Here is a 114908-nt window from a genome sequence, read left to right as displayed (position 1 = left end):
GGCATGTGATGGAAATTGTGCAGAGGTGTTTTGGAAGCATGTACCAAAGCCTACTTGGCGTATAACTCGGGGAGGGTTGTCTGGCTGGCTGTTGTGTGTATCCTTAACCTGTCTCTGGTAATGTTTCTTCAGTCCTCCCCGCGTGTTTTTCGCCGTTAAAATCAACCCGAGCAGGGTCCATGAGTGCTGTATTCAAACGTGATCAAAGCTGAGCTGCAGTATGCGTCGTGGACTTGGGATTAAGGGAGTAAAGCCGCGAGTGTTTTCCGTGAGTAGTAGTGACGCAGACGCGCCAGACAAGGCCTCGGTTACGACCACTGCAGTGGAGGGGAAGGGGAAGGTGAATGGGGCAACAGCGACCTCCGTGGGCAATGAGACCGGATGCTTCCGCTGCGCAATAGTGGCTCAGACAAAAGGAGGGGAAGGGCTTTATGGCGATATTTAGATCCGCCAGACAGGCTGTTATCTGCAGAGGCAAAAGAAGTGAATAGCCCCCGCGGTAAACTGGGTGAAAAAAACACCCTGATTTAGGTTTACAGCCTGAGAGCCTTTGGCAAAGTGGCGTCTTTTCCTGCTCTGAAGGTGTTTGTCTATTCGAACTTTTAGTGCACAAATAGGCGCACAGCCGCTGCTTTCCCCCCTCGGCTTGTTTGATGTCTGTTGGCCAAATAACGTGCGAGTACCAGAGAGGTGATAGCTCGAGACTACAATGCACATCATGGACAGCTTGTGCCTTTTTTTAAAAAAAAATCTTTATTTTTAGTCTGTCTTTCTCCTTCCTCCTGTGCTCCTCTTCTTAACGCAATAGTAGCAGCAGAGTGCAGAGAATTCCTGCGCGTTGAATTGCCTGTGGCCTTGTGGGGTGTTGGCCAAGCTCTGCGTTTATTTGCTGGTGATAAATAAAACACGCCGCGTTATAATGTGCGAGAATTCAAGGTTGCTGCTTTGTGGACGTGATCTGCGGCGCGGGGCTGGATTTAGGTTTATTATGGACGCTGATACGCGCACTAAGTTATTTATTTATATCCGTAACATAAATTATTCTGTTACATTAAAGTATTTTCAGGTTTTTTTAAATCTTCATGCAAAACACATTTAACATTTAGCTCTTTATTAATTACTTTTAATCCTAAAATCTTAAACTCACAATTTCCTGACTGTTTATTGCGTATTTATTTTTATCTGTCACACGTTTCTAGCTTTGGATCTCCACTATATATTCTCAACGTGCTGCTGCGTCCTAGTTTGAGCCACTTCTCGCACTATTTGATTTTTAAAATGAGGAAACCACACGCACCACATTACGCAGCGTAACTTTAGACCGAGGCAGCGGCCGTAAGCAGGCATTAGAGCTAATTTGTTAATCGTGGTGATGATGACAACATATAGAGGCCTGCACAAGTGATAACGGCGGTGCAGATAATAAACGCTTGGAGCGGGTTAAGCGAGGAGAAACCGCGGCTCCGCCATCAGTGTGCGATTTTCAAAGTATTCAATAAATATCCGGCCATCGTGCCTCAATTTAATCCATCAGAAACATAATTATACCACATTCGGTCAGTTTTAATCTCTTTATTTTTATCGTCATTATTATTTATTGTAATTAATTTCCCTTTTTTAAATTGTTTCTAACACACATTTTGCTTTATATTTTACAACATGCAGTCACAGACTGTCCAGTGGATGTTATTGTTGTTTAATGTGTTAAATTGATCAAGTGGTTCATATCGTAATTAGAACCGAACAATTACGAGTCTGTAACTGAAATTTACAAAACAAATATGGGGATAAAATAATCCTCCGTTTTGTTAATTTGACAGAAATTTCAAAATAAAATAATTCCCCAATTCAAGACATTTTCCTCATGTTTATTTATTTATTTGTATATATTATAAATGTTCATATCATCACATGGTCTCCGTTAAAACTATTCCTATATTGTGACTTGATTATTAGATGTTACGAGATGCTTGCTCCGGAATATACGTCAGTGAACAAAGCTTGTGAATGAAGTGTGTTTGTCCAAATCACCAAATATGCATTTAAAGAATTCTGCTTAACTGCTCGGTGTTTTTTAAATCAGCATAGAGACACAGACAGTCTACTCCAGATAAACGTGAGTCTGAAAATAGCTATTTCAGCTTTGTGATTGTCAGATTTGTCTGTTAAATGTGTTCAATGCTTGATGCCGAAAATAGTAGAAGATGTGGAAGAAGTCTGTTTCAGCCGAAAAGGAGCAAAATATAAGATAGTGAAATCTGTAGAGTCGTGATTTAATGTCCACACGTTGTTTCAGCTCTGAGCCGAAAGTTTCTTAAATATAGCGGTGGTTAAAATGTGTTTTGGTTAGCAGCAATGGTGGGGTGCTTACGTGTCCTATAAAGTACCTCGTAAAATAAGCTTTCCAAAAAACATACTGTATCGTTTTGGAAAACCAAGACGGGGCTGTAACAGCAGCAGCAGCGGCAGCAGCAGCAGAGAGGTTACATTCAGTAAAACATGACTTTTTGTCACTCACTCATATTTTCCGTCTCACAGATAACAGATCTAAGTCATATCTTGATAATTCTCAGCGTTAAAACTGGAGGTTGTTATAGGAGAGCGGGTGAGTATTTAATGACCAAAGGGATTGATTTATCCTTTATTGTTCAGCCTTTATGATCACGTGTGTCTGCTGCCCAATGGCACGCCAGCTTGGCTCCCCATTACTAGCCCACTGTAGTTCTGTGTGGGGCCAAGTTGCTACTTGATTTCTCCACATTGTTATTTTGTGAGGCTGGGTTTACTGCATGTGTATGTGTGTGTGGTGTGTGTGCGCGCGCGTTTTTACTTTTGCATGTATCTGCTGTATGACTGCGTACATGTGAACGTTTAATTTCTCTGCCATGTCGACATCCGGAACACTGGCTAGTTACTTTGTCGATTCCCTCATTTTGCCCGAGAGCGAGGAGCTCTCTGTGCCGAGATACCCCTCCGGTGCTGGGCTCCAGCACGTCAGGCAGTCCGCCTCCATCAGCAGCGACCACAGCGAGCTCGGGACCTGCACCTTCCCGTCCAAACCTCCGGTGTTCGGGCCGTCATGGAGCCACGTCCCTGCTCAGTTCCCAGGCACCGTCTCTTCTGTGTATCATCACCACTATGGGCATCCCCCGGGCCCGGTCGGTGCAGAGACAGACGGCCGCTATCAGTCGTGGCTGCTGGAGCCAATGTCCGGTTCCCTGCCCATGGCTGGATTACCGACGAGCCATCACTACGGAATCAAACCGGAGGTTCTGGGGACGCGAGCTGACGGCGCGCTGCCCGGCTCCCACACGGCGCTGCTGCTCTCCGATTACGCCAACGGGACGGTGGCGACGGCATCCCCGCTGGAAAAGGACGCACTGTCCGGCCAGGCAGCAGACGTGAGCGGGGAGGCTGAGGAGAAACCGGGCCTCGATCCAAGTAAGTGGCTGCAAAGCCCTTTATGTTTATAGCCTACTATTTATACCGCATAAAGCTGCGAGGACTGGGGTGCGTGATGGGGGTGCGCGTCTGAACAGATGCCATTCTGAGCGTGCCATTTCCTTATGGGGACTGTTAATGGCTCAGCTCCCATTGCTATATTAGATAACCTGTTTTAAAGTGAACGTGAGCACGGACACAAGCAGAGGAGGTTGTGTTTGGATGCGTTTACACACGTGCTCCCATCAGATTGCGGGGATTTTGTGGATTCAGCCAAATTATTCTGATTGTTTTCACATTTGGTCTCTCGGTACCGGGCCCTCACACCAGTGTCGCTACCCCCTCCTTTACTCTTTCCAGATAACCCAGTGTCCAACTGGCTCCACGCGAGTGCCACGAGAAAAAAGCGCTGTCCGTACACGAAGCACCAGATCCTGGAGCTGGAGAAAGAGTTCCTTTTTAACACCTACCTGACCAGGGACCGTAGGTACGAGGTGGCGAGGCAGCTAAACCTCACCGAGAGACAGGTTAAAATCTGGTTCCAGAACCGCAGGATGAAGATGAAGAAGTTCAATAAAGACGGCGCACCGAAAGACGAGTGACGGAAGCCGTGTAGACAAACATTGTGTGAGGCTGTTAGCGAGCTCTGTGTGTGGAAGCTCTTAACTCTGCTGGACCTTGTTTTTAAAAACTTCATTGTCTTATTGTTCTATAACAGGAGATGTTATTCAGCTTATTCGTCTTGTATAAAGAAAAAAGAAAAAAAAGCATGTTGGGCTTTGATGCGACTACCTTTATATTGCACAATTTGAACAGTGCCCACTCGTTCTTTTTTTAATTATTTTGTTGTTTTTCTTAAACTGAGTTGAATAATATCTCGTTCTGTGTATTAGTTGGCCTCGTCCCTGTGCTCGTTTGTGTGTGGATGTGTTTAGCTGTCTGTGTCCTGGTTTGTAGCTATATTTGTTGTCACTTGAGCGTATATTATATAGTTTGTTTTTTTAAAAAAGTATTAATTTTCATTGTTGTTTCTCCCTCATACTGCTAGAACTGTGACTGATGACCATGAGTTTGAATCTAACATTGGATCCGTAGAAACAAACAGACTGATCGCATTTTGTAGGAGGCGTGTAAACCTCAGAAACCTCTTGAAAATGCTGTAAAACTACATTTAAGATGTTATAGAAGCTATATTACACGACACGATGGACTACCTATGTCTTTCAACTACCTACAATAACCTTTTTTTGTTTTTCTTTTCCTCTGATGGCGGATTAAAGTAGATTTGCTTGCATTAGATGCTGAACTATGAATTTCAGGGAGTAACATTTCGAAAGTACACGATGTTTGTTAGCGAGAGAAAATAAAATAAAAACACTGTAGGCTACTTATTGAATACCTCACGGTCTGCTGACCGTCTGACTCTTTGGTTCACAAATGTAATTTGTACTTTATTTATTAAATAAAACAAATTATATCTGCGAATACACGCACGCGACCTGCTTATTTCTTATATTTTTGTTTTTGATATGTCTTAGCAGCGCGTTCTGGACGCACAGAAAGGCTGAGATGGAGACAACTAGTCACACACACACACACACACACACACACACACACACACACACACACGGAAATACATTAAGAAAATATGCAAATATCTTTGAATACATGGAAAGATTCAAATTAACACCTTCTTTCACCTTTGTGTAAATAATTTCACACACATATTGAACACACACACACACCCACACCTATAGGTGTGGGTGTGTGTGTATTGTGTGTATGTGTGTGTGTGTGTGTGTGTGTTTCTGGATTGGGGACAGAGCAGCTTCTTGGCAGAGGATGTTGTTAGCTGTATACAGCCATAAAAGACAATTACCGCTATAACCTTTTATGGGGTGCAAAGCGCTGCGAGGCGAGAGGACACAAAACAAAAAAAGACATCGAGGGCTTCGACAGCTGAAGCCCAAAATAATGCAGCCGGTGTGTTTCTGCTCGGATCAGATATGACGAGGCCGCTCAGCCTGAAAGCTCCCTGATTAACGCCAATCTGCGCAAAACCAACTCACAACGACAGCAACGACAGTTTTCATTCCCAAATGAAAACTGTGAAATGTGACAAATTTTGGGAGATTTTTGTCAGGGAGGGTTCTTTTTTGTTGTTTTAGAGGAGAAGTCTGGTTTTAAAATATGGCCTCTGTCGTTTGTAAGGCGGGTTCAAGTCTCTGCATGTTGGAGAAAATATTTGGCACCAAAGACAGAATAGAAAATAGGAGAAGCAGAAAATCCAATGTGAGAGAGCTGCAGAGCTGCTAAATCAGATGGTGGATCAGGGCCACACACACACACACACACACACACACACACACACACACACACACACACCAGCAGCAGCTCACTACTCCTTAAAGGTCGCACAGAAACGGATATAGATAATTGTAGTTAGAAGGTAAGTCGGACTTTAGTCTGAGAGCTGTTGTGACGCGTTAGGGGACGCAGATGGACCCAAACTTCAAAGGCTCTGCCAGAGACAGTGCAATAAAACGCCTGGTCTGCTATACTGTCTGGCATTCCACTTTTAATGGCTTTATGGCCGTCCAGACACAATTAGGCCGTTTCCAAAATGGCACCCATTTGTTTTTTTCTTCTTTCTGTGAGACTGCGCTCTGGACAAAAGGCCGAGCGGAAATGATCAGCTTTATTGGATTCTCTCTCCGACGGGGACGCGCAGGACTCACGGTCGTTTGGAGCGATCCTTTGTTTTCTACCTGGGAACCTTCCGCCCTCTGCTCCTCTGCTGGGCCCGTCCTAAAGGAGAAGGAGCAATAAAGCCAGCAGCTAGTTTCAAACACAGTGGAGGGCCTGCAGAGGATGCTTTTCTTCAGAATCCATCTGGATCAGTCAGTTAGAAGAAGACACCAGCGCCTCGCTTTAGAACACAACAGGAGGAGAAACGTCACGTTACCTTTGAGCGTCACCTCTCTTTATTTATCTTGCATTTTTATCCCGAAATGCAGCCTGAGGAGAAGAGCGCCTGCGCACTGCTGCCGCCCCTCCCTGCAGTCCCTGCCAGTCACCAGCGGGTGGCGACACTGTTCCACAACAAGCCCCCACCACATCTAACACTCCTCCCTTAATGAACCTGCGACGGGAACAAACCGTAGTAACATTTTTAAGAGTCCAGCGAAATAATTTCACACCTTTTTTACAGTCTTGGTGCGAGAAGCAGCTCCTCTGGCCTGCAGCTCTGCGGGGAGGAACCAAAGAACCAGCACCAGTGGTTCTGTTCGCTCACACGGTCGCTGTGTGTCCCGTGTTTGTCCCTTATCCGCTGTTTTGATGCGGCCTCGCAGAGGCAAACCATGAGTAAGATTAAATAAAGGGGGTTAATAGCGGGGTTATTTATTTAGATACACGGAATATGAACAATTTCTGTCAGTTATAGATGTAGATTCTGTCGATTTTCACGTCCTGACTAAGCTTTTTATTTCCACGGCGGTTTTTCTACTTAGCTACAACACACACATCACAATACTCTTTTGTAACAACTTTTCTTTACAAATTTAGGGTGTTATTATTATTATTATTATTATTATTATTATTATTATTATTATTATTATTATTATTATCATTATTATTATTATTAGCAGCAACAGTAGCAGCGGCAGTAAAAGTAGTAAAAACAAAATAGCTATTTGTCGGAGTAATTAACAACATTTATCATATCTCATCATTGTGTTTCATATGTATATATATATATATATATATATATATATATATATATATATATATATATATATATATATATATATATATATATACACACACACACATATATATACAATATATATATATATATATATATATATATATATATATATATATATATATATATATATATATATATATATATGTAAAATGTAGTATTGTTCTTTCTTCATTGGCATTTATTATTATTTCTATTAAAATTGTAGTGCCGGTAAAAACATGTTTAGATTATTTATTTTTTATTATGATTATGATCATTATTATTAACAATGATATCGTAATTGTAGTTATTATTATTATTATTATTATTATTATTATTATTATTATTATTATAACACATTTCAATTTAATTTCGGGTGAATTCTCACCTCGTCAAAACGTGTGATTGAACATGATTTAAAAAAAACTAAACTTTTCAGACCTTTAAAAACCTAAACAGGATGTTTCTGATAATAATCTGCGCTGTTACACTTACATACATTAAATACGTATCATTGCATTCTTTATATGATTTCATGACGCTGGCGTGGTTCTCGTTTTAGTTTTATTCGCAGTAGATCAACAGAATCCTCCTCTGTTAAATAAGTTATGTGTTTGTTGGGATAATGGATGTTTACAGCCTGTGTTCTGCTGCAGCCTCTGACTGACTGAGTGTAGATCATCATTATAACCTTTAAGTAGGTTCAATGTTTTCACCGAGATGGACACGATTAAAAAAAAATAAAGCTTTTATGTGATTATTTTGTGAAACATTATAAAAGCAAGTGACGTGAAACTGTGAGCTTTAATCACGTAATTGGCTTCTTGGTCACCGGAACTGTGTGATTTTCCTCTCGTGTGTGTTTCTACGTGTTTATGCGTGTGAAGCGTTAATCCCACTCTGCAGTCCTGCGCCATAATGAAATCTACGTCCGCCCGCTGATTGGACGAGAGCGGCCAGGCCCGAGTCACGTGGGTGAGTTCTTTGGTCCAGAGTAAAAATGGGGTTTGGTGTAAATCTAGGGTGTATTGCTGTCATATATCACACTACCTCGTAAAAACGACACTGAGGATTCTGGGCCAACAAATCAGAGGGAAAAAATATGAGTTCTTATTATGTGGACGGTCTTCTTAGCAAATATACGGCGGCTGGTTCTCTCTTCCCAAACGTGGAGCGGGCGTCTTGCAGTATTGGACCCAGTGGAGAGGACTATGGCTCGGCTCGGACCGCCGCCGCCATCGCTTTCGCACCGTCCTTGTCTGGAGTTTACAGCGTCAATAATGCAGTGTACCAGAGCCGCCCCATGTTTACCTCGGGCTATGGCCAGGGCCAGGAGGCGCACACACTGCACTGCAGCCTGTTTGACCAGAGCCGCCTGTTCACCGACAGCTGCTGCCACCCGGAGCCGGGACCCCTCACTTCGCCGCCGGACAAACAGTACCGGATGTACCCCTGGATGAAAGCATCAGGTATGTGCTGATACCGTTCCTTCTGTGCTGTTCCAAAGCCCCTCAGGTCAATGCTTTTACAAAACACTGGGATAGTTACACTGGCCGTTAGTGGTTCAATTAATTTCGTGAAGCCATTGGTGTTGCATGGAAAGAATCGTAAAACTTTTATTGCGCAACTAATGAGTTCTGCAGCCATAAATTCATTTGGCCGGCGCTCCTGTGTGTTCAGTGCGCAGAGACCTTGCCGCTGGGGGTTTTCTCTGCACTCCTATTACTCTTATAGCCTCTTCTCCCCTTTGTGGTTGTAAAAAGAGACCGGCATGTTGTGTAAATCAGTCCTCTTGCACTCTACAGCTCCTTTTCTAATTGGGTCTGCACTGCAGAGCCTCTGTTATTTTCTCCAACTCGTTCGTACACATTGCCGGATCAATACGCGCCAGTATTGTCGGTTGCATAAAGAAGTCGAGTGGATTTAGAATGCACGCATTTTGGAAAATTTGTAACAGTTTCGGAGGAGAAGGTGTTGGGACTGTAATCTAATTACTTATGACCCCTTTGGCGCGCAGAACATCGCTGGCTTTTAATTGGAAAGGCGTGCAGAGTATCAAAGGAGGCATGGACCAAACATCCCAGCAGGACACTTTAAACTGAGCCAGAGAATTTAGGAAAGAAAAAAATCAACTGATTTGAGTGTGAAGACAATATGAGCTACAATTAATTGCGCAATCACAAATAAATTGATGACTCCCAGAATTATTCCAAGCCCATGACTTTTATTGCCTACAACACTTTAATTAACGCTTCATGCAGGATCATATTTCGCATGCAGGGAAGATAAAAAAAAAAAAAAAACATTTTATGCAAATCATACAGAGCTGGCGCATCTTCTCCTCCACAGATCCAACCAGAAAGCGGGGCCGTCAGACCTACTCCCGGTACCAGACCCTGGAGCTGGAGAAGGAGTTCCACTTCAACCGGTACCTGACCCGCAGGAGGAGGATCGAGATATCGCATGCCCTCTGCCTCTCAGAGAGACAGATCAAAATCTGGTTTCAGAACCGCAGGATGAAGTGGAAGAAGGACCACAAGGAGGAACCGGTGTCGACCCTAACAGGAGAAAAGGACGGTGATATCCAGGCGGAGTCAGAGGGAGCAGAGCCCGAAACTGGAGGCGCCCAGAACGCTGAACTGGAGTCAGAAACGGCTGCAAAGTAACGGGAAAGACGGACAGAGCATTAAATGAGAGAAACACACAGATTCAGTGTGTGTGTGTGTGTGTGTGTGTGTGTGTGTGTGTGTGTGTGTTGCATACCATTCATGCACTGAGAGCTTTGCAGGCTAATGGAATGACAGCTGAAGGCAATTATATAATAAGCATTAAACAGAAAGAGTTTAAACTGTATTTATACACAAAATGCACAAGAAAGGTCCGCATGAATCAGCGACATTAACTACCTACTCGACTCTATTTTTATACGAGCAATAAGACATTTAAGTCATGTAACCTGAGTGTGTACTACTGAACCAACATTCCTTACTTACGAAAAACTACCTAATAAATTACCTGCTAATATTACAACACTGACCCAAGGAATTTAATTCATATATTCTACTCATTGGAATCGTTTCTATCCAAAGGGAGTAAAAAACATTTCCTCTGCGCAAATGTGCCTTACTGTGGAAAAACAGAGGCGAATTAGAAGTTAATGTTCTGTTAGTTAAATGCCTCCAACTGTGATTTAGGTGCTTCTAGTTAATTTGCCACTGTATCCTTTTATTTTCTAAATGATCTCTGCTTAATCACTCAGACTGTTAATTGCTTGTTTCCGCCTCTCACCTGCTCACTACACGTCCCCGGATTTGTTTAGCTTCGGATGAACTTCTGTAATCTACCTCAGATTTCCGCAGAAAGAACCCAGACGTAAATGTTTTGAGGCCTCAGCCATGTACTGTGAAATGTTCCTATTTCATTTAAGATTTTTTAAATTTTTTTTAAAAGGCTCAAAATTTCATACGTGTTTGTGGAAATACAAGTTAATGCATGCACTTTTTTTTTATTTAGACCGTATTATGATTCAGTTTATTTTAGTGTAAAATGAGTAAATATGTGATATATTTAGGTTCAGTCACTGTGAATTCTAACAAATATGTGAACAAATAAATATAAACGAGTCTTAACCCCTCGGGGATGTCTTTCACCTGTAAATGACAGTATGATAATTGAATAAAATAGATTCCATCTGTCTATTTGTTTGCATTCAGTATTTGCGCACATAACCACAGCAGTCATGACAGTAACGCGAAGCAATTACGCACCGATGCAGTAACAAGATGTTGTCTCACAGCGCGGCTCGCTGTGGTCAACATCAGGCTGCCTGTAATGAAACATGCCCATTATGAAGGTTAGGTAAACACTGCAGCTTGGGAATGTGAGCTATGAGGATGCGAGATGGGGCAGGCTGCAGATGAAGGGAAATTACTGTTGAACTCTGCGTTCCCTCTTCCTTCTGTAAGATGGCGCCTGACGGTGACCTGCTCCCCCCTTCCCTCCCCCCTTCGCGCCTTCCCTCCACCCTCCACCCCCTATTTCTCCTCATCCACCCCACCTCCAGCGCTGGGTCATAAATCCGTTGTTGTTTATGAAAATTTACAACATGGCAATACAACTTTACGACCCGGCTCGCCCTCCCATTGGCCGCGGCTCGTCACGTGGCGCAGGCAGAGCCGTGAACATGAACTTTTTATATATAATTTCCAATAGCGGAATGGAGCAGCCTTTCATTGAACGCTCTCCGGCTGCTTCCACGCGTCTCTTTTCACCTGCGACCTTCTATGTTTTCATCCCGCACACACACGCCGCCTTCTTCTTTTTTTTTTAAGTGGACTTTGGAGTTTTCTCTCCGCCAGACAGAGAGCGCCGACGCTCGACGCGCAGGAGCTTACATTACGACATGACTGGATCATTTGGGTACAACGCTGTCGGTGTCCTGGCGCGTTTTGGCAGGATGGGTGGAAGGAGCCCCGGTGCGTCACTGACCCCTTTGGGAGCCCCGGTTTCCGTCCGGGGACGCATCCGGATACTTCCCCACCGTCTGCACCTGCCAGCCCCCTCCTCCTCCTCCTCCTCCTCCTCCTCATCTCCCCTGTTTACAAGCAGAAACCGCCACAAGGTAAGAAAACTGAAACAAGCATGTTTTCCTCTTCTTCTCTTTTCTTCTTTTTCTTCCTTTTTTTTTTTTTTTTTTTTTTTTTTACAACTTCAGCTAATTACAACAACTTTTGTTTGGGATATCACGCCTCGTGTGTGTTCTGTTGAACAATCCTGTGGAAGAAAGAAAGATGCTATCATGTTACAGTGACATTTTATTATGATTTGGATGCCTGGAGGCAAATCTGATCAACCTGGAGTTGGTAAGCTGTCATGCTGCTGTTGCTTTCCTTTTGAACTGCTTGTTGGCTTTGACATGCCGCCAAGACCTTATTTGTTTGTTGTGGGATTTGAATGGGAATGTTCTGTTGGCTGCAGCATTCATTGGGTGGACTGTGGCCCACACATGCGCTCTTTGGCGCCCTCCCGTGGAGAAGCCGGGGGTGTCGCGGCTGCAGCTGTGCTTGTTTGTGCTGCAAATGGACATCAGAAATGATGACCTCTATTTCTACATGTGTGTCCATGCGTAATGCTTCACAGTTGTGTGTTTCATGTGTGCACGCAGGCTCGGTGTCACTCTACATTGACTTGGTTGGTATTAATATTTCCATGATAATTTTCCCGTTTGAATGACCTTTAAGGGACATACATGGATGTCCCCTTCGATGGATTTTGAAAATGTCGAATATGTGTCTTCTGGAACACTAGCATCGCAAATTAGTTTGCATATCGACGTTTTCGCGCTGTTTTCTGATGTTAACACGCACTCAGCGAGCCTGATACTGTAACGTGACACTGCAGTGATTTGTTCCGTGCCATAAATTAAGAGTCAGCCCGGCAGCCAAGTTTTGAAGATTTTAAATTGAAAACATGGCATTTTGAATCGTGCAAAATTGGATCTATATTTAAGATCATCTGATGTAATGATCATTTTCTTTTTTGCATGTTCCCAGTCGAAAACATTTGTTCAGCTGCTCTTTTTCCTCTGCAAAAAAATGCTTATTTTGTGGATAAAATTGTTGTTGTCTTCAAATGTTTCAACTGCTGTAGCAGAGTTCTTCGTGTTTTAGAGACTGTGTGCTGCTGTTAAGAATTGCTCCCCTCGTCGTGATCCACAAAATGTCCTCACCGTCCTGAACGTGAGCGTTTTCCAGCCGTGCGTAATGACATTTAATCAGAAACCAAATGAAGTTATTGTGGCATTTCGTTGGTAAACTGTCAGAGTGTGGAGTGCTGGTGTGTGAGGCCGCCTGCAGAGTGCACTACCCTCCTGTTTTTCCTGCAGCAGTGGCCCCCTCACCCTCCTGCCCGACATGTTTGACACCAGCGCGCACTCACTCACTTCTTCCCTCGCCTTTCTTTAGTTTCCTGGGTGTGTCTCTGGCTCGACTCGGGGAAATAATTTTCGTGGGAACTTTGTTGCAATTGGCCAGCCATAAATCAGCTGTTGGGGCATGTCTGTTTAGCCAACACACACTCTGGCACCACACACACACACACACACACACACACACACACACACACACACACACACACACACACACACACTCCGTTGGTCTTCTATACTGTGGGCCCACTGGATGTCGAAGCCCCGGTGCTCACCCTGCCTCAAATCTGCCTTCTGGGGTTCTGTTGCCGCAAAGGGCGCACATACCTGGGACAGAATAAATAATCTATATCTCTGTGTTTTTGTCAGAAACGCATGATTGGGCTTGTGCTGCGGGGTGAAGGGGCTGCAAGGGAAAATGACATGTTGAGGGGGGAAGCAGAGGACAAGTCGCTCCTTCGAGAGACGAAGGTGCCATAAAAATTCCACACAGAGAAAACCAAACGGAGAGAGCGAAGCGTCAAGCCTCTATTTAGGCTTCGTGTGTGTGTGTCGGACTCTGTGCGGGTCATCCGGTTTTTGTAGTCCTGCTCAGAATAAACACGAAGAGCAGCAGATTTACACTTTTTAATAAGTGCATTGATCAGGTGACAATGAAATCTGAAGAGAGTTCGACAGGATTTTTTAGATTTTTATAGAATAATTTCCCAAAATCTAACTTTATTGTATTTTTTTAAACAATGATAATAATAAACAATCATCGTTCTGTCCCTGCTGCGTTGTAACTAATCGGTCGGACGATATTTGTAAACATTTCTTCTTTAATATCAGAAAAAAATCGCTGAGAATTTTTTATTTTAAAACTGGAAGAGAAGGAACAAAAAAATCATAGCACGCTTCTTCACTGCAGCCTCGTGATTAACACGAAGAATCTTTGGCACAACGCAGAAACTAAAAATACGAATTATGATCTGAATATTGTGGCTATTTTACATAAAACATTATGGCGTCATTTTATCGATTAATCGCGTCCAATATTTCCTTTTCCAATCATTTCTTTATTTCTCTCGCTGCCTGTTCTCCTTCTTTAAATTGCAGAGTGACTGTTCTGCGCATCTTCCTCTGGAAATGACATTTTCATGTTGTTCTCGATCTTTTGTTGATATGTCACCAGCATGAAAATAACCAAAAACAGCATTTTGATAAGACACTGACTGCTTAAAAGTCTGAATGAACGATGATTCGGAGCGCGTAATAAAGTCGCGTCACATAAAGAAGGCTTATAACATCACCCGAGGGCTTATTGTTCGGAATCGTTCAATTTTAAGCAGCCCAGAACAGACAGTAACGTGTATTTACGTGCCTTCATATACAGCCTATATTTAAAGTTATTAATTCTCGATGTGGCACAACGAGCAGGCCCTGAATGTCACTCTTAGTCATGTTATTCGACAAATGTGGTGTTTGGTGTTTTATCTTGATCTCCAAAACATTTATTCTTCAGTCTTTCCCCCACATGAGCGCTCCTCCATTTGTTCTATGATTATAAAGAGAAAGAAAAGTGTGGCGAAGAAAAAAAAAAAACCCGCGTCGCTTTGCTTTGAATGGGCTTTTATTCTATTAACTGCGGCGGACTGTTTGCGCTCATCGCCTATCATAACATGCACAACAGATCCTGATCGAATTATTTCTGTACACTGTGTTCGCAGAGATTGCACTCTCAGCGTGTCACTTGTTGTATTGTTTAGGAGCCCGTTGGTTTTTGCCGCAATGCTCGTTAACCTCCGAGTGACCCCGTGTGGAGCCCACGCCTCGGAAAGCGCCGCAGACGGGCAGTGCGCCTCCTGCGCCAGAGGATGGCGCACCACGACAATCCAAGACAGCCGATCCCCGGCTCTGAGCACGCCCGAGCCACGAGCGCATGGAGGCGCGCCCCCGTTACATCCCACCCAGTATTTCCTCAGTGCACGAGTTTACCTCTGGAGGTCACCAAGCAGGATTTACGACTGGTCAACAAAAGCACGTGATTCTCCGCCGTACCCCATATTTGGGTGCCTACGTAAGAGAGAATCAAGTCCATGTCCCACTCATTTCCATAATTCATCATAAATTGTGCAAGGGTGCTATAGGACGCGCTAAAGCTTAAGAGCCACAAATCACGCACACAGGTTTGTGCTATTTTACCTCCCTAAACAATAAAAACAACAACAATACCTGCAACGAGCAAACGGTGGAATTGTCAACAAATGAGCTCCTATTTTGTGAACTCATTCTGCGGTCGCTATCCCAATGGCGCGGACTTCCAGTTACATAATTATGGAGACCATAGTTCGGGAAACGAGCAATACAGAGACTCAACAACCATGCATTCCAGCAGGTATGGCTATGGCTACAACGGGATGGACCTAACAGTCGGACGGGAAGGTACCGGACACTTTGTGGGCAACGAGCGGACGCGGGGCTACTCCCCGAGTCACTCAGCGGCGACAACACCCTCCGTGGAGCCGGTCAGGTACACCCAGTCCGCCAACAACACCGGGACAGCGTCTCTATCTCCAGCACCACCTGACCCACTACCGTGCTCCTCGGTCGCCAGCTCGTCCCCGGTCACCGAGACTCAGTCCCAACACCGAGCCGTGAAAAACTCTCTAACGACCCAGTGCTCAACCCCGTGCTCGAGCTCGAACGGAGGCACGCTGCTACTCAGCCGGGACTGTGTGTCCAAAGCTTCCCCCCTCGAGGAGGAGAAGCCTGCGGGAAGCGCACCGACAACTCCACAAAATGTCAGCGACTCGACACAGCCTCAGATATACCCGTGGATGAGGAAACTACACATAAATCATGGTAAAGTTGGTTTATTTCAATGGTCTTGTATCGATCTTAGAGACCTGAGCTGTGTTGATGTTTGGTGAAGGTGTGATCCTGTTTATATGTTATTTAGAGACTTTATGACGTTAAGAAAAACGGCTCCAAATTGGATTGTATGACTATTTGAAAAGCACAAAATATATTTACTTCCCAGAGGAGCATGGGGCGCCATATGCGCCTCTCACCTGTTTGGTGTATTGTTGCTTTTCTCTCGTGTCAACACAGAGCAGGTACGGGCTGATTTAATAACATGACACACGAAGTTTAGGTCAGATGTAATGTATTGAACGTATAAACAGAATATGTGCGTTTTTTGTTTGTTATTCTGTATTTTGTGGTCAAAAATCCACAATTCTGCGTCCTTTTACTGCATTAATTCCTCTCCGCAAGGTGCAGTTGAAAAGGTGTGTGCATGACTCTGTTACATGTTGTTTTTTAAGATTGTGTGTTGCAATTAAAGGTCATTTATTCTTTACAACTAACTTGTAAAAAGCTAAACTATGTTTACTTCTGCGCCAGTAGTTTTCCTGCAGTGACTGTGTAGAAAACATACAAAAATCGCACGAAATGTGTTTAAAAAAAGAAAGAGTGTTTACGCATTTTTAACATCTACATCGTCTGTTTATGTACAAGATTTGGCAGGACCTGAGGGGAAGAGGGCCAGGACTGCGTACACCCGGTACCAGACCCTGGAGCTGGAGAAGGAGTTCCACTTCAACCGGTACCTGACCCGCAGGCGGCGGATCGAGATCGCCCATGCCCTCTGCCTCTCAGAGAGACAGATCAAAATCTGGTTTCAGAACCGCAGGATGAAGTGGAAGAAGGACAACAAGCTGAAGAGCATGAACATGGCGGCAGCAGGCGGGGGAGGCTACAGGCCTTGATATCCACCATGAAATATAAAACAAAGATTGTCATATCAACTTCTCCTCCTACTGTTTCCAAAAAGAGCGCAGAGACTTTGTAAACGGTGCTGTGTGCGGGGACGAGGGGACCACCCCACCTGAGCCCACTGTATGTCCAACTCCCGTCCCCATTATACTCCCTAATATTATTTTCCTTTTTTTAAATTTCCACCGTGGTAATGCTAATGTGAGTTAAAAAAAAAATAAAAAATAACAGGAAAAAAGAAGAAGAAGACGCATAATGTACAGTTCTGTCTAGATTTAGAGGAAAAAGGAAACAAAATAAATGTTTGTTTAAATTATTTCTTGTTCAGACGAAAAAAAAAAAACAACAACCAACAAAATAAAAGCGTCGAAGCCTGAAACGCTCCCTACCGCAGATAAACCCAGTAAAAGTTGTGTGATGCACTCCGAACACCAACAGCCTGTTAAATAAAGGGTGGAGGTCGCGCTGCTCTTTGTGTTCAAGCCCTCGTTTTTCTCTGTATGTACTGTATATGTATGTATTTATTTGTTTGGTGTCATTGTACCAACTTGTCAGATAACTTGCTTCCAAAAAGTAGAGCCAGCAGTAAAACAAAAAAAAGAAAAAGAAGCCTTGTGTGGTTTTTGTGTGCGTTGTGAACACATGTATGGACAGAGGTGCGGACTCGGTCTTGTATGTACAGTAGCCTATATTTGTTTTTATTTTTTTTTATGTTGCAGGAGCTTCTGTTGGGGCGCAATCATCTTAGTAAAAAAAAAAAAAAAATACAAAACGTGCTTTTTGTCTTTGTTTCCTCTCGCTGTTTTCATGTGGAGGCTCCCACAGTGAAGCCCGTCGCCTCTGTGTAAAACTCCATCGTGATTAGCTTTTTGTAAATGTTTTTCAAAGACTGGAAGTCAAGAATATACTATAATAATGATAATATTAATGATGATGATGATGATGATGATGATGATGGCCATTATAATAAACTTTCTACTGGAACGGCAACTTTTCAGCTGAGTGTACTTTCTTTGTGAAATATTCCATCGCACGAGTCACAGTGAGCCTGTTTTTTTAAAAAAATCCCTCCTGTCAGAGTTTCCTCGTGTTAAATCTTCAGTTCAACAGGTCCCCCCTGAATGAAAGCTGTGTGTTTTACTCACCTTGCTGTGGAGCTGGGGGGCTTTTTTAGGGGGGGTCCCAACCGGCTCCAGGGGCCGAGCGTCCCCTTTGCGCACAGGCTCCTGGGCCATTCCCGGAGAATCAGCTCGACTTTTCAAGCTGTAAACTTTATTAGGGTCGATTCTGGCTTTCTGACATTTGGGTGCTAAATGAATGGGGGGTTTTGTCTATGAATTAGATCGTAAAAATCATCCGGAGCGCGGCCAGATAGGCTCACTGGCCATAAACGGTCACGTGGTAGCCATTAAAGTAAGTTTTATGGTTTTGGGGAGTTGACAGTATATTGCACATAACATATAATCGCACTGACGGCGAGGCTTCGTCTGACTCTCCCTGTGCAGGCTGTAAGTGTTACTTGACCGGTACAGAGCGTCTCTTTTGCTCACTGTGCGTCGGTATGGACCGGACGCTCTCCAGGATGAGGACCGCGTCTCTGGGTAAGTTTCTGCAGACTATCCGGTAGCCCGAGAACAGCCAGCCTGTGTTAAACAGTCTTATTATTGTGTTCGCTCCCTCTATCCGTCCCTATTAGACCATTACACTAATTTGTCAGTGGTGCAGCGCTGAATACTGGTCTCGGCAGATGTTGCGCAGGGTTGGGTCCGGCTCATGGCGATTTAATTGCTTCCTTCCCCGTGTAACTTGTTTCCCTCCATCTGTGGTGTAACTCATAATCCATTTTTACATGTTGGATAATTATCTCTGTGTCCATTTCCACCCCCTCAAACTTCGAGTTGTTGTCGCTTTATTGCATTGGAGAATTCACAGACCGTGAGCCAGAAAGTTTCCAAAGGGGTGTGTGTGTGTGTGTGTGTGTGTGTGTGTGTGTGTGTGTGTCTGTTTGTGTGTGTGTCTGTGTGTGTGTGTGTGAAGTGTGGAGTGTGTAGATTTCCTTGATAAAGTTAAGCGCTTTGACGCAGGCCTGCAGATTCACAGCGAGGCACGTTTGAAGGATTATTTACGTGATGGAGACTTTTTGTAGAAGTTGTTGGAAGGAAAAGTTTCCTTTTATTATTTTGTTTTCTGAGAGATCAACATGTTGGCCGCCAACACGTATTCAGCGCATTCAGCACAGGCTGTAAACGGTGTCAAGTAAACACAACATGGGAACAAACAGCAGCAGGGAGGCTTTTGAAAAGGAATTCCGTTTTGTGTCTGCCACGTCGTTTTGTGTTTGGGGTTGAAAAGTTCAGATGACCTCTCGAAAAGTCACTCTCGCTTCGTGGTGACCTCTCGTCCGATCCGGCCACCGGGCAGTGGACCCCGAAGCCACGAAACTTGGGGGGGGAAATGGGAAAAAATTAAATAGTTTCGTTTATTTTTGGGACGCGTGGCCTCCAGTTTCTCTCGTCCTTTTTTTCAATTAAGGTGTGTTTGACTTGGTGCGCTTGGTTCTAATTTAATTTTTCAAGGCCGAATATGCGCGAGAACATCGCAGGGCGGCGAAAATCTGATATTATTATTCGAGTCTTGAGTGAGTTTTTGGCAGAAAAACAACAGGAAGCTTCATGAAAGCTCGTGCATGGGCGGGTTTGCAGAAGTTGCGTTAATTGTCCGCCAGCCTCGACGCATTTAGAGCCAAGTTTGTATTTTTAGGAGCAGAGGCCTCCGCCACAGTGCCAAGAACTATTACGGGCTATTTCTGAAGCGTTCCCTAAAACAAATAAGCGCTTTAATCGGTGTGAAACTTTAAATAACTCATTAAATCATTTTCCAGCAGCTCTGAGCGGAAACCTGGAATTACTCCCCTCTTTTTTTATTACACAGAAATTCTAAATTTTCCGGATTATTCACCGGAATATTCAAAACCATCCCGCCTACATCCCTCCTTTTATTGCGCAACAAATCTCAGCTCATTGTTTGGCAAAGAAGCAGAGCTGCGCTTTTTCCACTTTGATTTTGGGCGCACAGAAAAATCAAACAGGGCGCACTGAGAGTGCGGCTATCTGGAAATTAAAACCCCTGCCAATAATTCAATAGGAGAAATGTCGACAGGGCCCCATGTGCGGCGTGCTGCCAGGCAGAGAGGGAGAGAGGGAGAGATGGAGAGAGGGAGAGAGGGAGAGGAGCGCTGTAGGTTCATCTGGAGGTCAGCCACAGCACCAAGATAAATCTGCATCCTCTCAGAGCCACCAGCAGAGCTCGCTTTAGGCCAAGTTCACTGTCACCCTGCTGCATAGAGAGAGGGAGACCGCTCGCACATCTACACACACACACACACACACACACACACGAACGCATTCACGTTAATGACACGTTTGCTTGGCGTTGCCTATAAGCATAATGCGTATAAATGAATTTACCGAGGGGACACGGAGCCGGTGGTAACATCCTGCACCGGAGGAAAAGCCCAGTGCAGGGAGGGAGAGAAAGGGAGAGAGAGGGGGGGGAGTCTGACTTCAAGTGTTGCCTCCAACAAAGACTTTTGGCTGCTTTGCTTGCTCTATAACGCTAATGAATGATTTGCATATTTTACAGCCCTATTAGTCTTGAGTGGAAGCCGATCGGATTTATCTTTTCACTCCCTAGTTGGAAACATCATAAAGCCACAATCGCATTTCAGGTCTTGCGCTGGCATCTTCTCTAATTATGAAATTTGGGAAAATGATCATCGCGATGGCAAGAGAGATACACATTGTTCAAATCAATTTTTTTTTTCTTTTTTTCGTTTGGAGAGGGCCAGATATCTCACCGGGCAGGGACAGATGAGAAGGAGATAGCTGCAGAAGAGGAGGAAAAATTGGGGTCAAAAGTTTACGCGCTGAGCAAGTCTCCGTCATCTGTTCACTCGGAGCGCGATGCCAGCCTTATAATAGCGATCTTGACTCTCCACACAAAAGACAGAATAGCTTTGAATTACATATGTTGCACGGTGCACTCCAGGTGAACCCTGAAAGCGCGGTGACCCCGCGTTTGGGACCGGGGGAGGGGACCCCCCACCCGTCCCCAGCAACAAGATTGAGTGGCTGGCGTTTTATTAGGGCGGTTGATTGGTGAATTTCCTTTGAATAAATTGCATTTGATATGTTTAGAGACGAGGGCAGAAATTTGCATTTTGAGGATTGATACTCTCGACCCGGTCACAGGGTAATGGGAAGGCCCACAGCCCCCCAAATTGAGCCCCCGGACCCCTTAAAAAACATTTAGCCCCTCTCTTCCTGATCAGCTGAATAGAAGCCTTTTAAGAAAAGCAGAAACGGGACAGATGTTTTTTGACCCTCGGAGAGAAAGTTTAAAAAAAATCTTTCTTTTTAGTGGCGATACGTGTATTTTATTTTGGGCCTTTTTCGACAGTGAACGCAGCATTTTAAAAAAGTAATTGAAAAAATGTTTTTAAAGCGGGTAAAAATGTTGAGCTTTTGGTTTCAGGCGTAAAGGCCGGATGGAAAATAAAAGAAATAAATGAGGAGAAAACCCCCAAAAATCTATATTAATATTACTTAAAGAGTTTTAATCTGGCTCTCGTCTGAATCACGTAACTTCTTTTATGTAATCGAAACTGCAAAACACAAAATAATAACAAATATCTGATTTTAAAAAACAACAATTTGAATTCTCATTTAAATAAGGAATAAGAAAAACTCATCATGTGGATCCCTGTGGTAAAAATGAGCAGTGGAATCAGGCACGTTTAGATTTTATCAGCCTTTTATTTTCATTTTGATGTGAAATTAATGAAAAAAAAAACATTTAATTTGACACATTTTCAAAAGCAGCACACTTTTATTTTGTAGAAACTGAACACATCTGCAGACACACAACACGCGCGGTGCTGTTTGTGGTCAACACACGTCACCACCGCTCTCAGTAATGTTCAGTAAAATACAGAAAACACGACAAACCAAATTTGTTTTTTCACACTTTTGAATTTATTGAATTTCAGAATAAAAGTTCCACAATGGCGGCTGCTGCTGAGTGTTATTATTTCACGCACAGTTTCCATTTATTTATTTTTTACATCAGGCATCAGTTCATTTGTTTCATTCAAACATGATCTCACTTTAATGTGGACATCCCAACTTCTTTTACCTCCTGACATCTGAATGTGAGCGACATCAGCCTTATTTTTGTATCTTTGTCTAAAATATTCTGCCTCAGGACTCTGATCACAGCCTCTTCACTTGAGGGAGGCTGTTTTACGCACTTTCCAAAGGATGTATCTGCTTTTATTCGCCTCTTTTCACCCTCGCTGAAAGCTTGACTGTCATCCTGTTATTGGTCTATAATCAAAGTTTGCAGCTGTAGATAAAAACCTGTCCGTTCTGTCGCCTTTATCTCCTCTGTGGAGACCAACTGATGACACGCTGAGAAAGAAAAGGCACAAAAAATATTATGAGTGTTTACGTTTATGATAATATTTCCATAAAGGTATGAAAGGTGTTTTCTAGCCCGGGTCCTTGGCACATCTTGAATGCAGGGAGGATTTTTTATTCCGGCCGTCAGGGCTCCGGTATAGACAGGAGACCTTGTGAGAGCCATCTGCAATCTGTCACCATCGTCACAGCACTTCTCTGATAATCTAAATTTACAGTAAACTGTCAGCATGATGTATAATGGTTAAATAGACCTTCACTTCACAGTATATGCTCTGAAAGGGAACACCGTGATCTGGCTCTCCTTAGTTTTTCTTTCTTATTTTACGCGGAGCTGTAGCGGCTCGTGTTCACACATCAGGAGGAGAATAGTGCTTCAAATATGACGGGAAATTGCCGAGATAGTGTAAACTGAGGCAAGAACGTGCCTAAAAAATACAATGGTCAATTGGATGATCATCATCCTATTACATTCTGTGTGATTTCCAGATGCTTTATTGCATTCAAACACACACACACACACACACACACACACAGTCAGCACCGCGCAGGGCCCGGGCAGATATCGGAGGTATTACCCGGGCTGTTATCTAAAACGCCTCTTTTGCTGCACTGAATCGGATTCTTGAAGCCTTCCTGATAATCAGACGCTTCAATAAAAGTTGTTCACGGCCAGAATAAAAGGAGAGAAAGAAAAGAAAAGGAAAGGTGGTCCATATCAACAAGTAGAGTGACCTGTAAAAACAGATAGCCGTTATTCACGCAAGGGTAACTTGGAGTAAGTGGATAATAGCCGAGCTGATGTGGCCCATATTTATACAGGACATATATATATAATAGACTGGCAGCAGACTGTAAATTTAGATATCAGGTGAAGTCGTCTTACCGCTGACATTATGTTGACATATTGCCTCTCAGGTGGTCTCCTGGCCGCGCGGATACAGTGGATATATGGAGGAAAGTAACATCAGCTGCCATTTACAATGAGTTAGGTGCGATGAAGCCTGTTGGACACACAAGAGAGGAGCAGCTCTGCCTCACTGCAACAGTGTGCTATCATGGGGGAGAATCTTTTCAGGTAGCCTGGAAAAAAAAAAACCCAGAAGAAGAATTCACCTGCATCCAAAAACTGGAGGTTTAATAATGGAGAGAAAAAAAAAAAGAAAATCTTGCGCTCTGTGAAGTTCTGGGTCTCCTTCTTCCACAAATCTAACTCTAAAGATAGTTGGATGCTCTTTTGCACATTTTTATAAATCCTCTGGGACCTTCCTGGGTGCTGACCCACGCTAAGTGCTCCCCCCCCACCCCCTCCCCAGCTCCCCATAGCTGAAACGGACCTCTGCAAAACTGAAGTCCAAGTCCGGGGTGAACCCCAGGTCACTGCGTCTAACAGATATGAAAATGTCGCCTCTTTGGAAAGAAGGGGCACGCCTTGTTGTTTAACAAAGACTGTCAATGGGCAAGATTAATCAGAAACAAAATGGAAACGGTGTCACTCGGGGGTCAGGCAGAAGTTATCTCTGTTTAGAGGAGCGAATAGAAAAGAAAAGAAAAGAAAAGAAAAGGGGGGCGACCGGGGAGAAAGGAGAGAGGAGGAAAAAAAAGGAGAGAAAAGAAAGCTTTCAATATTTCCGAAGTTTTGGCCTCTTGTTTCTCCACGCAGAGGCCTTGTTGACGTGGACAGTGTGGATGAGCTTTGTGAAGAGCTGCTGCATCTCCCAGGGACGCGGGTACAGTGTGGCACCTCGGACATGGAGAGGGAACACGAGCTGGACGTGACGGCTGGTGGCGAGGAGCACGGTCAGACTCTCATATTTCTTCTACCTCCTAAACATGAAGTCTCAACATTTTTATCAGTTTTTAAAAATCATATTTTAATATATATGAGACTGAACAGATGGCCCTGAATTTATTTCCCTGAAATAACTGAATTAAAAGCTATGATTCTTATTACATTCATGATTATTATTGTTACTATTATTGCTGTTGTTCTATCTTGGAATATTTCCCTCTGTAAACTTCTCATACTGTTGCAGCACATGACAGTATTATATTCTGAGTGTTGCTTGTTCACGGTGAAGTGTTACTGCAGGAGGCGCGTGAGAGATTCCTTTAACATTTTGCAGATTTGTACAAAAATGTTGGCAAATTGTTTCATGGAGAAGGTTTTTTTTTTATTTATTATATATTTAAAAAAATATGGGCATTTCAAAATGTCCTCAGGATGTGAAAGTTGCTCTGGATGTGAGGTTGTCTGAGCTGTGCAGAGAAATTCTGACATCCTGCAAATAGTCACGTTTTGTTTTGCCTATAAAACAAGATTCGTGTTTCTGCGTGTGTGTGTGTTCAGTGTTGTTCAGGATGGTTTACATATGATGCTGTGTGATGGCCGTGCGGTCTGAGCCAGATGAGTTTCGTGTTGTGTTGAGGGGCAAACAGAGAGGAAAAAAATGCCTGAAATTGTTGATATGATCTGGGAATATTGGAGGAAAAATTACGCAGGGTCTTGTGTTGTGCAGCGTGAGAGGTGAGCGTTCCTTTCTGCTGCTTGTGTGTCACAAACGTGCATGAAGCTGATGTTTTATTTGTGATGCACATGTCTGTGAGGCTTGTGTGTCCGCGGACGGAGCAGCGGCTCGTCAGGACGCCTGAGCACCAGCGCTGTTTTCATTTGAATCGCCTCACACCAAACATGAAGATTTGCATTCTCGTTGCTGGCTCGTGTGTTTTCTGCCTGTGTTCACCTCTTTATTAAGATTCAACACATTATCAACTCCAACAACAACAACACACAAACACACACACACAAGCACATACACACACTGTCCTCCCTATCAGAAACAGCCTTTTGTCTCTGATAACCTTTATTTTCTCAGGGCTTGAATTTCCACTTTCTGTTCCAGAGGAGATGGATTTTTTTCCCCCTCTTCCCACATGCAGGAAAAGCCTCACCCACATAACTTTGGCCCCGCGCAGTAAACAAGTTAGTTGATTGGTTTTGCTTTATATACTGTGATTTAATAAGGAAAACACCAACGTAAGCCAGCGCGAGCAGTGTTGGTGGTACCAGTGCCATGCTTTCCATTGGTTCCTGTTTACATGATGCCCACAGGACACGCGGTGATTGGTGGCGCTTCACACGTGACCAGGCAACTTTGTACATTTGACAGGGAGTAGGAGGGTTTTGTGGAGATCAGAAAAACGACAGCGCGATAAAAATTAGTATTGTTGCACTTCACAAATTAATGACCATGAGTTCCTACTTGATAAACTCCAACTATATCGAGCCGTCCTTTCCTCCATGCGACGAATATCAGCAGAGCGGATACATCCCCAACCCCGGTGATTACTACGAGCGGCCAAAAGATACGGGCTTCCCCCATCACAACGAGCCATCCTATCCGAGGTCAAACTACACAGAATCGGGCTACGATTACGGTAACGTCCCCGCCACCGGACTCGATGATTTCGGCGACGGGCACCACGCACAGCCGCAGCCGGTTCCACAGAGCCACGGTCCTCGCCTCTCCGCGGCCCCAGACGGTGGCGCAGGGGCAACTGCCAGCAAAGACTGCAGCCTCGCCGGTGAGGTTTATCCCGGCGTAGCGAAGGGCAAGGAGCCGGTGGTCTATCCTTGGATGAAAAAGGTCCACGTTAGCAACGGTGAGTTATCGTAACGGTTAAACAGCAGAACCAGTGAGGAAACAGCCACTGGAACACACGCGAGCCCATTGAGGCAGCACTAGTAGCAGCCCTTACAACAGCAATTTACGACTATCGAGCAGCAGGGTCGGTAATTAAGGACCCTCGTAAATTTTATTGCCTGTGTTCGTCTGTCGGGGCCATGTGCCTTTGTTGCTTTTTAACCCAAACTACCTCCACCACTGGAGCCGAGCCAAACTGTAATATCCAACCCCGCTGTTTTTGTTAATCATTTCTAAGCTTGATCTGTCCCTGGATGCGAATGCTTGTACACTCGGCATCTCCACATTAAGGTCATGTCCGTAAACTGAAACGGGGCAGATAGTTAAAACAAACAGGGCGGCTGTGATTTCCCACCAAACCCAGACATGTTTTATAGATTTTTTTTCCCGCATGGAATGTGTCCATGGACGGACTAAAAAGCTTTGGATTAAAACCGCTTTCACCCTGCCTGTAACACCTGCTTGCTTTGCCTGTGTATGGCTCTTCTCTCCCCCCTCCAGTCAGCCCCGGTTACAATGGAGGAGTGCCCAAGAGGTCCCGCACTGCCTACACCCGCCAGCAGGCTCTTGAGCTGGAGAAGGAGTTTCACTTCAACCGGTACCTGACCCGGCGCAGGCGGGTGGAGATTGCGCACACCATGTGTCTGTCCGAGCGCCAGGTCAAGATCTGGTTTCAGAACCGGAGGATGAAGTGGAAGAAGGAGCACAAGCTTCCCAACACCAAGATCCGCTCGTCCAGCTCGGCCTCGTCCTCAGCCTCGGGGGCCCAGCAGCAGCAGCAGCAGCAGATCAAAACAGGCCAGCAGCTTGTCCCCACGCCGTGCACCGCAGGTCTATAGTGCTTGAACCCCACAAAAACCCCAATCCAGACTGAGATGGCAAATAACACAAGTGGAATTTGATGGACCGATTCTCAGTATTTTACACACATGGTGTTCCCTCTGCCATTGGGCCCCTGTCACGTCCTTTGTACCCTCTCCCTCTCCGCTCGCCCTCCTCATATAAGCTTGAAATTCACCTTTAATTGCCACGGTGGCAACTGAAGTGTTTATATATTTGTTTATTATTATGAAAGAAGGATAACGCACATTCAAACGTAGGACTTGGATCAAAAAATGTATCATTACAGTTTAAAAATTGAGTGAGGTTAAAAGTAAGTTTGGACTCATTTTTCTATGTTCTCTTTGAGTATTTGTTTTTTTTTTTCTATTATTGCTCATGGAAAGCTCTAATATACTTGAAAGATATTTAGCGAGACTCTAGATGCCTGTTAGACGGCTGTTATAGAGGTAAGGCATCAGTCAGAGTAACAGTGTAGTTTGTGTGTTTGAGTGGGTCGGTTTACTGTTGAATGTAGTCCAGGTGACTTTCACATTTAAATGTACATAGGCAAAATCATAATGAAGGCACAAATAAGCAAAATGATTTTTTCGTCAAGTAGAATTCTGTTCGTCGGTGTCGTATGAGGTCTAGTTTTATTTGTGCTAGTCCGTCCCATGTTGTGCTGTGTTCTAAACTGTGAATATTTGTATGTGTTGTCTCAGTAGTGACCGTTGTGATGTAGGCTAGCCTAGGTTCAATTTGTCCTTGTGAAATAAATATGTACTTCACTTATAAGGCTGACTCGGCTTTGGATGTTTTGTCATCGCAAGTATTGATTTGGTTTGTGCGCAAAATGTATTTTTTGAAGCCGTGCGTACCGACGTGCCAAATGCATTTATGTGCCTCTATTTATTTTTAAATAGATTCCTAATTTTGGGATTTTATGGTAAAGATCAAAATATTTATTTTTATGCAATCTGATTTCATTCATTTTTTTCGTTTCTTTAATCTAAATAATTTAAATCTGTTACCCAGTGTTTGGAGATGCGTGCGTAAAATTGTGATCGTGCGTCCGAGCATTGGATAATTTTCTCCACCGCAATTTGATCAAATCTTACATGTCTTTTTAATTTTATCAGATCAGAATAAAACTAAATGCATTATTTGTAATGTTATTTGCAGAGAGGGTTGATCAGTGCGCATAGTTTCATTTAAAGTCGGATTTACGGAGATTGAAACGGTTCCAACATTTCCAGGTGTTTCATATGTGTAACCAATTCAAAGTGAAGTATGTTCCGTATCAGACAAATATGTCTGATTGCATCAAGTCGTTTAATGCTCAACTGGCTGAAATTCTAATCCGTAAAATCTGCATGAACGTCATGCGTATTTTCGCGGATAAAGACGAGCTGTGGCTCATATTAGGGAGGCAGATATCAGCTGCACAAGTGTTGCAGGCTTTGCTCCTGACACGGGAATCAAACCAAACCCGAATTGTTAAATGTATCCGGCCACACATATTGTTCTCACTCGCCATTATGAGGAGATCTGCAGCCAACCTCAGTGCACCAGAGTGTGAGTGTTGGTCACTACCTGCTACATCCAAACAATAGAGAGTTCAACCAGGGGACACGGTCGGCTCTGGCCAATCACCGCCTCAGAGCACTTCTTCTGACCCCTGACCTTTCGACACACACAGTGTTCGGATCATACATCAGCGCTGAGACCTCCGCGAGCTTTTTCTTCCCAGTTTTAAGATTTACCCAGCGACAGCGCGGAAACAAAAACGCTGTTTAGGTGTGAATCTGAGCCATGAATTTTCCCAAAATTATTCCTAGAGACAGATATTCTGCAATTCATCACAGTAACACCGCTGTCAGGCCGGGTAGAGAGGGCAGATATGAGCTGAAACATGCTGGCATTTTGCATATAATTTAACATGATTTTCAATATGTTTTGGCACTGATGGTTTCTGCTCAATGGATGTGCCAATATTAATCACAATGAATGGGTTTGCAATGCATTTAATCGTCAAATAAATAAAACTGACATCCAGCAAGATTTCCACAGGAGACAGAATTTGCGCACATTTTACGCATCGAGTTTAAAATCCTCGTTCGTACGTTTTGTTGCATATTTCAGTCTCATGTTTTTGCAAAATCGTTTGCATGAGTTAAAAAAAACCAATCCTGCAGAAATGTTGAACCCGTCGTCTCTGCAGGCGCTGTTCAGCCCTCTGTGCTGCACTCGCTGCAGACGCGGAAGCCGTGCAGAAGATGGCGTTGAGGCTGATTGGCACCGGTTTTGCGCAGACTCCAAGAAGTCCAACTAGTTAAATTACAGATGTCAAGTCATTTGATTCGCGAATAGAGGTCACTTCCAATGTACTGAAATTTTAATTCGCCCGTTCACGTGACTTGTTGAATAATGAATGCCCCGGGGTCAGAAATAGATCTGAAAATCTGCCTTATTTTCATTTTGAAGTGATCCTCTGCAGGGTGCGAGTCAGATCTCTTCTCCCTTGACAGAACTCTGTCCGCTGGACACAGACCGCCATGACCTGTGAGTAGATTCGGATGTTTCTTGTTTCTTGTTTAAATTTTTGGGAGATCTTAAAAAAATAAAAAATCTGTGTAAAATATCCCGGATGTGGAGTTTGCGTTGAGATCGTGTTGCGCAAATTCATGAAAAAATGTGTTATAATATATCTTATCCAGCTCGACCAGGCTGTAGAGCGTCTGAGCTTTATTTTATATCGCACTTGGCTTACTGTAAAAAACATAGAAATCCATTTTCTAAAATTACTTTATAATAATACAGTTATCACATAATTTAATATGTAACAGGGGCTTAAACATTATATATAAAACACATTTGAATCTTATTTGGACTTTTAGTTATTGTGATTAAAGACAGCTGGTGTAGTTTTTCATAACTTCTTAAATCTTCCAAAGGAAATTAGGATGGTAAAATTCCCCCTCCGCTGTGCTAGAATATGTTTTATTAAACTGAATAATTCTGCAAATGTGTATAAAATGATTAGATATTAAAAATGTGGATGCAGAAGTGGAAATGGAGTGCAGGAAACTTTTTTTGGGGGGGATGAAGAAACTCAGACACTGAAAGCTGATGTGGAGAAAAGGAAGAGACAAGAATCTGCCTCCATGTTTGGAAACCTTCAAAATACTTTATGATGTCAAAGACAGAATGAAACTCAGCTGCTGTTTGTGTCCATCTGACTTTTTTGTCTATTTTTCCAACTTGATCAGTGGATTAATTTCACTGCTGAATATATCCAGCGTTGCGTCAGCAGAGAGGCTGAAAATCGAACCTAAAAAGGCGTAAAGTTTTAAATTATCTGTGGTTTTGCAGAAAAGGAGGCTGCCAACATTTAATCTGTCGATATACAAATGAGAGAAAGTGATTTTACGCAGCAGGAACTCTGCAGACAGCTTATCTGTTGCTCCAAAGAGCCTCTCAATGAGAGAGGGGGGCACAATGGTCTATTTAGACCCAAGTTAAACATTAACAAAGTCATTACGCAACAATGTGTATGTTATTATTATTATTATTATTATTATTATTATTATTATTATTATTATTATTATTATAGCGGTAGCAGTAGAAGTAGTGTTATGAGGCTGTTTTGCTCTTACCTCCTTAATAAGTAACTGAACTGTTGCACACAAGCAATGTAATATAAGATAATACAACATATATGATCTGGTGACACTCGTAATAAAGAGCCAGCAAGTTCAACATGAACATTCAAATAGCTTTATTACAACCACCTTTAACGCACAGAAACCACGCCGTCCTCGTCCGTCTGCCTCCAGGAGAGATGACTCCGAGTCAGCTGAAGTGTTGATTCTCGCATTAGCCTTGATGTTGGCCGGTGTAAACCTCACAGAAAGAGTTATCTTCGGCTGAGTGTATCGGTAACCCAAGCCTGGCTGTTAAGAGCTCCGAGTGTCAACATTGTGGGAAGATATGGACCGCCGTCTGGCCAACATCCAGAGCTCTAACTCCTCCTCGCTGACAGCGATAAGAAGCTCTGATTTGTGTACATAACTGTGAAACATTTGTTTTATGCAATTACTGCTGAGATTTAAAAATATAATCAATCAGCTGCAACTTTTTAGCGAGTTTGTAAAAATGAAAAAGTGCAACAAGAAGCGTGAAAGTGTGCTACCAGCTGAGGGCCTCTGCTCTCCAGAATAACTCCTCACTCGTCTCCCTCTGCGCCTCTGCCCGGGTCACGGAAGAGTTCAGGTGCGGTGGCGAAAGGCGACGAGGGAGAAGCTTCTAGTGCACGGTCACGTCGAGCCATGAAATCCCAGTGACAGCTCCACATCTGTAACTGAAGAGGAATAAAAAAGAGAGCAAAACATTTAAATACATCTGTTTTGTTTTTTGTTATTTAACCAAAGAGAAATCGTCTTCTTTTCACGGAAACCTGCGCGTAAAACGTCGCTTTCAGCGCTGCTCATTAATATTCCTCCTCTTGTCTTCAGTAGTTTAACAAGTGCTGAAGGTGAATTAATAAGAGCTGCTCTGCTTCTGCCCCCGTCTTCAAAAAGTTTACCGCTCAACTTGTAGCTGGAGAGGACAAAGGCTGGTGGTGTGGGAGTGGGATGCTGTCTATGTCCGCCCCGAATGATTAATAGTTGTGGTGGGGATTTTTCCACGCCCGCTGCTCGGTGTTGACGGAAAACAAGCGCCAAACGGTGCCGAGATGAGAGAAGCTCTTCCGGGCTGTGGGACTTTGGCAATAAAGCTACCTGGAGTGGCTGATGTCCTCCATTTGGATGTGAATTAATTAATTTTAATATAGATTTAGGCAAGCCATAGCGGGATAATGGGTTAGTTGGCGCCTTTACCCTCCTCCTCACCCCCCCTCTCAAACACTCTCCCTGTGCACAAACCTGTAATTTTACTCAGCTGGTCATAGGAAACGCGTAAGCGCTTGTAGGTCGAATGGGGGTCCATGTAGTGATCAGCGGGGTCGAGCAGCCACTCTTTGGTTCCCTCACCTCCACTTTCCGCTCACTGACTGACAAGCACCCCTCACGGCCACCAGGACGCACAGCCTCCTTATGTAGAACAGGTAAATGTGTGACTTTTTTCCTCTCAGTTTGGCGAACAGCATGCAGGCTTTTGCTGATGGAGAACCAGAGTCTGACTAAGTGGTGCTACAACCCGACGGTGGGACCTGAGGACGGGGGAGGGGGGGCTCTCTGCAGCCCTGGCTGTGTTGTAAAAGAGAACAGAGAGTGATGTGGAATCATTATGCCAGCCTTAAATGGTGTTTCGTAGGGAAAGCCCTCTCCATCTCACATAGTGCGAATTATCACGCCGCAGTGCAAAACACTCAGCTTTTCGCTCGGGCTCGGAGCTGCACTTGAAAGTCAGCATAATACGGGCAGGATTAGCTCTTTCAGCCGCTAACAGGCTCCAAATATATGGCACTTTAGAACTGACAGAGCAGCCTTTCGCTCTGAATGGGCGACACGTGGAAAAGCTGCTTCTCTGCGAGAGACTTGCTCCTCTGCCAGATACATTGCAGTGTCACATAGCCCTCTTTTTTCTCCCTCCAAACTGATCCGTTTCTCCTCAGGGGCAATGACTGCCTCCATTAATGATTCACGGGCTCAAATAAAAGGGATTTAAGTTGACGTTGCGTCACGTGAGCAGGGCGCATAATACTAGCGCGATGTTATGGCACGGGGAAGAAAACCGGAGCCCCGGTCTGGCCATATGATGCTGATTATATGCGGGTTACCCCCACTTTCCGTGAGGGGAGTCCGGGCTTTGTAGTTTGTGTTTATCGAGGAGCAAAAGCAAAGTAGAGGCAGGCTGACAGAGAGACGATCCCGGGTTTGTGGATGTATTATACTGCTGTCACGGACGGATATGTTTTTCCACGCGGACAGAGTCAGAGCGCGAGCTTTGGGAGGATGGATTTTATTTTGAGGTATTTCCGCCGATTGTTCATTACTGTCGTGAGTTATTGCCGCGCGAGCCAGAGGTCAGTAAAAAGGGGGTCCTGGTTTTTTTTGCAGAGCGAGGAAACAGACAGGTAGCAGAAAAGCTATCGATATTCACTTAAAGCACAATATCTCATATTTATTACGGCTAATCAAGCGATACATAAACAGGCCAACAGAATTCACACACAACACGTGTAGGTTTGCGTTTAAGGATCAATCTGGGTCATTAGGACTCGCGCGTTGTGCTATTTTATGCTTCCCAGGCTAAACATCATATCAAAGCTGGTATCAGTCTCAGTGTGAGCTCAGAACAGAGCAGCTGAGAGCCAAATATTTCTGCTGCAATCACATTTTAATAACACGAGCAGACATTTGGATACACAGGCCCGCGCAACCGTTTGTAAATAAAGCGGCCATTTAAATATCGCCCACCAAGAAAAGAAAACAAGCCGAGCAGCGCGCGCGGCCGCTCCGAGGTGCAACACAAAAAACACCTCGTGTCTTTACGTTTCTCTTATTTTTGTGCGTAAATGATACATCAACGATGGGCTCCATGTAAAGCAGGAGGGGAAAGCGGCGGGGTTGTGTCGCTCCGCCGGGGAAACGAGGATATAATGGAAGACGGAGTGCCATCCAGGACCCGTGCGGCCGCGGTGAGGTCACGGCGCTCCAGCTTGATTTATGGGCGCGGGGACTTGGGGAAGATGGTGCACGAGAGCTAATGACTGTTCGATCCGTGTGTGGAGAAAATGCAGCAGGGAGAGAACAAACAGGATATTTACATGGGCCTGATTTTATTTTGTTAGTGATTTTAGGCTGATGGAGAGGAATATTTGGATATCGTGTTTTTGTTGTTGTTTATGAGAAGAATCTTCACACTTTGGCGTTTATTTCCACTGTTGTTTATTATTTTCTGATGGCCTTGTGATTAAAATATTATCATTCCTATTTTTGTTTGACATTTTGCTGCAAAACGTTGAAAGGAATCTACACTATGTGTCTCCTTGAAGCTGTAAAGATATTAATACTCTATCACAAAGACTTGAAGCCTGCTGTTAAATCTAAAAATTCCACCCAAACAAACATCTCGAAAATGTTTAAATCGAACTGTTTTAGATCTGACTGAACCTATTTGCCAGGTTTTTCTATTTAGCGCCATCTTATAAAAAGGCCTGTGCAATTACGCACAAGAACAATAAACTGATTTTTCTGGCCACGCAGGGAGATCCTGCAAAATAAAATCCACCAACCAACAAACTCATATATTTTACAGGGCACATTAAAAGGTTGTTTGTTCCTCTGAGAAATTAAAAACGTGTATTCCTCGTTGCAGAAATCCAGCCGAGTGAATTCAGGCCATCGCGCGGTCTCCGAGACACCTTGAACTGCCTCCGGTAAGTCCATATATCTTTATTGATTTGTGTTATGAACGCTTGATGGTGATATCCTTATTCAATTTCTAATAAGTACCACACACGCCCACCAAAGCACTCGTAGGGAAGAAGCAGCAGCTTATGGCTTGTACATTTCCTCGTAGCAGCAATACGACCAGCCCGAGAGCAATAATTCCTTCTCCTCCACTTGTCTTTGTGGTGTAATTTGTCACTATAAAAGTGACGAGGGGAATCGCAGCTCTTGGAGCGGTGCCTCGCTCCTTTCAAAAACTACTTTCTGTGAAAGCCATCTGCTTGTAGCTGCTTCACTTTGCTGCACTGAAGTTGTGAAAATGTTTTTTCTTTCAGCAACATTTCAGATATGTTTTCTCCTCGCTATGTTTTAAGGTTGTTTTTTTGTTTTTTTAACGCACCACCTTCGCTGACATTTAACCCTCCGCTCAGGGCCGAATTCAAGAGAGAGACGATTCAGCGTTTTAACACAAAGAAGTAAATAATTATACGAGGAGACTTCTCTGGTTTGGAAAAGAAAAAGCAGCGTTAGCTAAAAAAAAAAACCCTCACGCGTGAATTTTTGTCCCACTCACCCTCCCACGCCGGCCGTGTGCTCTGCCTTTTTTAAAAAAAAAAAAATTGTGTCATTGAATTTTGTTCCAGAAGCTGCAGCTGTGGACGTGTTTACAGCCCGAGAGGACATAAATCTATTTTTCCCATTCTCGCTTTTGGCTGCAGAAGCCAGAGGGATTCCCCACAGCTGCCGGCTCTGCTCTGCTCCTCGCTGCACGTCCTCCGCTTCGCCTTTTGGTGATGAAACTTCTCCCCATTTTTCACACCCTGCTCCCGGTGGGGTTTTTCCCTTGATATACACCGAACGACGGCTTTGATGTGAAGTCATTGTGCTCTCTAGTATTTAAAAAAACAAACAAATATTGTGTTGTATTTTCTCAAAGAGGAACCCGTGCAAGCACGTGAAATACCTTGCTGCAGGGATGCAAACGAACAGCGCGTCCTTGTGCCAAAAGATTGAGGCTCATATGCAAAAAAAATGCGGGTTAATGATTAAGCCCGTGCATAGAAGCCCTTTATGTCCCGTGGAAATGGAAATGCAGCATGCTCAGCGGCTGATTGTCCCTTTGTATTCTCCCTCTCACTCCAACATCTCATCCACCGGGCTCATAATTCCCGCCGCAGGACGTGGAGTAAATAATAACAAAAAACAGGTTTTAAAACTCTTAAAGGATGGCCTCGCATTCTATTTCCAACGCTGCGTTATTTTTTCTAGACGCGCTGCCTCATTTGGTTGGGGGAGGAGGAGGAGAAGCAGCCACTTGATTTGAACTGGCTTTCCAAGGCGCTACTTAATTTGCATAATTTTTTTTGTCTATGGTGACGCTCTGGTTCGGGGCAGTTCACTGGTGTCTGCATGGTACTGGTGAAGGATCACATAGTCCAGCATTGCCTTTGCTGACTTTAATATTGCTATGAAGCGCTGGCATTTGCTCTATAGCATGACTATAAATTCAATCCTGAGGCCAGATAACTCTTATCTCGCTGACCCGACTGCTCACGCCTGCTTTCGTAATCTCGGTGTGCCCATCCACGTCGAGTAGGGGGAAAAAAAGAAAAGGAAGAAAGGAAAGGGGTTTCTCTACGGCTCTTCCCTTTTTTTTTTTTTTGTTGTGGCTGCTAATGCCTGCTGTATGGCAGGGCGCAGTCTGCCGCTGCTCCTGCTGCTGCTTCACACAGTCAGCCCAGCCTTTAAACTTTTTTCCTCTGGATTACTGCTTTGATCGATTTCGTCGCTGAATGAGAAAATATCGCTCGGTGCTCTGCATTCGTCGTCAGAGGATAAGGTAAGCAGGCCAGAAATAGGCTCCCCTCGGTTGTAAATGGCGGAGTTTGTGTGTCGCGCGGTGATTTATCACCGTATGACTTAGATCTCGGTTCAGGAAGAGTTCACACAACAGAGTCAGGCAGCCAGATTTCTCTAACGTGGAGCAGGCTGCGCCGCGTTAGAGGAGCTCCAGTCTGTCATTTGTCTCCCTTTCTCTGCCATTTATGACTATCGCAGGGGCTCGCCTGGAGATACAGACCACAAAGCTTTGTGATATCTTCTCCAGGTCATCGTGAGTGCAGATATCGTGAAGACACCTTCTTTCATTCTGCGGTTGAGCTGCGTTGAGGGCAAGCTCAGGGCTCATTTTCGACTGATTTGCTTCTTGTTATGCACGGCTGCACAAAGCCAGAGCTGTTGGACATTTTCATTTTCATTTCTTTGTGCTCATTTAATGGAAATGTGTTGTAGTTATGTGTCTGCTCCGGGACTATGATTTACCTTTGGATTGTGTAATAAATAGGTGATCATTTCAGTGCAGCCTCCAGTGATAGAATGGTTCTTACCGGGGTCACTTTAGACTCTGACACCAGGGCCTCTTAGATTAAACAGTAAGAGCAGAGAAGTTAGGATTAAAATCAAATTATGTGCATTTTTTTTAAAGTTCTCCCTGTTTTTATTTAATCTCTCAATTATCCGCTCCCTTCATTGGTCCGACTGTAGTGATTAAATGTGGTGCAGACAAAAGAAGCGCGTGATTATAGCAGCAAATGAACGCGAGGACGTTCCATAGATTATTTTTCATTTTTATCTAAATCTTTTTCTTACCATAATTATAATTATAATTATTATTTTTTTATTATTATTATTGTTATTATTATTGTTATTATTATTATTATTACTACGCTCTGCTGTCTCTGCTGGCAGCGCTTTCACCACAAGGAGCCCTCATTTAATATCCCACTATTTCATTACCACATTATAAAAGATGACCCGTGTGTCTATTATACTTTATAGCTTCCCCAATAATCTCTTCGAGGCTGACCCCCATGGTTACCTGCGTGAATTATGGCACACACTCTCGCTGTGCCATCCCAGGATTCTGTCCGCCTGGGTAGAACCGGGCTTTTGCTGCTCACCGTGCCGCTCATTCCGAGCAGGCCGTCCCGGCCCGCTGACCTCCCATATATCAACGCGCCGGGCCGCCGCGCAGACAGCACCGACAGCAGTCATTATTATGGGCCTGCAAGGGAAAAGTTCACCCCGTGGTCATAGAGATACACGGACGCCCGCCCGGTTTTTCAGGTTTCCTCGTGGCCCTCCCCACTCATTTTTCAGAATGCAAAAGAAAAAGAAGAGAATGCGGTTGTTTATGCTTTACGCAGGTGGCCGGGGAGGCGCAGCGAGCTGAGCTCTATCCTGTTAGTGAGGGGAGATTATTTCTGAAAAAACAAAAATGGGTTAAGAGTTTTGCGGGATACACGACATATTCCCACCAGCTACAGAGGAAATTAGATACAGCGTTGACAGGCCTGTTGGTAAAATAACAATGTAACAGAAACATTATTTTCCTGTGTGGTAACCCGCTAACAAGCCTCTCCTACAGCACGCTTCTCCAGGAAACCTAACAGCATTTTCTTTTCTTATATTTAGTTTCATTGTTTAAAGACTCAGAGGTCTAAAGCGTCACGCGTCTGCTTGTTAGCTCCTAAAATCTATTTGGAAATGTGAAAAGCTTTTGAAAAGGTTTGTTTTTTTAATGCGGTTTGGCACAGATGGTAATACAAGGTTAGTGCGTGCCTTTGTGCCCTGTGTAAGCCATAAGGTAAACGGTAATAGTCTACAGAACTGTTGGCCCTATCTCACTTCCATAGTCTCCCGTGTCAGGCCTGTATTGAAAAGTAAGATGGATCGCCACCATTTCTTCTCCTCACAGTGCTTCTTGTAACCCTAGGTTCACCCGAGGAGGCCATTGGCGGAGAGGCGTCACGTGACCACGGGGTGCCAATGTTATTCTACAAGGGTGTCAAGACCCTGTCAGTTTCTGAAATAAATATTGGGAAACGGCGAGATGCAAAAGGCAACCTACTACGACAGCTCCGCAATTTACAGTGGCTACCCATATCAAAGCGCAAATGGCTTCAGTTATGATGCCAATCAGGTCCAATATCCCCGGGCCTCTCATGTGGAAAGTGAGTACCATCGACCTGCCTGCTCCCTGCAGTCTCCTGACGGCTCCGTGGCTCTGCAGAAGCCGGGGGAGATGGCGGAGAGCTGCGACAGGACCACAGCCATTCAGGCGGCGCAGTCCAAGGTTCATCCCGAAAGCAATCAACCGCAGGTGCCGGTGTCAGGCCCACCCCCTCCCTCGCAATCCCCCGGTGCTATCAGCCAAAACACAAACAACGGGTCCAGCCAGCCCAGTGCCAAGAACGGCTCCCCGACCTCTACTGCTCGCGGCAAACACATCTTCCCCTGGATGAAGGAATCCCGTCAGAACACCAAGCAGAAACCCGCCAGTAGCTCCAGTTCAGGTACTAAACACTGCTGCTGCTGCTGCTGCTGCTGACGACACACACACACACACACACACACACACACACACACACACACACACACACACACACACACACACACAGTGATAGCCTCTGACCAGAAACTTACATAAGTTTTGTTGAGGGAGGACACAAAACACGAGAGGTGGTAAGGTGGGAGGTTATTAGAGAGGGAGGGGGCGAACCTGAACCGGACAAATAACACTGTGAAGGTTATAAAGTTCAGTTCATTTTCCTTGTTAGGGTCAATACCCTTTAGTTTTAAGCCAGTGGTTCCTGATATTATATTACATTATTTGTGTTTATTGTTTCCTCTGGGGGACTCTGAAGTTATTCAGGTACTGCAGCCAAATATATATATAAATATATATGAAATAACACCTCCATGACACAGATGCAGAGTATATGTTCAAGTGTAACTTTTACACATCCAAATCAAGTCACATCTTCATGACATTTCTCAGAAATGTCGCCCGAAACAATGGAAAAATGAAAATCTACTCTGAGCTTGTCGAATGTAGGAGAATTGTGTGGCTCAACATTGGAAGCAGATCCCACCATTTGCTGTCCCTGTGCCCCGCAGCTGACCTGTCCCTACTGTAAACATGCATCTCCACTGATCACACAATGTTCCCGGAGAGACAACAAACAAACACGCACACAACAGTTGTTTCAGTTTGTCCTGCTGTTCTGATTAGAGGGAAACTTGGTGGGTCAGAGTGGGGGGTTTGTGTTTGGAGGGGGTAGGTGTTTATTTACAGAGGGCCAAACTAAAAATTCTGAGATCTTCCCATGACTGTATTATTTCGAAATATTTCAGGGTGATATTTCAATGAAAGTATAGTAGTATTCGACAGTGAGCAATGAAAATGCAGAAGGTGTGTGGCTTCAGTTTGATTTATGTTTGTTAAGGTGTTTTGACAAAAGAGATAACATTTTAGGCTCGTTTTACGCACAGCCAGATCCTGCAGTTTGGATGAGAGGAACACGTGTTAGGACAGGGTTTTGTTGGGTTTTTATTTACATAGACGCAAGTTAATATATCGAAATATACTCCTCTTCAAATTAAAAAAACAAGTGGATGATTTTCTATTAAAAAAGTTTTTTTGGGGGGTTAATGTCTTTATTTGTTTGTAATTTAACGCTGATGTGCTAAAATGCATGGAAACCGTTTTACGCACGTTCTACGCACGTACGCAAGCCAGATCCTTCTATTTAATGTGAAGAAACCCAGTAGGTCAGGGTGGGGAATTTGTGCTTTGGGTGTTTCTTTGCATACAGTTAACTTGGAAATGATGCATTTGTAGATTAAAGAGTATTTTTTTCTAATTAGGTTATGGGTATAGTCGTCTACAGTCTGAGCTGAAATCCAAAGCAGTATGGTGCCTGCCGCCCTTTTACGCACGCTTTACGCACAGAGGCAAGCCAGATCTTTCTTTTCTGATTAAAGGAAAACTTTGTGGGTCAGGGTGGGGTTCTGTGTTTGGCTCTGTGTAAATAAACACTCTAATCTAAAAATTCAGAGATGCTTGCCTTCCTAAGGCACTCTCCTTTTTTAATCTTTGGGTAATTTACTAATTAAGTTATGTGTAGTCTTCTGCAGTAAGAGATTTAAATGCAAAGCGGTGTGTCTGGCTTTATTGTGATTTATGTTTGGGAAGGTGTTTTCATTAGTTCCAACAACGCGTTGAGGTTTTATGAAAAGCCTTTTACGCCCGTCTTATACACAATAATCCTGCACTTAAAACAAGTGTTTCTCCTTTATACATCAAACTAACTAGTCTTCCAAACATGGATTAATAATCACACAATAATAATCGTTATCACAAGGCTCTGCCCTACATACGCGGGCCTTCCTCCTGCTCCTTGTGTTAACTCCTCTTTCATCTCTCTAATAACCTAATGGGTCAGGTTATGTCATGCTGCATTCCTTTTGCTCCAGCGTTAGGTCGACAGGTAGTGAAATTTATTAAGTGTTGGCCGCCTGCCACAGCGGTAAGTAGACCAACACCTTGCTATTCTGCAGCCAAGCTCCAACCTCTTAGAAAGGGGGGAAGGCTTATCACTGAGGGCAAAGCGAGCTGCTTTATGCACCCTGAGGAATACATAATGCTTGTGTTTGCATTACGCGTGTGCTACTCTCCGACTACGGGGGGAGATGAGGGTCAAAATGTTTTAGTAGGAAATCTGAGGTTACCAGGTTCCATATCAGGTATTGACCTATTATTCTCCTCTTGTATTTTTCCCACTTTGCAGTCAGTGTAGCGTGCGCACAGGCGCACTGTCCATACATTGATTGTTAATTGTCTCATGGAGCCCTGGTGATAACCCCTGTGCTTTGCAGACGGGAGCTGATTTATCAAAATGTTGTGATGTTTGCAACAGAACGCGCGCACGTGCACGCGCGTATATCAATAGGGGAGAGAGAAGGAGTCGATGATAAAATCCCTATTTAAGTAGTGAAGCAGGACATATTTATCTAGTAAACTGTTTGCTCGCCTCCCCCACCCCCTCCTGATGGTTTAAAGTTCTGTTATCAGCGGTTGTCACAGGGTTTCACTCTCACTCCCCTGCCTCTGCCTCTGTACCTCTCTCTCTCTCTCTCTCTCTGTGTCTGTAATGGATTACTGATTGACACCCTCCTCTCCTCCTCCCTGACAGTGGAGAGTTGCCCCGGAGACAAGAGTCCTCCGGGGTCAGCAGCATCGAAGAGGGCCCGGACAGCTTACACCAGCGCACAGCTAGTGGAGCTGGAGAAGGAGTTCCACTTTAACCGGTACCTCTGCAGACCCCGGAGGGTGGAGATGGCCAACCTGCTCAACCTCACAGAGAGACAGATCAAAATCTGGTTCCAGAACCGCAGGATGAAATACAAGAAGGATCAAAAGGGCGTCGGGATGATGCCCTCCCCTGGCGGACAGTCCCCTCGGAGTCCCGTGGGCCCGGCCTCCGGTGGTGGAGGCGGAGGATACCTCAACTCTATGCATTCTCTTGTAAACAGTGTACCTTATGACTCCCAGTCGCCGACGTCTTACAATAAACCTCATCAAAACGCATACGGTATGGCCACGTCATATCCCCCTCCGTTGAACAGCTCCCTCAACAACTGCCCGCCCTCCCAGAAGAGGTACCCCGGGACCGACTCGGCCACGCCCGAGTATGACGCGCATCCTCTCCAAGGCAATGGCAACTACGGGACGCACATGCAGGGCAGCCCTGTTTATGTCGGCGGAGGTTACATCGACTCAATGCCCAATTCTGGGACCTCCGTTTTCGGTCTGACCCACCTCCCGCACCCGCCGTCCACAAACATGGACTACAATGGAGCAATCACAATGGGCAACAGTCAGCATCACGGAGTGTGTGATCCGACACCAACGTACACAGACCTAACGCCGCACTACTCTCAGGGAAGAATCCAGGAAGCGCCCAAACTGACGCATCTGTAGCGGTGGCGCAGCCCGGATCACTCCGCCCATTGTCTTATCCACCTCCAGACACATTACTGCTTTGTTTCCGCGCCTCCTCACGGCTTCCACCTTCTCTCTGCCTTTGTTTATGTTCTCTATAGTTTGATGTGTGAAGTAGCGTAGGATAAATAATCACGACTTGCTTGAATTTTTTCTCTATTTGCTCGTGTCATTGTCTCACGAAGACCTTTATCTTGGCTGTAGAGCGGGGGGGGGGGGGGGGAGGGGGGCACAGTATATGCATAGGCCTATTTAATCTTTTTTTTTTTTTTTTTTAATCTTGTGTTAATTGAAACTCAAACAGGGTATTATGAACATATGTTATTCATTTGAATGTGAACTTGTCCGTCTTTTATTTATCCGCAGTTGAAGAATTGTCGTCGATTTGTTTTTATTGCATTTTGTTGCACTTGTGAAAGGATCCTTCAAGAAGAGCCACGAGCTGGGATTTATGAGGGGAATACATTTTCAGAAACAAGGGTCATGAGCTCACACGGCAGCCTCCCTTGCTTTGTGTTGTTCTATTGGACTTCCTGATGTTATTTATTTTGTTCGGTGTAAAGATAAAAGAGTCCTTTAGTATTATTTGACACCTCTGCGATCTTTGTGTGGGGAGAGTGTTTGCTGGAAAGTAAGCGTCTCGGCCATTTTCTTGTCCACACATGCAGCTCCTCAGCAGCAGCAGCAGCAGCAGCAGCAGCACGTTGCTCTCACAAGCTATGTTTCCATTTTTACTTCTTCGAGGAGGGTTTTTTTCTTTTTTTTCTCAGCGAATGTAAAATCAATCAGTCATGCAATAAGGGTGGAAAGAAGGACACACGTTAGCAATTTCTTTATTGAAGAAATAATAAAAAAAAACAGACATCATCATTTTTAATTTTTATTTCCTTTCTTGATGTCACACATTCCATGCTGCTCCAGTTCGAAGAGATAAATAAAAAAGAATTGAAAATATAAACGCAGCAAAAACCTCGTAGTTTTAATTTGGACACATCGGAAATTAAACCCGGAACAATTTCTTGAATAAAAAAATGTCAAAATATATTTCCAGTTTTTTCATTTTTTGCGTTTTATTATTGTTATCATATATTCCATGACGGTGCAGAATTGAAAAGGTGATTATACAAAATATACAAACACATTTTTTTAATCCATTGACAATTAGAAATACGAGAGAAGGCTGAAAAGTAAAATGTCAAGCAGTCAAACAAAATAAAGCATTCGTGGAATTTGTAAATCCTACACAAATTAAATCGAAACAAGAGGCCATATTTAATATACACATAAGAAAAATAAAATGGCCGTAAATTCAAATATTGAATAAACATTACTTATTTTATTGTTTCCTTCTGGTTCGATGTGAAGTAAAGCTCTCGGGTGGCCTTCCTCTCCTCCTCTCATCTGCGTGGGTACATCCATAATAATAATAAAAAATGTCACCCGGGTCCTTCATGGAGATTCTGCAAGAAGACAACAAGCTAAAATGAGAAATTGTTTGAAAATGAACTCCTCGATATTGTTCAGTCAGTCACAGTGCGGTCAGGGAGGGTTACAGGCTGATCTGGGATCGTAACGGTGCTTATTTGCGTCATTATTCTGCACATTTGCAGACCCCAGCTCGGTTCTGTGGACGGTTGTGCAAAGCTGAAAAGAGAGGCGATGTGTTTCTGTGTGTGCAGATGAAGGGCCTGCATGGAAGTGATTATCCATGTTGGTTAAATTCTAAATTATTTTAATTGTTTGCATTCATTTGTTACCAATGCTTAATTTTATAAAAACAACCACACATGGAGCGAACGAGCTGATATTATTTCGTGAATCAAATTTATTTCAGGAAGTAAATGCATGACATTTTTTTTTTCAGCATTCTCAAACCCTCTTCTATGTTTCTCCTCAAAATATCTGAACCTTTTTTTGTTTCATGTTTACTCTCCATGCTTTGTTACGCCTTTGTGCATCTGTGCTATTATTTCTTCTCACTGACTTTACACCAAGAAATCATTTTCAGGCTGATCTGATTGATATGAGAGGGCATGAACATTAGTACCCCTGACATATGGTTAGCAGGGAAGCCTAGAACAATTGAACCATGGTGTGTCACAGTAGCAAAAAAAAAAAAAAAAGAAAAAGCACTGAGTATTTCTGCACCCAACACTGAGAGATACACGCGCACACACGCACACGCACGCACAGCAAGGCACTGATTTGACCCACATACGCCCAACACACAGGTAGCGCACAAATAACGTTTTAACTGAAACATAAGATTTTTGCTTCTCTCGTTGCATATTCCATCCGTGGGAAAGTGCTCCTAAATCAATCCTGCTGTAAAGACAAGTGTGTAGGACAGGCTGGGCTCCACTAAATGCCGCCACCCACTCCTTTCCTCGCACACAAAGCCTGTGCGTAATTCCAAAAAAAAAAAGCCATCCATCTCTTCCCCTAGCAACTCTGTCCTTCACCAGCAGGTCTGCTCCCCTCACAAAACCTGCATGTCCACCTAAAAACGACCCAATACGTTGCCGCTGTGTGTACATTGCATTCACAATTCAAACATAAAAGCCAGGTGGAGAGGCTGCTGCGCCCCATACTCACCGATGGGCATGCCCTCCTCCTCCTCCTCCTCACAAAAGGAAATGGTCGCATCTTGTGAAGCTGGCTTCTTATTTATCTTCTAAAACATCCCTCCAGCGACAGCCCGGCTATAACTGCGAGCAGAAACTGGTTCTAATCTGAGTGGCCAGTGTTTCTCGCCGCTTCCTGGCTGCATTTGATCCGGGGGAGAGTTAGAAGCCTTAAATGTGTTGTGAGGGCACCGAGCTGTCAGACCTTTTGGCGAGTAAGATTGATCGCGCGCAGGCTTCCAGGACTCTTTGTTTGGTATATAAGCAACAAACTGAGAGAGGCCTTACCACTTCTCCTCTTTTCCTCCTCTCTCTCTTTCTCTCTCTTCACTTACAAAGCCATAATTTTCCTTTTTTGTTTTTTTGTCAAATGAAAATACAACATGTACTGCCTGACGAAAAACATCCCGAATGTGGCTTTCACAGATGATTCTGGAAGGGCTGTAAAAAAAAAAAAAAAAAAAAAAAAAAAAAAGAACCCCGCTGCAACACTGCGGAGAGGAGAGCCATTCAATAACACCTCCATCTACATAATAACGCTACAAATGGATTCGTTGTAAATGGTCGATTGTGGACGTGTTGGCGTTTGCTTCATTGCAATCTCAGGTAGAACTGATGCAGGATGTTCAGTGAGGCGCATTTGTAGCTAAAACCTCGTTCCAAATCCTTCCTAACATGTGGATGAGACCTTTCTAAATATTAGGATGGTATTTAAAATAATGGCAGAAAAATGTGACGGCTTGGAATGACAAAAGAGCGTCTGTAAGGGTTTGTGGGTATGTTTGCGCATATGGGCGAGCATGACCTCCTCATAAAATCGACCTTTAGTGGAATAAAAGAAACACCTTTGATATCAGCTTTAATTTCATCTAGAAATGTCACATAAATAGACAATAAATTAAACAGTGTTTGTGAGCGCGCACGCCTTTGTTTACAAGTTTCTGCACGCCATAAATCTGCACATGTCACACAGCTGTTGTGGAATGAAATGGTCCCAACGTGTCATATCCGTCAGTATTAACTTAATGGATGGTCGTTTTATTGCAACACATGTCAATGGATGCACTGCATATGTCATTATTATGTATCTGTGAAGAATCACAGCTATTCTGGAGTCAACACTCGCTGAGCAGAGCTGGATTGTTGGGCTCGATTCTGTCGAAAAGTCTCAATATCAGATTCTGAGGTATGTTTTTTTTTTTTTTTTTTTGCCTATATGAAAAGCAACTGGGGTGAAAAATGTGTGTGTGTGTGTGTGTGTGTGTGTGTGTGTGTGTGTGTGTGTGTGTGTGTCTGTGTGGTGGGGGGCGTTCTCGACTGACATCCTCAAACAATACGAGAAAGAGGAGTGCACGAATCCGCGCGCCCTATGGCTGGGCTCCTTCCCTGTAATAGTGAGCGTCAGCCATTCTTAAAAACACACACTTTGTAGCTTAGTGGACTGGAGGGGCCAACAGGAGGATAAACTGAGCGGACAAAGATGTAAATAAAAACAGTCGTGCCCCGGCTGAGCGAGGCGTTCTTCGTCTGAGTTTTTGGATCAATCAGGCAGACAGTGGCTCCTTTTGATTAAACCCCAAATTGTCATTGGGCAGAGGTAATCATGTGACAGGCAATTCGGTCCAATTTCAACCTTGTCTCCATGAATTCAATAGTTTAATAGTAGCTCGGTCCCCACACGGCCGTAATCAGTGAAATAGAAAAAACACCACCGGGAGATTTTTTTTTATGATTTTTTTCTTCCTCGTCCTCGCTGAGCCGCAACATTTATAAAATCACGCGTGCAAACTTTTCCTCGGCTCTCAGGGAGCGGAGATGAATTACGAATTCGAGCGAGAGAGCGGTTTTATCAATAGTCAGCCGTCGCTTGCTGAGTGCCTGACATCTTTCCCCCCTGTCGCTGATTCATTTCAAAGTTCATCAATCAAGAGCTCGACGCTTTCACGCCCGACACTGATTCCTCCTCCCTTTGAGCAGACCATTCCCAGCCTGAATCCGGGCAGCCATCCGCGCCACGGCCGGCCCAGACACAGCCCCGACGGATGCAGCCCGCTGCCCACAGCCTCCTTACCCCCGGAGTACCCCTGGATGCGGGAGAAGAAAGCCTCCAAGAGGAACCACCTGCCGACCTCCACCGCCACCACCGCCATCTCCAATGGACCCGTGTGCTTCTCTCCGAAAGGTGGGTGATTTAAAACACTTAATGCTGAAGTGTTTACTATCTGTTGCTAAAATTCGACCTCAGAGCTCTGGGGCCTTTTCTTTAAGGAAAAAGAGAAGCTGGAGAGGATTTACTCTGATAGATTTATGGTTATTGCTCTGCTGTGCTTGTGTATGAAACCAGAAGCAAAGAAAAAAAAAAAGTTTGGGTAAAGTTTGGTGATGTAAGATGATTTATTCCCCGAGCCGGAGCAGAGTTTTGATGTGTGACAGTAATGAAGAGTGATGGAGTGCCGTTGCCGAGGAGGGCAGCTGGAGCATTCATTAGTATCCCACACCAGGCTGGACCTCGCTGCTTTTATAGCGCACTGTGTTTGCTTCACGCTGGACGTTATTTAAAGTGTAAAACAATCTGATGAGTATCTTTCTGCTGTCATGATTCTCGTGATAAAAGGTTTAGTGCAGGCTATAAGCGCTGGGTCAGTAGCTCCAGCGGCCATTTTGCTGCAGCTTCTCTCCAGTGGCCATACATTCACGGGCAGCGGGGTTATGTAACTGTTGTGTGCTGCGTTTTAATCCCACGCTACCGTGCTGCTTATTTTCCAGGCTCGCCTGAGATTGTGGAGAGCGCCGGCGGAGGAGGGGGCTCCCGTCGGCTGAGGACAGCGTACACCAACACACAGCTGCTGGAGTTGGAGAAGGAGTTCCACTTCAACAAGTATCTGTGCCGGCCGAGGAGGGTGGAAATAGCGGCCCTGCTGGATCTGACCGAGAGGCAGGTCAAAGTCTGGTTCCAGAACCGGCGCATGAAGCACAAGCGGCAGACCCAGAGCAAGGAGAACCACAACGGGGAGGGGAAAGGGCCGGGAGCCGAGGACGGCATCCAGAGCGACGAGGAGGACGAGGCCCCCCTGTACGAGCGGAGCGGGGCCCTGCTGGAGAGAGATACCTGCTCCTTTCAGAACAACTCGCTCGGCTCCACTCAGCAGCTCCACAATGGCGAGGCCATGGGCTTTGCTGCTGCGCCGCTGAACAGCAATGACAAAAATCTGAAACATTTTCCCAACCCGTCACCCACTGTTCCGGGCTGCATGTCAACAATGGGCCCTGGCTCGGCATCTGGCCCGGACAATGGCGACAGTCCCCCGGCCCTGGATGTTTCTATACACGATTTCCAACCTTTCTCCTCGGATTCCTGCCTGCAGCTCTCCGACGCAGCCTCGCCGAGCCTGTCAGAGTCTCTGGACAGCCCCGTGGACATTTCTACGGACAGTTTCTATTTTTTCTCGGAGTCTCTAACTACAATCGATCTGCAGCATCTGAACTATTAACTGAAATCAATCACAGTAACTGTTCTCTCGCTCTTTCTCTCTCACACACTCTCTCTCTCTTTGGGACATTAAATATCGGGCTACGATGGTATTAACTCTGATGTTATTTGTATATTCGGCACATTTATTCTGTTGATATTTGACTTGACGATTAACGCAAGGTAAGGATGAAATGAAATCACTGACGTAGCTCTGCTCCAGCTTGTAATTACCATAACAAAATTCATCTCATGGAATGGAAATTATGAGTGTGTGTGTGAATAATTATACAATACTAGACCTATGGAACCTGGTCATTTTTATTTTTGTATAGCTTCCAATGTCTTGGATATTTTTGTTAGAATACAATTAACTTGCTACAATCCTGTTTCCCTGGTGTTTGGAGTCGTTTTTTGAAAATCCTTTTATATATATATATTTTTCATTTCCCTTCTTGAATTATTCATGTTGAAATTATGCAAAATAAAAAGAAGTAGGGCGCAGAAAGATAGAGACGTTATGCAAATTTAAAAACAGGTTGGTAATGAATATAAATAGTCCGGTCCGCGTGGAGCTGTGAAGCCACACACATGTTTGAATTTTAAATTCATATTGTAGAATTTAATTTAAATTTTTTGATGTTTATTTATTGAAGTAGCTCAATGAAACGGAAGCAGTCCGTCCTTTTACTAAGTTAATTTACTACCTTATTTAAAACTTTTTTAATTAATTCAAAATGACTTTTAAATTCCTGCAAATTAACAGATAATTAACAAATTACAAGTGATAAATATCTGGATTTGGTTTTTTTTGCTGAGATTACTTTGTTTTCTCAGAGTTGCACCCACAGTGATCAGCACCTCGCGCTGCCTGCACAAACCCTGACGCGGATTATTTTTATTCTCACCTTCAGACTTCATACTTTCGCCGAGCAAAAGCAAATAACGTCCGCGCGGATCCTTCCATGACAGCGGCTCTTAACATTGTGCGCATGTTGCAGGCAAACACCCGAGCCATGTTTGCCTCCAGGAGCTCATAAATCACTCCGTGGCATGAATGAGACGGACATTAAGGAGACCAATTGTGGCGTAATGTGCACAAATAAAACCCCACTTACATTTTCATACGGGACTCCCCAATTCCTGGGCTAAAAGGGGGCTGAGTCTCTGCATGCGTTTGGTAATAATTCATTTTTATAGCTTGTTTAAACACGACTCTGGCTCTGGCTCGGCGACAGCGGCTGCTCGCAGTAGCTGCCTGCCTGCTCGGGTTATGAGGCTGCACTCTTCCCCTCGTGTGTTACAGAAACAGCCCGAAACTCAAAACAGACTCAGACATCAAACACGCATTTACTAAAAATAGCTGCGGAGAGGATCACTGCGCAATATTTGGATAATTTGTGCGTTTTGAGATTGATCTTATTGGAGCAAAGCGCTGGAGGTCAATACGGGGATTATGAATGGTCTTGCTCTATTGTATTGCACTTGAGTTGACTTATGGGAATCAGTTATTAGCTCATTCACAGCGGGACTCAATATGGTCGCTCCACTGCAGCAGCTTTGTGTGCAGCAGCAGCGACAACAACCACCGGTTGCGACGGATCGATCCGCAAACTCGTCTGCGCGCGCCAAATTCATAAACTCGAGAGTTCGGCGGCGGTTTATCGAATAATCTGGAGGTATAAACGGCCCCATCGACTGGCTGAACATTAGCCTGCTGGTTAACTGGAGTGTGTGTGTCAATGTGAGCAGTGTGCTTCCATGGAGGGGGGGGGGGGGGGCTCCTTCACTCCCACACTCCAGCGGCCGGCGACGAACCACACGGCCACGATAACCAAATCATTCCGAGACAGCGCGCCCTTTCTGCGCGCATGTGTTCACACAAAGAGCCATGAAAGCTCCGAGGGCCGGCTGAGTTTCTACAGGCAGGCGAGGCAACGATCCCCTTCGCCCACTCAGTTCAGCGTGCTGTTGCAGAGGCAGCTGGGAAGAAAGCGAGCACAGAGGAGGGGCTGAGGGGGGAGTATTGACCCCACTGCGCCTTTTTCACTGGTGGGAAGTTTTCAACACCTCTTCACTTTCTACGAGATTCCATCAGCTTGAATTAGATGACGTATTGGATTTTATTCTCTATAGTAGCAGGCTACATTTCTTATTTACACCCAAACCTGACATGAATCAAAGAAGTGGCGCAGGTCCTTTAATGGAGTAAAAGTAAAGATGTAGTGTTGAAGTGTGAAAGTGAAAGTCAACCAAAGGAATAGTAGGCCATCTTAAATATAAGCCTCACATCTGATATTCAAGGTACTCACTAGTTGTAAGTAGAAATAAATGATACACATATTTAATGAATGTTTAATCTGATATTCAGTGTGTTTCCTTAAATCATTATGATCCAATTACACATACAATTAATTAATTTAAAAATGCCCTGCTTTGGCTCTGACGCAGCCGGCCATCTGCAAAGTAACCAGTAACTAAAGTCAAAATAAAAAGTACAACATATTTTAACTCCAAATTGTACAAGTCGAATTTAAAAGTCTACTTTACTACAGTAACTCTGAGGTAATCGTTTTTTCTGTCTTGTTGACAACTTTGACAATTTACAGTATCGAGTGGAAGTATAAAGAAGCAGAAAAAGGAAAATAATCAAGTAAAGAACAAGAACATTTGTATTTAAGTAGTCAGTTAGTTAAGTACTTAGTTACATTCCATCACTGAGTTAAAGTGGAAGTATCATTCTGTAGAAACAGTCAGAACAGTCAGAACAAGTCGTCATGAGACAGAAGAATTAGGATTAGATTTTCACATCTGAAGTGATCAGATTTAACATTACTAGCGACACGAGGCGGCACATTAATAACGCAGCTGGTTGAATCTCTTCCACACTGATGGTTAAACTTCTCAAAGGTTGTCTTTGTAAACTCCTGATCTGAAGCAGCAGCTCCCAGATCAGTGAATACAAACTACAATACTGCATTCTAAATAGTGCAGCGGAAGTATAAAGTAGCACGACATCTATCTATCTATCTATCTATCTATCTATCTATCTATCTATCTATCTATCTATCTATCTATCTATCTATCTATCTATCTGTACATTTATAAACAGAGTGAAATGCACTCTGGGTGTTTGGCCACATACAGCCAATAGGGGCGCTCATCCCTCCATGTGACCCTCTCTTCCTTCCTCCCTCCCTCCCTCCCTCCTTCCTCGCCTCCTCCCCTCCCCTTCCTTTTCCTTCCTCAGTGAGAGGTTGGCCCCGCACTCCTCTCCCCTCTCTCGCCATACCACAGCTCTCCCCCACACATTCCCCCCTCACCCCCTCCTATCTCCCCCCCCCCCCCCCCCCCCCCCCTTTTTTTTTTCAGCGCCTCTTTCAGTGGCCATTAATTTCTCCAACAGCTTTATTTGATGAACTTAACAGGATAATCAGCCCACACTCGCACCTCGGGCTACACGGGCGCATTAGCTCCGCGACGGGCCGCGCATTATCAGATCATTTGATCACTATACATGCATAATGAATACATGTGGGAGTGAAATCAGAGTAGATAGCAGACCTTATGACCCCGGGAGAGAAAAATTTAATAACGCATCAGATTCATGTTTAATGTGTTGTCTTGTCGTCGCATCACCTGTGACCTCCCAGCGAGCACCGAGGAGCAGCAGAACACTTCTAATGCGACCTTGATGGGAAACAAAGTTATGAAGAAACAGCTCGCTCCGACTGAACTGGAGCACTTTCTGCTTGTGTCAGGAGTGAACCCTTCCTGCCTCTCCCTCTCTGTCACACTGTGACAATATTTGCTGAGCAGATCCCTCGCAGTGTTAAAGCGTGAAACACTTCGCATTGGAATGGGACACTGATAGCCCTCTATAGCCTGTGGCGGTGGCGCACACACATACAGCCACACACTGAACCATCCATCCATCCAGGAGAGAATGACACCATTATATATATATGACATCACGGCTGTTATGCGCGGGCGAGGACAGACATGCAGTATGAGCACACAACCGCGTGCGTAGGAGCATTACACGCACGCACACCTATTCCAAAAATACCGTACCTGAGGTCAGGGCGCTGGGTCGTCCTCGTGGGGAGGTTGCAGAGGGTGAAGCGTTAATCTTTTCCCCGGGCTGGAGAGCGCGCAGCGTGGGGTTAGAAGACGCCGTGTCTGACATTCCCCCGCTCGTCATGCGACCCCGGTGCTGTCCGCCGCCGTCTGCCTCCCAGCTCATTGTTTGCTCGGCCAATACATTAGTGGCGACGCGCGTCACCTTGATCGACGAGCGCCTGGAATTTAAATAGCCACTCAAACACCAATCTGTCACCGGCTAAGGGGATAAGGACAAGTGCCTCACTGGCTGACCCGGGCCCACGTGACAGCACCCGTTCATTGATATCGGCCCGTGCGCCCCCTCCCTCCTCTGATGAGGACTGAGCATAGGTAAAGGTTGGCACGGTCACTCAGGGTAAAGAGGGGAGAGAGGGAGAGATCAGAGGGTGTCTGCAGAGTGGACGGTCCCTCGGCCCCGGCAGAACAATGCTACAATGAGCAGCTTCTTAGACTACTCGGTGATGAGCGGTGAAGGTGGCTCGTGCTCTGTCAGGGCTTTCCACTCGGACCACGGGATTACAACTTTCCAGTCCTGCGCGGTTACCGTCAACAACTGCGGCGCGGATGACCGCTTCATGGCTAGCAGGGCTTCCCCTGACGGCATCCCTCACCAGCCGGGGTCATACCCGTCTACTGCGAGCTCGCTGGGTCTCACCTATGGGGCCCATCCGGCCTGCAGCTCCAGCTATGGACCCCAAAGTTTCTGTACGACCTATAACCACTACGCGCTCAACCAGGAAGTAGATTCCTCAGCGGGATTCACTCAGTGCGGCCCGCTGATGTACTCGGGTAACATTTCATCCTCCATGGTGTCTCAGCATCGCCAAGGTTACAGCGCCGCCCCCCTGGGTCAACTTCAGTATGCCCACCCTGCGTACGGTGGCGGGCACGAGCAGGCGTTTCCTGGGTGCTCAAACCCACTATCACCACTGCACGCGGCGCACCTGGAAGCTTGCTGTTCACCTCTGTCTGAGGGCGCGTCTTCTGCACAGACCTTCGACTGGATGAAAGTCAAGAGGAACCCACCCAAAACAGGTGGGTGCCAAGTGGTGGCTATGGCAACGGCACAGAGCTGCATGTCTGTGAACAACACTGGCTCATAAGAGATTTCAACTCTGAAAAGTCTATGCTGGTAGATGTCTTCTGGGTAGGAAACACTGGAATGTAAACACAATTAAAGCCAAGTAGTTGAGATCAATATTACGCATGAAATGTGACACTTCCTGTCTGATTGTGTCACTCTTATAATTTGTTCAACTGGAGACTGGGGTGTGTTATAATGTATACAGTGGCAGATATAATCTTTAACTGTATTTTAAAGCATAGACACATGCATTACATCATGTTTCAAAGTAGATGACATGGATTGACTGCTGCGTAAAAGTTGCTTCTTCATGCGTAAAGGTTGCTTCCAGGCACGAGTAATTTTCTCATAACTCGTGTGAGCAGAGAACATGTGTGATAACTGTTTTGGAACTTAACTGTTATTTGTGTCTCTGTCTTCAGGTCGGTCCGGGGAATACGGTTACGGGGGTCAGCCCAACACGGTCCGGACCAACTTCACCACCAAGCAGCTGACGGAGCTGGAAAAGGAGTTCCACTTCAACAAGTACCTGACCCGTGCGCGGCGCGTTGAGATCGCGGCCGCGCTGCAGCTGAATGAGACTCAGGTGAAAATCTGGTTCCAGAACCGAAGGATGAAGCAAAAGAAGAGGGAGAAAGAAGGGCTGCTGCCGGCCAAGGCTTCATCCTCCTCAGACCCGGGGGAGAGAATTCAAGAGAAAATGGACGATGCAGACTCAGAGAAGTCTGTCTCAGCTCCATCCACTCCGTCACCCACATCCTCCACGGTGTCTTCCACGGGGGCTGATCCTTACTCCTCCAACTGAGAACCTACTGCCTCTTTACCTCCTGGGCCACAGGCGGCCTGTATATATCGACGTTCCTACCCAGTGTATCGAAACCAAAGTCCTGGTTGATGGATGTGGACATTCAAGATGAGTAAATGCACTATTTGAGACTTTGGACATAACGTGGACAATTTCTGAGTTATAGATTTGTTTTATATTGTGTGTTGTGTTCACAAGAACGATGACAAATGTAGGCCATGGTTCAAAATGTGTCCACTTTCCTTTGGCTTTAAGTATGCGCTGCGCCATGATGGCGCACAAGATATCCAAACCACCTTCTTTCCACCTGCTCCTGACCTGTGCTGCTGAATGTGCCCATGTAAAGCCACAGAGCTGCACACACACAAAGAAATACCTCAAATGTGCCAAAGATGTGCGTCATGGCCACGGTCAGCCTGATTGCACTTGATGTCGTCAATTAGGCATCACACAATCAACGAGACGACCTCGTTTATTAATCGTTATAGAGTGCATTGTTATCGTAGCTCCTTAATCACTGTCACCTCTGTGTTTGAGGCCTGTGTGTGTTTGTGTGTCCCGACTGTCTGAATGTCTTTTGTGTGAGGTTTGCATGATGCGTAATGCTTTCATGTATTATTAGCGGGGCGCTGAGTTTTATCAGTTGGGGAGCCGGTCGTTGTATGTTCCAGGCTGTTATCTGTTCTCTATTTAATCCACATACAAGATGTTTTTGTCCGGAGAGACGTTTACGGGTCAATCATGTGTATTAAAGTGCGTTTACTGCTTCAAAAACCTATTGCTCTGTGTCATTGCTGAAGGGAGGCCTTGGGAGAGACAGAATTGGTTGATTTCAAAGCAAATCTTAAATCTTAAATCCGCCTATCAGACCTCTTGTGTTAACCCCACAGACATGATGGGAAACTGTCCGTTTCCCCGTCGTTTGAGAAGTCGCATGGGGCAAAATCTCTCAATGTATGCGGCCGTGCGCGCTCCCATCCCTGGGGTAAAGCGTTATTGGCATAATAAAGGCATGTTTATCCACGGAGGAGATGAGAGCGCGGACGTCAGCGTCATTTGTGATGACAACCTCATCGAGCTTTCGGCTTATTGAGGGGACAAAAAAGCAACTCTATTGATTAAAACATCGAGAGTATGCTATCGACAAGGATGGGGCCCCACTGGCGCTGTCAGCGTTAACTCCTCGGTTCCCTCTGAGTCGCACGGAGGTGTCATCATCCGCACCTGACGACACGACGGACGGTGAAAAGTTGCAGCACTGCACGTCAAAGTTCTGATTCAGGTTCTGTTCTGATTACGCCCGTTTAATTCGGTAAAATCAAACGAATAAGAACCACCTCCTCTTTACATTTAACTTAAATTGTAAGTTGGTTGATATACATTAATATGTATCAATCAGATCAAACAAAAGTGTCTCAACTGGACTGAATTTAAAGCTTTTTTGTTTTGTTTTATTCACCTTCCTTTTTTTCAAGGTGGCCAGTTCCTCAAACTCAAAGAAGAAGGGCCTTCCTGGTTCTTTCGCTGTTTTAATTCCTGGTGTGCAGCCTGCGAGTCCATCTCACCATAAAAGGGCAAAAAAACCGCCAGAAGCGCCATGATTAATGAGCGACGTTCACCTTTACCTGGGATCCACCTGCACGAGCTGCTCTATTGGAGTTGCGGAGACCTGCTGAGGCTGCTGCTCGGTCTCATTCAGCAACAGCAAACACGGACGAGGAGAGTAAGTCGTGTGGTTCTTCATATCACCTCTGGTATATTAGATGTTGTTGTGTCAGGTGTTTTCTACATTCGGGGGGGACAGTGGATGTTCTGTCTGAAACCTGTGAAGGTTAGTTTGGTTTCTGCAGACGCCCATGTGTGTTGTTGGAGGAGTTGTTTCGGTGTAAATAGTGAGTCGTGCGCACAGACCTGTTGATCAGGACGGTGTTTGTGTTCGTCAGACCAACTTCAGTGAGAGCGAGCTGGTGGAAGGAGAGAAAACACGTTTATCTGCGTCATCTGTCTGACAAAGAACTTTTGTTTTAGCAGAGAATTAAATATAATATCTTGATTTGATCAGCTAAAGATTGGTTGCAATTTAACTTAGTGTTCATTTAATGAATTCAATCATTTTAATAAGAGATTAGTGTTTTAAGGCATAAAGAAAAGTTATGTGTTGAACACTTTATTTTTAATGTCTGCTATTGTGTTGAACATTTTTAGAATATGTTCAACATAATATGTATGAAACCACGAGGATTGAATTTAAAAGGCTGTGTAAAAACAATTTAATTCTTTGGTTTTTATTATTTCTCCATCATTATTTCGAACAACACGTATTCTAAAATGCAGCCATTAGATTTGTCTAAAAGTCAGAAAAGGGGCCTGATTTAAAAAAAAAAGGATTTTTTTTTTTTTGCCAAATTAAAAGAAAAAGAACTCGAAGGTTTTAGATTGCTATTGGAGTTCTAAAAACATTTATTTCACTTCCTAAATCTGCATATTTATGAATCACAGTGAGTGTTATAAAAGTCATTCTGATTTCGTTTATATGACCCTCGATAAAATATGAATCTCAGTCGCTCCAACACATCTGGCGTCCTTCTATTTGGCCCGAAATTACAAATCCGCTTCTGTCCAACTGGGACCGACAACATTTTGGCACACATTACTCATTTGGCCGCAGAATTTAATTGAATTTATTAATTTTCCTGTGTGTGTGTGTGTGTCCAAACATGATGGTAAATTAATGCTAACTTATTATAATCATAGTAGAGAGAGGGAACAGGGAGAAAGTTGTTCTTGTCCGAGACTTTGAAAAAGTCACAATCTCATTTGAGTGTTAGTAGGTAAAAAATAAAAAAACAAATAAAATAAAATTAAATGACATTGCTGTTTTTCTGGACATGTTTCCGCACTTTTAAAGTCCAGGCTCTCCGGTTCGTCTCTCCTCGGGCCTCTGCGCGCTGCAGCAGCCACACAGAGTGGATTAGAAACGCAGCTGATCCTCCAAAGAGACACGGGGTCAATCCTCGGTCACAGTTTGTTGTCACAGCAGCACCCACATTTAAACAACAGTTCGAAGACCACACTGCGCAAAAAAGCACCTCGACAACACGGTCACAGTCCAGCTCCGAAGGCCTGTTTGACCCAAACTGCTTCGGACTGGTCGCTGAATGTTAAAAATGAAGCTCAGCCTCGTGAAGTCAGGACGTTTTTCTCCGACCCGACCTCCACTATGTGGCCCCGCGCGGCTGATGGTTCCCATTAGGGCCTTTAGATAAACACATGGACGATGACAGATGTTTGACGAAAACCATTAAGGCTTTGTGAAGGAGGAAAAGATGTTTAAAGCTCCTGACTGACTTTAAGGAGGTGACGCAGAAATTAACAGAGTTCATTTGCGCGTCCTTGATGCGGCCTTTTATAGACGCGCGCCCTGTGCCAAACACACATTTGTGCCACGGAAGTCATCAGAACACAGCTTAAGAAAAAATGACTTTTTAACTTTGATCGGTCAAATTAACTTCTTCCATCAGCTCCTATAACAGCGTCGGCAGCAGGGAGAATGTTCAGGCCGGTCAGACAGTCTGTAACTCAAATATATTCACCTATATTTTGATTTTAATTACATTTCTTTGCGGAAATACACTCCGAAAATTCTCATCATGAAATTTCATTCAGCCGATAATCTTAAAGTATCAGAAATGCAAATCATTCACATAAACTTCAAATTGTTGAGCTGTTTAAATATCGAAATCAACTGACCTGGATGAAACATGAAGATACAGATATATATTACATTTAAAAATTAATTTTGGATGTAAGCTAGAAAGGAAGATTTGTAAAACACGTGAAAAAAGAAAACATGTTTTAGATACAAAAGACGATTTATTTTTATTATTAATTACGTTTAGTTTGAATTTTAATTTCTTACATATTCTTCGATGTATAAATGAAGGTCGATATTTAGAAGCATTTCAAATTATTAAATCAATTACAAAGAAATAAGATTCTCTACTTAACACACTATTTCTTAACGTCGTATCTTGACGTTTTCTCTTCCATGTGGATATTTATGATGGATCTCTTATTCTAGTATTAAATAAAAAATGTAGCTCGTCCTCAACTCTTTATTATCTCGACCTGAATCCCACGCTGGGAGGGAAACAGTCTGAACAGGGTGTTGTAATTAGTTAAAGGAGCATTATGTAGTTTTAAAAATTCACAAAAATTCTTTCTACAATATCGATCAGGTAAAAACACAGGCTGAGAAATTTTCAGAGGAAATTCAGGTCCACGAAAACACTGTTTGTTTATATTTGGCGGACCCTGCCACCTTTCTGTCTACGCAGTTAAACAAAGTGAACTGGTGTTGCCCTCAACAGTCAGTTTGTTTATTCAGTTTATTTGGGCACGAAAACAAAGAGAGTTTCTTTGTTTAGTTTGTTTCAGCATGAAAACAAAAAAATGAGTCGATGAATCAGACTTTCTTTTCTGATTCGAATTTTTTCTCTAAAACTACATAATACACCTTTAAAAGCTAAATGACAAAAACTTTACACTAAAACTTGACACAATGTAGCCTATGTGTTTTTTTCCAGCAGCTATCAGTGGACATAAGAGATGCAGAGACGACAGGAAGAGTCAAAGGCTGCCACCTGAGAGCGTCCAGGTATTTACTGCAAAACCACATTCACTCACTTTAAACACGCAGAGAGACGCAGCATGTACCACATATTTGTACTGAGTTTGTTTGGAAACAAATGCAAACACAGAGGCGAGAGGATATGAGGAGTTTTTACATGCATGCACAGATGCAAACACACACACACACACACACACACACACACAGAGTAGGCAGAGAGGAAACACATTTAAAGAATGTCTCTCTGAGGTGTCAAACTGGTGCCTCTGCCTCTGAATTCTCACCTTGTTGATTTCATTTTCTCATGTTTCTTGGATGCTTAGGCGTGAAAAATGTGTGTGTGTGTGTGTGTGTGTGTGTGTGTGTGTGTGTGTGTGTGTGTGTGTGTGTGCAAGGAAAAATATAGTAGAAAGGATCATAAAGTTCTGAGAGAATTACCAAAAGAAAAAAAAAGAGAGGGAGAGAAGGGAGCAACTGGAAAGCTTTATAAAAGAAGGCCTGGGTTACTGTAGCACCTATGGAATATTTCCATCTGGCGTTGCCATCAAACCTTATTGACCAAAGCTTTTGGGGTTCAGGCTCATTTCTCTGTTGTAATAGAGAAATTCTAGGTGTCCTGGGACATGATGAGAGGTGCAGGGATGTGCTTCAGTGTCTCCTGCACTGATCCATCTGTACTTTCAGAGCCTCGTTGTGGATTGTTTGTGGTCAGCTGTGGTGCTCTCTCTCTCACACACACACACACACACACACAGTGTGGACATGCAATAAAGATCAAAACAGAGAGAGTGAGACAGACACAGACGGTGCTGGCAGCCCAGAGAGACCGAGAGAGGCAAACAGACAGAAGTCAGTCATCAGGGTCGTCGAGGTATTGGCACGTCTGCGCTCATTGACCACTCCCCTGTTGTGATTGGCAGCCAAAATGAATTCCTCCATCGACAGATGTGCGTCTCCGTGTGCCGATAAAGGGACACAGCCGATAGAGGGATTGACAGTATGATGGAGGAAGAAAAGGAGGGGACAGAGAGGAGAGAGAGATGACATCATGTGGTTAGTGGCTGCATATATGTGATGAAGCAGTAAAGTGTGGCGGTGTTCCGAGTGAGGAGAGGCAGAGGTTAGGGTGGAAGGTAAGAGGCCGGCTGTACGTCCACAGCAGAACTCACCTCAAAGAGTTGCCTGCAGTTTTCTTTAAGCTCCGTCTCTCTGTGGAAGCAGTCCTTCTCTGGAAAGACACAAAGACAGGCGAACAGACGAGAGCACAGCCAGGACGGCGTAGCAAGTCTGAGGCCCAGAGGAGGAGAGAGGAGTGGGAGAAGAGACACAGGTCCATCCATCACACATGTCCTGACCTCAGCTTGACCCCAGCATGGCAGCCAATGAGGCGCCCTTACCCCCTATAGAAAGCCTCCCCCCCCCCCAACCACACACACACATAGACACCCACACACACTTATCTACCCACACACACACACACACACACACACACACACACACAAGAGATCGGGTGACACTGAGAGGAGTCTGGATGCTCTTTGTTTTGGCCATTGTTGCTTCCCAGAATCCTTTGTTTTTTACATGACTAATGTGAGTACCAACACCTGACAGACAGGCTGTTCATCCTCGTCTCTCTCTCTCAGGCGCACACACACACACACACACACACACACACACACACACACACAGACACACACACAACCACACACACACGCAGACACACACACACACACTCCTCAGGAATAACCGCTCAGGAACATCCTGGCTAAAAGATGAGTAGATTAGAGTAGCTATGTGCGGATACGACAGAGCTGGATCGGAGACACTGAAAGCACAGTTCTTGGAAATTCTGCAACATACAGTAAAAATCCTTTATCTTTTTTTGTTTTATCTACGTGTGGACTTTTTTAAAAGCATGAGGTGTGTTTTTGAGCTTTTTTCACCCAAAATTTTTTTAATATTATTTGAAAAATGAATCCCAGGTTAGTTTTCCAGCTATATATCTGAGCAACAACTTTTAAAATCACAATGCTTTCCATGAATCACAGCCTTAAAACACACTATGCTAATAAATGTGTAAATACTACAATTAATTTAGAAGAATACACAGTTCTGGTTGCTCGATTCGCGGGGAAACAGATGGCACCAGCACAACACTGTGAGGGCGATTCATCTACAAATACAAAGGACGTCTCAGCAGACATCAAATAGAAATTAATTTTACACTTAAAGCCCTTTGAATCAATTCATACCATCTTCTCTTTGACAGCTGAATAGAATTCAGTCATCATAACAATAAAAGTCTTGTGTATAATAATGGCTGACATATGGTTCAAAACACACACCAACCTGATTGATATTCAGCAGAGCGCACACCTCTGCCAAGCACAACATACTCCTTTAATCACGTATCAATCCTGTATCGAGCTTTATTTTAAACTGTGATTTAAACTCACCAAATCTAGGATCAGAATCAAATTGTGCCTGAGAAATTAACCAGTAAGTCTTCCTCTATCTGTCCCTGAATCCAGCTCCACAACTAAAGTTAATGCTTCAGTTCAGGACTGATCCTCCAAACAAGTTTCAGGTTTATTCATACGACTCCTCACACATGCGCAGTATCGCACGCACAGGAAGATGTCTGCCTTACATGCGCACTATGAATCAAAATCAAAATGGCGATTTCCTTACAAGGAGAACAAGAGCTGCTTTGTCTACTTGGCGCAATCACAAGAAAGAGAAAGCTGAAATGAAGATGAATCTCTTTAAATTCAGCGTCCACACGTGCACACAGACTGTATGATTCCTGTTTAAGTCGAGGAGGTTTTCATTGACCATCGACAGCTAACATTAGTTAGCCCAGTGAGATGTCTGCTCCAAGGCTAACCAACGACAAGGCTAACCAACTGAATGTTGGCTAAGCTAACGGTCACATTTAAGAAAACAGACCAGTTTAATTAAACCACTTTTTTATTTGCATTTCTTATTTGTAGAAGGATGGATCTAAAATATAACATATCTAGAATATCATCTAAAAGGGGACATATATGTTTTATTTTCCTTGTCAAACACAAAACCAGGCAGCCACTTTGTGGTTTTTCATACTCTGTTGTAGCTTTCCTCATGTGTGTTTTAATCATCTTATTCAGCCAAAGATGTAAGATTAACACACAAAGCTAAAACATAATCCCAAACCCTGAACTGCACAGCCAGCAGCAGAGCCAGCAGCCTTTCCTGAGTACTTGTCAATAAGCAGAGCCTGAGCCAAGTCTTTGATATCAAAGACCTGGGCCTTTGGTCTAATGAATAACCAGACAGGTGAAGTAGCACGTGTTGAAACAGCCTCAAGGATATAATTGCTAACATATCACAGAGAGAAACGCACAGCCGCAGTCGGTACTGTCACACACAACTTCAGGGCAGAAGGGAGGTTTCAGCACCTCAGATTAAACGTCTCCATGTCAGGGAGAGTTTGGAGATGTGTGAGCGTTGGACTCCGCTCGCGGCGACTTGCAGCAATTGTTGGGACGTTTAAGCTCAACTGAGAGCGTTTCACCTGAGAGCTCGACCTGTCAGTCCTCCACACAAGAAGAGAAATGTTGCTCACGTGCGTTGTGACAGAAGACCACTGGAAGCACAATATGGGAGGGATTAGGTAGCAATTTGTGCGCTAACTGACACAAAAAGGAGCGTTCAGCGTCTTTGATGGATCCTGACAGCAGTTATTAGACCAGGTCACGAAATTTAAGAAATTTAGATGGTTTTCAGTGACATGTGATACAGCAGAGTTCTTCTTTTTTAAGTCTTTTGATTGAGATCTGAGGTGTTAGGGCATTCCTGATGTTGACAGCACTAATTTGAAAATGGTCATATCTCAAAAGCCATTAGATGAACAGCACCATTTAGAAGCAAAGTCAAGTTTACGGATCCCAATTACTCGACTCGCTTCAGTGCACTTTATTAGTGTCTTGATGCCAGACATTACACACACACAGCTGTAAAGCCAGCATGGATGTGAAAACAGTCAGTGCTAATGCAGCAGCTTGTTATTGTAAAGAATGACAGAGATGTTTCAGTGACAGATGTAAGGCTTGGTGTAACTCTAAGCCTCTTATTTGTACACGCCCCGAGGCGCATCACACTGTGGGAGTCTCAGAGGCAGAGTGCAAAACTATGCACTGATAGGCTGCCTGTCGCCTTTAGGCAAGGAGCAGTCTGGATTTGAATCTGCAGCACTCTGAACAGTAAGCTTTAGGGAGACAAATTGATTTTGAGAAAAAAACGGCGTGATACTGTATATTTATGGCTGTGTAAACATACGAGATAAAAGCTTCTTATCACACCGTAGGAGTGGAGACGCTGACAGAGCAGCAGCGGCCGTCAGAAAACATCGACCTGCGTGAACCAGGATGTTGTGAACGTGCGAGTCTTCCTAAAGGTTTTGTTTGCCTTTTGGATTCAAGTCATGTTTCTGCACTGCCATTCACTTTCCAAAAACAACATACATGACGTCACTGGAAGCTTCTGTTTTTGTTAATTCAAGTTATCTTTAATAATGTTATCATAGCGACAAATACTCATTGTAAGAATGTTTCTCCCACTAAAGTTTCTGTGCTATTGTGTAACTCTGTGTTGTTCAACTTGCAGTGTTTCTATATTTGGTGGTGTTATCTCGTGTTCTATGTCAAATTGGTGATGTAGTGTTTCAATTGTCTGCTTTAGTTCTGCTTTTTTTTTTTCCAATGCAACACATATGTTGGTCCTGCTGGTTTCATGACCTGCCAGTCCACCTGGACCACCACGTCAGGGTCATGTGTTGCCTCACACATGCCAAAAAAGTACATGTCTTATTCCGCAGTCAACGTAGCGATAATAAATATACAACTTCTGGTTAAAAGTTTAGAAATAAGGCTTGTGAAGAAACACTTTTGTTTGAAAAGGATCGTGATTTGTATTCACACGAAAAGTATTTTTAGTTATGTAAGTTATGCAAACCATTTCAAAGAAGTCAGTGTCGACTTTTGGTTTTATTTACATTTCGGAGCATCGCGCAGATGCTTTTGTCCAAAGCGACTTACAAATTCATACACTGATGCTCGTCAGGAGCAATTTGGGGTTCAGTATCTTGCTAAAGGACACTTCGACATGCAGCTAGGGGGAGCTGAGATTCAAACCAATGATCTTCCGATTACAAGATGACCTGATCTTCCTCCTGAGCTACAGCCACCCGCTGCACACGGTATATGAACCCCAGTCTCTTAGAGAAAGTCCAGTGATTGACCCAACGATGTCACAACATCTCGATATTCACAATAACCGTGATATTAAACAAAAATAAATACTTTTATCTTGTTAGTCACGAACATACGATAATATTGCTATAATAACCCAGCGAAGATGTTCGACCCTGTACGTCTTATGAAAACTTGGACTTTGTACAAACATATCCAGTTGTTTTAGGCAAGATTATTTTGTGAATTTAGTCTTTTTCTGTAGCCCTGTTTGTGAATCAGTTGTACCTGACATAGAAAGCCATTTTGTGACATCAGCAGTGTTAATCTGATGACCTGCACAAGATGTAGATAATACTCTGTTGAAGGCAGCTTCTGTGATCTGTCACCACTGAATCTGAATCTCGTTCTTACTTTGTGCTTCAGGGAAAGGCTTAAAGGCTTAACGGATCCGCGTCAAGTAGCAATGAAACTGATCAAAGCACAACGTTTCTCACCCGTTTCCACTTTCACCAAGCAACTGTGTCCACATTCTATCAGAGGGGTGTTGTATTCAAAGTCAGCTGATCGCCTGCAAGGTCCCATTTTGAAACATGAACATTTGATTTGCCATTTTTTCATTTCCTCTTTACAACAGCAACGATTCAGAATTTAAGATGTGTAGTCTCAGTTGTTAGAGAGATGTATTGCTGTATTTTTCCTGTTTTCGGGAGGAGCTGCTCGGCCCGATAGATATCACTAACTTGAATGAGCCCAGGCTCAACACACCTTCAAACTCCAGCTACAGGCGTAAACCTCAGATTGTCTGGTCCAGTGACTCTGAGTTTGTACTGTGTGTCTATTGTATCAGGGTTGTGTGTTGAAGTGAGCTGACCTCTCCAGCACCACAGGCTCACCTGCAGACAGCTGGACAGTCACCCTCGTCAACACCTCCCTCCTCTAACTCCCCCTCGCTCGTTATCATTTGAGCTCCTCAGAGACTCTTCTAATGACAGCGCTTGTCTATAACCTCGTCGTCACGGCTCGTGTACGTGAGTGTGTGTTGATCCCTGTGTGTGTGTGTGCACTCGTACGGGTGCATGTTTGCCCTGTAATGACAGCGGCTGTCTATAACGGCTCGTCCTGGCAGAGATCATTCGGCCCTCCCTCTCTCCCACGTCTGCTGTCCGGTGTCACCCGTGTCCGGGTGGACGATGATGTGATCTTTAGTCCCCTCTGCGATCTATAGACTGGCATTTGGCTCAGGGAGCGTCCCCTGGCCCTGACATGCATGCTAAAGCTTGCCGCTGTTCTGCCGATATCCCCCCTGCCTGCCTTACCTCCCCCAACAGGAAGTTTAACGCCACACAGCGCAATAACTGCGACAGGCAGTGTTAGATAGTGGAGTGGCAGTTAGCCACTGAAGTTCGAGCCCCTGTAGGGAAAAAGTATGGATGGTTAGTGTGTGTGCATGAATATGTGGTCCAGTGTGTGTCTTTCGTCAGTAAAATTTCAAGAACTCATTTGGTTTCATTCGAGCTTGTGATTAAAGAGCCATTTCGATGTCATTAGAGGCTGAACGTTACTTGTATTCAGGCAAACATGGCCGACGCTCATTACTTGACCAGGAAAAGCCATTTTCTCTGCCTCTAGTCAAACTCAAACTTTTTCAAACTGTTTTTATAATACTATTCTCTTTAAGTTTATGGCATACAGCAAGCAGAGGGGTGATTGTCTTCATTCTCACCAACAGTCTGCCAGTATCAGAAACTTGTAGGCAGCCCATGCTCACCAGTCGTTTGTTTCCCCTGCTGTAGCCCCAACATGCTACGACTAACTCGAGTGTGTTTTGCTTTGGCATAGTTACTTGTTTCCTGTAAGAAAACAGCAGTAGCTGATGTACCTTACAGCCCACACCTTAAAGGGATATTCCGGTGTAAGTTTAATCCATGGTCTAAATCACCGTGAAACTGTGTTAGACTCCCTCTCGAGAGATCAAGTCAGCAGACCGCTAATTTACGGAGTTTTATCAACCTCAGAAACGACCGCACGACAACAATACACTGCAGTAAATGGATCCAAATATAAACCGCCACCAAAAAGCCACAAATAATGCTCAGAACAGCACCAAACTTCAGCAACAGTACAAATAGGGTCTCAGCACATAGTCCGGGGCATCTAACCTCCGCTAGCTTAGCTGGATTTTTACTGAAAAGCTGACTAAATTTACCACTCTTCTGCAGCAGCTTCCTGTTGACGGGAAGTCCCGACGAGTCGATTACCGAGTGCAGTAGAGTTCCGCGGCTCATGGATGAAAATGTATGATTATGACTCCATGGAAAAGCAATCAAAGTTCATATGTGTCTTACCTGCCAGTTTATAACAGTTATTATCGATAGCGGACAGGGAAAAGAACGGAATTGAGCATTTCTAACCTTTAACTGCCATGTTGCTAATGATGACTCTGCCTGGACAGTTAGCTCCCAGTTAACACGGCCGGACCGGGACAGAAGAGCAAAGCTTCAGAGAAGATGGAGGCCAGTTTGATGAAGTGAACACAGTGCTGTGGTGGTTTGTTCCAGGATTGGCTCCATGCAACCGGGGGCCTCATCAGTAAGGACCGCTCACCAAAGTGTACATCTAGCAGCAGCTAGCTTTTACTTAGCATCAAAGACATCGGTATCTGTCTACACGGAAAATCCTTAAAAAACCTCGGTATTATAACTGGCCTTTATTGTCGTTCTCACTGGCTGCACACAGCCTCGGTCAGGACGGCTTTTTAAGAAGCTGCCGGCTATCGGTATGTTTGTTAATAGTTGCCTAAGCAACAAGGAAAGCTGTCTGGCTATCAAGGCAGAGCAGCCGCAGGGCCTAACAGGAAACAATCAGCAAATACTTTCTCTGTTAAACACATGACCCCAGTATCACCCAAATCACTGATTAAAATTTTAAAGTTGTATTTTTGTACGGTAATCTGTGAGATCTGGTCACAAGCAACTCACTCCCCTAGCAACCTTCTGCGTCATTAAATAAATAAAGCATTTATTGGACAAATGATTAATAGAGACCCCTGAGACAGGACGAGTCAATTGTTAACTGTTGTTTTGGAGCCTCGTCAGCCAACAAGGTGAAAAGATTTGGTAGTTTAGTTCTCCTTTTGAATGCAGTTTAGAGTTAGCTAAAATTACATCCTACACACAATCAGCGTCAGTCAAAAGTCAAAACCAGTCACACTCATAAAGACGTAAGGATTTCTGATCTGGTAGAGTCTCACAAAAGTCCTACTTACACTTTCATTAGCCACATGTGACTGTTACAGCACTCACCACAGAAACCCGTTTGTTGATTGTAGTAATTAGGGAGCGACTTCAGGAGCTGAGCTATTCTTCCAATAAAACCGTATTCATTTGCTCAATAAAAGTTCCTTGAGTGAGAGTCGGCTCTTGGATCAGGAGTGGCTCATGCAAGAGTGCTAATCTCTCATGTTTAATACTGTGTGCCGCCGACACCACGGGGGGGAAGACGGATTCAGTCGTAAGCATGAGCAATTATGGAGATCGCAGCCAAACAAAAAAAAAGCATCATCACAATAGAGTCAAATTTCATCTGCAGAAACAAAAGATGTCACTAGGCTGTTATTTCATAGATTATCACTTCATATGCGTGTTTGACCGCAGGAAGTCTCTATCTCGAGCCTTATGATCGTATTGTATTGACGCTTGTTCGGTATTTGCCTCCGTGTTTTCTGTCTCTAACGGAGGCTTATCTGCTCTTTGGTGTGCCATTTGGAGTGTGTGTGTCCTGCTGGTGTGTGTGGTCCTGAGGGACTGGCTGTGTCCACTCCTGCATTGATGCCATCACACTCTCATCTGCATACCTGACAGCACAGACCTTCTTCTTCTTCCTTCTTCCAACCCCCATTTTCCTCCATCTCCCTCTCTACTTCTCTGTCTGCTTCCTCCAGTGCAGCCTTTGACTCATTTCTGCTTATTTCCTGATGACTTTTCTCTTTCCTTTATTCACCTCCTTTGGTTGTCGTACACTCTCTCCCTCTCTGTCTTTGCTTTCTCACCCGCTTGCTATTTTTCTCTCTGGGTCAATACTGTGTGTGTTGGGTATTCAGCGGTTGCAGTTTCTAGATAAACACCCTGTTAGCAGGATTATCCCTGTTGTCCTAACAATGTAAACTCGGGATTAGGCCCGACTCTCCGGGGATATATGTGTGTGTGCATCTTTGTGTGTGTGTTGTCCTAACTGTGTAAGCTTGTTGTCTCAAACGGCTGCCTTTCAAACTGTGTAAGGTCTTTGTAGCTCACTGCACACGGGAACAGGAGGTCAGTGCAGGCAGTGTAATTAGTGTACGTGTGTTTAACGTGTCAAAATGTGTCTACACATTTTATCTTTGAAGCCGTTTCGCTTTAGCATATTAACCTCATCCTCTCAGAGCTGTGCATCTTCAAGGTCTAGCAATAAACTGAGTGCATTCTTCTTCAAAGAACAAAGGTGAAGCTGCATGGATATCTTCGTAGATTTTTCAAAAATCTTTAAAGGGGAAACAATGCTAGCCGAAACCTAACCTGATTGTTAAAGGAACCTTAACAAGACAGCCGCTGTTACTGAACTTTTTCTTTTGTGGGCGTTTGGACATTTTGATGTCAGGGTTTGCCACCTCATGTGCGAAACAAGTTGCACCCGAAACTATTTTGCAGGGACACCGCTGTATTCCTGCTTTGTGGTGCCAAAGATGATTGTGATTGGAGAGTCTGGCTATGAGGGACTAATGTTAGCTAGGCAGCCGTCATGGAATAGCATTGTGCCATAGCACTACAAGTGCCCAAAAAGTCCACAAGGTAATAATTTTTCACGGTTGAGGCGTTTTGCTGCTCGCCAAAGTTTGAAACAGACCTCAGTGAGACAAACTCACTGAGTCAGACCTCTCTCCCTCATTCTCCATCCTTAAAGCCAATACGCAGCGCATATACGTCATCATTCAGATCGCATTCTGGCAGGAGAGATCGTCCACGTCAGATGCATTCCCACCTACAGGGGTTGATCCGTTTGGTTGAGGAGGGGTGGCACTCGGGTAGAGCATGCAGGAGGAGGAGACCTCGTCCATAATGATGCCTGGTTTATACAGAATCAGTGAACGAGTGGAAAGAAATATACATGCAAACAGAAAATAGTACAACATGTTTTTGCGCTATGATTTCATCATCCAAAAAAAAAAAATGCAACATATCTATTTTTGTTAAATATTTTACTGGATGGACAGAATCAAATTGAACAATAGAAACAAAAGTGTGATGTTGTCGCACAGTTACGGACGAATCAGCCACACATCGTTCTTGGAGGTCTGGATTACCAAACTGCTGGCGAAGAACTGGGTAAGAAAGGGCTGAAAAGAAATCAAGGCGGGGAAGCGAGTAAGGGGGTGGTTGAGAGGGCGGGGCTGTGTTGGCGATGAGGAGGTGAGAGGTCAGAGGTCAGCCCCCCTAGTGATATCTCCTGCGCCAGAGAGGCAGTCACGACCCGGTCAGCGGAGGTTCAGGTGTCAGAGAGAGACGACTGACTGACAAGACCAAGCGGGACCTCTCCTGCGCTCCGTCCCGCTCGGACCTTTCATCCTTCCTTCCCTCCCTTTCCCCGTCACTCCTCCGTGACCCATCCCTCCCTTCCTTCAAACTCTCCTCGCTCTCCTCGCGGTCTGTCTTCCCACAGAACCCCAACCCTGTCATCCTCTCGTCCTTTCCCTCCTTCCTTTCCCCCCACTCACCTTCTTTTTCACCCCTCAAGCTAAACATTACCACAGCGTTTCACTCAGCAGGCCGGGCTGACTGGGGCAGCTCTCTGTGGGGCTGCATGTCTTCAGTCCGCCATCATGCGCTCACATTCACACTCAGAAACATCCACGTGCTGCCATATGCACACAGGTTGTTGGCATGCAGCCTAAAGTGTGACAGGAACATTCAGAGTATTTGAGGAGTTTTTACATTCTGGGTCTTATTTTTAGAGTTGTCGCAATGACGCCTGTGCTGAAAAAGTGGACACCACCAGACAAAGACGTCTCCTTTAGACAAAGGGTACAACCATGACTGCGAGAGAAAGTTCTGTACCACTGCTGAGCATCTTTATTTCATGCTCCAGGATTACTTGTCCTACTATGCATATATCTGACAAAGCGAGGGAGGTTTCCGTCTTGATGCCAATAAGTTGAAATTGACCTGTAACATCATCTAAATGAAGCGTTGCTATGTTAGTTTGGACAACAAGCTTTGAGGGACAGAAATTTGTATCTAGAGAACGATTGTCGAGTCGCTGCTCTTGGTTCTATTAACCTGCAAAGACTTATTATAGTCATTTTGTTACTCGGGACAGTAAAACATTTATTTATTGCAGCTTTAACGCATACATGGTACTCATTTCCATCGTCCGGTGCATCCATTACATTAATATAATAAACCTATTATTGCTTGTGAATTGCATTGTAGACTTGATACCTACCATTAAATTGAAGGGACTGAGATCCCCATTTCATCACCCACGACCATTTCCTAAATACAGCACACTGTATTACAGAGAATTACGGCTACACATCAGAGAAACTATGTTTACATGTCAATATACGCTTAGATTATGATATACAATGTCATAACAGGAGATACTTATAAGTTATCGACTCCTTCTGACCTGGTCGCCAGCCGGAGCTGATAGATTAACCACAGCTGACCACAGGTTGCAGTGATTGTTTCACCTCATCAACCTCTGGTGATGGATGAACAAAATGTGGCTGTAGTTATTGAGATAGATACGTATTGTTCGTCCGCGCTGAAGAAAAACACATCTTCACAGATCACAGGTAGCAAAGTGGTACACAGAATAATTACCTTTTCATTAACGGCAAAACCAACAAACAAATAGCTGCTACTGTTAAACATATTTTCTTTCTGAAGTAAAGATGTGTGTGATGAGTGAAAATGTGTGTCAGAACCCCCATGGAATGACTCTTTTCTCCATCAGATTTGATCCATTGTGTCCGATAACATTTGGAAAGTCTGCAAATCCGCATTTATCCCTTGGTGGAAGCCTGTAGTGTGCACGCTCTGTGGGCCGCACAAAGTGGAACGACATGGGTAATTTTATATCCAAGAAGTCGAACGCTTTTGGCTTCGTGTGCCACTGAGCAGCTTTCTTCGGTGAATGATAGGTTCCAGTTCCAGTTGACGTCATACGACCGTGAGTTTCCAGGTGACTCATTCTGGTCCTCAGACTACAGAGCAGTAGACCGAGACATGCAACCCGATTACAAAGTTGTTTGTTTTTTTGCATCCACTGTTCAACATGTTTTCCTTTCTGAAATATTTCCACGATGGCAAATAAACCACAGTTAAGGGCTGGTTAGTGTTGGCAAATATAATACGTGGTCATGGTTCGGGGAAAGATCACAAAAAAATAGATTGCAGGTCCGTGATGGGCCATAAACTCCAGATTTCTTACATGCTCATCACCCAGCTGCTCTCCACATTCACAGTATTTCCTGCACTGGCACTGGATATTGGCATTGGACATGAATCGTGAGGTGCAAAATCATCCATTACGGGCTTAATTCTTCTTCCACAGAACTTAGCACTTATTTCTTAAGGGTATTCATGCACACATATACATTGAAGCCATCTACTTTGCATTACCGTGGCTGCTCATGTGTAAGATCCCTTTGAGGCAGCCTGTGTGAATTCAATTTGCTGAATAAGACCATTAGCTAATGATATGTAATGTACCCGCCGCTCTATCAGAAGCTCAAATAGTTTAACATTTTTGATGGACTGGTTTGCAAAGTTTTGACACACGGCATGTAAATCAGCAAAGTCTCACACACACAATGCATTGAATAATGTCACTAGGACTTATGATAATGGGGTCTCAAAATAAAGTAAATGTTTTTACTTAAGCATTTTCACCCCTCAGCTTTCTAACCGCATATATGTGGGGATAGTTTATATTCATAACCACTTCACGTCTGCAGAACGGACCTCGCCCCGAAGGTATGGACAAGCTTCTCATCACTCTCTTTCTGTCTCATCATCGTGTTGACTGGCTGGCTGGCACGCCTGAGGACACGAGGCGGCCAGACATAGGCACTGGCAGGTATGTGCACACAGACATACACTCTGGCAGGTGCAGGCTGCCAGTCGCTTCTTCAGTGTTGCTTTTCATTAACTTGTCTAATACAATCAAAGACTGTCAGCAGGAGTGACAGGAGGAGAAAGAAGGAGAAGACAAGGAGTGGAGAGAGAGATCGCCTCCTTATTTTTTTTTTTTTTAACAGATATGACTCTGTCCATGCGTCCAAAATTGAACTTCCTTTTTCTGTCTGATAACATTGTGTCTGGCGCCTTTTGTCACTCCTTAAATGTCCTCAGGCGTTTGTTGCACGCACAGATGCGTCCCGTGCACACAGGTACAGGTGAGAAAATGCAGCGAGAAAGGTATGAGCGCTCTGGGCAGCGTAACATTCTACACTGTCAGCTCGTCAAGGGCACACCTGCAAAGCAGAAGAAACGAGTAACATGTATCGTTGTTGAAAAGCGACATTTTCACCAATGCAATCAGGACGTTTAGTGAAATGCCACAGCTTAATGAAATAACGCCAGAATACATTTACCTCTCTGCATAAACCGATGGCTTATTTCTTTGCTTTCGGGCGCCGCGTCACTTTGCTAAAGGTTAAAGGGAAGATATTCTAATCAGGGACTCTTTACAGAACAGCAGCTCAATAAGGTCAACTGGTGTCACAACATTCAGGCTGGAGAGCGGAATGTGTGTGTACAAGTGTGTGTACAAGTGTGTGTACAAGTGTGTGTGTGTGTCTGTTGCTTTTGCAGTGTTTGTATTTCTTATCTTATCTTTATTAATCCTCATTTTATAGTTTTTATTGTTGTCTGTCCATTTTCATTCCATTAAAATAATGTCACTACATCCCACACACACACACACACACACACACACACACACACACACTCATATGTAAAGCGCTGGTGTCTGACGGGGTGATCCGCCGGCCAATCGGCTGTATTGATTATTGGGCCAGGGGAGGTTGGTGGAGCGGCAGCAGTAATTAGGGCTTTTTGGTGTGGATTAGCTGAGAGAAAAGGTCACCCGCTCAACATCAGTGGCAGGACCGCAGGCAGGGACAGCGACAGGGAGGGCTGGACGGGTGGAGGGGGCCATCCCCAAACGTGATCACCATGATTGGCAGGGCCGTGTGCATACAGACAGGTGCGCACAAGCAGAAATGAAGTGACAGTCTGAAAGGTAAATCTTGGAGTTTTTAAGGAAATGCATTTTTTTTTTATGGTTGTTGTAAAACTGTGCTCGTCAAAGTCAGTGTTGAGACACAGGAGCAGGGTGACATCGAAAATCTGATGGGGCAAGACACTTCATTGTTCAGACAAAGTTGTTAACAAGCCAGCGCGTTAGAAACACTGTCAAAACCAGTTTGCCTGGAGGTAAAACCCAAAGTGAGCTCACCCTTTATGTCAACAAAATTCTCCCTTCGCACAAGAAAAACTGCTTGCACAGACCTACAGTAGGTGGCGTCCTGTAAAGTTAAACCAAGGTGTCGGTTTGGGTCATGATTTCACAGTTTGCCTTTGTTTTGATCTGTTTGAAGGCAAACTCCAACGATTTTACACACGAGCTTGATTCCAGGTTTTGGGGAGAGCAACTGCGTATGTGAAAAGAGTCGCAATTGTGTTGGATGCGGCTGAAGATAACATTTGTGTCAGCACCTCACCGCTGCTTAATGCTGCGTTAGCCACTGCTAACTGCACTGTTACTTCATAACATACCCAAATTTTAGAGCAAAATGTTGGTGGCCCAGTTGCATTACAGCCTCACATAGTGTACACATATCTCAGGTGAATGGCACGTCTGTGGAAAATCTTGTTTTTCATTTTGGCACCCATGTTAAAGGTGAGAAATTCGGCTCATGTGAACCACATGCAGAACTGCAGTAAAGCCGCAAATGTGTTTATGACTATCGCAGAGCCCGTTCGGACCATTAAATTTGATACAGATTATGTCAAATGATTATTAGCCAGACAACAAGAGCTGATGAGAGCGCTGGAGCAATGTTTCTAGCCCTTGAAGCTAATGTTTGCTAGCATATTACTGTTGACAGAAACTTAAAATCTCACCCCCAGTTTTCCGGTGAATATTAAATGTTTCTTGTGTCCAAACTGCACCACATCCAAAACCACAACTCCTTTGGTCCTCAGCAGCAAACCAGCAAGTATGAAGTTGATCAGATGAAAAATTCTTGAGGAATGCAAATAAGATCCAGACAAAGATTCCTTGCTCTAGTGAAATATGGTTACATTTGTATGTTGGATGGCAGGGCATGGTTGCCTGTCGCATAGCATATTATGTTAACATGCCTTTATTGTGTCCTGTCTGAATATCTGGTGACACTTTCTATCCTCACACAGTCTGTTTGGATTTTGCAGTCCACCCCGAGTTGAGTAAAGTTTTGCCTGATTGGAATTGAGGTTTTTCCGACGTCTGACTTCTTTTAAGCAATATCGCCACATTCCTGAGCGAAATGTTTTAAGCTATTGTACCAATGACCGAGCAAGAAAAAATGTGTTTGAAGTTCTACAGCAATAACCTCTAACACATGCATAAATAGATGAAGTGCAGGTGGGCAGATACAAGTTTGGATGTTCTCAGACTGTGCAAAGACATTTAAACCCTCATTTACTGTAAGTGCATCAAAATAATTATAGTATCTGTCTCTCTCTGTGTCTGTCTCTCTCTCTCTCTCTCTACAGACCTGCAGGTTGACTTTTCAGTGGTATGTCAGGACTGACTGTATCTCAGAGGGGTCATGACCTACCCAGACTGTGACCTGGACAAACAGGACCGAGGAGCTGCAGCAGGACACGGAATGTCCCTCTTGTTTTGTTTTCGTTTCACTTTTTTGTTGAGAAGCTGGAATATGCCTCCCTCTGCACTTGCCGGAGCAAAAGAAAACATTTTCTTGGCATCACATGAGGCGGTTTACATAAGAGAACGTTGTGTGAGTGTAACGAAATTATAAAAGCTTACGCAGTGCTCTGTGTTGCAACTGAAGACGCATTATTCTTTCTTTTCTCTTTGTGACTGTCGTCTTCTAAAGCCACTGAGAATGTAATTTATTTTAGGAGCAGCACTTTTTCTTTGTGAACATATTTTTGGTGTTAGCACAGCCACTTTATCTGTACAGTCCCAGATTATATATGCTCGCTCTGCGTCTGGTGCCATGTGGAACCAATTTATTCTTAATAAAAAAAAACAATGTGAGTGATTTAGAAGGTGTCCACTTGTCTGCATTTACTGGGTGTCAGCTCCCCTTCTTCTGCTCCACAGCGGCTCAGTGTGAGGCAGCAGCAGCAGCTGTGTGTGATTTGGGAGCGCTGGTTTTGTGCAAAGCTGCAGCACTCCTAGTGGTTGAACACGGAAGTGATGCTACATTTCTGCAATACCAAGTAAACAGGAGGAGACAAGTGCATAAGATCTGCACCGCCTTATTTTTGCGTGTTGTGTTCTTTGCACTGGCACATGTATTTGTGTGTGCGGTGGATGGTGGCAGTGAGACGGGCATGCGTAACTTCTCTGTCTCATCACACAACAAAAGATGTGTTTCCTAATGTGTGTAAGTGCATCACTGCAGACGAGTGGTGGTGTGTGTGTTTGACCCTTTCTCTGCACGAGACTGTGTGTATGATTTATAAATGTCAGTGGAAATGGCACGCCAACAGAGGTCCTCAAATCGTGTTGTGTGACAATAAAGAACAAACATAACTGAGAGAGGAGTCGGAAACAAACATGTCAGGGCCAAACAAACCTTGAGTCCTCTTCCTCAGATATCCGTCTGTATGTGACATCGACGTGTGACGCCTCTCTGCTGCTGTAATAGACATTTTATATAAGAGAACACTTTGAAATGTTTATACTGACTGGTAAAGGTGATTAAGAATGTCCAGTGGTTTGCAATTTGGTGCATTATGTTACTCAAGGTGATTAAAATCGAGTGTACACAAGTATTAAAGCACGTCCACTCATTACAAAGCACATAATCCCTGTAATCCCAAGTATTCCTGTTGTCACAGCAAACCAGTGCTGACGAAGACGTTGTTGAGATTTTATTTTGTTTCCATGACTAAGGTATGCAGCTCTGATCCTGTCTGTGTCAGAGAATCCGTTGCCATGGCGCCCTGGTCATATAAAGCTAACAGTGCACCTATACGGTCCACTATAGTGGCAGGATAGCCAGGGCGGACGGGGTCTATCCGGACTCTGCACAGCTCCTGCATTACAGAGTTCACCAGAGGGTCAAAAGTGTCACCACATACATCACAGCTGTAGCAGAACGGCACACACCGTTGCCATGGTGATCAGCCATTTTTTCCCCCCACTGTGTTAAGCCAAACAGAGGTGGGTGGGTGCCGAGATACGAGAAAAGACAAAAAGGATTGTGTGCTGGGTCTAACGTATGTTTCTGTAAAGTGTGTTTATTTGTCCAGGCATGTTTCCGTTACCGCCACAGAGACACATGTGTGCCTTCCACTGTTTGGTCTGACTATCTGTGGTCTCAGCTGCACTCATCAGCAACCCCGTGCAACAATAGCTAAGGTGCCCGTGGTGGGAGCTGCGCAGCGTGATAAAACTGGCAAAATGACGGTGTCAGAAGCTCCATTGAACATAATCAGGCTGTGGTGGATGGGCTCGGCTGTTGGGTTTGGGACCATAAGTCTGGCGATTAAACATGCATGGGGAGAATCCTTCATCACGGGGGTGAAACAAAGCCGCCCTGCCCTTCCCACGTGTTTCAACATCGCCGCGGAAAAAGCCTGTTTCCCTGGCAACCAAACTGGCTCTCTTTGTCACAGGAATGGGGAAGGAGGAGGAGGAGGAGGAGGAGGAGGAGGGAGGCGAGGAGGGGGAGTTGAGCAGAGGCATGACAGTCCACACTGACCTCCACCTGACCTCTAGGTGAACATTGGTTTCCTGCTTTCCTGGAGAGGAACACTGTGATTGGCCATTTTTTCAACAAAACCAAGACAAGATCTAAACTTCTGCCCTCTAAAGTTTGCCTCTGTCATAACACACTTATGATGCGCCTTTTCAAAATACCATACACATTTATAGTGAAGAGACCTCGCTAATGCACGATGAATACATTTACATGGGCTGTCATTACTCCATGCCGACAGCATAAGCTTTCCCAAAAGCCGCCATCTTTTTCTTCTACCGCCCCCAGTGGCGTGTTGTCGGCACAGTGAAGGTGAAACAGGGAGAAGCATTAAAAAAGCTCTGAGTGAAAGAGAAATGACTCAAGGCGAGGAAATGGAGGATGCAGTTCAGAAAGCGTAGTGGTGAGAAAAAGACAATGGCTTGTTAATACAGGCAGCCAGGAAAAGCGAGGAAGGGAGACAAAGTGAGACGCCGCTTTTATGTCGGCTGCGACTCTCTGTAATGTTAACCTAGTGTTTCCCTAATGGGCTTAATGACATATGGAGCACAGATTGCAGCAGGAGCCGGCTCACTGTGAAACCACTGTCGCCTCCCTCAGGGCGTCGCAAACACTACATTACAAAGAGGACACAGGTCATACGTGGTGAACCTTAATGGTTATCAGGCGATAACTCTTTCCATGACCTGAAACATCCTCACATGTGTAGACAGCTCCCAACAGGTGCAATACTTTCTTTTGCGAATTCCAGACGATCATTATCTCAAACACCACATGACGATATGCCTTCTTTTGTAAATTCTCGCCACTGGCCCGTATGACATCTCCCGAAGCATCTCCCGGCGGCACATCACCCGCCATTTTGTTTCAATTTGTTCCCATCACCGATATCTCTTCCTCCTCTCAGCTCCTTCAGTCCGTCCACATCTCACTTGTCGTCTGGCCGTCATCTTCTCACGGACTGTTACTGATGATATCAGATTGCTGTTGGCTTTGCGGCGCTGGAAAGTGGAGCTAATGGGCTTTCAAATGCTTTATTGTGAATGCAACCTGTCAGGAGGGGAGAGATAGGATCGGATTTGATTAGGGGGCGACAGCGGCAGTATAAAACGTATTTAAAAAGAGGGGGAGTATTGTTTGCCTTTCTGCATGCCTGTGTGCAGTCTGTGAAAAAAAGAGAAAAGAAACTTTACCAAGTATATTTAGCTGAATTTACTGCGTTGCACCACCCTTTTACATGCCCTTGGATCCTCCTTATCTCTGCAAGTCTTTTCATCCCTGCTCCCATTCTGTTTTTTCCTCAGCTTCCTTTTTCCACATGCATCCCTCCCCAGCAGAGCAGAGAGTAACACTGCCTCTTTTGGCTGGACGCGGTAAATGTGCTCCTCTCTGGCAGATGAATGATGTCAAACAGACATATTTATATTCATTTAGGACTGAGGAGGAGGAGAACCCATCTGTAACGGATGTGATAGGAACCGCTATGTGTGAGTGTGCGTGCATTTAGGTGTGTGTGTGTGTGTGTGTGTGTGTGTGTGTGTGTGTAGGCACACGCGTGTTCGAGCATGTGTTCCAAGGTATCCATCGTTTGTGATAAATGAATCGTGCTTTTGTGTGAGTTGATAGCGTGTTTGTGGATGTGTGTGTGCATGAGATGGTGTGTGTTTACAGCGTGTGTGTGTGTGTCTGCGTGCGAGCGAGGTCATTCCCCGGTCACTCGTTCAGGCTGTGTGATGAATGAAGAGGAGAGGTGCCTGCAAAGCCGGAGAGATTTGGGAGAAACATTGTTCTACGGGGTTAAAAATGGCCCTGTGTTGTGCCAGAGGCTGAGGGAATGTTACTAAAAAAAAAAATGTAAGACTGCAAACTTAAGTGGACGTTCATCATATCCAGTGTTTAAAATCAAGCTCGGCAACGTAATAAACTAATAAAATATTGATAATAGCCATTTGATTGTGCAGATTTTCTCAGAGAGAGTAAACGAAGTATCTGAAATTTGCTCCCTCTCCGTGTTCATTTGGTCTTTCCTACAGGAGAGAGGAGGGGGGTGTGGCTGTGTTTGGTTTTGGACGGCAGGTCGGCAGGGTCAAAGACATCTGACTCAACCAGGAAGTATCAGGTTGCAGTAGACAGGAAGTCAGTGGACCAAACAGGAAGAACTTTAAGCAGAGTAGGCTACTGAAAACCAGCAGCCATCAGCGTCTGTCAGCACGGGCCCAAAAAATAGATGCTGTACGTGTGTGTGAGTGTGTGTGAGTACGTGCCAGCAAAAACATATTTATCTTTCTCTTTGATTTTAATGATTCCAATATTTTTCATCAAAATCTTTCTTTTTTTTTTTTTTAAATAAATCAAAATTTTAGGACATGTAAGAGAGTAATCATTTGTCTGGATGTCGGCTTGAAAGAGGTCAGCTGTGATTTGAGGGACCACTGAGGATGATTTGTGTGTGTGTGTGTGTGTGTGTGTGTGTGTGTGTCTGAGAATATGTGCTCGGGACAATGTGGTCAGGCAGAAGTGCATTGTGGGATCGATGTCCACACCTCGTCCTAAATTATTCATCCTGTCAGCTGGCCTGTCCACCATCGCCGTGGAAACCGCTGACCAAGAGCTTTACCCCCCGTCCCTACGGATTCACCTCTTCATCCCCTCCTCGGGCCTCACTTCCTCCTCTCTCTCTCTCTCTCTCTCTCTCATTATCGCCTCCCTGATTCGTTCATTTGCAGCCTCTCTCGCCCTCACTCCTACTTCCAGTCTTCCTTACATCTCCAATCTTTTCATCTGTCTTTCTTCTACTCCCATTATTCAGTATATCTGTCTTCCTCATTAGACCTGAACTCCCACTGACTCACTTTCTATTTCTTCCACTCTCTTTTTTTTCCCCTCGTCTTGTCTTTCTCGGCGCTGACGTCCTCTGCTCTGTTCCCCCCGTGTTGCTGACTAAGATTATAATGTGTTGGCTTTGTAGGATGTTTATGTTTGTGTCTTTGAAGTCTGCCCCAGTGGCCTCCTGGAAGACGGCCATAATCCTAGCGAGTCGCCAGAGGTTGTTCGGCGTGCCGTGTGCGTGCGTTCGTGCGTATTCACCCTCATACATGTGTGAACGCATGTGTGCACACGATGAACTCTCAGTGCAGTGTGTGCGTGCGCGAGCCTGCGAGTGTGAGTCAGTAATTGTGACATGGCTCATACATCATGGCCAGAGCCCGTTTGATTACAAGCGGAGGGGCCCGGTGATTAATCGTCGGATTCAGCTTCCTGGCCCGAGTTGTGACACCCGGTCACAGAGCATCTGTACTGACACACCCCCCTCGCCCCACTGCCGTGCTCCAGCGTACCCACATACAGCTTGCACCCCTATACACCCACCCACACATGCACCCAAGTACCCCCTGCCTTCCCCTCACGTCCTCTCCGGCACTCCATTACCTTCTGCCCTTCTCTCGCCTCCACCAACACACGCCTTACCTTTTCCTCGCCAGCCTTTCCTCCCTTGTACTCCCCTATTTCCTGTTTTATCTTAGCCCAACCCTCCCACTGTATTCCCCCTTCTCCCCCACCTCCAGCACAGCCGTACATCTTGTCTTCACCGCTTCGCACTCCCCACCTCTGCACTCCGTCATCTTGCTCCTCTCCCCTAACCTTTCCTTTTCGAGCAATTCTGTGCAACCCACAGTTTCGTATTAACCAAAGCCTTTCTGTTTTGATCTTATCACCTTTAGCCTTGCCATTTTTTTCCCACTTCCCCACGAGCTATGACCCCTCCATTCCTTCTTTTATATAAACCAGCCACGCTAACCCTTTCCCCTAATCTGATTCTGTTCCGTTCGAAATGTATCTCAACTCCCTCTTGTACGTACAAAACCTGCACACACACACACATTCTTCTCTGTAAACCAAAAGCCTGCTCTGTACTCCATTTTCAGCATCTAAAAGGATCTTTAGCCCTCTCCACCTGCCTGTTCAGGTCATGTGAATCAGGTCCCCGAGGCACAAAGCAGCCCTTAATCCTACAAGCAAGAAACCCCGAGGCCAAGCGACTGCCCTTTTGTGCCCATATATGAAACCATCATCTAAGAAAACTGGAATTGTATTTATGAATGTTTTTAATATATATATATAATGAGGTCTTGTGCAACAGCAGCTTGAGCCTCTGCATGTCTTCTTTGTGTGCACATCATGTTTTACATAAATATGTATTAGTCCGGTTATTGTAAGAGCAAAAATGAAAGAAGTTTGTAATATGGAGAACAACAAGCATCAGAATATTGATGAAGCAAACAGTAATTTAAACATTACAGGTGCAATATGTAATCATTCACCACCTGTCAATGCAAATCACCTCTAACTGCTGCCCTTAGCTAGTTAGCTCAGTTAGCCGTGGAACTAGCAGCTTGGACTGAGAGCTCGGGCTCCAGAGGAGGGGTCGTGTTGTCACTGCTAGCACATGAGCTTTGGACCGGGACGGGGGTACACTAGCTGTTTAGCATGCTAACTTCACAAGATATCTCTGCAACACAACACACAGACATCATCACGTCACAGCTAGTTTTATTCACATTCTGTAATTTATAATTTTTTGCAAATTTTTAAACGTTATTAATTTAAGTTCTGAAATATTTCCCTTTTAAATCTGGTGTCATTAGATATTTTTCATTTTGTCAACAAATGCCATGAAAACACCGACATGAACAGTTCATTAGTCCGTCTCTAAACATCTTCTGACTTCACAAACTATCTCTGTGCTTCAAGGGCAATTAAATCCTCAAAAATGTGTATAAATATATTGTTCTAGTATAAAAGAATAAATAAAAAATTGTGCCAAAACTCAAAACAAGCGTGACTCAAACAGGAAGTAATAGTGTTTTTTTTCCTGGCACTATTCTGAGCTGCAGATTAATACACACTTGGTGCATTTGCTCATTAGTTGTGGTGTTACGAGATAAACTCAAAATAAACTACGACGCCCACGTGCATCATAATGAAGGCACAAGTCAACGAGCGCAACTGATTTCCATTTGTTTTTCTTTTACACAATGGTGAGTGGGATAAGCTGTATCAGGCTTTCACTACACAAACAGTATTTGTAAGTAGGATCAATTAGACAAACAAAGACATGTTTAAGATGGAATGATATAATTAACACAAAAGACAGATCGGAGGGAATGTAAAGAAGCGATAGACGCGGGATTAGAGTCAAAGGGAAACAAAGGAAGAGAACCTGTGAGTGTGAGCAAGCTCGCTAGTGAGAAGCAGAGACAGTTTGTGTGTGTGTGTGTGTGTGTGTGTGTGTGTGTGTGTGTGTGCATGAATTTGTGTGTGCGTGTTCCCCTGGCTCTCACCTCCATGCGGTATCAGGATGAGGGATGGTCCTGCCAGCGATCAGCCCAGGCCTGGACTGAAGCTCTGCACAAGGATTCCCTGCTGAAACCATTAGTCTGGGCATTAAACACCATTAGAGCACACACACACACACACACACACACACACACACACAGCGTAAGTGCTCTACCACAACCATGCGTTCACAAATATACATCCATGTGTATGAGTGAGTAGCTGGATTGCTCGTACACACACACTCTCATGAGTTCCTGGAGGCACACACACACACACACACACACACACACACACACACACACACACACACACACCATCAGACCAGAGAGTGCCTGAAGGATTGGTTGAAGCTGAGGTTAAAAGAGCAATAGTAGAGAGAGAAGAAGAAGAGGAGGGATGGGAGATGTACCGAGGAGGGTGGACGGGCGTTGAAAATCCACTTTTCCTTAATGTCTCATTTCTCTTGCCATCATCTTCTCTATTTGCCTCTTCTAATGCATAATTAATTAACGACAAGTAAGAAATTAATTTCCTGGATGTCAGGTTTTTTTTGTGTGTGTAAGCTTACCTCATCGTTCAGCCATGCTGCACACCGATGCTTTCTACCGATCTGCATGTGTGTGTGTGTGTTACCTGTCTCATTATGCATGTGTGTTGTTACGTGTGTGCGCGCTTATGTTGCACGCTGGAGCGAGTGTGTCCCCGGCGATCCAGGTGTAATTGGGTTAGTGACAACCAGGACAATGTGACACCTGCAGGTCTCAGCTGTGCCTCTCCCTGCTGAACTGGCCTGGAGTCAGCTGGATCTCTGTCATCTGGACTGGCCTCAGCTGAAATGGCCAGTCTGGGACTGATCCAGGGTTAGAGGCTCCACTGGGCACAACAAAAATATCAGTCTGAATGCTAACCTCTTGTCTGTTAGCTGGATTGACGCAACAATTAAGGACAGAGAAAGAGATTATATGACATCCATCTGAGATGGCAATTAAGGACAGCTACTTTTCAGACTCAGGAAAAATAACTTTGTCAGTAAATTAAGAGTACGTGATGATATTGTAAATCAATCAACCTACTTTTTTTTTATCTTTGTGGACCGGGCACCCAAGTAAAGCCTCTGCCTGGGACACACTGGGATTGCCTGTCAAGTTTTCGTAGTCAAGCATCAACAGTAAATAAACTACATCTGCTCAAAAAAACATTGTTAAAGGTGTTGATCATTTAGTTAAAATCATAGCGACAAAATGATATTCATCCCTCTGAAAGGCAACTTGTGTTCTGGGGATCACAGACAAAAATATCACACGCACCACAGCAAATAAACACTGCTGGTGTGTGACACTCTCCCGGATGCCCTCGTCCTCTCATGAGGCAGAACTTGTGATCACAGACTGATATCATCGCACAAACGTCTCCCTGTCACATCAGATTTCTGCTGCTCATGTCTGAGGGCCGTCTCCCTAGGCCCGAGTGGCGGCAGACCATGCTAACCAGCGCGACGCCATCGGAAGCTAATAAATCATCTGTGGTTTTATTTCAGATTTATTCGGACCGTAATGAAGACGCCACGGGCCCCGGGCCATAACCGACGGTGACAGGGTGACACTGATGAATGGCTGAAGGTGCGTTCTCTACAGCTGGAAGGAGAGGGAGGACTGTCAGGCAGCAACGGTGTGTGTGTGTGTGTGTGTGTGTGTGTGTTAAATCCCACAATAGGCATATAATGATATCACCCTCAAATTATATAATTATTTGATCCACGCAGCCAAAGTCAGACCAGAATCACGGCCGTTAAATATCCCAACTTGTCTCTTTGATATTTCAATATTTTATTCAGACCTCTAATCATCATCTAATATCCATGAATGTCATGTAAGAACAGTCGTATCTCCCATAAAATATATAATCACATCAGAAAATCTATCGTGTAACAAATATACTTTAAACACGAGGGCGGTGAGGAAGTGACTTCCATGCTTACGTTGATAATCATGCTTGGGTGGGGAGACGAGTAACGGCGCTGTCTTGCTGTCACTGCCGTCTTGACAAAGCACTCTGCTGTACTTTTAGTTTTAGTGTTCGTGCAGAAGAGGAGTTGGACTGCTGGTGTGATACGCCCACTCAAACATGCACAGCTCAGCACCACATTGTTGGGTCTCTCCCGCTCTTTAGTTGATCATGAGCGAGGTTATTTTAGCTGCAGCTTCTTCTCCGGGGTCGTTGATTTGGGCACGGCCATCTTTATAACCTGTCGTAGTCCGTAACTTATGATGTCAATGATGTTGACGAGTTGTGCCAGCTCTGACTTTATGTTTATGTTTCTCTTATCTTATTTCTCAAGAACAACTCATCCACGCTGCTTGACTCTCGACACATAACATTCTTGGGTCCTCAGCGATGTGCAAATCCTGACTGAACAATCGTACGTCACCATAATCAACATCATCACCGTCACTGTTATTAACTTTGTCAAAGGTTGGTCAAACTGATTCAACTTTTTCTGAACCAATCTGATATCAGTGCTCTCTAAAATCTGGATACCTCACTTCAGTGTAGCTGGAAGCACAAACTCTGAGGTTTTAAAGGAGCTGTCATTAAATCAAAGTCGCCAACATTTTCATTATCATTATCATAATCATCATTACTAACAACGTCAGAATCAACGCTTTTACCTCAATTGTCACCATCATGATCAAACCTCCGCCCTCTCCACACAGTCAGTACGTTTACATGCACAGCTTAGTCAGATTACAGCCATAGCTCGACTATGCTGCTCAATCAGACAACTGCAATTATCTGAGTATACATGCCGGTGAGAAAATCAGATTATTGGCCGGAGCATGTCATACCCCGGTACGATAGGTGGCGCTGTACCCATTTCAACTAGTGGTAACAGAAACACCTCCGGCTGACCTCTTTACGTCACCAGCAACAACAAACTGCCTCGGCATTCGAGAAAGATGGCGTACGAAGAGCGAGACGAAGCTACATCTTTGTACATTTCGTATATGGTGAACATGATAATTACACAAACTAGATGCACAATGGCGCTCTTTCTTGTGGTGATTTCAGAAGAAAGACGCTGCCTTCCTTCTACTTCCGGCTCACGGCCCCGGGAAAGAAATCTCGCGCCTGCGCAGAACGCAAAATCCGATCCGATCTAATAGAACGTATACATGCAGGAGTAATGTGACTATCAATCGAATAATCTGGGTGTTTTAATTCGACTATGAGAAATCTGATCCGGTCCGATTTTAGTCAGACTAAGGTGTATACATGCATCTTAAAAATCCGATCATAGTCAGACTAACACAGTAATTCATTTTTCTGGAGTGTCATGTAAACGCACTGACTGAGTGTTCTGCTGTCACTCCCTGTGTGTTACTCTATTACACTGTCCCTGTGTTTTGATAGCGGGCTCTTTCTGTGTGTCATCACAGTCCTCTCTGTCAGCCAAGGACAAATCGACTGAACCAACTCAATGCTTCAAGCCCGGCAGCTTCCAGTCATCTTGTCAATCAATGAATCCATACGAAGCTCGTCTCGCCCGGGCCTGACACAGTATGGCACAGTACTTTCTGAAGAGCACAAAAAGACATGGATACTTCACACTTAACACTGTGGCGAGGATAGAACAGCAAGTTGGACTAAGTTGTCTTAAAATCTATCTCTTGAGCATCAAGTCCAGCTGCTTTTATCTGGATCAAAGAGTCAAATATACCTTTATGTTGATGGTCACAGCAAAGGTATGTCTTTGTCAAGTTAAGTTACGTTTCTTCTAATTGAATAATCACATTTGCAGCCAAAGAAATGCTTGCAGTTGTTAGCGTAAGGCATGATATTAGCATGATAATAGGTAATGCAATGGGAGGAGGTGATGGCATTCTCTGTACGACTTCCTGCACCTTCCGCCCACTGACAGTATGTGGGAACGTGTCAGAACCAATCAGACGGACTGTTCTACCAATAAGTGGCCAGTGTGTCAATCTTTTATTCCGTCATTGCTTGTAGTGGCCAGAATTACCAGATTGGATCACAAGTTGGATACGTTCATGGAGATTAACCAGATGATTGTTGATGACAGCTGCTGGATTCAAAGAATGGATATTGGAAGAATATCTGCTGTCTACAACATGTTGCCCCAATAGGCTAAAACATCTCAGGACAACAGCCAGTTGGTCCCAAGAGTGATCAGAACAACTTCTTCAACTTCTTCTCTACTGTTGATCTGTAGGTTCACACTCTCCCAACTGTCTTTTGATGAAGAGATTAATAAATATGCTTCTTCTAGGAGTTTTGGAGCCATGGGCATATAATAGCAGGGCATGGAAGTGATTAATTAATTGAGCTAAATGTACTTGTGTACTTCTTCCACTGCTGGAAGCTGAGGAGCTACACCTGCACCTTGGTTACTGTTGGGGCATTAAATCCATGAAAAGTCAACACTGCTCATGCACTATGTAACAACAACTTTCACACCGAACATTGTTCTAGAAGTATAGAGTGTTATTAGGTTGTTAACGGCACCAGCAACCTGGGACAAGCTCACCTGAATGAAAGGCAGTTACGTGTCACAAAATCAAATTTACAGAATCTCTTGTATATCAGAAATGACATTCCCAATGCTATTGAATATCTCCAAACTCCAGACAGAGAGGTGCGACATGTTCAGCTGCCACAGAAGCTCTCTGTGTGTATAATGTTATTCACTGTAACGTGACTGCGTCTTCGCTCCATCACGCCGTCTCTCTAATTACTGCTGTTTGTCCGCGGTGAGACAACATGAAAGCGTTTGGCCTCTCCGGCTGACAACATCCATGAAAGGACAGATAACACACTCCTCCTTTACACCATACTGGCACCATCTCTCTGCTTCCATCTTCATCACTTCCTCTCACACACTCTGTTACACTCCTTCACTCTGCCTCTCCATCCCTTTTCTACTCCTCTACAAAGCTGTCACTCACGAGCTGCAGAAATCTCTATTACAATCTCTTATCCAGTTATCCACCCTGTCTTTCACTAGCCTTCCTCTTCTCTCTCTCTCTCTCCATGTTTCCCCTCCTCTGCCCTCCTGAGTCTCAATGAAAAGTTGCGATCTGTTTACCATATTTGTGGCACAGTTTAACAAGGTATTAACATACCCTGTGGGTTTTCAAATTTCAGTTTTTATAAGGGTGACAAACACGCTTTCGTAACAAATGCACACACTCACTTATAAGTGCACAGAGCCAGTTAATTAGAGCTCGAGGCCCTTCTCTCCTAACGAACCTGAGGGTAATTAAAGAGCCCCTGGACACGGGTGTGTCTGCGAGCTGCTTCTAATTAAGCCCCAGCGAGCTGATTTAGCTAATTAGCTAAAGGCTCGATGTTGGACACCAAAGCATTCCAGCCCCTCGGAGCACAGGAAGTTACAATGTTCCCACATCGTCCCTGGCAACACTTTCATTTCCTGGGGCATTAATCACCAGAGTTACAACTGTCGTTATAGTGACTGCCGTGCGGGAATGGGGGGGGGGGGGGGCAGCTGCAACCCTGAGGGTGGGAAGCACGGCCGTTCATGTTTAAACTGTAGGATGGCTGGACCAATCAGATACCAGCAGGTAGGAGCAGGAGGGGATATGAGAATCTGTTTATGTGACATAAACGCTTCTATTATCAAACACGTAGTGATGAAACTGTTAGAGAACAGATCTGTGCCGGATGTTGATCACTGAAACCAGACGGACAAATTGGTTCCTTGTAAAACTTTAATTTATTTCAACTTAAGTTTGTTTTTCACGGCTTTGTTCAGTAGTTCTATGGATGCTTTACTAGCATCTTTAATGAACAAAATGTATTCATCGACAATTCACTGCCATCTGAGCCAGTTTAGTCTTGTAGTTAACTCGAGCTGTCGTGTTCTTCAGTCTGTTGCCGAACAGGTTAATTAGGTCTCCGACATAACATTATTGAAACTGTTAATAAATAATATGAAAATCAAATGTGCTCTTCAGATGAATGAGGTGTATTCACTTGAAGACTTTTGTGATATAATCTTATTGTCATTAGAACATGGAATATTGAAATTGTCTTTACAAAACTCAGGATGATAGAGTGAAATAATCTGTAAATCATTTCCGTTTCTTTTCTTTCTCACTTCGTCAAAGTGTGTGGCAGTAATGTGACTTCATGCTGGTTGTAACCCAACACAAAAAGGGAAGAAGAAGAAGAAGAAGAAGAAGAAGATGCAGTCAGGTGGCCACTTCTACATTGTGTTGCTACTATTGCCTGCTGCACAAAATCCTTTCAGAGAGGATGACAGACCAGTAAGCACTGGGTTCAAATCCCAGCTGGGGCAGGGCCTCGCTTTCTCTACCACACAGTTCTCCAGTTTCCCCCAAAAATATGTTTGATAATAAATGATGTGGTCAGTGCCCTTGACAGAAACTGGCTTAGGTCTGGAGTTGGACCCTGGGCCGCCCACTGCTCCTCCAGAACCAGTTAAACCGGAGAACAGCGTTGTACATTGTATGCGATTTTTCTTTCTGGAATCCGTTAACTTTCTAAAGATATCGTGGTTATATCGTCATCCTGAATTATTTTGGTCACGATAATCTTGTAGCGAAAATCTGATATCATGACAGCCATCGTTTACTTTATAATAACATGAAGAAAGAAAATATAATAATAGGAATAGGAAACATCTGGAATGAGAAACAACTAAAATTGTTGTTCGACGTTTTAATGCAGAGTTGTTTGAAATCACGTGTTTAGGTTGATGGCCATTCAGCAAAGTAGTGTCTGTCATCTGCACCATGTGTACGTGTTTCAGGCTAAACACAAACACAAAGTAGAGAGATAAGAGTAAGTGCTGTTCTCAGATGGATCTGAGTGTTTCGTAAGTCATCCCGGAAATCACTAAACTTCTAAGAGCACATACATCCCAGAGTCGACGTTCATCTCGTTTCATCTACCTCCTCCTCATTTTCATCTCTCCCTCTCTTCCTCTCTCTCGCTCGTGTCACCAATAACTCAGCATCCAACTTCATAGCTGGAGCGCATCTGATCCCCATTCATTTCCGCAGCGGGGAGAGGGAGAGCTGGCGTTGGCCACTAAGGCCCTGATCAATCATGATCTAGCACGACAGCTTGTATTAGAGACGGCGAGATGGAGGGATGGAGAGATACAGAGGAAGAGAGCGGGGAATATAAGATATTCAGACGTGGATATTTCTCTTTCCGGGCTGCGTGTGATTTGTCGACATGACCAGATGTGATCAGAAGACGGTCAAAGGAAGAAGAGTAAGAGGAGGGAGAGATGAAAGAAGAAAAAAAAACCCGTCCCCAGCCCTGTTCGTTATTAAGAGATTAAATCCCATCTCTGACAGTCTTGTCAGTGCTGGAGACAGAATCGAGCACGGCCGGTAATTTGACTAGTTCCCTATCTCCTCACCGCTCAGTTGGCCGATGACAGCCGGGCGACAGAGCGTTGAATATGCAAGATGTCTCTCCCTCTATCCCTCTAAACTCTGCCATCTACCTCGCCTGTGAGCTCTGTCATGGCTGCCTCAGAGACACACTCACAGAAATGTATGCGTGCACACACACGGCCCTGTGAAACGGTACATTTTCAACCATTTGCATTTTCACCAAGAGGTTTCGACCTCCCAGGTTACTGACAGCTGAAGGCTTGCAGGTTCGGGTCCCTCACATGTGTGTTAGCAATGCAAATTCTCACTTTTAAGATCTTGCATTAGCTTCTGTGTATGCACATGTGTGTGCACCTCAGCTGACAGTTCCTGTTAGCCCGCTGCGCAGATCCTTCCAGCACACCCACCGTGAATCCAGTCAGGCCAGGTGTTATTTTAACACTCACTTTCGGAAGATGAACGAGGGACGTTTTCCTCCTCCTCCTCCTCCCGTCTCACACGTTCTTATCCCTTGTTCTCTCTATCCCTCCCACTCCCATCCCTCCAGTCGGAAAAGCCTGACCCAGTATTACGGTGACATTATGGGGCCACTTACCGCCCTGCTAAAATAAACCCCAGTGAAGGAGGCGTGTGACAGAACGAGGTTACAGCACGCCGTCGCGCAAATTAATCAAACAAATAAACGAGGAATTTAGACTTAAACAGGGAGGATCTCTCCCTCCCTTCCCTGCGCTCGTGTCTGTTGTCGCATCTTGCAGCTCCTGTGTCTGTGCTCAAAGACGCATATCTACCTGCGCAGTCACAGGTGAGGTAGCATCCAGAGCTGCTTTGGCGTTCGTCCGCTCACTAATTCTGGTATTTTGTGTCGGCTGGAATTGTCACAGTCAGGCCGTCTTGAGCTGTTGCTGCTGGCATCTCTGTACCAAAAAATGGGACAATACATTCCTTAATTCAAAGACTACCATGCAGATTTTAGTCAAGCAACCTATTTCCTTTCAAACTTCCAACAACTCTGTCAGCAGATTGTAAAATAGCATGCAGTAACTTAGAAATGCTAACAGGCATGACAACTGTAGCATCACTAATGAGCCCGCTGATCATGTCGCTTCTGTTGCATGTTTTTTTTATATCAGTGGAAAGCTCGTCGCTGCTTTAGAGGCCACAAAACCACAAGCCACAGCATTAAAGACTTCTCATTTTAAGTATGTAGTGATGGCTTCATAAATCTGATGGATCAATTCCTTCATCAAGATCACAAGATGAGAAGTCCTCGCATTAACAGAACTACGATCTGGCTGTCTGTGGCAATATTCCCATGAAAAAACACAAACTTTGCACAGTTAGTGGGACATTTCCGTCACGCAGCAGTGGGTGGTGTACCAGAGACGGTAAGTGGACATAACACGATGCCCTCGCTCTTCATTTCCCAGTCTATCTCTCCCAGTACTGTGAGTTCAAGGCCACATTGAGAAGTGAGGTCCAGAAACACACCTACAGCTGCGGCTTGATGTCGGAGCAGTTATTATCTGGACAGGCTGGCGTCTGAGTCCAGACCTGGACAGCAGCTCGTCTATCAGCGATCTCGGTGGGATGGAGGCCGACTCCATTTCAACTCCGTTTCAACTAGTGTGCAAAGTGCGAACGTCAAACTATGTAGCAGTTTTTAAATTGTGTTGATAGTGATCTTGTTTAACCAGACTTATGATTAATAAATTACGCCATGCTTTTTCCTGAACATCGTCCTCATGTTTGGTCCGTATTTGGTGCAGGAAGAAACGCTAAAAACAGACAATTCTAAGGAACATGATCGCATACAGCCCCAAAAATATATTTCACTGTAAGGATCTTATATGATAAGTTACAGATAGCATGTATGTCAAGTTAGCAATAATGCATATATAGCTTGCTGACAAACATTTCACATATTATGAAATATTGTGACTTTCGGACTGTTACTGACAATGTGAACGGTCACAGTTTGTTTAGTTTTAGGCGCAAAAAATTAATGTAACATAACTTATAAATGACTCAATCTTAATTTTAGGTCCCACACAGGACTTGAGCATTGTGTACGACGTATCCAAACATCACCACCTCTCTTGGACCTCTCTTGCTGTATACACCACTTCACTGCTTCAAGACGTGATGTTAGAGAGGAGCTACAGTGTCAAACCTACAAGCATGAGGCCACTGATCCGGCTGGGAGTGAGAATGAGCTGTCATACAAGTACAGGCATGTGTAAATGACGAGCAGATAATAGATATATACTCTTGTGACAACACCATCAAATGCACCTTTGCTCTAAATGTCTTATGTGAGTAAAATATGAGCAAACTAAAGGGTGAAAGACAAAACACCCAGCAATAAAATGAACTCAAGGTGTGCGATGTATCGTGATGTTGTTACAATGAGTAATGCTGTTTAGGAAGGATTCTTCTCAGAGCGGCTGCAGATTATATGTTATAGTGTTTGCAGTAAATGTGTAAAGAGAATTGTTCACTTGTGGTTGAAAGATTTGTGCTTCTCGAGCTGATTAAAGATGCAGATTATGACTCCAGTATTCGCTGCAGTCTTTCATTCTTCCTGGAACAGTTTTCTCACCACAGTCAGGAATGCAGAGTGACATCCAACTTTCACACTCGTTGCAGCTTGAGGGGATTTCTTCAAATTTGGTACAAATGTTCGCTATGTTTTTTTTTTTTCAGGAAGAGATTTCACAAGAGCGGCACAACGGCGGCTCACCTTGTTTTCTTTTAACACTGAACCAAGCAGCACTAGCGTAACGCTGCTCCAGCATGTCATTTCATTCAGCATGCCGCAAAATAGCTCTTAGAGGCGTGATGATATGACATCATAATGTTGGGAACTTTGGGGGTTTTGTTGCATGTTTCTACCTGTATATCTGAAAATGTTCGACCATCACAGCGAGTTTCATACGTTCAATTTGGTGATTTTTTTTTCTATTTAAGTTGTCAAAGGCAGTAACTACAACAACACAATAATGGAAAGCGATTGAGACATTGTGAGAGAATTTTTTTTGCTCAAAATCATGTCACATAATCACCGCCAGTAAACAGCAGGGGCTGCCTGGCTCTCGTCGCCGGGGACAGATGCTGTGTTCTGGTTGGAAGTGTGACAGACAAAACAACAGCAACTTTTCAACTGTTGGACATTTTGTGTTTTATTTCGAGGGACATCCAGTGAAGGCTCTGTTTAGTTGGCTGTAAGAGTGAAACTGACTCCTCATTCTGTCTCTGTAGCTTTCACACAGATGTTCCTCTATTTGCTGCCCAGAGGTCAGAGGTCAAGGTGACTGCGGCCTCACAAAACACATTTTAGGCCATAACTCATGAAGTCGTAAGTTTAAAACAAGATTGTACACAAATGTCCAATGACTTTGTTTTAACAGGGACATGAACACTGGTCTGAGTGTGTTTGAACCATCCATCCAACCTGCCTCCGTCATATTCAGACTAAAGGTTGCCACTTATAAATAAATGTAATATGGATCTGAAGCTGCTTCAGAGATGAACACAAACAGTAACCTCTGAAATCTTTTGCAACCTACTAGTGCTGCATTGTTTATTATAACTGATGACTTATTAGAAAGGTGCAATAGTTTTAATAATAAACCAACAAAAAATATAATAATTTTTCAATTTTCCAACCTTTTCAGCAATTAACAGATGAAGAAAGAAATAAAGAGACTTGCATTTTGTTCAGTTTAAACAGTGGTGCCATACAAACCGTCAATCACGGTGTCATCTCTCCACACTTTCATTTTTGCTCCCAGTGTTGCAAGCTGGGAACCACAGCGATCGCTCCGAGGCCCGTTCTGCATGCAGGCAACATCTTGATTAATCTTGACGATGACAGTGCGACTCTTGATGGGGACGGCGCCACATTGATCCGTAATGAAGCCATTGAGCCGCATGACGAATGGAGGCGAAGGAAATGTGTGAGCGCATGATTAATGAAATAATTAATTAAGTAATTGGATCGACTTAATTATTTATTTCTCAACCCTTGAAGTCAGAGAAAAGTTTGATTACATATTCAAATTAGCGGGTGCAATGAGGTGAGCTGTGTTCTGCTTTTGATTCTCCGTCAGTTTTGCTCGTGTGTTCCGATCAAAGGCGTCAGAGTATCGTGCAACCAAGGTTCAGCCAAATAATTAAAGATTTTACAGGTTTTCAGCACATTTCAGGGAAGTTTTCCTCCTACATAAATATCTTCTGGCTTCTAAAGTTTTTGGGGTGATTTGTTATTTAGATGATTAGATTAATGAACATCTGGGCAGTCTGGTCGCCTCATGAGAATCCAATTTGAGCCCAAACACAATTGTTTCAGTTTTTCAAATTGTTAATAATATAGATGATTAACTATCCTAATGAAGAGTTAAGTCTGTGATCTTATTCCCATATGAAACTCCCAGGACGTCTGGAAATAGATTTTTTTTTGATTCCACGTAGTCTTTTCCATCTGCTGCCGGCTGTTTCTGAGTGTGTGGGAAGTTTCCTGGACCTGCTGTCGGGGCTGCAAGCTTTTCCAGGGAAAACATGCAGTAAGTCTGGATCGTCTTTTAAGAACGCTGGACATGTCTTCCTCCATGGGTTTCTGCATATGTCATACCTGGCGTTAGAGCAATAACTTCATGCTAACTGAAACAGAATTCCTGTTGAGATTTTCGCATAATTCACATCATAAATAGGCTGATGGAGTGGCTGTTCGAGCCAGCTTGGTAGCAACCTGAAATTTATAGCCACAGCAGCTCATTCTGCTAATAATGCACAGCGCCTATGACAGAATGTCTGCAAATCCTAAATCTGTTCATCATCCTCTCTGTCTCTACTGAAACATTTGAAAGTTCAATCAAAGAACTACGAATCGCAGATTTATTCATTCTTTTACGGCTTCTTCTTTTATCCTGGGAAGGGCTTTGCTGAGTGTGCATGCAGTGACACACAGTCAAACCCAGACACAACCACACCTGGGAGCTGCCCACTGCTGCCACAGTCATCCACCAGCGGCCAACGTCAAGTTAAAAATATCTGAATGACGTTTGTTCTGTTTCTGCGCACAGTATGCTTGAACTAAAATGCCTCCTCTGGTAACTCTGTGGAGCAGTTCAGCAAGACACTACAAGTGAGAAAAGATTTTGATGTTCTGTGGCAAGAATGGAAGTTAAATGTTTAATGTCTGAATTGCATAACTTTCCTTGGTAATCATGTGCATTAATGTGAGAGCCTCCTTTTTAACGCTGATTTGAACACACCAAATCGTCCGAAACTGTTGTGAATCTCTCAACTGTGCGCTGGCGTCAGTGCAACAGCAAGATTGGCTGATACCAGCGATTCCCACACACAGATTGTACTTGGGACGGTGGCCCAGGTGTATAAAGGCAGCCAAAGTACATTTGGCGACCCATTTTGGGATTTTTTACTTTTATTGTTTATCCATGAGAAAGAACGACTACCGATGATGGATTAACTAGTGACAACCTGCCCTCGCTCTACCCCTCCTCGTCATATTTAAGTGGTTTGTCTTGTCTCTGATAACGTCTCTGCCGCTCTACTTTTACTTTCCACCCTCGCTACACCTAAGGGGCACACTTCTTCCTGTGTTGGAGCCAATTGTTGGTTTATAGGGATGCTGCGCTGTGCGGCACACTCAGCATGGTTTCCTGTGTGGTCACAAAGTAACGAAGAAACTGTAACCTGTAAGGAAACTGGACAGAGTGGCGTCTTCCTGCCTTCATATTTCCTGTGTGGTTTACGATACGCATGCTGTATCAGCAAACAATCCCGTCCAGCTTACACATTAAGGCCCCCACACACCGCCCAGACGTCCAACTGCCTTATCCGACCACTCTCCGACCACTCTGTTGCCTGTCGTCTGACCCGTTCGGCACAAAAGTTGCATTGAACACACTGCTTCGGTGTTCTGCCAGCTCCACAGTACGTGTACATTCTGCGCTTGCGCGAGATGCAATAAGCAGGTGGCTCTAGTGTTTAAAGACGCTGGACTAGAGGTTTATGCACGCAACACTCTTTACTTTCAATCAAAACGAAACGTAACTATTTCAGACAAAAACAGCTGCATAAACATGCAACGAGGCATTACTAAATGACCACAGATTAATTCGTCCTGAATGAACATAATAACAGCTAGTCTCGTGCCAGTAAACCAAAGCATGAAAACAAGAAATGACGGAACGGAGTGCGTAGAAAACCAATGCGCACACAGTACTCCGCCCCTCCCACACACAGCGCTGATTCGCTAGCACACCTCCAATCAGAGAATCCAATGGCTCAGACGTCCGACGGCCCGCCTCCTCAGACTTCGCATGCTCAGTCGGATCCGACAACGTCCGCGTGGCTCCGAAGGCTTCCAACGCAGCTGAACACACCAAACATATTTGTTCCCGACCTCGTCCGAGTCTCTCCAAACGCTTCAGACGTCCAACGGTTGAGCCGGTGTGTGGGGGCCTTTAGATCTTTAAGAGAGTAGGGATGTAAACAGAACTGTTACAAGGAACTGGCAGCTCGACTGATCTTGTAATGTTTTAGACTAACTTGCATAACCAAGGCTTTCATATCATTCTTCATCAAGTGTCCTGCCAGCTTTGCCCTGTAATTTTCCCTGCCTTCGTTTCATCCCCATAACGACCACCAAATAAAAGATTATTACAAGTATTTAAACTACAGAACTAATGGTTAAAATGAATCCTCTAATGCTTGTGCCTGCACACATGAGTCTGTGTTTATGGGCGTGTGGGTGTGTTTGAATATGTGCTTGTGTGTGCATGTGTTTATATGCAGCGTGTGCAGGTCTCCCCGCGTCCTATCGGAGATTATTGTGCATCCATCAGAATGCCGTTAAGCAGTGGCCGGTGAGGATATGAAATGGCTCTCACTTTGGGGCTATCGCTGATCAATGCTCATAAACATTTAATGTCATAATCAGCCATCAGGCGGCACAATAACACATCAGCACTAACAGCTTCAGAGCAACACACGTGCACACAGACACACACATGCACGCACGCCTCTTCAGTGCAACATCTCTGGTACATTGAGTATGTATATTTTATGTAACACAGCTGTAGAGGTGGAAAAACACAAGCATACACACATTAGATATCTTGCCTCACACACCATTAAACAAACACACACCATCAACCATTTAGGCGCTAAAGTGATGTGTGTGCTCGGAGTGTGTGTGATGTTATGCCGGAGTGTGTGTGATGTTATGCTGTGGTCTGGGTGAGAGATGAAAGAGAGAGACAAGGGGAGGGTGGCGGGGTGAGGAGGGAGGGGGGGTATTATCGGGGGAGGGCTTTACAAAGTAAGCCAATTTATACAAGGTATCCCGGCTCGAATTAGCGGCTAATGACTCTATTAGCTTTCATTTTTGCACCGAGGAGATTTGCCTGCATAAATTAGGGCCCGATCATTGGCAAAGTGTCACGGCCAAAGGACAGTTTATAAATACAACAGCCAGGCCCTGTCAGCCACGCCGGGCGCTGATATAGACGTCTCTGCAGACTTTGTCGTTGAGCGCAACAGACTTGTGCCAGTCAGACGGAGACAGGGGACCGTGGGGGTCCCAGGGGGAGCTCTCTCGCCGTCGTCCCTGAAAAGGTCAACTTGACGCGGGCACAGCCCATCGACCTGCCCCCCTGTCGGCTCCGCTGATAAAAATCAGATAAACTTAAGACCACTTATCGATCAAGGCTGCGGAGCCTTAGGCAAATGTTGGCCGAGCCCTCCTCTTCCTCTTCCTCCTCCTCCTCCTCCTCCTCCTCTTCTCCTGTGCATATGATTACACACAAGCAAATTAAAAATAGGGGTGGGGGACAGAGAGAGAGAGAGGGGGGGGAGAACGAGGGAAAGATAGAGAGGAGATATGAGAGAGGAAGGCAGGAATTCTTGTTTCTCTGAGGAGAGGAGGGGAGGGGATGTTATTAAGAGGTGAGAGGATGAGAAGTGGGAGTAGGCACAGTAAGATTAATCGCAGAAATTTGAGCAGAGACAGGGAAATTTCATTAACTATGAGAGCACTTGTTAGAGCTAAATGGTCAGAGAAAGGCGGGAGGGGAAGGGGGGGTCGTGAGAGGTAGAAGGAGTGGAAAAAAGAAAAAAAACGATTTATACAGAACATGCAACTTTTTTTATATCATGCAATCTACAGGCACAAGTACCTGCAAAGTCTGAGATGGATGCAGAAAAAGGGACGAGGACACAACAGATGAGCAAGAGCGCCTGTGGGAAACAGCGAGGCCAGAAGGGGCCCCGCAGCAGGAAGGATGCAGAGCCGAGCGAAGGGCCAGGAGTCAAAGTTAGTGAGAAAAGACCCGGCACAGACTGCTGCGGAGAGACAGAATTAGAACAAAACTGCAGGAGAGAAACAGAGGTGCAGCACATCTGGCTGGCAACACTTTCGCCTCAGCAGTCAGACCACACATCCTCTGCACTCTCACTCGCTGTCCTCTCTCGCAGCGTCTCTCTTGCCAGGCTGGGTGTCTGTCTGCTGCCCTCTGCACCCACGCTATCTTTCCACACTTCCTCACTCCATCACTTCACCAGTTTCTGCACCAACACACATACTGTATGCACACACGCGTGCACACACACACACACACGCTCAGTCTCACTGTCCCTGCGTCCCCCTCAGGAGGATGAGCAGTACAGCTCAGGGCAAAGAGGTGCTGATAAGGGGACAGGAGTGTGACGTGAGCAGGGGCCCACGGCCACTGATAACGCGTTTACTTGTGTGTGTGTCTGTGTGTGTGTGTGTGTCTTTGTGTGTCTGTGTGTGTGGGTGTCAGTATGTGTCTGTCTATGTGTGCGTGTGAGGCCCATGCTCGTCAGGGTGTAAGTGGGACTGATGAGGGTAACCCCGTTATCAGCTCCGTCTATGTCAGCACCTCCATCTGGTGCCGGCTCTCTTGCCAGCGTGTATGTGTATGTGCAAGTGTATATGCCTGTGTGTGTGTGTGTGTGTGTGTGTGTGTGTGTGTGTATGTATGTGTGTATGTGTGTGTGTGTCATTACAGGACGATAGTTGTCTGGTGAGCAGGAAGTGCAGTCTGGGTCAGACTGGTGACACATGCAGCACAGCCTTTAGTGTCTCTCTTCTTCTCTTGCTTTGTGTGTGTCTGTGTGTGTGTGTGTGTGTGTGTGAGAGAGAGCATTTGACTAATCACTCCAGGGGAAAAAGGATAGAGGCTTCTACTAAAGCAATTTGTTGTTAGTTAGAGAAAATGCATTATCTTTTAGCCATCTTTTTTCTGCTATCACTACACTCCACATCATAGCGGTAACATCGCTCAGCAACATTAAATTAATCAGAGTAATATGTTACACATCTTCTCGAATAAATTATTTGCATAAAAAAAATATATTCAACTCAGCTGCACATGAAAGCTGCCAGAGGAGAGGAAGATGCAGGCGATGTGAGCAGCAGAGGAGGTGTGAGGCCGTGAGCCACAGATTTAGTCCTCTGCTGCCAACTACTGGTGGATATTAGGAACAGCAGATACTCACACTGAGCATGAGGGTCCTCTGCTTTCCTCTCTTGGAAACACCTCGCCGTCAATACAAAGTAAGCTGCTGCAAAAGAATTTCATAAGAGAGACTTTTGATGATTTCAAAATAAATGTGAAACATTTTTTGTCCCTATTAGTTTCGGATTTACACGTGGAGGTGATGCATCCAAACTGACAGCGAAAAGGTAAATCAAGGATTTAAAGGGAAAGAAGCCGTGATTTTTTCCTCTAGAGTCATAAAGGGTTTGGACCAGCAACAGGGAGGTTGTGTTATCGCCTGTGTCCATTGATTGGTTGGTTTGTGAGCTGGAATACACAAAAAATACTGAACAGATTTCCATGAAACCTGGACGGAGGACAGACGATGGGTCTCAGCCCAGAAAAGACCCCGTTAACTTTCGGTGCGGATCCAGATAAAAGCATGGACACGGGGAGCAGGAGCGCTGAGGGGGCTTCAGCACCTCGTATAACAGGGCATCATAAACTGTTAATTGACTGTCCAAATAATTTAAAAACTTTCTTTGGTTGTGAAGCCTTTATGTTACTTGACAATCTGGTTAATCAGCCAAGTGTGTGAGCTACACTGCTGACAGGAGTCTCTGTTAAAAGCCACATGCTCTTCTCGATTAATTATATATATGTATAATATGGGAAACAACGGTCTTTACACAAGGAAAGAAATAACGTCATGTGTAACATTTGCAGAATTTATAAATAGGTCCAAACAATAAAGAAGTCTGGAGATATTTCTCTCTCCTTGCTGTTGTTGTCTACAGTTGCAGTTGCAGCTTTGACCTGCAGTACGCTGGTGTTCATGTTTGCTGTCTGCTGTGATGTAAAACACTTTCAAATTGTTGTACATTTATGTTAACTATTAGATATACTAGTAGTTCAAATTAATACCAAAAACATGAATGTCTCACACCATTTACTACGAAGTCATTTTTAAGACTGACCTCTCAGCAACCCCGGCTGTGACGGGATGAAGGGCCGGATCGAGGAATCTTCTTACTTTCTATAAAAGTGCCAGATAGAGAGACATTTTCGTTAATCTTCAGGGAATAATTCATGGAGCATGATGGAAAAAATCAGACGTATCAGGATGGCTGAGTACAATTGGATGATTATTTAAATAATGTTTTTTTCTTCATTGAATTACAGGGCGCTGTTGGCGTCTTGGCGGAGGTACGCACTCTACTTAACTATTCTAGTTTTTCTTCTGCATTGTTAAAGACAAAGTATTTGGTCGCAGGACTTTCTAAATGTTGTCAGCATGGACGAAGCAGCTTCATCTCTGTCATGTCGCGATAGGAAAGGGGACGAGATACAATCAGGTCACAACTTCTTTCTCTTTTTGTAATATATCGAGGTCACCGTTGGACTGTAATATCATCAGTGATGTAATGTTTTGTTTTCTTGTTTCACTAAAAAAAAGTGTTCAGTCTCATGTTGAGTGTGTGTGCTGTGTGTGCAATAACTATGTCTTTGTCGTGTCATAATGTCTGTCTGCTGTGTGCGTGTAAAGTTGTGGAGAATCTATAATAAAAATGTAAATGGTTGAAGGAAGATGAATATTTGAATTGATTAATATCTCATGTTATTTCTTTGATTCCCAGCTCTTTGACACTGCAGTCTTTTGGACCCTACCCCACTTTTTATTTTTAAAAAGAATGCAAATATTTTCCTTCGACTCTGTGGGAGAGTTCAACGGGAGCTTTTCTGATGACATATGACGCTCATTTTTCAAAATGTCCCCTTTCGCTCTAATCCCGTGGTTTTGTTGAGGAATGCTTTGCCGCTCTCTGCCAAAACTTATTCTATCAAAACCAGAGATATCTATCTGACAATCAAAATTTGGTCTTTTCAATAGTAACAAACACAATGGCTACTGCTTCCTGCTCGCTGCACAACAACGCATGACTCAAAACACCTCTGATGCGACAACAAAAAAGTGGACTTTATCATCCTAAATGTATGTATATGATGCCGAAACATGATTCATGTGGACAAATCCTGATATAACTCACAGGAGATAGGTCGTTATGATTACACAGAGTGCTCCCTGCTGGCCATTATCATTCAAGTGCATCTTTACACTGAAGGACACAGCAAACCCTGTTTGGCTTTGACACTGTGGGACAATTTGTGGCTTGATGTGTGTGTGTGTGTGTGTGTGTGTGTGTGTGTGTGTGTGTGTGTGTGTGTGTGTGTGTGTGTGAAGCAGACAGGAACAAGGAACAGGTGCACTGTGGGTGAGTTTTTAAGGACACTCTGATCAACATAGGTTATTATAACAGCAGAATAACTCAGTGCATCTGACTGTGTGTGTGTGTGTGTGTGTGTGTGTGTGTGTGTGTGTGTGTGTGTGTGGCCATGAGAGCTGAGTACGTCTATTTCATCATAAGTTGCAGTGGACAGTAAAAGATGCAAATAGGCTCAATAAAAAATCTGTTATTTTTTTAAATCTAATGCCGGTGATTCAGTGTGTAGCCTCTCAATAAACCGCTGCAGTAAATGGCTGCTGGATTTATCTCTAACCATAACCTGACCATAAGGTTAAGTGTCCCTAATAGTTATAAATGAGAGGCTGCCCGTTACTTTTGTTTATTGGCATGCTTTCTTTGGGTCCCCTCACTGATTCCAGTAATATAACATGTCGCTCTCACCGCGCTGCAAAATCAGATTAGACTCTGACATGAGCCCCGCATCATCCGCCGACGAGCCCGCTCCATGAACTCTTCACCCGGCCACGGCACGGTGGCGAGACGACGCACGGAGGCGGAATATCCGAGCTGAGGGGAAGGAAGGCAGGCAGGCAGGCGGGCAGGCAGGCTGCGCGCTCCCCGGAGCTCCAGGCGCGCTCCTCTGCTCCTGCAAGCATTATTCATTCAAGTCTGCCATCTACCGGCGGAAACACGCAACGACACCCGCAGAAGTGAGTGCTGAGCCCTTCACAAACTCAGTAGTGGGTTTGTAAGGATCCATACTAAATTCTGTAGTCTAAATCTCATTATCAGCATGATATCATAGAGCAATAACATAGCTATGATATCCATACCATGTGCAGTAACAGGTGTTGTGTAGTGAACAGATTATCTTATCAAGCTGTTCTTTTGTAGTTGTGTCTTAAACCTTTTTGTTGTCATTACTTGTATATTCCTTATTTACTAACCTGTAAATGCATCTTTTAACATTTTATCAATATGATGAGAATGAATATATATATATGTGTGTGTTGCCTGCGTGGCCACATGTGTGGAGAAGCTGTTTCCTGCTGCTGTGTTGTCGTGCTGATGTCCACCTGCTGCCTGCTGATGTGCACGTCTTGTGCTGCATCGTGTGGATTCTTGTTTTGTTGCTGTTGCTGCCTTTATGCCGCCTCGTTGTCTTCGCTCTGTAGATTTTATCACTTTATAGGATTTGAGGCATTTGCCAAAGGACTACAACTGAAACTAAAATAGATATACAAAAGAAATAAAATTAAACAATATATGGTTTGATCCCAGAAGCCACCTTGTCTCCTGGTGGACTGGGCAGAACATTAAGCCTGTACCTGCTGACTCACTGTACGTTGCTTCGAATGAGAATATAATAATTGAGCCGTGGATCAGATTTTACATCCGACCACTGAAAGTTCGTCTGTTGTATTATTTAGTCTAATATGCGAAGAATGAGATTACCTCAGTAAATTCAGAGTACAGGTACTTTAAAAATGCTATATTGAAGCCTATAAGAGGCTTGTAATGGTCATAGATACAGAACAGGTGTTAGTCCAAATCTCCCTCGATAGATAGATAGATAGATAGATAGATAGATAGATAGATAGATAGATAGATAGATAGATAGATATGCATTACAACAGACACACATACATGCAGCCTATACAGAACAGAAGGAGCTGCAGGAGAAACAGAACCGGAGGGACGTTTTATTGGCCTGGGTTTATTGCTCTCACTCAGGACTCATATCCTGAGTTTAACAGGGCTAAAGGCAGTGTGTGTGTGTGTGTGTGTGTGTGTGTGTGTGTGTGGTGTGTGTGTGTGTGTGTGTGTGTGTGTGTGTGTGAGGGGGTGGGGGTTACTGCCTCTCACTGGAGGTTGCACATGTAGGCCAAGGCCACTTTACGCTGGGCCGAGGTGAACACTGTGATGTGTTGCGCTCTCCTTGACGTGATCGGTCAATCAAAGATGGAACTGAGAAGGTTTTTTTCCGTGGGAATGACCATCAGCTCGTTACGTCAGCTGTCTTCTCCGTCGCGTTCTGCTCACAAAAATGTTTGACATGAGCTTTTTCTCACCAGATCCACAATCACAATATTTACAGATCCTGTTAATCGCGTGATGGGACGTTGATTCCCAGATGGCCCGAGATGCATCTTTGCACTGGATCGTTTTACAGTTTGTTTATAACACAAGCAAACAAAAGCGTCCTCCCTGTTATTCGACCCATCTGAGAACAGACACAATCACTTTGAAGATTACAGGATATAAAATCACTGCATTGTTTCGTCCTGATATCACTGTGCGATAATGAAGGTCATGGAAGAAGGGAGGGCTGCAGAGTAAATATAAGCTGCAGATTTAATGCTCTTTAATGACCCTGTGTTATCTTTTGCATTCCATTTTTAATTGATTTGAAACTCTTTATGGTTTGAATAATACAAAGGTTTGATAGGTCAATCCTTTGACTGATTCTTCTTTGACTGTTGCTGCTTCCAAAGTCAATGTGCGCAGAGAAAATGCCTTTGCGCAGAGCTCAGCGGGGAGGCAGGCTTGTAAATCAGCAGGCTAAACGTCTGACTTTGATTTAACTTTTTAGCTTGTATGATGTTTTTGTGAACAGCAGAAACTCTTCAGTTTAAAGTATTTTCAACACAGAATGACGCTGGGACAGATGCATGCTGATGATCCCTGTTTACAGAGGCTGCTTCCTGTCACTGTCGGATTGAGAAACTGTCCTAAACTCAGTTTACACGCAGAGTAAACTTTGCTGTTTCTGATCCTTCATAACTGCAGTTTGATTAACATCAGCACATTGGAGGAATCTCTCAATTTTGAGGGGCAAATTTAGAAAAACTGAAGTCTCTATAATTTCAAATTTACACCTCACAACCTCTGATGTGCAGGTCACATGCATAGATCTATGTATTTATTTTCATCCTCTCAACCAAAGAAATTAACCAAAAGTGCAACATATAAATGAGATCAGGTTCCAGCTCAGTCTCCAGAATATAATGTTTGCAGCTCTGCAGACCACTGACGTGTTCACATTTCCACAACATGTGTCATATCACTTTCACTTGTAATTTATGAACTGACTCATGTTGGTATTGGACCAGAAAGCTTTCCAAACAGTGGCTGCAGTTTGAGACTGCATTCTTAACATTTGCAAGAGTGGAACCTGGATATCTTTAGGAGACCTGGGGACAATTTCACATTGTTTGAATCGGTACTTTAGGTCCAAACATGATCTCTTTCTGACCCTAAGCAAGTGGGTTTTGTGCATAAACCCAACCAGGACATAGGCACAATGTAGTCACAACAAAAAAAAACATGCAATGGATGGCTGCCTTGGTACTTTGCTCTCAAAGTGCTTTTTGTGTTTCCGTTCCTCCTTACAATTACAATATCTTGAATACATTAGTCATTTTTCAATTATCTATTTTTCTTTTAGATTTGTGTACTCATACTCAGACAATAAGCTGATCCTGATTGTGAAATTGAAAACTGAACCTAATGAAATGTAAAGTTGGAACATATCCGTACTTAACTAAAAAATGTTCTGCCGCTTAGGTTGACAAGCAACAAGCTACAGAGATTATGGTAGATATTACTGTGAGGATGGCACTGCTATCTTTTTATTGCTCTTCTTCTTCTTCTTCTTCTTCTTCTTCTTCTTACTATTATTATTTAATTACTAGCACTGAGAGAGGGTGTTTTGCAAGAGGCCTTCTTCACAGCAGAAATACATTTTTTTTTTCAGAGTAGGAAGATCACAAGTGTTACTAATAAAATTTACAATCGCTCCGTTCTATTCCAGCAAGTATGTCTTGCAGCCTGACAGTGAGCCGGCATGCACAACACCAGGTCCTTCCCTGAGTTTTAATAAATAAACCTGTGCTTTCACTTGTGTCTTAATTGTGTCTATAAATAAAACATGAAAATGATTAAATCTAAAATAAATTTGGCTTCATAAAATGCTAATAGTATACCTTAAGAAGACATAGAGGCATACATTAACCGTCTGCAGTGGACGCTCGTCTATCTTGCATCTATTTTTACTGTAAATGTTTCTTTTAGAGTGTTAAATCATGTGTTTTATTCCCAAAAGCATAACTACAAACAGCTAAGTCCTATATGCATTGCATCAGTTGCATATTAACTGGAGATAACAATGTCTACACGTGTTGTCCCTGTCAAATAAACTGATAAATGAATCTGGGATGATGATTAGAAATAAGTCACATAGAAGAGGGAGGCACGATGACTGCTCAGCGTTCATGTCAATAACACAACGAGGTCAAAGAAAAGATTAAATGGATATGTTGAGCACCTCCAGGGATGAAGACTGCAACACTTTGGCCTGTAGATGGCAGCAGAGGACAAACAGTGGCTGCTCCACTGGCCCCCCTGACGGACCGGGTGCTGCTGGTGCGTTCAGGTCCAAGTCCCAGACTTCACATTAACTGTGCCTTGATGCCACACTTTGGTTTCCTGAACCTGAACACACAGATCACATTTAGAAAGTTTGCACACTAAAGTAAAACTGTAATGCTTTGATAGCCGGGATAAAACTGTGATTAGGTGAGTTTTATTAGGGTTGCATCAGTGAGTTCATCATCATCAACACACACACACACACACACACACACACAGGGCCTTTATAAGACTCTCACCAAAGCGCTCGAGCAGAACCAATTTCCAAAGTGAGTATAAAGTGTTTAAACGCAGCTCGTTGGCTGAGGATGGAATGAGTTGAACCTGCAAGTGTATCTCTTCATCTCTGCCTCGCTTTGTGTGTTTTTTTTTAATGGATCCCACCTAATTCTATTACAAGCTGCTCAGCCTGCATCCGCCGCCATCTACATATAAAAAGTGTAATTGACAATCTTCTGTCGTCATATTAGGGCGGGTTAAATGCGACGTGGAGCCGCGCGCGCGCGTCGGCCGGACTGTAATTAATATGAACTGTTTACGGCGTCGACGGGGCCACGTTGGTTAATGGTGTTGTTTATTGTGTTGCAGGAGCGCCGTGTTTCCGGTGCATCAATCCTCGTGTCAGTGCCTGGGCCCCGGTGTCGCCGAGGAGTGATGGCCGCGCGGTGATTATAACGGAATAAAAGGACGTAATGAAGTGCTTTCCGCCCCGTTATTCTCGTGTGCCCGGCTGCTGTCAGCCACCTCCACGCTGCCTGGATGCTCCACTCCTCCTCCTCCTCCTCCTACTCCCTCCACTCCATCTCTCCATCCCATCACTGAGCACCACAGCCGGCTGCATGTTTCCTATCATGAAGTTCATGTAAAGTTGAATCGTTTAAAATGCTAATAACGTGACAGGGGCCACAGCTGCATGTGGCATTTACATTAACGCCCTCCTAGTGGTTTGTGTTAATATTAACATGTCGTTGTGCGTTTGCGGTGTTTTCTGTATTTGTTGTGTGCACGAGGATGCGCGCACGAGAGAGAGGGAGAGAGAGAGAGAGACTAATGGAACAGGTTGGTGGTGATTAATTGAAGAAATAGAGAGTTGATTGTAGTAATTAAACAAAACAAGGTAAAGCAAACGACTGGGCTGCCATCTGGGCCCGCAGGCTGAGCGCACATGCATTTACCCACTGCCAAGCACGCCATTTATTTACCCATATAAAGATGCTAGGGGACCGTCTGGGGCTCACTGCGAGTGTGTGTGTGTGTGTGTGTCTATGAGCATTTTTGTCATCATATGGCAGTGTGTGCATGTGTGAGCCAATGTTTTGTTGTCCGAGAGGGAACGACTGCTTTGGTGCGTCAAATGGCATCGCTGGACATGTGTGCGCGCGCGCGCGTATGTGTGTGTATGTTTATATCATGTTTGCATCTGTGATGGTTGAGACATCCATCCAGTGTCACGCTGCTGATCATCGTCGCTGCTTTGCTGGATAAACACCACAATCAGGCGATGCTGCGATGGAGAGTAGATGTGCACAGATGCGTAACCGAGACATGGATGGCACCAGTTTAATTAACACACTCTCACACACATTCAAATACACACACATGCAAAAATTACCGTATGAACTCAAAATGTTTTTTACGCACACACACACACACACACACACTCCCAAGGCTGTGTGTTATTTTTGAAGTCAGTCAACCATCGACTAAATCTGGTCTCTTCATTTCGCCGGGCGCCTCAGAGAGAGAGCTGTGAGAGGTGGTGTGCGCATATGAAATTGCTTACATTATATGCTGCAATGTTTTTCCAATGGGCTGGAACATATTAAGCTGAAAATGAATAGCAGGTCTTCTCGACACCATGTTGAGCGGTGGCTAAGCCTTCACTTCCCCTTCTCCGAGTGCTCCATCATAACGACAGCTGTCACTTTTATAGCGCGCGTGTGCGTCTGCTTGTGTGTGCACATACTGTTTGTGCCATATGTTTGAATTTATCTGCATGCATGTGTGCATTTATGTGTGCGTGTGTGTGTGTGTGTGCTTGCTACTGTATGGCTGTGTGCAGTGGCCCTCTGCAGGAGGTCATGTGTCGAGACAAAGGATCACATCTGCCTGACTCCCGCTGGAAGGGAAGCCATGCACATCTATTTGTTTTAGCGCCGGTCGTACAAAGCAGGGAGATGTTAAAATGAGGTGCATGCAGATGATTATCATAAATATGACATCTTTTATATACCCCAGCAGGCACATAGTGTATGCATCTGAGCATATGCATGTAGTGGGGTGTGTGCGTTTGGGTACATTTGTGATCTCTGTGTGCTCGCATATGCATATTTATGCCCGTGTGTGTGTGTGTGTGTGTGTGTGCGAGTGTGTGTGTGTCAGACGGTGGCTCATTGGTATGCCGAGTGTCTCCGGTTCCCCTGTGGTGCTGGGTGGGATAGGAAGCATCTGTCACCTCTGCAGAGATCCTGCATGCTGCCGACTTAACCCTTAAAGCGCCGCATCACCTGAGGGCTGCTGTCTGAGAGGGGAGGAAGAGAGAGAGAGAAAGAGAGAGAGGGGGAGAGAAAGAGAGAGAGAGGGAGAGAAAGAGAGAGAGGAGGAGAGAAAGAGAGAGAGAGGGGGGAGGAGAGAGGAGGATTCTCGTCCCTCTCTCTTCTCTTGTTTCCTCTCCCTCTCTCTCTCTTTCTTCTCTTAGACTCCTCCCTCTCTCCGACAGAGAGCTCTCTAGGGGGGAGAGAATGTTTCTATTGGGCAGAGCCTCCCTGATGGGCTGAGGGGGCTCAGTCAGTGATTTTGCCTTGATTGATAACATCTGAGGAGGAGGAGCTAACTGTTAGATCAGACGTAACCTATTCCCGGCAGGATGCGGAGTCCTGGTTGCCGGCAGCAACCCAACACCCTTGAAGCCTATTGGAGGAGCAAGAAAATTGCTTGACATATTGCTCTCTCTTCCACCCTTTCTTTTCTCTCCCCACATCCCTAGTTCTCTCTCTCTTTCTGTGTGTGTGTGTGTGTGTGTGTGTGTGTGTGTGTGTGTGTGTGTGTGGTTGACACAAAGTGACAGCCACACACACACAGGTCACACTGTTGGAGCCAACAGATGAAGTCCTAGACACTTGATTCACTGTACAAACACACTGGTCAGGGTGACGCGACGATGGGAGGAAGAGTTTGAGGAATAACAGGTAGCACAGAGAAATCTGAAAAATGAAGAGGGACGGGGTAAAAGAAAATAATTGCTCACTGGACCTTTAAGTGCTCTCAAACATGTTCTTGTCTTCATGTGTGTCTCTGGAAACCTCCTCAGGGGAAACATTTAGTCGTGTCATAACAGAAGAAGCACATTAACAGCCCGTTGCAGGTCCAGTTTTGGGTGCTACCACCGTTAATCTCACCATTAGTCGCACCTAGACCCCTGGTCGAAGCAAGAGGGGGTATATGTAGAAATAAAAATATCATCATCATGCTTCTCAAAGTATTTGGTTGTTGACGCTTTCTGGTGTGATGCTGGCCGCGCTCACACTAAATCAGTCAAAATAAAGATTAGTTTTATTTGCTCTGCACCGGCACCTTTACATCGCTTGCATTTTCTTCTGTCTTCTGTCTGTCATGGAACAGTTCAGGCCTTTACTTTGACTCTAAAAGGGTTATATGAACGTGGATGGCACAATATAGGCTAGGTTATAAGGTATGATAGCACCCTTCTATTTCTCAAAGGAAGTCAGTCAAGATGACTTGTGGTGCCCGTACAGTCCAGATCAATGCAGCACAATATAGATAAAATAAAGAAACAGTGTGTGTTTTTCCTTCTCGTTTATGTAAGTCTGCATGTGTGTGTGTGTGTGTGTGTGTGTGAGTATGTCCTCTGGGTGTCATTGAGCTGTGGTATAAATCAGCTGGTTGTGCGAGCGTCGAGCTGCAGTAAATTAGCCAGGTTTTAATTGTGTCTGTAATAGATGACTATAATTAGTCAAGGCTCTTCCACAGCCTCCACTGCCCTGACATAATCTTCTTCAAACCAAACTACGCATCCCTCCGTCTCTCCATCCTTCATTCGTCTGTAGCCTGGAGGGACAGGAGGGATCTTCTGCTCCTCCTCCTCCTCCCAGGATCCCCCTCTCTGATGGCTTCTCAGAGAAGCCCACCAGAGGAACGCCCTGATGTCTTTTGTCTTTTCGTACGTACGTCTCATCAGAATTACAGTTCCACCTTTAAGGTTGCACGATCTGTCACCTTTAGCCTCTTATGTAGCACCATTACATAGATTAAAATTAGTCTATAGATTGTGCTGGGTTTAAATAAAGGTTGCTTAAGACATTTTAATGCGCAAATGTTACAAATCATATCTTTACCTCACCTGCAGCGCACGTACACCGTAGAGTTGAGTGCATCATAACCCACAAGATGATATAGGGGGGATTATGTTTTCATGTTTTGGACCCAGCACAGCGCTGTGAAACTTCACCTTTTCACATAGTTTGTGTAATATCGCCAGATAAAGTAACTAAGCAACCACCAGCTGTTAGATAAATGGCAACAGGATGATCCAGACCATAAAGCAGAGGCCAGCAAGAGTTATTTCCCGTATACAGGCAGTTAGATTTAATAAAATGTTGGACCCATTTCCTTTTAGAAGGGCCGAGCACATCTCAGGTAAAATATAAACAGAAGACTTCTTTATTTATATGCTTGTGGATCTCACTCTTATGACCAATGTAATCGGTTTCATTGATTTTAGTGGTCGCATAGTGTTGAGGCTGCCACCCTGCTAACAGCCTCCACGCGTTACGTGTTCGGTGTTGACAGCCCTTTATTTCCACAAATCTCTGAAATTATGTGAGATCCATTAACTGCATTCCTCTAAAACATATTCCCTCATTCTGTGATTTTATTGTCTTGAAGAGCAATTTAAAGCATCAGTCCTAAATCTCCCAAAGGTGTTCAGATCTGACGGCGGTGAAGGTCATAGCATATGATTTAAATCATTCATGCTCATCCAACTGTTCAGTGACCCTTTGTGGCAGCATATATGTCATTTCCCGGTGCTTCCTGGAGGCTCTCTGAGATGTGGTTTGCATCATATGCTCTTGATGTTAAAAGTCAGAATCCAGGTCAAGGTCTTTTGGACAAACCGTCTCCTCCCCCAAGTGATTACCTGAATTTCCACGTATCAACGTGTCAGAAGCTGTTGTTTTGAAGGTGATCATCAGCTTTGTTTCCATCATTTTTATCCAGAGTTGGAAGTATGTGAGACTTGCTTGAGGAAAAAGAAAGTTTAAAAAAAAGAAAATGCACTTAGTGGGTGATGGGAACAACATCTGTGCTGACAGAGCAAACATTTAGCTCACATTGACTTTTTAACAATTTCTTAAGATCGCTTTCCATTTGTTCACAGTGATGGCCACAAAACTGATTTTGTTTCTTCTTTTTCCACTTGAAGTTTTATCGCAGGTGGCAAACCACCAGTTTAGTATCTGTTTGCACACTCCACTTCTTTTACTCGTCTATTACTGTTTATTACAGGCGTGCTGTAGTCCCAACTTCTCACAAAACTATGCTTTATGTTGCTCCGAACCAGAAGATGGAAACGTCCATTTCCTTTTTTTGTCTTGCAACATTTCAAACGTTTATTTTCTATTTCCCTGACAATGAGATGCAAACACAGCTATAGACATCTCATGTTGTGTACACAAATGCACACCTACCTGTGAACACACCGGGCCCCTGCAGCAATCACAGCCCCTGCTTGATAATCTGTAATGCACCTAATGTAACGGCTGTAAGTGACAGAGGGGCCGTGCCGATGGGATCTGACTCGTCTGACGGTCTGCACCTGATAAGGCGAGACAAAACTGAAAAATGTTGCTGCAGGGGGATCCATGCGCTGATTAGGCTTGTGTTCGATTCCTCCGAGTGCCGATTCATCAGTGTCCACTAGCACCCGTTTAACAGGTTCTCGGGTGTCAGTGTGGTCACATCGCTGGCGGGACCTCGCCAATCTCTGTCGCACATAATCAGCGTTCTGGAGGGTAGCAGCTCACCCCTGTCCCATTCACACACACACACACACACACACACACAGCAGTGCCCTGCCCCTAATCACAGCAACAAACATGATAAACTGTGTACACTAACCCTGCCTGTACACACACAGACCACACACAACTTTGGCTGAAACTGGCCGTACACACACAAACACACGCACACATAAACACACATTAGTCCATTCTGAGATGTGACCCCCCCTGAAGTGCCTTGGTCACCAATCAGGACCACTTTGTCAAGGCACAGGTAACCGTGACGACTCTAATCCCTCGGCAATCGGCCGGTCATTCATCACCGCCGAGGGAAGGAGAACGAGAGGAGTGGTAGAGAGAGAGGAGGAGGAGAGGGAGGGAGGAAAAAGAGGGGGGAGAGTGTCACAGACAGGGGCAGCGGTGCAGACAAATGGCCCCAAAAATTCAGTATTAATCAGCAACTGATTTGCTGCCCCTTTAAAGCCAATACCACTTAACGACTGGAGAGAGAGAGCGGAGGGGGAGGGAGGGAGGGAGGGCAGCGATGGAGGGAAGATGAGTGTGAGCAGGGAAACACAGTCAGAACAAGAGGAGAAGAAGATGGAAAAAAAATAAATGAAGGACTGAAGGAGAGAAAGACAGAAAGAGAGGAAAGAGAAAGGAAAAGCACCTTATTGGAGTCTACTGTGGCATCACGAGTTCTGTCTGTGACATAGTAAAATGCTGCGTAAGGTGCTCCCCTCACCACACACACACACACACACACACACACACACACACACACACACACACACACACACCAGTAGCCCCTGTGTTGATTTGTCACAGGAGTTGATCAATAGCTGTGATGGAAACAGAATCAGCTCAGATGGATTAAACGTCCCAGTGGCTCTGACGTTATTTTCCCATTAAGAGAAGGCTAATCATTACACACACACATGCACACACACACATACACACACACAAACACAGGTATACACACACACACACACACACACGGAGGCACATACATATGCATACGCCTCTATGGCGTCGCATGGATGCAGTTTCATATCAATTTAAGCACACTTAGAGACATAAACAGGACTTTATACACACGGGGGAACGGCTAAAAGTAAAACACACACACACACAACAACACACACACACGGTGGATGTTAAAGAAGCTGTGACTAAAGTGCTAACAGTGCGACTGTATTGATCGGAGCTTGTTTCCCTCAACATACACATTGGTCTCAAACAAAACCCCACTTATCACTTCAGTTGACGAGAAAGAAACATTTCAAGTTTTTACTCCCATAAAATCCTGTAAGAAACGATTGGACTTTAATTTATTTGGATTATTACCATCACAATGCTTTGATTTATGTTAGATTAAGCTGAGGAGAAAAAGAGATGTAATAGACTTTGTTTTACTTAAACAAGGAAACAACTATAACGTCTGCATTTTAATGTCTGGGCTTGAGATGATTGATGGTATTCTGACAGAGCCTCCAAAATAGTCTCCGACCCAAAATGTCCCGATGACTTTCCTCGGGTTATGTGGTAACTGAGCAGCAAACCTCCTTGGTTTGGAAGCAACTTCATTGGTTTTCATGCTCTCAGAACCCGGGGATATAAAACCAGAACTTTATGCACGATAACCCGAGATGAGTGACAACATCTATGTTTTGGGTTTCTTTTGGTTTGCCAGGTGTTTAAATCTGTCTGTTTACGGACGGTTTCTTCAGCACGGTGACATCACAGCCGTACGGACTGTAAATAAAAAGCCCATGAGTGCTGAGTGCTCGTGTAATAATGTAGTCGGGACTGCTGATAGGTCAGAATGTCAACATATGGGCGGGTGTTACGGCTTGTGTGGTCACATTATTATCACATTAACATGGCAAATGCTTTTGTCCAAAGTGACTGACTGTAAGTACAGTCAAACCACTTAAGAGCGAGAGCTAGATGTCCAGAACTGGGAGTGTATCACATGTCGTCTGATGTGGAGAAAGAAAAAAACAGCAACAACTTCTCTAAAGAAAAAAACAGCAACAACTTCTCTAAAGAAAAAAACAGCAACAACTTCTCTAAAGAAAAAAACAGCAACAACTTCCTAACTAACAACCTACATGCTGGAAAAGGCAAGTTACTGTTATCAGGTCACGTTAACAAGCTACTGTAGCAGCTCTCATCTTTTCTTTTGCAGCCATTTTACTGTCAGAGAGCTCGGCCTTCCACGTGCAAATCTTCCTCCAAATTCGGCAGCGGCGCTGCTGCTGCGTCCTGGGTTCTGCACCGCCCAAAACTGCTGTGATTGGTTTTGAAAACTACCAACATGCAGAGGATTATTTTTCTCTTTATGTTGCAGAATAAAAATGGTGCACTTTAGACTGTTAAACAAATAACTCTAAGGTCTGACTAAGGTCTACAGAACAGGGGAACGAGATATATCAGGATTGGCCTAAACAGACGACACTTGCTCATACATTCATTGTCTGAGCTGTTATTTTGATGGAACTTCAACTTATCGTTTAACATCTTGCTCCAATAAAACAAATAACCAGATCTATGACAAGAATTAAGTTAACCAAACCTCGCCAACAGAAGGCGCTTTAGTCGCGCGTAAGACGGCAAACAACGCAAACACCGTACATGACCAAGGACGCCGAGGTGAGGTGATACATTATACGACGTGTGATGCAGGAAAGAACATGAGGCAGGAGAGCAGAGAGGGAAAGAGAGAGGAGAGAGGAGAGTGATAGCTCTGCAGGGAGGAAGCCTGAGACCATCTGCTGCTGGCTACCTGCTGTTCCCTCTCTCTCTCTCTCTCCGTTCACCTTCCCTCTCTTCTTTCTCCCCATTTCCCCCGCA

The 114908-nt window shown here is 44.4% G+C and overlaps 7 protein-coding genes and 3 long non-coding RNA genes across 19 annotated transcripts; 8 read left to right on the top strand and 2 right to left on the bottom strand.

The window, feature by feature from the left end:
* The first annotated feature begins 2489 nt into the window (after window positions 1–2489).
* On the top strand, window positions 2490–4926 carry hoxa9a (homeobox A9a). Its single transcript, XM_030411218.1, has 2 exons — window positions 2490–3441; window positions 3802–4926. The coding sequence occupies exons 1-2, from the start codon at window positions 2886–2888 to the stop codon at window positions 4041–4043; spliced, it is 798 nt and encodes a 265-aa protein (XP_030267078.1). The 5' UTR covers window positions 2490–2885; the 3' UTR covers window positions 4044–4926.
* Window positions 4927–8191: 3265 nt separating this feature from the next.
* LOC115578846 (homeobox protein Hox-A7) lies at window positions 8192–10880 on the top strand. The gene is made up of 2 exons (XM_030412084.1): window positions 8192–8658; window positions 9539–10880. Exons 1-2 carry the CDS (start codon window positions 8292–8294, stop codon window positions 9853–9855), a joined length of 684 nt encoding a protein of 227 aa, XP_030267944.1. The 5' UTR covers window positions 8192–8291; the 3' UTR covers window positions 9856–10880.
* A 794-nt stretch (window positions 10881–11674) lies between these two features.
* hoxa3a (homeobox A3a) lies at window positions 11675–43164 on the top strand. Of its 8 annotated transcripts, XM_030412069.1 has the most exons (5): window positions 11675–11810; window positions 24015–24151; window positions 34201–34261; window positions 38050–38629; window positions 41312–43164. In XM_030412069.1, exons 4-5 carry the CDS (start codon window positions 38167–38169, stop codon window positions 42097–42099), a joined length of 1251 nt encoding a protein of 416 aa, XP_030267929.1. In that variant the 5' UTR covers window positions 11675–11810; window positions 24015–24151; window positions 34201–34261; window positions 38050–38166; the 3' UTR covers window positions 42100–43164. The 8 variants fall into 8 exon arrangements, with proteins under 8 accessions (XP_030267929.1, XP_030267932.1, XP_030267930.1 ...); XM_030412072.1 differs by lacking the exons at window positions 11675–11810; window positions 24015–24151 and adding an exon at window positions 18458–18475; XM_030412070.1 differs by lacking the exon at window positions 11675–11810 and having other exon boundaries at window positions 23504–24151.
* Window positions 15197–17646, top strand: hoxa5a (homeobox A5a). Its single transcript, XM_030412082.1, has 2 exons — window positions 15197–15959; window positions 16617–17646. The coding sequence occupies exons 1-2, from the start codon at window positions 15362–15364 to the stop codon at window positions 16865–16867; spliced, it is 849 nt and encodes a 282-aa protein (XP_030267942.1). The 5' UTR covers window positions 15197–15361; the 3' UTR covers window positions 16868–17646.
* On the top strand, window positions 24546–27672 carry hoxa4a (homeobox A4a). The gene is made up of 2 exons (XM_030412083.1): window positions 24546–26014; window positions 26557–27672. The coding sequence occupies exons 1-2, from the start codon at window positions 25597–25599 to the stop codon at window positions 26892–26894; spliced, it is 756 nt and encodes a 251-aa protein (XP_030267943.1). The 5' UTR covers window positions 24546–25596; the 3' UTR covers window positions 26895–27672.
* LOC115578848 (uncharacterized) lies at window positions 30635–35573 on the bottom strand. Its single transcript, XR_003983542.1, has 2 exons — window positions 35239–35573; window positions 30635–31237 (listed from the first exon to the last, which is right to left on the bottom strand). It is a non-coding gene; the product is annotated as an uncharacterized LOC115578848 (long non-coding RNA).
* Window positions 42379–44959, bottom strand: LOC115578850 (uncharacterized). Its single transcript, XR_003983544.1, has 2 exons — window positions 44716–44959; window positions 42379–43580 (listed from the first exon to the last, which is right to left on the bottom strand). It is a non-coding gene; the product is annotated as an uncharacterized LOC115578850 (long non-coding RNA).
* A 323-nt stretch (window positions 44960–45282) lies between these two features.
* On the top strand, window positions 45283–48602 carry LOC115578842 (homeobox protein Hox-A2a). 3 transcript variants are annotated; one of them, XM_030412080.1, is made up of 3 exons: window positions 45283–45930; window positions 46722–46926; window positions 47511–48602. In XM_030412080.1, exons 2-3 carry the CDS (start codon window positions 46833–46835, stop codon window positions 48233–48235), a joined length of 819 nt encoding a protein of 272 aa, XP_030267940.1. In that variant the 5' UTR covers window positions 45283–45930; window positions 46722–46832; the 3' UTR covers window positions 48236–48602. The 3 variants fall into 3 exon arrangements, with proteins under 3 accessions (XP_030267940.1, XP_030267938.1, XP_030267939.1); XM_030412079.1 differs by lacking the exon at window positions 45283–45930 and adding an exon at window positions 46031–46341; XM_030412078.1 differs by lacking the exon at window positions 45283–45930 and having other exon boundaries at window positions 46029–46926.
* A 4062-nt stretch (window positions 48603–52664) lies between these two features.
* hoxa1a (homeobox A1a) lies at window positions 52665–55001 on the top strand. Its single transcript, XM_030412081.1, has 2 exons — window positions 52665–53373; window positions 53845–55001. The coding sequence occupies exons 1-2, from the start codon at window positions 52773–52775 to the stop codon at window positions 54225–54227; spliced, it is 984 nt and encodes a 327-aa protein (XP_030267941.1). The 5' UTR covers window positions 52665–52772; the 3' UTR covers window positions 54228–55001.
* An 18065-nt stretch (window positions 55002–73066) lies between these two features.
* LOC115578849 (uncharacterized) lies at window positions 73067–75415 on the top strand. Its single transcript, XR_003983543.1, has 2 exons — window positions 73067–73376; window positions 74894–75415. It is a non-coding gene; the product is annotated as an uncharacterized LOC115578849 (long non-coding RNA).
* Window positions 75416–114908: the final 39493 nt, after the last annotated feature.

The sequence above is a fragment of the Sparus aurata genome, chromosome 3, assembly GCF_900880675.1.
Source record: "Sparus aurata chromosome 3, fSpaAur1.1, whole genome shotgun sequence".
NCBI lineage: Eukaryota > Metazoa > Chordata > Actinopteri > Spariformes > Sparidae > Sparus > Sparus aurata.
The sequence above is the reverse complement of the archived record's forward strand: the minus strand, read 5'-3'. Positions and strand labels throughout refer to the sequence as shown.

Coding starts and splice junctions, on each gene's coding strand:
- hoxa9a (XM_030411218.1), top strand. CDS start 2,886: ATGTCGACATCCGGAACACTGGCTAGTTACTTTGTCGATTCCCTCATT. Junction 3,442..3,801: donor GAAACCGGGCCTCGATCCAA/GTAAGTGGCTGC, acceptor TACTCTTTCCAG/ATAACCCAGTGTCCAACTGG.
- LOC115578846 (XM_030412084.1), top strand. CDS start 8,292: ATGAGTTCTTATTATGTGGACGGTCTTCTTAGCAAATATACGGCGGCT. Junction 8,659..9,538: donor CCCCTGGATGAAAGCATCAG/GTATGTGCTGAT, acceptor TCTCCTCCACAG/ATCCAACCAGAAAGCGGGGC.
- hoxa5a (XM_030412082.1), top strand. CDS start 15,362: ATGAGCTCCTATTTTGTGAACTCATTCTGCGGTCGCTATCCCAATGGC. Junction 15,960..16,616: donor GAAACTACACATAAATCATG/GTAAAGTTGGTT, acceptor TTTATGTACAAG/ATTTGGCAGGACCTGAGGGG.
- hoxa4a (XM_030412083.1), top strand. CDS start 25,597: ATGACCATGAGTTCCTACTTGATAAACTCCAACTATATCGAGCCGTCC. Junction 26,015..26,556: donor AAAGGTCCACGTTAGCAACG/GTGAGTTATCGT, acceptor TCCCCCCTCCAG/TCAGCCCCGGTTACAATGGA.
- hoxa3a (XM_030412069.1), top strand. CDS start 38,167: ATGCAAAAGGCAACCTACTACGACAGCTCCGCAATTTACAGTGGCTAC. Junction 38,630..41,311: donor CGCCAGTAGCTCCAGTTCAG/GTACTAAACACT, acceptor CCTCCCTGACAG/TGGAGAGTTGCCCCGGAGAC.
- LOC115578842 (XM_030412078.1), top strand. CDS start 46,560: ATGAATTACGAATTCGAGCGAGAGAGCGGTTTTATCAATAGTCAGCCG. Junction 46,927..47,510: donor CGTGTGCTTCTCTCCGAAAG/GTGGGTGATTTA, acceptor CTTATTTTCCAG/GCTCGCCTGAGATTGTGGAG.
- hoxa1a (XM_030412081.1), top strand. CDS start 52,773: ATGAGCAGCTTCTTAGACTACTCGGTGATGAGCGGTGAAGGTGGCTCG. Junction 53,374..53,844: donor GAGGAACCCACCCAAAACAG/GTGGGTGCCAAG, acceptor CTCTGTCTTCAG/GTCGGTCCGGGGAATACGGT.